Source organism: Cavia porcellus, unplaced genomic scaffold (genome assembly GCF_034190915.1).
Source record: "Cavia porcellus strain 051 isolate PalLab524CR breed Dunkin Hartley unplaced genomic scaffold, mCavPor4.1 scaffold_14, whole genome shotgun sequence".
Taxonomy (NCBI): Eukaryota; Metazoa; Chordata; class Mammalia; order Rodentia; family Caviidae; genus Cavia; species Cavia porcellus.
Window position 1 is genome coordinate 26,388,295 of NW_026947497.1, and position 144,179 is coordinate 26,532,473.

Here is a 144,179-nt window from a genome sequence, read left to right on the forward strand (position 1 = left end):
CTCAGATCCATAGAAGCCCTAGCATGCATGTGCATCTGAGGCAAATATTCAAATGTGGGGAAGAGTCTTTCTAGATACAGCCTATAGGCGTTTGGCTTCTTTTTGATATTTTGCATTTTTATTGTGTTTCTCAACCAGGTCTGCAGTTTTGATACAGGAAAACAAAACTTCCAACCTATGAGTTGACCAGTACAAGTTCATGTTCTCTAAAATTGAAGAATGTATTACAAACAATGGAAATTAAGAGCAGAATGTATTTATTGAGAGAAAAAAGGTTCCATGTGTGAGAGAGAGAGAAAGAAGATGTCCCAAGTGGGTTACCAAAGACTGTCTTTTCTAGGACCTTTAATAGAGTAAAACTACAAAGTGAGGCAGGTCTAAGATAGGGAGAACATGGGAACCCTCAAGGTGGGCATGAAGTGGGACAGAATTATGGTCAACCAATAAAATGAACTGCACAGGTAAAATTGATTAAATCAGAGACAAATGAGGAAGCGAGTCACACGTAGCAAGCGGGCATGCATGCAGAGCCCTGACTCTTCCTGAGGGGGTTGAGATGGTGACTCTTGGCTTCCTCAGGGTGATAGAGATTGTTTGATCTTTTATCCTGAGGTCTGGCCCACAGTGGGAAGTGTCTGTGTCCTCCAAGGTTGCAAGATTTCTGGTCTTCTGCACTGGCTCCTTCAAGGGCCTACCCCTGTCCAACAGCCTATCGTATGTCTATCAAACTCAACTGCCTGTTACAACATTTTCTAGTCCCAAAGGTACAAGTAAATAATGACTGATGATGTTGAGAAATGCTAAGACTGTGTTTGATAAAGAATAACTTTTGCTTTGCTCTTATTCAAACATGGGATTAATGGTGCAATGATTGTTCTTTTGACTTCCTTTCTCTTTTATTCCTTTTTTTTTCATTAAATAACCTATTCTGGCATTCTTGTCTGAGTATCAGTTTTCCAAGGGTATGAAAATGCATTTAAATGCAACCTACCATTTACATTCTAAAATGATTTGGAATACTAGATTTGAATATGGCATACTGACTGTGCTAACCCATCACTGGAGTTGGAGAAAAAAATGGACTTTACTAAGAATTCTAACATTGCAAGGAACCTCTTAACTCAGAGCACGGATTAGTGCATATTTCAAAGGGAATCTATTTCTAGTCAGAATTGGACTTTTTTCTGACAATGTGCAATTATCTTCCACTTACCCAACTGCCATTTTCAACTGCTATCATGCTGCCCAATCCTCAAAGCATTTAAATCAATTTTCAACCTCTCACAATTTTCCATGATTTAATTAAACAAAACAGCCTAGTTGTATCAGAAAGTTACTTTTTCTCTACACTTTTAACGTGTCGGTAATATTCTTGAATATTTATACTTCTTTGGACCAACTTTTAGGGAAGTTCCCTGGTGGCAAATCAACTACTGTATCAGGATTTTCTGTAATTTAGTTTTTAAAAGCTGCACTATGAAATTATCCAAGGACATGTAAATACCCAAATATTGTCTTTTAAGAGACACATTAGTTTCATTATTAAATCATAATAATCTCATGACTCTTTCTTTTTAGATGTTTATTTAGATATTCATTGCTCACATACCAACTCAAAGAACAATAAAAATCTTTTGCATATGTTAAAAGTTAATATTTTAAATTAAAATGTTCACATTTTCCATTTAAATGCCTACAATGGTATCTTTTGTAGTGATATGATACCACATTACCAAAGAAGACTACGTAAACAAACTCACTTTGTTTTTAAAGTTGCTCCTGTAGGACTTGAATTTATGATCTTCCTGTTAGATTTATACTCAGGCAAGTCCCTGAGTATAAGTTGCAGAATATTATGGCCGTGGTCTGACGTAGTGGAAGGCCAGAGTACAACAGTTTATCTCTCCAGTGACCACTTCCTCTTTTTTCTTCCCTCAGCCCTGAATACAACCTCCTGTTTCCCTTTCTGTGAGCATGAAGAAAACTCCAATCAGCTTCTGCTGTGTGCCTCATTGATGCCTGGTCCTCAAATTCCTCCTCTTATCAAAATCCATATAAACCCTTGCTCCCTTTGTTTCAGGTTAGAGGAGGCCTGGGAATTGTGAAGTCATCTTTGCTTCCTCAAAAAAAAGCCTTTTCTTTTTGTCTCTCTCTTGCACAGGAAAAGCTAACACTTCCTGCTTCAGCCTCGCAGAGTTTTGGTCTTACAAATGTTGACCACCACACTCAGTTTGAGCAAACTCTACTGAGGTGTTCAGTACCTTATGCTTTTGTAACATCTTACAATAATTTCTTAAACTAAAATATTTTAATATTAATGCATTATCACTCTAATTCTCTGTAACAAAAATTAAAAGTAAATTTAAAAAATTACATCTACATACTATCTTCACATGCAAATATATGCAAATGAATTTTTGGTTTTGGTAAACAAAGGATTTAAATATGAAAAGTCCTTCTAGATGGATTAATTGCTATAATTTTTAAAAAACAATTGCCCTCAAAGATCATGCTTTTATTAAATATTACTTCCTATCATTTAAAGCATTTGTATGTTTTATACATACATGTACCTTCATTAAATTCATTTATTAATCAACATTGATGAATTTTTTAAATAAATATTTTTTATTACTGAAGTCATGTCATAGCATACATTTTTATGCCATTTTTACATGTAAGTTCTGAAAAAATTTGCTATATATAAATCAATGGGTAAGGGAATAGAAAGAGTTTTGTGTTTTGCTTTGTTTTTGACATACAGCCTTAACTCACTAAATTTCCCAAGCTGTGCTCCAATTTGTGATCCTCTTGTCTCAGGAAACCAGAGTAGGATTATAAGCATGCCTCACCTTGCCTGGCTGGAAAATGTTCAGGAATAATCTCACTTAATTCTTTGAGTTCTTTTTGTTATACCCCAATCACCGAGTCCTGTCATCAAACAAAAAATGTTTTATTTAAACAACTTGAGTATGTCTTTCTGCTTTTACCTTCCTTTTTGTTTTTCTTCTTTTTGTTAAGAAAAATTGGATTTACAGAATTTGGTAGAATCATTAGGATCACATAAGACATGAATTGGGCGTGATGGTGCACACCTGTAATTCCAGCAGTTGGGAGGCTGAGGCAAGAGGATCACCACTAGTTTGAGGCCAGACTGGTTACGTAGTGAGTTCAAAGTAATCAGAACTGCATAGCAAGACTCGGTGTCAAAAAAAAAAAAAATAAGACACATGAAACGATTTCCTTATACCTGTTCTATCTTACTTAGAAGCAACTTTTTAAACTGATATATTGGGAAAGAAAAATATTACTAATTTAAATGAAAATTGTTAAATGTAATATTTCAAGTAGAACATTTTATATTAGTACATACATTAAACAGGGTTTTATAAAACCTTAGGACTTCAGATTTAAATTACTCAATTTTGGAAAATATATGTCATGAAACCTATTTGGCAAAACCTGTTTCTTTTGATTTGGCCCGTCAGCCAAATCAAACTTACTTTCTGTCAGAAAAGGTTTGGCTTTATTTTTCAAGTCAATAAATATGTTAATGCATTTTACTGTGACAACCATCTGACTTTTGAGTTTGAAGCCAGTTAAAAATGGATCCTTGATGAGTTTGATTTCTAAGTGGAATAAGGCATGTCACCTTTGATGTTTGTTACTGATAGTAATTTCTTCCCTAGCATGAATCTCAACATCAAGAAGATTACATTTTTGACAACAGGAAAGCGATAAATAAAAGTATCTAATTAACTCTACTATTCTTTAATGTGGTTGCATACAGAATATTCTGTAAAATAGTTTGTAGAAGATAAGGTAAGGCAAAAGCATTACCAAGATTTTGTTTGGTGTCTTCATTAAAATCTTAAAGGTTAGAGGGTTGCGGTTTCATGTACCTGTAGTCCTAATGTTCTGGGAGTTGAGGCAGGAAGATTATGAGTTCATGTTCATTTAATGTGGTTTAGTGAATGTCTTAAAATAAGAACAGGCCTGGGATGCCTTAGTATGAAGATATTGGTTTTCATTCAAAGACACACACACACACACACACACACACACACACCCCTTAAATATTGACCTTAATTCTTCATTTTTCTCCTAGTACTTTAAAGGACTAGAGCAAAGTATTATACAAGAGCAAAGAGCAAAGTATTATAGGTAAACATGAAATGAAAGAAAAGGATTTGAGGACATACAATATCAGTGGTACGGTGGTAAATATTTGACAACTGCTTTCTGTAAGACTACTATATGTGCACAAGTTTATTATGAATTGTACTAATATAAAGAAGTGTTGCATATATTTGTAAATATCAATAAAATATGTAGTTTTTATTTTAAATTCAATGCTGGGAATTGATTCTCATAGAATACTTGCGTTGGTATTTACCAAACTCATATCCATTTGCCAAACCTTGATAAATGAATACAGTTCTAACATGAGTATTGATTGATAATTTGTTTATAATAACAAGACAGATGAATGTGGAACAACAAAGACATATGTAGGAAATGACTCTTGTTGATGAGATGAGTGATTTCTTTGCTGAAACAGATAATTGTTTTTGCATTCCTGGAATAATGTTTCTTCAGCTTTTTGTACTACACGTATGTAACAGACACTTAAATTTAATCTGCTAATTAACATTTTCTCTTTCATATTTTTAAGTGTAGCTAATTAAACAATAAGACAAGCTTTCCTTTGTAGTGTTTGCTGATTTTCTCTTTTTAAGTTACCCATGTAATGTCACTCTATGTATACAGAGCTGGAGAGAAATATGCTATAGAATATCAATGTAGCACATTTCCAGCAAACATATAAGAGACACAGGTAATCTCAAATGCATAGATAATAGGACATGTGAATAGGAGGGGACGGGATGGGAGCGTGCAGGAGGGAATTGGAAGAGGAGGAGAAGGAAGAGGGGATGGGGAGAACTAGCTGCCTGGCTGTGATCAAAGTGCAGAGGCAGGACTGGTGCCTTTTCCTCGGGCTCTTCTCTCCTCCTATGACCCCTTTGTGTCTTTGATTTCTTTTTCCTATAGGAGGAGAGATGGTTAAATAGAAATAAAGACAGGTCATCCAAATGACAACACATAGAGAACTAGTAAGTCTCGAGTGTTTATTATCTTTGGGTTTAATAGAATTTATTTCATTGTGAATTTATCTGGTTTTTACTTGTGACTGCACTTAATTCCTGGACTGCAAAATGTTTGAAAGTTTCGAACTGGCTTCTGGGTATGAACTATGTCCAGCTCATCACCAGGAGCCAAGGTCAGAGAAACAGCAGAAATCTTTCATACCACTGTGCTCTCAAGTATGGCATTGCAGGAAAATGGGAGGTAGAGACCTACAGGTGGATTTTCTTAGTTTTCTAAGCATTTCCCAGATCCTTTAACCAATAATTTTTAGTCACACTCTGTGTGTGTGTTTTTAAGTGAGGTTTTCTTTTTGGCTGCTGTGCTTTTTAATTGACATTGAAAATTAAGTCTCCGTTTACTCAAGGTAAGAAAAAGACTGAGTCATTATCTACACAAGTGTGATAAATTGAATTACTTCAGTTCCCCATTCCCCTACAGAGGTGTTATGTAACCCTACTCTTGCCAAGAGTTCATGGTGGGTAGCATGTACTCTCCTACATTTAGACACATCTTGTGTAGCATGTGGAGTCGTGTGCCTCTGGTTTTACTGTGATACAGTCAGAAACAGGAAAGCTGAGTAAGCCACTGCCTTTCCTTCATTTCAGTGTGGGCACAGCTCTCCCTTGGTGGTACCGATGATGACATCTAGGAGGTCATGATGCCCAAGGTCACAGATCGTTTGTTCCTACACCAGTGAAAGACGAAAGGAGAGGCACGTGGAGTTAGGGGTCTCTGACCTTGTAAATTCTGGAAGTCTAAGTTACGTGGAAGCGCTTCAGGAATTCTCCCTGAGCTCCTCTTCCTTCTGTCTGTTCCTGTTCCCTTCCCATGATCTTTGGTAAATGGAGCTACTGACTACGTACTACAGGATGTGCTTGGCTGTCCTTTCCTCATCATACATAAGAAACTGGACAATTATGGCCACTCAATAGTAGCACCTTCGTATAAGAACTTTTGCTTTGCTTCTCCCTGACTTTCCCACAGAGTGAGTGGTGTCAGTTGATAGATGGATATATGAGCCATGCAGACACTGCTTTGATTATACAAAAGCTTCTTACTCAAGCTTGTGTCCTCCTCAAAGATGACCCATGTCCATCTTCTAATAGAAATTGAGATAAAAGGACCCAGGCATTTTGCTAAAACGTAAACCAACTTTGTTGAATGGTTTCAGTTTCACGTGTCTCCATGACATTGGATACATTTGTTGACTGCCTCTTAATTTGCTTTCTCCCACTGGCAGATCCCTTTTTTCCTCCATAGAGTGGCCCCCAAGAGCACTTCATGATGAATACCCTGAATGATAAACTCTATCTCAAAGAATACTTCCTGGAGAACCCAGGAATGATGCTAGCAATGGTCTGGAAAACAGGTGATAACATAGGGTCTAGATTACTTCCTACCCAGTGGGCCAATGGTATTTCTATCACTAGTGGAAGGTGGAACACAGAATGTGGCTTAGATCATGGTCCAATTGTTTTCAAATGTGATGGATTTAGGATCATGCATTTGTGAAAGAGAACACATTCATTGATGCATTTGAAAAGTATGGAAATATGTCTATAAAAATAGTAAGATTGAATGGTAGTTGTTAAGCTCATAATTAGGCTAACAATAATGAAGAGTAATGGGCTGAGTATGTTTAACCAGCAACTGAAAGATAAGCATGAAACACAGTATTTCCCTGGTACTATATAATCACATCCTGACTCTCTGTCTTTGGAGGGTTAGAAAAGTGGAGACTAATACCAGGACTTGATTGCCAGAGTATCTGAGCACCAAAGAAGGTCAAATGCCTATTAAGTATTTTTAAGGGCAGCTATGGCCAAGTCAGGCCCTGCTATGGAAATGAGACCTCGCAGTGAGATGAGAATACTTGAAATAATGCTCCCATTTATTTTAAATTGTCAAGTTCTTTAAATTCAAGATACCTTCAGAATTTTCTTCTGCTTCTCCTCTTGGGCACTCGGCCTGTAACTAGGGTAAGGCTGCAGCACAGGCTAGGTGCAGGAAAGACCACCTCAGGGAGGCTGAGCTGTGGCTGGTGTGAACCGACAGTGAAGAGGGGAGAACATAGTGAACTGGCTTCTGAGGATGCTGGTCACAGGCGGAAGAAGTGTTGGCTGAGGCACAGCTGTTGGTTTGGGAAACCATTCCTGGGATACAGGAGTTGGCATCATATAAAAACTGATAAATTCTAACTGATAAATGAAAACCTTGGTTCTGTGCAGGCCCTATTGGTAGGATGGGAAAAAAAAAGTTGTAAAACTGGGAAAAATGTTATTAAGAGGACAAATATCTACATTCAATCATATTTGAAAAGGACTACACAAACTGACATGCATTTTCATGTGACATATTAATGTTATTTTTTGGTGTTTATCTGAGAGAGTGGAAAGCTTATGTTTGCCAACATTCCTGTATATTAACATGGCTAGAAGCTTTATTTGCAATAGCAAATCATTTGGCTCTGTCTAGATGTTCTTCAATAGTAAATCATGTAATAAACTGCCCTTCCATACTTAGCAAAAAAGAATAGTAACAAGGAATTATTAATACACGGATGCATGTAGACTTTTGAATGGATCATCAGATAAGTATTTTGAGTGAAAATAGCTGATTCTAAGAGTCATGTACTGTATGGTTAATTTATTTATTATGTGACAATTATAAAATTTTCTATGAGAGGGAGAGATTGATACTTGCCAATGTTATAGACTAAGGGTCTATAAATAAATAATAATATTTATTGATAAATTTAAAATTGAAAATTGATAAATTGATAAATAAGAATAAGTGGGTATCATGATAAAAGGACAATTTTTAATTTTTTGTGAATATTTTGTATTGAAAATTAAACATAAGCGTGCTCTACTACTGAGCTAAATTCTCAGCCCTTTTCATTTTATTTTTAAATTTTGAGACAGTGTCTTTCTAAGTCTCCCAGGCAGGACTTAATTTGTTACCCTCCTGCCTCAGCCTCCCTTAGTGCTATGAGTATAGGAAACAGCTACCACACTTGGTAGAAAGGTTTGATTCCTTTTTATTTTTGTACCAGAAATCAAGTTCAGGATATTTTACTTGCCAAGCAGGTGCTTATGCCACTGAGCTATATTCCCAGTCTACGTTTGATTCTCTTGATGATGCAACTATTCAGTATCACAACTGTGGGGGTGGGCACCTAAACCTCCACACAGTGTAACATTTATAGAATTAGTTATATGCACAAGTGAAAATGTGGATAAAAAGTATGTGCTATCTTTTTATTATTTCTCACAACTGCATGTGATTCTACAATATACTTAATACAATTTTTGAGCAAAGAAACATTGTGACTCATTAGCTTTTGGTCCAAGATTGCAAGCAGGCTTAAAGATTACAAAAACTATTAATGTATTTCACCACATTAAAAGATTAAAGAATAAAAGATTCTTTAAATATCTTATTTTTTAATATATAAAATTTTAAAATTCATACATTTTCCAGTACTAAATTATTAAAGTTATATGCAAATAAGGAAAGCTAGAAAAAAGTTTCTTAACCTGATAAAAAAGTGCAAAAATCTTACCTAATAATGATGGACCAAAGACATTCAGTGCAGCAGACAGAGTGACTCAATCTAGTGCTCATGATCAGTGTTCTAGAGATTTAATCCAATGTATAAAAGTAAACTTTAATAAGATTTAAATGCTATTCTTAGCTGAATCTAATGTAACTGCATAAAGACAAGTAATATCAAATGTATCTTAAAATCTACTAGGACCATAGAAGAAAGGTGGTCAGAGGGTAGGTAAAGAAAAAATTCTGTAAATTTTCTGTTCATGAGAAAAAGAAGTAAAGAAACAGATAATGAAATCTACTATAGCTAGAATAGTAACAAACTATGAAGTTTGAAAACATACTTAGGAAGTGTGTAAAACCTATGTGAATTGAATTTGAAGAAGAACATAAAAAGACACAAATTAATGGAAATAAATTCCATATTCATAGATGGAATGACATTCTCAATTGATGGAGAGACTAACACATTATAAAATAGGAAGATCATGTCTGTTCAAAAATAGTAAATTTTTCTGAAAATTAGATGATACAGCCAATGGATATTGTATAGAAAAATTTAATGAGACCATTAAACTGATTTTAAAATCATTCATAAGAAAAGAAATTAGCAAAAGAGATTCAGAAAAGAACAATAAAAGGAAACTTATCCTACAAAATTTTAAATGCTTTATCACTATGGTTCAGTGTATTATATTAAAGGGGACATAATTTATGTTTTGATAACCACTTCAGAATACAGAGGTGTATGGAAGCCTTAAGCAACTCACTTTCTAAGAGCTACATAGCTTTCATGCTAGCACTACACAGAGAATTGTTATTACCACTAGATGTAGGGTTATAAATGAAGTCTATAGTAAATGATAGCAATACTAACCCAAAAAGAGATGCACTGATTAATGAAGCCGAGTTACAGAATAGATCCCTGTATATAAGGGAAGTTTTTCATAATTGTGGAAAATCAAAGTAGAAGAAAATGCATTTGATGAATGTTGTATCATTTATAGCATACATAGTGCAGACTGGATATTTATGTGTACAACTTTAAAAATAAAGGAGCACAATATAATATTTTTAAAGTTAGATATAGGAGAGGAACTACATTCTAGTTAAATTCTCCAGGAATACACTGATACATTTGTATTTACAGAAGTTGTAAATTTCTCTAGGTAAACAATATCAAAATTACCACTTGCTGAATATATCAGACAAAGTTTTTGTTTTATTGTTATTATTGGTTTTGATGTTTGTTTGGCTTTGTTTTTGTGTGTCTGTCACAAATTCTCAGTATGTTATTTGGTAAGTGAAAACAGCATGTTGTTAAAATAGCATAGTGACAATGTCGACTGCGTGGGAATTAAATATTTTACAAATAAAATAGTAAAATATGAAACAGTACATATACCTATTTGAAGTGATGATAAAGGGGAACTTCAGTTTTAATGTACGTAGTTCTGTATATATTTAATTGTAAGTAGTATTCATGCATTAAAGGAGGATGTATTTTAGACTGACCTTTGTAGTCTGCATTCTCATTGGGATGATCAGAGGAAGGAAAGTTCTGAGTATTCTGCTGCTTGTCCCCCCCCCCCCACCCAGTGCAAATTCCTTTTAAGAAACTCTCTCCTACAGCTCCACAGCTCTCTGGCTGCTGGTGGCTGCTCCTTCCCTTCATTCAATCCTGTAAGCCCTCAGAGTAGCTAGCTGTTGCTTTTACAGGAGGTTTCATTATCCTCTGAGTTTCCTTTAATGTTGCCTGCACTTTTATTAATAGATTCATTATTAAAGCTTTCGCAGCCACTGTCTTGCGTGGGTCGTGTCTGTCATGCATGACTATACTGGATAAGGCCCTGAGATAAGCACTTTTGAGTTATGGCAGTAAAGATGAGAACAACACTGGTCCCTTCAATTTGTACTTTAAAATCCCCTTCCTGTTAAAATTACATGCAACAAAAAATAGTTCAATGTGAATAATACACGAATCTTCTCTAATCGCTACAATGTTGAAACACTATACATTTGATCCTTAACTTGTGATTAAAGAAAAATAGTACTGTGACACTAATATTAACCCTGATAAAATGTACATGAAATCTAATTACTTTGCACTTTAGAGTGAGAGTTAACAATTTTGAATTTAGAATTCTCTCAAGTCCATGCTCAGTCTATTTAGCATTGTAGATTCATTCTATTTCATTTAAATTATTTTATTTACTATGAAGCTCTAGGCCATTTTTTATGCCTTTTCTCAGCAGATTAGATTTTCTCATGAGAAATGCTTATCCTAGCACTTTGTCAATTTTCTATGTTCAGTTGACTGTTTAACAAACAGGCAAAGTAAGGTACCCTAAGCTGTGGTTCAGTGTAGCTGATTTGATCCTTTATTTTGGTAGCATACATATGGCATGTACACTGAGCATTTATTATATGCCAGACACTATTTAGTTCAAGGCTTATGTAGAAAAAAATCATGGTGGAGTAAAGCTAAGGTGGTTTTTCGGGGCAGAAATCCAAATCAGAAATGCAAAATGTTTCTTATGCAAAAGTTAACATCTCTTGCCTTTTGAGCATATATCAAAGCCCATGTGTATTATATTGTTTCTATGAAAAATGCATTCTAAGTATTAACCAACTTTTAAGTGTATGCTTGGCTTTCAATCTGTTTAAATTGAAAACTGTTTCTCAATGACCCCTTTTAACATCTTGAAGAAGATGTTTTGAAAGCTTATAAATCTAGGTTAATAATCAGAACTATAAAAAAGCTAATTTAATTCTTGCTTTAAATCATTTTTGACATTTCTCTTTTCTTGAAAATGATAAAGAAAAAATACATGGAGGTCTAAAAATGAATTAGATATAGACTGTTTAAACCAAATAAGTTATTTTCTTTCATTTCAATAAGAAATAAATAATAATGTTGAACGGTCTATCCAGTTACAAGGCAAAGCCTGTAACGGGGGTGCTTGCTGAGTATGACTCTCAGGAGTCCATGAGCCTTGGTAGGTGACAGTGCAGCAGTGCTGATATCGTGTCACTCGTTACTACTTAGAAGGAGAGCACTGCCTCTCAGAAATTCTAACCATCTGTCTTGAAATATGTTCAGTTTACCACTCATAACATAAAATCTCCTTTCTCAGATCCCTAAATTTGTGGCGGTATCCATTTTTATGTTTAGCTTGGTAAAGATTTTCTGTTCTAAAAGGAGTCATTTATCAACTCTTATTACAATTTTTGGCAGAATATTTGAAATGTCATTCTTAACATATCACAATGCATTTGAAATTATTTTTAAATGATTTTTTGCTTTTTGTATCTTTATCATTCTATTTTCTGCAAAGATTCATAGGATCCATAATAATTTGAGAGATGTACTTTGCATCCAGTTTACCTACTTTCCTCCTCAGACTTTTGAAGGCAGATGATATCATTCCAATCACTTCATTTCTAGCGGAAGAAGAATAGAGTCATCTAATAAGTCATTTCCCAGCTTGGGAAACATCATATTCCCAAAGGGAATGTTGTATATGGCCGTTTGCTTCATCATATTTCCAACATTTGTCACTGTCATTTACAAGTCTGACTTTCTATCTTGTTGCAGGCATGTGTGCCAGTTCTTGAAAATATCACTTATTTTTAGATCTAAAGCATGTTTATTTCTATTTGTTTCTCAGCTTCCCTGCATGTAGACGGGGTGAAGTGTTTCAACCTGGCTTTATTCATGGGGTTTGCTGTTCCTATATGTATGTTAGAATATATCTCCTATTCATATGAACAGTTGCACTATAGGTAAGATCATATCTGAACTGGGCTTTCAAACTTAGCTTTGAAATATCAAGCCTCTTGGATGTATTTTTCACAATGAATCAGTACTTCAGAACTCCTGTGCTCACAATGGCTTGAGTGATAAATTATTGTGTTAGTTTATTCTTACATTGTTTATGAACATTTGTTTGTTTCTAATAGGCACCTATAAATCTCAGAAAATGCACTCTAGTACACATCTAGTAATTTGATTTGAAGATATTTGGATCACAAATACAATTGCAATTTTAAAAACTAACAACTAATTTTGTTTACTAGCTAATAAACCCATTTAGAATTTCCTATGTATTAGAATGCCTATTTCTCTACAAATGTGTTTCTTTCCTTTTCCACTATGAATTCATTGTGAAACAGTTTACCTATTATCTATTACTAGTGTATAAATTTATTAGGATATGTGAGCAAATTTATCTGTACCCTAATTTGGAACTCCTTGACTTGACATAGCAGCTATTTAGTGTTGGGTATGAGGCCCAGTTCTAATTCAAAGACTGCAAAGCGTTCTCCTGGGTAGAGACTTTCATTTAAAAATGGCCCTGTTGGTGTGCACTTTATCCCTTGTGTTCTTTAATAATGTAAAACAAATATAATTTCTTTTCTCATGATGAGAATGGGGAAATACCAAGTCTAAGTGAAGCATCATGAAATCTTAAATTTGTTTATGTTAATGGTGACCCCCTCCCAAGACAGGAAGTGTTAAACGAACACAATCATACCCAGAGATCTGCATGAAGCCATCTATTTCCCACTTTTATCTTGTGACCATTAACACAGCTAGTCTATGGACAAAGCTGATATGGGACTAGAGCTTAGATAAGTACAAATTTAAGGAGTTGTATGTGTAAGCAAACATTTTCTAATAATGGCAATGTGTTTATGCTATGAAAATTGATATATTAGATTGTATTTTTTCTTTAATTTATTCTTTGGAAAGAAAAAAAACTGAAGAATTAGAAGGAGGCTGAATTTTGAAAAAAAATTACTCCAAAGAATATTAGTTATTAAAAAATAAACTGTAGCTAGAAAAATACGAAAATCAAAATTGAGTTGTGATATTTTCTTCTAGTAAAATGCTCCAATTTTAGAGAGCAAAACTATAATTTGTATGCAATTAAGATTGTTCACTTTTTTTTCATCTCTATATCTTTTATCTTGTAAAACTTCATAACACTTTTATTCTTTCCTGCATTGTTTAAATGAATTCACTGCTTACCCCCTTTATCGCCCCATAGCTGATTTGGTCAATTGGATATTTTTGTTGAGTACTATTTTTATCAAGCTATGCTTGAGAGTTATAGTCGCTAAATGAGTCACCATAGAGAACATACCCTCCCCCATTCTATGATTAAACAATTGGATACTATCAAAGGACAAAATTTCAGTAAATTAAGTTTAGTGATTTAATTGGCTCCTATTAAGGAATCATAAATCAAACAGTATCCCATCCACGAAACAAAAAGGCTCTCTGCTGGGTGTGAGAGAACTATTCATTTTCATAAAGTAACTTGAACAGAAACAAGGAAACAGTCAGGCAAACACTGATTGGTGAGCATTAAGTTAGCTCAGGTAAAAACAGAAGGGCCCTTATCATGCTGGCCAAGTCAACTGATGCCCTTTGGCTTGGTCTCTCTGTTTCTTTTTCTCTCATAGGAAAAAAAAAAAAACATTAAGCAAGACAGACAAACAGAATGGAAGAGTAAAGGTGCAACAGAAGAAAGATAACAGGTCAACAATAAACCAATATAAAACAGTTATAATCATTAACGTAAATGGTCTCAATACACCAGGTAAAAGAAACAGAGTCTCAGAATGGATCAAGAAACAACATCCAACCGTATGCTGTCTACAAGACAATCTAACCCAAAAGGAAACTCCTAGACTGAAAGTCAAAGGATGGAAAACAATACTTCAGACAACAGGAACCGGAAAAAAAAAAAAAAAAAAAAAGCAGGAGTAGCTGTTCTGTTTGCAGACAATGTGAGCTTCAAACCAAGAATGATCCAAAGAGATAAAGAAGGTCACAACATTCTAGTGAGGGGAAAACTTCAAGAGGAAGAGATAACAATCTTTAATATATATGCACCAAATTTGGGAGCACCCAACTATACAAAGCAAGTATTAAAAGAAATGAAAAAACAAATAAGCAATAACACAATTATAACAGGAGACCCTAACGCACCATTGACACAAAGGGACAGATCAACCAGACAGAAAATCAGCAAAGAGATAATAGAACAGAATCACACCTGTGAACAAATGAACTTGATAGACATATACATAGCATTCCATCCAACAACATCAGAATATACATTCTTCTCAGCAGTACATGGTACATTCTCTAAAATAGACCATATACTAGCCCACAGGACATATTTAAGTAAATGCAAAAGAATCGAAATTATCCCATGCATGTTACTGGATCATAGCACCATGAAACTAGAAATTAATGACAAAAGAAACTGCAAAAATCCCACAGACACATGGAAATTGAATAATGCATTCTTGAGCAATCAGTGGGTCACAGACAATATTAAAGAATAAATTAAACACTACCTACAAGCAAATGAAAATACCGGAATCTGTGGGATGCAATGAAAGCCGTCCTCATAGAAAAATTTATTGCACTGAGTTCCCACATCAGGAAAACAGAATGAACACAAATAACCAACTTGATGGGGCACCTCAAACATCTAGAAAAAGAAGAGCAAGTCAAGCCCTAAGCCAAAAGAAGGGAAGAAATTTTAAAAATCACAGCAGAAATTAACGTAATAGAGACTAAGTAAACAATCCAAAGAATCAATGAATCAAAGAGTTGGTTCTTTGAAAGAATAAATAAAATTGATAAGCCCCTAGCCAACCTTATTTAAGAAAGGAGAGAAAAAGCTAAAACTCATGCAATAAGGAATGAAAAAGGTGAAATCACTACAGATTTTGTGGAAATACAGAAGATCTCCAACACCTATTTCAAAAACCTCTACTTTCATAGGTTCAATAACACAGAAGAAATGGACAGATTCCTAGAAACATATGAACTACTAAAGCTGTGTCAAGAGGATGTAAATCTGCTGAATAACCCAAATTCTATTAATAAAATTGACAATGTAATTAAGTCTTTACCTACAAAGAGGAGTCCAGGCCCAGACAGATTCACTGTGGAATTCTACAAGAAATACAAAGAAGACTTAATGCCGACACTTCTCAAACTCTTCAATGAAATTGAAAGTGAGGCAATTATTCCTAAGTCATTCTTGGAAGCAAATATTACTCAAGTACCAAAACCTGAGAAAGACCCAACTAAAAAAGAGAACTATAGACCAATCTCCATAATGAACACAGATGCAAAAATCCTCAATAAAGTATTGGTAAACAGGATGCAGCAAGTCATCAAGATTATATACCATGACCAAGTGGGATTCATCCTAGGCATGCAGGGATGGTTCAACATACATAAATCAATAAATGTAATCCACCATATCAATAGAACCAAAAACAAGAATCGCATGACCATTTCTATAGATGCAGAAAAAGATTTTGATAGGTCCAACACTCATTCATGATAAGAAATTTAGAGAAAATTGGAATACATGGTCTTTACCTCAATATGATAAAGGCCATCTATTACAAACCAACAGCCAGCATCATATTAAATGGCCAAAAACTGAAAGCCTTTACCTTAAAATCAGGCACAAGACAAGGATGTCCCTTATCACCACTGCTGTTCAACATAATACTGAAAATACTAGCCAGAGCAATTAGACAAGAGAGAGAAAAAAAGGAGCAAAGATAGGAAAAGAGGAAGTTAATTTATCATTATTTGCAGATTACATGATACTCTATGTAGAAGACCACCAAAACTCCATTGAAAGACTCTTAGATATAATAAATAAATTCAGCATTATAGCTGGATACAAAGTCAGTTCTCAAAAATCAATAGCATTTCTTTACACTAATACACTGAGTGAGAAATAAGAGAAGCCACATCCATCACACTAGCATCCAAAAAAAATTAAATGCTTAGGAGTTAATCTCATGAAATAAGTAAAAGATCTTTACAGGGATAATTATAATACCCTGAAAAAGAAATTGAAGAGTATCTCAGAAAAATGGAAAGACATCCCTTGTTCATGGATAGGAAGAATAAATATTGTGAAAATGGCCATTATCCCAAAACTTATAAAAATTTATTGCAATCCCAGTGAAAATACCATTAACATGCCTCATAGATCTAGAGAAATCACTCCTAAAATTTGTCTGGAACTAGAACACACCTAGAATACTAAGGTAATTCTAAGCAAAGGCAAGGCAAGAAGCAACACAATCCCTGACTTGAAGTTATGCTACAAAGGTACTATAATAAAATCAACATGGTACTGGAATAAAAACAGATCTGAAGGTCAAAGGAATAGATTAGAAGATACAACTACAACTACAAACACACTCAACCAGCTTATCTTTGATAAAGGGGCCAAAATATGTTCACTGGAAGAACGACAATGTCTTTAATAAATGGTGCTGAAAAGTGGCTCTCCATATATTGAAAACTAAAACCAGACCCATGTCTATCACCATGTACTAAACTAAAATCTAAATGGATCAAAGATCTGAATATTAATACAGAAACACTAACTCTGTTGGAAGACAAATTAGATAAAAATCTTTAAGACAGAGGGGTAGGTAGAGAATTCATGAACAGGATTCAAACCACACGGGAAATACTTCCCAGAATCAATAACTGGGATCACATCTTATTAAAAAAGTTTCTGCACGTCAAAAGAAATCTCCAGCATAATGAAAATGAAACTCACAAACTGAGAAAAAAATCTTAGTGAACTGTCCCTCAGACAAAGGACTTCTGTCTAAAACATATAAAGAATTAAAAAAAATCAGACCCCTGAAATTCAAAGGCCCAATCCAAAAATGGGCATCTGAGATGAATACACAGTTCTCAAATGAAGAAATACAAATGGCAAATAAACATATGAAAAAATGTTTATCATCATTAGTCATCAGAGAAATGCAAATTAAAACAACACTGAGATTCCATCTCACTCCTGAAAGAATGGCCAGGGTCAAGAAAACTACCAACAACAAATGCTGCAGAGGCTGTAGAGGAAGAGGAACTCTTCTGTACTGTTGGTGGGAGTGTAGACTGGTGCAACCACTGTGGAGGTCAGTCTGGAGATTCCTCAAAAAGCTGGGATTGGAAGCCCCATTTGATCCAGTATTCCACTTCTAGGCATATTCCCAGAGGAACTGAAAACATCATACCACAGCGACATGTGTGCCCCCATGTTTATAGCCACACAATTTGTAATAGCCAGATCTTAAAACAACCCAAGTGTATATCAACTGAGGAATGCATAAAAAAAGTTGTGGTATTTTTATACAATGGAGTGCTAAGTTGTAAAGAATGATCACATTGAGATATTTATAAATAATTGGATGCAACTTGAGACCATACTCATAAGTGAAATATATCAAACTCACATGTATAAATACCGTATAGTCTCTCTAGTGTAAGAAATTGTAAGAGTATATAAGATATTATGGTAATCATGACTCCCCATTACATTTCTTTGAAGCCTAATAATATTTTCATTCATTTGTTGGAATGGTTTTATTCTGTTTTGTTTGATTTTATTATGTGTGATGGTGTGAACAGCTACTTTGAAGCAAACAAGACATTACAGGAGCCATTGCTGATTTAATATCATCTTGCTTTGAAGTCCTACCATATTTTGTTCTTTTGTTTCCATTGGTTCTATCATATTGTAACTTATTGGATTTTAATATGTGTGATAGTAAAAAAAATTTTATGGAAAATGAGATAATATAGTAGCCATTGTTCATCTTCTGTTATTTAGTTCTGAATGCCCTGTAATACTTTCATTTTCTTGAATGGTTTCTTACTATTTTGTTAGGTTTGATACTATTGTATGTGAAGGTATGTTTAACTACTTCAAAGAAAGAGATGTTATGGTAGTACTGTTAACATACGGTTGTCTTGTGGTGAAGTACTGTGCTGCTTACATTGTTCAGTTCTGATTTGCTTTGTTCTGTCCTCTTTTGTCATAATCTTTTTAAAATAATAAAAAAAGGTGTTTCTTCCTTACATATCCTTCATATTCATCATCATAGCTCAACTTCTAATTTTGGTCTCTCTCCATCTAGTTTTACTTTAATTGCCTTGAACTTTTTATAAAACATTAATTTTATTTCATTTTAATCATGTTTGTTCTCATTCCTGCTAATTATTTTGCTTGTTGTATCAAAAACTGTGTGTTTGGTTTCAGTTTATTTTCTTAGCTTTGACATATCCTCTAGCTTTGTATTCTGTGTCATCTCCTCTTTCAGCCATCATATTTTCTTTTACCTTAAAATCCTAATTGAATTTCTTTATTAAAATGTTTTATGTACATGTACCAACTCCACCCAAAAATGTAAACATAACTAATGCAAACGTATACCGTATTAATAAAAGCACTACCATTCCTTCCGATAATAGGGCTAACACTGGCGTACATTCAGTGAGTACTTACTGGATTATGTGGTCTCCTAAAATTTTTATTCTGCAGTCTCACAGTGTAATAGCAGCTTCTTTAATCTCATTCAGGATTAATTTAAGTAGCTCTACTTAGATTTTGTTGTGAGACAGTGTCAGCTAATGCTCTTTGATACCTGATGTTTTTCTGGCAATCTCTATGAATGTTCACTGACTGTTCCTTAAGAGAAGTAAAATTTCCCACAATTTTGCCTTATTGATTTTGAGTTTCATTGTATAACATCAATTTTTTACCTTCACATTCTATGGCTCATGGAATGTGACTGAAGATCTCAAGAACAGATGTCATGTGCTACTACCATGTTCTCTTCTTTTAGACATCAGCTTTCTATGTGATGTCAGGATGCTCTGGGTGGCTGATGGTCCCAGAATAGGGAGGTGTAGAGAACAGAATAGGAAGTGACTGAGCTTTGGAGCTAGAACAAGGCCAGATCTGAGAACACGGAGGTCCAGAGGTTAGCCACATAAACAAGTTGCTGGGACTACAGCAAGGCCAGTTCAGCAGGTGTCCAGCTGTGGTGTTTTTCCCTGTTAATCACAGCACAGATAGCATTGAGAATGCTTCACTTTCAGTGTTCTCAGCAGAACGCAGACACCTTGCACTTAGGATTCTGTTTCTCGCTCCTCCCTTTTTACTGTGTATAAATGAAGAAGCAGAGCATGCTGGATTGTCACTGCCTCTCCATCAGAGAGGTCAGGCCCTGCCAGGTCTCAGCTTTCCTTTTAGCATGTATCTATATTGTATAATATTCTTTCACAGTGCTAGAAAAGAAACTATGGAGGAAATTATTTCTATAAATTTAAAAGGATAAAATATTATGACTCACTGAAAAGAAAAAAAAATGAATCATCCTGTAGATTTCTTTTTATATTTGTAATTTTTGTTTTTTTCACTTTTATATTGCTGTGATTACAAATTGATGGTTAATAATGATAGGTAAAACCAGCTAAAATAAGGTCATTATCTTGAAAGTATATTACCCTAATGTTAAAATACTTACATTTTCTCATAACACTTTATTTACATTAGTCCACTAATTAAGACTTTTCTAATGCCAGTTACCTTTACATATTGTAACAAAGTATTTTTTTCTTGATTTAAATTTGACCTGACCTCAAAGCCTCAAAGTTTTCAAATGCTTCATTAGGAATAAATTTGAGACTTGTTTCTCTCTGTGTGTTTCTCCCTCTTCCTCTCCCTCTCTCTTTTCTTCTCCCTCTCTACCTTCATCTTTTTAACATTTAGTTCATCAACAAGTAGAGAAAATGACTTAGTGGGGGTATGTTTCATCTAAAACTGTTAAAAGAATCTCTATCAATATTTGTTGGAATTAGTGCATAGTAGAATTTTATGCATCAAACAAAGATCATACTTATTTTAGAAATTGGTCTTCTTTGTGAAGTAATACTTTAATGCATGCAAGAAAAGAAGGTGAGACAATTACAATGCATACCAATTTTTCCAGTTTTCTTCCATCATCCAAAATAATTTATAGCCTTAACCAAACAGACTACAATTTTTTCAGCAAAATGCAACCAAGTTACAGTGACTGGAGTAACTGTGTTTATAATGTGCTATAAAAACAAATAAGCAATATTTTAAAGGAAAACTACCTCTTGTTGGTTGGCATAGGAGCATTTAGTAATTAAATCAACCTTAATTGCTGCCAAGCTAAATTGTTCATTAATGATCTGCCTAAGCAATAAAAATACACATTTACCCATGTGAAAAAACTGTACCACAACATCATCTTGATTCATGTTTGATGTCAGGTTAGGGTGATTTATCCAAAATAATTTATTAAATCTATGGCAACACTGGCTTCAAATTCTTAGCTTCTAAGATTTTGCTTTTTTATTATTTTATTTTATTCTTTTCTTATTCCTGATTAGCAACAAGAAAGGTAGAATGCTTATGTTGTATAAATCACTTGCCTGAAGACTGGCAGACAGTGAATACTGCGAGCAAATGCTCCCTGTTAGCGGGCCTTCTGGTGTGTGTTCTGACTCATGCTTTGATTTCAGCTAATGTACATTCCTTTTAGGTTAGACAAGAGTGCTATACGAGTTACTCTAAAACATCTGAAGAATCTCTAAATTATTTAGATATCTGATATGAAGAATTTGATGTATGTGTTACGTTGCTAACCCATTTTATTCTGAGACATTCTAGAAAAAATATTTGATTGAAATTCCAGGGATAACTGAGGAGTGAAACCAAACCTTTACTTAAAAGCTGACCTGTCCCCGCTTAACAGACAGTCTTGAGGTGTGCTCCACGAGTGAGCTGTCACTTCACTGGGTTAACTGTGACATTTTGAAATGATTGTGACTGTAGAACTTCCTGAAGGCAGTGGCTGCTTGCTTTGTTAAATTGCACACATTTTTCAGCTGAACATTTTCCTAGCTGCATCAAAGCTACTGAGTAACTGTTAACCTCAGTGTGTTGTGGCAATAGGAGATCAAGTAAAAGTCAATAAATGTTTCCCACAGCCCTGATAAACTCCAAAGGCGCAAACTGAGTTTGTGGGGGACAGTTTGGTCAAGTATAAGTTTCTCTGCAAATTGCTTATTGCCATTTTAGTGTGAGCAGAACATATTTTAAGTCACTTCTTTGGCAGAACATATTGGTTAGCATTGCGTAGGCTTCTGTGTTTTTATGAGACAGATGGCAATTACCCATTTTTGTACACTGTTGTCTTTTAGCTTTAAGTATTACATTTACTAGTGAACTGGACTTTAATTTTTTTTTCCACTTTGAACAATTCCATCTTATAAAAGCTCCTTACAAAGAAATATCAAAATGGATTTCTCTAAAATATTAACAGTAAAGATTACAAGAAACAAAGACCTTTAAAAATGAAATCTTTTTAAATGGATCCTTCTCATTTCTCTGTTGTTTTGGGATTGTTTGTTTGGGATGAGAAAGGTTAAGAAAATATAGGTTTAGCTTATCTATATAAAACTACCTGATTTTCTATTAGCTTTTTAGAGTAAAAAGTAATTTAAAAATATCACTTGTATTTATAATCACACTACACTTCTAAAAAGTGCTTTCCTACAGAAATTATAAAATTACTAAAATCTTTCATATTCTAAGCAAATATTGGTCAGTAATTTATATTTAGAAATAAAATGTTAAATCTGTAATCTGTTAAATGAATGTTAAGCTAGCATTGAAAAAACCAAAAATTAAAAGAATTTAAAAACATTCATCTTTCTTTTAAATTGTCCTAGCACAAGGGAAACAACAATTTGAATTTGTTTAAATGTCATATACATATTTACTTTGACAAGTAGTAAGTATATAAAATGTAAAAAGAGCAAAAGAGAAGTTATTTAAAGTTTTGAAATATATTTAAAGTTCTCTTTTCATCTATGCAGAGATTCTAGAATATATTTAAATTTATCACAGAATTTCTGTTAGTTGTAGGTCCTGATAAAATCTGATACTCTTCTTTTGCTTCTTCTATAATATAGCCTGCCTGCCTATGTGATAAAATCACCATTGCTTTAGGTTTTGGTTTGTTTAAAAAAAAATAAAATTTCATTATGTAACCCAGACTGGCCTTGAACTTGCAATGATCCTCCTTCTTCAGCCTCCCAAATCCTGGAATTATAGGCATGTACTATCACAGCCGACTGTCACAATGATTTAGAAGGCATGAAAAAGAAGCTGCAGGCTTCCTTCTAGGTTAGATTATACCTAGCTTGCCTAGATGGCAGACAATCTTCCCTTCAGACCTCCCAACTTCTTCTAATGGCTCACTTAAATTCCTGATCAACTTAACAAATTCTCACTTGTATCTTGCTCAGGACTGATCATTGCAGGTCGTTTAAACTCATATCTCATCAGTGTCTTCACTTCTTGTCCTAATCCCATCTTCCTCTGCTCATTATCTTCTGATTATTGTAGTATCTTTGGAACTGTTTCTCCAGGCCACAAATAACCTCTAATTTTCCAAATCAGTTCTTTCTTCCTGATTCATATCCTTTTATGTCTCTGCACGCTTTGAGATGCTTAACTGCCCTCTGCCATGTATTCTGCCCTCTTTGGCCCTGATGACATGGTTTTACCTGCTTTCACTGGTGGTGTTCAGTCTTTCCCAGGAGATTTCATCCAGTGCATGGTTCTAACTCTTACTACAATTTGCTGATTCCAGAATTTGTATTCGATTGCTATAACTCCTTTGGGTTTGGGCCTTTCATTCCAGTGCTTAGTTTATGGACATTCCCTTGGGTGTCCTGTTCTGATGCTGCTCTGCCATTTCTCCTCATTTCTGCTTTAGCCATTTTTGCCTTCTTCACCTGCCCCAGTCTACCTCATGGTGAGGAAACTCTGATCTTTGTTTCCCATAAGAATACTACTTACAGTCAGTTATCACAGCTTGAATATTTCCTTTCACACTGATTTAAAAAATCTGTTTCTCCTTTTCTTTCATTACACTCTTGCTTAGTACAGAATAGTCGATACTTGTAATGACAATATTTCTTATGCTTCCACTTAAACTGCATAATAACTCCACAATTTAAATCTTTTAAAGGAACCAGTGCTGTCACTTTCTTGATCAAATATCCTGGTTATTTTCTGTCTTCAAGAAAATGAGCAATTCCTTTTCCTTCTAGTAGTTAAGGCAATGTACATTTTGTTTTTACATGTCTAGTTAGAAGTTTTCTTTGAATACCATTTTGAAATTCCATTTTTTATCTCCAGATGTTTATATTGTAAACATTTCAGCCACAGTAGCTTGTTGAAGACAAGTATATGTGTTGCTAATTTCTTGAGAAATAATGATTCATTGCAATAAAAATGTAAAAAATCTTTACCTTTATGTTTTTATTTTTCCTTACCAAACTATCCTTCATCTAGGACTGTCATATTGTTCTGTGGCATTGGGTAACTTCTTTAGTTTTTCATACAGTCCTATTTCATTTTAAGATTTCATCCTGATGTCCAGTTCTTTCATCCTTTGGCACAAGGCAGAGTCTCAGCTCTACTGCCAATTTTTGTCTCCCATAGCAAGTGGTTTGTGATTTGCCTTTCATGCTTTTTGTCTCTCCCACCTCCTTAATCTCTTGCTCTTCCAATGCAGAGAAAGAGAAAGCAGCTATCTTTTACTTGCATTAAATAAGTTTTTGGGTCTTCTGTGTTAATCTCATGTCTTTATTACTTTTCTCTTTTTGAGACAAAATACCTAATGCCCAAAGTGAAGCAAGGGAAGCTTTGTTTTCTTATAGTTTTGGAGGTTTCAGGCCATACTCAGCTGGCTCCAAAGCAGGATGGCATGGGGCCAGCCATTCATGGCCACTGCAAACAGCAAAAGGGACAGAGCAAAGAGGGAAGACACACCTTCTTCCCACCCTTACATGTATGTCGACTCCACCCCTGGGTGGGTGCAGCATCACATGGCCTATCCCAGTGCTAGACAACAAACTAATCACAAAAGCTAGATTCAGCTGCATCCATGATTGCGTGAGGCTTAGGGGGTGCCATCCAAACACAAATCATAACAGCTTTATTTCTGGAAGATATGTGGTGACAAGTGGGAGCTTCATTCTACCCCATCAAAAATGGTCACCATAGTTCGCTGGAAATTTTGGTCAGATTTTCTAGTAGGCTTCCAGCTGTTTGAATTATCATGACATTTTTTTTCTGATGATCTTCCTTCCACTACTTTAACGACTCCCATATGACCTGCTCTCCTGAGCCAGTTCTTTTCCTTACAGACACTTGTGGAACCAGGATTTCAAAGGAAAATGGCATGGCTCATTCACTGCCTAGTGGTCTTCTGGGCACCACTTATCACTATTTATTTCTTCTCTGGTTGGGCAATAGACGGAAATGGGTATGTGGCCCAGATATTCCCCAGATACCTCATTAGAGAACTAAAAGCCTGTGTCCATTTGTTTTGTGGCCAGAGGAATATTAGCAAACTGATTGCACCCTTTCCAAGTTTATCAGATTTTGAGCTATTTTCTGTAGCCCTCTAATATCCTTTCTGTAGGTACACTATTTCCCTAAGAGAGGCTTTTCCTTCCCAATACTTAACTGTTTTGGTAACTGCTAGCACTATGTAGGTATTGAGTACTTGAACATGCACTGGTCATAATAATGTGTATGGTAAGTGTAAAACACACATCCAATTTCAAAAAAAATACAATAAAAAGAGAAAATAGATGACTGTCTTCCTAGTTTTTTATACTAAAAATTGAGCAAATTGGTTTAGGTATAGGTGATCATACTCCAACCAGTATTTTATTATTGTGACTATAAACATTTTAAATTGTATTTATGGATTTGATGAATCTCAGAACATGTCTAAATGTAGCATTTTGGCATCTGAGTAAACAACAGGAGCAGGGAGGTCACTGTTTCCTTTCCATCATTCTTCCTTGAAGCAAGTCCCCAAAACCTAGGCGACATTTTGTACATTCCCTTGAAAAAGATCTTAAGACTCTCATGTGAAGGATATCCTCCTTGTAACCTGTGGAAAGGAAAATTTTTATGTCTGAAGTCCAGCTGTCACAGAAAGGAACAAATAAGCCTTATTCAATATGCCCTTACTCATTAATATTAGATCACAGCCTTTGTTCAAATGTATTTCTCCATGACTGTACACTCTTCATCAATCCGGGCATAAAAAAAATATGTATCTATATAAGCATGTCTTTGGATCTTCATTTTTTGATGAAGGCTCTTGTATCACATAAAATTTATATTAAATAAATATATATGTTTTTCTCTTGCTATCATTTTTTTTGTAGGAGGCTCAGTTACAGACACATATAGAGAAAAAGTATACTTCTACAAGATGATACTGACTTAGAAACTTGGAGATGTTAAATTCTACAGGGAGCTACTTGTTTAATAAATCCTGATAATTTATAATGTGGGTACTTATTTTATTTTCATTTTTTGGATTCACAAGCAAATGAGAGATAATCAACAGTAGCATAGAAATTTATCCTTCTTTTAAAAGATATAATTAACATCCTTAAAATTTCCCTTGAGTTGTATTATTGAGTCATGAAAACATGGGTCAATAGCTGATCTGGCTCGTGTACCATGTATTTTAGAGAATGAGATTTGTGAAAATATCAGAATTGAAACGGAGTAATCTTTTTCAATCCCTAGCCAACATGAATACATAAATAAACAATTGAGAGGTAATGAAGCAGAGGATCTCATATATGTGTGCCTGAAAATACACTGCTTATAAAAGACATTGCTAAAACTATAAATGTACACAAAGTTCATTGCAAACATACACACCCACACAATTTCTGCAAGGACCTTTGTCCAACTATCTATTTAATCTTGGACTTATGTCATTATTGCTGTTAATAATCCTTGTAGACTAAAGGTTTTTGCTTCTAAAAAATCTTGTGTTATCTTGTTTATTTCTCTTATAAAATTTCCTTTTGCTTCAACCTCTTTGAATATGCTCTATGGGATGAATGTCCCTGTAGCAATCTCTACTCTTTCCAAATAAATCCCATTATTTTTGGAAGATACCTGATTGATGTTAATGGGACAGTTTTGAATATCTATCTTAATAAAAATTAAATCAATGCAAGGTGTTTACTATAGTTAAAGTCAATAAATGATGATGTTAGAAATGCATGTGTTACTAGTAATTCTAGTGATAGTTTGGTAAAATATCATGAGTTGTTCTCATTGTGACTATTATCATTAGCAACATATTGCAATTATTTATTTAAGCTAATCTCAAAGTGTATCCTATCCTGCAATTAAATTTGACTTTATGTTGAGCACAACTTACTATAGTGGAAAACATTGTTTAAATCTGTATATGTGAATGAGGTGATAGGTTATAATATTAAGTAGGATAAACACTTTTAAATTAAAATGAAAACATCCTAACCATTTATAAACAGAAGTCATCATTAACTGAAGAATTATGATGAGTTTATGCCTTTAGGAAGTCATATAGAATTGCTGTAGAAACAGAAAACTCTATCAAGGTAACCTCTATTCCCTCATGATAGTCATTATGAGATATTTAAACACACATTTAAAATGAAGTTGTCCTTTTCCTTCTGCCTAGATGTCATATCTTCTCGGTGAAAGAAATAGCTAAAAATATTCTCCTTTCCTATCTAATTGAGTATATATGAGTGTGCTGTAATTGGTATTCTGATTGCACTTAGATTCCTCATCATACCCATTTTTATTTCAATACTGTCATTATCATAGTTTTACATTATCATACTTAAAGCTCTTATGATATATGCAGAGAAAGTTATAAAAGATGAGAGTTACGATCTTGGATCTTGGGAAAATACATGTGAGGTTTTTTGAGAAGGGCATTTAATCATAAAATAAGGAAAATATAAATAATTAATGGTAATAAATCACAAACTCTTACAGGAATAGAAGGGTGACATTCCAAACCCAAAATTTAAAATTCTGACATTTTTTTGTTATTGATCTAATGTATGTAACTAAACAAAAGCTGTTCTGTTATCTAAGTTTTAATTAGAGTTCAGATAGGAAGCATGAGGAATATTAAAAGGTTCTATTTCTAAATTGAAAAAAAAATTTGTTTTGGTCCTGAAGGAATTTACACTATAATGAAAGATTCTTTGAAGGAATAAAATACATGGTCCAGGGAGTTTCTTCTTTTCTGCAGTTGCTATTTTGAGCTGCTAATTTTTGACCATGATATATTGCTTAGTATTATCAGTGTAATTTAAAATTAATGTTTCTAAGAGTTACCATTACTTTAAAATATATAAAATTTAAGGAATATATACATACATTTTATTTACATCATATGGAACATATAAAATATATACCATATATTCATTTATCTACACATATATGAACATCTTCTGAACAAAAATTAAATTCCTTATCATAAACCAATGGGCACAGATTAAAAAATAACATTCATTTAAATTATCATTCCATTCTTCTATTTTCCTCTAATTGTTGGAATATTCAATAAATTCTTATGTAACCTTTTCCAGTATTTCATTATTTATTATATTTGATCAATACAATAGGCTATTCCTAAGGAATTAGGGAACTGAAAGACTGACCCTTTCTACTGAGTAAGCTATTCAGCCTTTACATGAATAAATGACTTGAATTTGATTTGTCTTGTTAGTCCGATCTCTTCACATTCAATCATTCCAAGTCAAACTGTTCAGTTACATCTCTATGATTTTTTTTTTTGAAGGGGGATTGGGAACCAGGTGTGTTCTATCACTGAGCTACAGCACTAATCTCATAGATCTCCATCCTATTATTGCTACTATTCCTACTGGCTAACATGCTTTTTTATTTTAGTTTCTTGATGTTAAGATAAACTCATTTGTCAAAAACTAATCAAATGAGAAAATGTCTTATGATGCTACTAGAAAAAGCTTCCTCTCACTCTCATATTGTACTTAAACTTTTAGATAATTGTGTTAGGTTGTAGTTATCAGTTTACAAGCATCATTGAACACCATATAGTAATCAAGACATCTTAAGTTTTAGGAAAATACTTGTATAAATAATATACAAAATTGTGTACATTTCATATTGTCTGCCGTGCCTATGGTTATACAGTATCCATTCTGAGGCTAGCTTAAAAGAGTTTATTTCACAATTATTTTATTGTTTGTATGCCATAATACTATTCCTATTCTCCCACAGTTTCATACATTCTCAACACAAGTGACCAAATTATGTACAAGGGAAATTTGAGGAAATATGTTATGGTTTTGTTTTGTTCATTTGTCTTGTCTTTTTGAGACAGAGTTTCACTATGTAGTTCAGGCTAGCCTTGAACTCACTGTGTAGCCCAGGCTGGCCTCAGACTCCACAGCAATCCTCATGTCTCAGTCTCTTGAATTCTGGGATTACAGGCATGTGTTACCATATTGCTTTGGCTTTTGTTCCTATAGTTTGATATTTCCTTGACATACTTGTAACTTTCATATAGATTGAGATATGATGCTCAGAAGATGTTGAAATATCTACTTCACATAACAGGGGCAGGTACCTCTGGTTCTCCATCAGAGAAAACTAAGCCATGTGGAAAATTACAGTGAAATCTAGAGTCAAGATTGTATTTTTAAACAAAGCTGTTTTTATTCCATAATAAATAGATGGCTAAAGATTGCCCAGGGCTGATGTTGTGTCAGGAAGCCCAGCAAAATAATGTTGGGCATGTCTGCGGCTCTCTGGGCCCTTCCTTGCTTTGTGGTTGAAAGGGTTTCTCCAGCTCTGGCTTTCACTTCTGTTTGTGGCAGGAAGAGGGAGAAATGTAACTTAGATACGTGTATCATTTTCATTAGTGAGCAAATGTCTTCCCAGAAGTCCATCAAGTGTGTTGTCAGGGACCCAGAGGCTCAGCAGAGGCTGAAAGGGCCAGCAGCTAGATTTCTGTAGAAAAGAAAGGTGAAGAAGAAGGGCATTGGGAGTGGCCAGCAGTACAGAGCACCAACACTCCCTTCATATACAAATTTCTCTTTCAAAATGGATAGTTTATGTGTCAAGGAATTTCTGTTGATAAAGATATACCTTGAGACTCAGTTCTGCTTTCAATCGTATTTTTTTTACAGTTTCATTCAATTACCTGACATTTTCATGTTTATATTTTCCTCCTACCATTGTAGAATGGAACAAAACTAAAATTAATGTTTTAAGAAAGCGTGGGAAGAAAAATCCAAAGGCTGACAGTGACAAAATACCGTCATCTATTCTTCTCAGTCACTCTTTTCCACATCAAAGAACATTTGGAAAACACCTTCACATCCTTTGCCATTTAGGACTGGTAGAGTTGATCAGAGTCCATGTGGATTCCTCTGGCTCCATCAGCAATGAACATTTTTTTCTTCAGAAGTGGAAAATTTCTTTTGTCTTTCAATTTCATCATCTGCACCAGCAAATAAATGTGCCCTGTGTGATGAAGCAGAATCCCTTTTCAGTTTAATTTTCTGAATCTTGACCAGTATTCTTCATAGGCACTTTTTGGGCTTTCTTCGTGAACACAATGAGATTTTTCAAGGCATGTTAAGCCTGCACAAGGAAAGCTCTTTCAGCCACTCTAGAATAGTTTTTCTTTTCCATTTCCCCCAGATGGGAAGGCTGTAGATTCAGTCTTGTAAGTGTGAGATTGACTAGTTGGACTGTGCTTTCTGCAATAGGGGAAGATGGAGTAGCCCTGGTGACATAGGAAGAGGCATGGTTCTCCAGCCCACTTCGTGACATTCTGTATACAGACGTCTCCAAGTCCATTCTTCTGTAAGTGGGTGGTGAGATGTATTTTCACTTGAGACTGCTGTTATCTACTTAACAATCCTGATCTGTAATTTTAGACAACACTTCAGGCTACTTACAGGGAAAAATGTAGGTCAGAGAACACATCACCATTACCTCTTCAGATATGTCCAGGTTCCTGTGGATTGTAAACTTTTGAAGGTCACTCCTCCATTGTCCTCCATAGTCCTTCAGTTCTGCTAAAGCCAGTTGGTCATTCACTATGATCTAACTCAGAGAGCTGGGCGTCTGCCTACTCCACTGCAGTCATTTTCAGACATCTGTAAGTTTCTACAGCTCTGGCTGCTGTAACCCTGGGTTACTTTGAAACACACTAAGACAAAGGGCTCAAGCTTACAAACCATTTCTGTGGGATGTTCTTGCAGAAGTGAAATAACTTAGAGTCAAAATTCCTAAAGCATTATTACCAAAGGAAAATGCCTTTAAAAAAAGGTTCACAGAAACACAAAATCCTTCTTGAGAGAATGTAGATTCAGAAGGTTCGACTTCTGTTTCAGCTCCCTGAAAATCTATTTAAATCCTAGCTCTGCATGTGATTTACATCATAGATCTTTAATTTCAGTTCTCTCTTGGATCACTTAGAAATAAGGGGTCATGGATTCATCATCTTCAAATGTTCCCAAAGGTATAATTGTTAAAATATAGCAGTCAGATTTTTTACAAATAAATGCTTTTAAATAAATAAATTCATGTACACTTACAATGTATATTTATAACCTTATATATTACCATACACTTGATTTATTATATCATGTTATTCTATGCTCACATCCCTTAAATTACATCCGAAGTTATTAATCACTAAAAGAAATTGGAGGGCTGCAGCCTTTCCATTATGTTTTAGGATTTTTACTTCCATTAGTACTGAAGCAGGTTATTTATAACAACCTCTCTATTAAAAATCGAAGTCCTAAAGATAGTAAAATATAGTCACTGAAATTGTCAGAAGATAGTGAAAAACTCAGTAAAACCTTTCCAGGAATTCCTAACCATAAAAATGGAGGGAAAGAGGGTTATATAAGAACACAAAAGGAGAAATAATAAACAGAGGTAGAAAAAAAATAGAGCACACTTTTCAACTTTGATGTGTGCATTTGAAAACTGAGGGAAAAGGAAAAACTTTGTAAGATGATATAAATTAAGATAATTAAAATGAATATGTCAGTCGTTATGGAAACATGAAGGCGGTCTCTAACTCCCTCTTCTACCTGCAAACCCAACCGCAGCAGCTTTTTAGGGCCCTGGTAACTTTTTGTTCTGTTTTGTTTCCCTGAAAATTTCTTCCACATTACTTTTACGTGACAACATTCCTCTCACAATTCAGATCTAATCTCCAATATCAAATAACAAAGTTATTTATGAATGAGTTGCTATCAAATAGTAAATACAATGCGGACTTTTGACACAATTGCCACAAGTCAGCATTATAGCATGGATTCTAGACCAGGAAATAATTCAAGGAATAGAGAGAGTGGTATAAATATTGGGGAACAAGTGACAAAAATAATTTTTGCATATATTATGAGACAGAGAAGGGCAAAAGAATTAATTCATAGAAGAGCATTGCAAGATGGAAAGAAAGAAAATCTAAATACAAACAAACAGAGTATTTTTATAAGAATGATAGATTAGGAAATACTATAGAAAACATTACATATTCAATAGCAAAAAATATCCTTAAGAATCTAAGAGTATTAGAAAAACACAAAATAATATTATGAAAAATCTGCAAAACTTTACTGATAACAATCAGAAGTTGTAAATAAATGAAGAAACTATCCAGCAGGGTCAGTATTAAAATACTCCTTACATTAATGTGAAAGCTAATTCAACTGCAAGTAAAACAAGGATTGAATTCCTCTTAGAATGTAAAAGCTGGTTCTAAACTCCATATAAATGAAAGATTTGAAATAACAGTCAAATGAATGGAAAACATGTCAGTGGTAGTAAAGCATATCCTGTTGAAATCCAGCTATTTCATACCATTTATAATACTACTGCTGATGCAAAGCATGCAAGAATGAGTCTAGAAATAACTTGTCAAATACATAAAAATTGCGTTAAAAATAAAGATAGCCTTTCTAGTAAAATGAAGAGTGAGAATTTTAGACTAACATAAATAGCATTGAGATTGAGAGCCAGTACGTATGAAATAATCATGTAAAAAATTATCAACAGGGAAATTATGAAAAACCCAGCGAATACTGGGCAAAATAAAATACATGCCAGAATAATTGCAACTGCCAGTATATGAAATTAACTGCATTAACTTGGTTACCCAATAATCAAGGAAATAGAAATGAGAACAACAACGAGATGTCATTTTTACTTGATAATTTACTGTTTTCAGCACTTTTATCATGTCTTGTGGTTTGGGGTTTTATATAGTTCCTTGTTTCATTGAGGTTAAACCAACATTTCTGATTTCTACTTGTCCTTTTAAGTTTGAGAAGATTTCCAAAAGAACTAGAGAAAGTGCCAAACTTATTCTAATATTTTAAATTGAAAAGTCAGAACATTAGTCTGTCTTTTTAAGTTATTTAAGTATTATTTAAAAATTTAGTTATTTAAGGAAAACAAAAACTAAAATATTTTTAATTGTAGTTAATAATTTTGTTTATGTGGAGAATTAGTTAAACATCTGAAAGTGCTATTTTAGAAATAAGCTAGATCAGAAATGAAAAAAGCTAATTGCCCTATTTTTTTGTGCAACTCTTATGTATGTTATTTCTATAGAAATTTGAAGAGTTTTAGATGATACAAAGTTATAGTCTACTAAATAATACATTTAAATTAGAACTATGTTAGTGCTACAAAGTACAAAACTATTTTAGTGTAAAGGTAAAATTTATATCTACTATTTGTTAACTACTCTTAGTTACATTTAACAGGGAGTTTTTGCATGTCTTTAATCATACAGATCACCTGCAGTGCCAAGAAATACACAGAAACCCCATTCTAGGTATTTTAGAATATCCATAGAAAGTTTACCTTTCCTTTAGTGGTGGTAAGTGGCAAAAGCAGTTCACGGTGATTAAGGTGTCTGCTGTAATCACATTTTCCTCCAAATAAGCCATGATGTCCCAATAATTATCTAAGCAGTTGTTCTCAGGATAGTGTGGTTGGGTGGCTCTAATTAAAATATTGTAGGGACCCTAGATGAGTGTGGTGATTGATGGCTGTAATCCTAACACTTAGGAACAAGGATTGCCACAAGTTGCAGGGTGAGGTTTAGGTTCGTCTGAACTATATAGCAAGTCTCAGTCTCTGTCTGTCTGTCTGTCTTCCTCTGTTTTCTCTTTTCCCTGTCTCCTACTCTCTCTATATATTTCTATTTCTATGTTTCTTTCTATATAATTCTCTGTTTCTCTATGTATTTCTTTCTATAGCTCTCTCTCTCCATTTCTATAATATATATATATATTTTTTTTTTTCCTAGTAGCCATTACTGTGTTTTCAAATCTTTAAAAAAGTTACTAAAAAGATTCCTAAAACATAATGGAAATATATATATATATATATATATATATATATATATATATATATATATTTCTAGTAGCCATTACTGTGTTTTCAAATCTTTAAAAAAGGTTGATCAACTCATAATTGTACATATCAGGGGTACAGTCTCATATTTCAATATCCATATCAAAACATGCTGATCAGATCAGGGTAGGCTTTATATTTACCACCTCCAACAGTTAACATTTTTTTGTGTGTGTTGGGAATATTCATAGTTTGCTCTAGTAGCTATTCTGAAGCATGGAACTAACTGGTGTGAATATTACTTTCCCTACTGAGGTATGGAACTTAGAAATTGGTTCTTTTAGACATGTGTTCCCTGTATCACTACCCATCCTTTTCCATCTCCTCACCCTCAACAATATATTCTATTCTTTTTCTATGAGACCACTTGTTTAGCTTCCATTTGCAAATGGGAACAGGCAGTGTTTGTCTTTCGGGGCCTGATTTAATTTACTTAACATTATGTCTCTTTTGTTTATTTGTGAGTTTTTTATACATGTTTAAAACCACATATATTGAAAGCTATATATTAGTTGTACAGTCCAATATTGTTAACCATATTCACATTGCTGTACAGAAGATCTCTAGGACATCTTTCAAGACCAAAAACTCTATGCTCATTGAAGAATAACTCACCTTTCTGCCAGACCTGGTAGTTTCCAATCTCCTTTCGGCTTCTGAAAGTTAGATACAATATGCAAATGGAATCCTGTAGTACTATCTTTTGTAACTCAATTATTTTGTTTAACACAATGTCCTCAAGGTTTAAAACAGAACAACATATACTTCTTTGTCTAACAGCCTTCTTTTAACAGTCTGTGTATTTATATACTCTATTTGATTTCTCCTTTCATTCATTAATGGGCATTTACTCAGTTTTCAGTTCTTGTGGAAAATACCACAAAGGGGGGTGTTTTTATCTGATTTGATGTAGGGTTACCCATTTATTTTTGTTTTTTCCTTGAGTTTTTGGTATTATAGTCAATAAATCATTGTCAAGCTATGTTACAAAGCTCTCCCTTTACGACTTCTAAGAAATTTATATTATCAGATTTCACACTTTGTTCTTCCATTTTGTGTTAATTTTTGTAGATAGTGTAAGATAAGTGTCTGGGCTTATTCTTTTGTAAGAGAACATCAATTTTCCTAGCATAATTTGTTTAAAGGACTACTGTTTCTCTCATTGTGGAGTCTTGGAAGCCTTGTCAAAATGATTTGATAGTATATGTATGGGATTATGAATGGGTCCTTTCATATTTATTTAATCTGCATGTTTGTCATTATGCTAGTATCATACAGTTTTGATTAGTGTAGCTGTGGAACACTTCAAAATCAAGAAATGTGAGATTCCTAGTTTTATTCTTTTTGGTATGATCATTTTAGCTGCTCAAGTTCTTTTTTGGTTCTGTATGATTTTTAGTGTTTTTTTTTTCTATTTTGTTGCTGAAATTCTGATAGGAGTCACATTAACTGTAGATTGCTCTGAGTTATATGGATATTTTAGCAATATTAAGTTTTCTAGTCTGTGTATACTAGATGTGTTATGCACTTCATTAGTATTTTGTAGATTTAGTTCAATTGTCTTTTACCTCTTTGGCTAGTTTATTCCTTGGTATTTTTTTTCTTTTTAATATTGATCAATGTGATTGTTTTCTTAATTTCTTTTATAAACTCTTTCTTGTTAATGTAAAGAAATGTAAATAATTTTTGTATATCCATTTTTATCATGCACCTTTGATTTGCTTATTAATTCTAGCAGAGTTCTTGTAGCATCTTTAAAGTTTTCTGAATATATGATCTTGCAATTTTCAAACAGATCACTTTACTTTTGTCTCTAATTTGGATGCGTTACATTTCTTTTAAATATTCATTACAGAAAATAATTGTATTCATTTATGCAGATTTGACGCTCTCCCATAAGAACACTAAAATAGCTGCCTACTATTTAAACATAAATATATCTCTTATTTTTCATTTCTCTTTTTATGTATTTATTAGTACACAGATTGTATTAGATTTTAATAGATTATTCAATATTAATAAAGTATGAATATATCTGTAAAATGATTTGTAAGAGAAAAACGTCTGAAAGTTTAATCTCTTAAAATTTCTTGCTCTTGCAAAAAATAACCATGTTGCCATTAAAATATTTTTGAGGGTCAAATATTTAGTAATATGATAATCATTAACCTGTCAAAAATAAATCTGCCATTTGCTTTACTCATAGAAAAAAATTTTCAACTCAATTTCCTGATAAGATGGAGCAGCAGTTGTAAAAGAGGTAGTTTGAGGAGATGATTTATCCAAACACTAGATGGTGTAATGACTGGAGTTGAGATTAGTTTTGTATTTGCTCAAAAATTTTGACCCAAGGGAATACACTTCTAGGAGTGTATGAAGAGAAACAGTTTTTGGGGTGCAGATGATTCTCTGGTGTAACTATAGAGTACTGTCATGTTCAGGCACATTATCATACCTCCAAAACTGTCAAACCATGGAAGATTCATATCCTTCATGAATAGAGGTCTTGTTTATCTCACAAGATAAAGAATCCCAATGAGTTGAGGTGTTGACTTAGGGCAAGGGACCATAAAATACGTAGAAGTTAAGTTATAAATATTAAGCGTATGACCCTTATGGAGTCATTACATAAGGCAGTTTTCCAAATTTCATTTCTTAGTATGTGTGCTTATTTTTTCTTCTGAATTTCTCCCTACTTTTTCGTTTTAAGAATTTTTCTTTACAGTTATCTCAGAGATAGCATTTAGTTGTAGCATATTCAAATGTGAATGTGTCTGAATTTGAAGAGTAATTGGTGTTTCCAAAAGGTGAGTAACATGGCTCTCCCTCAGAAAGAGATACAATGATTGGTAGGAATCTTTGTCTCCCATTTTTAGGGAGAAGGTAAGATTGACCTTGATAGCATGAAGGATAACTGCATATTATTACTGGATTGTGGTCCTGTTGAAGTTCGAATATCTCAGAACGGTGTGTTCATGGATGCTGAGTACCTAACGTAGCTGACTGACTCAGTCATCAAGCATTTTTCTCACTCCAAACTCTTCCTTGTGTACTACGTTCTATGATGTGTCTGAGACTCTGCAAGCAACATTTTGCCATTGTCACTGTTGTTTCCCCCACTGTAATAGAATAAAGGGCAGCTGGAAGATAAGAAGAGGAAGATGGGAATCACTGCTGGTTAGAGTTTGAATGTGTTTCCAGCCCTATTTCTGTGTTGGAAGCTTGACCCCCAGTACAGCAGTGTTGGGGAATGGTGACTAATAAGAAGTGATGAGGTCATCCAGACCTCGTCTTTTTGAATTTATTGATGCTGCTTCAGTGAGAGTGTTTTTTGTTTTGAACACGAGTTCAACTCCCTATTGCGTGTATCCTCTATTGTTCGTTCACCACCTGCCATGACATGACACAGCAACAAGGCCCTGGGCAAATGGGGTACTTTTACTTTAGACTCCTCAGCCTTTAGAACTACGGAGATAAATCTCTGCACTTTATAAACTAGCGGTTTCATGGTATGCCTCACAACAGCCAGAAACATACAGAGATGTCTCTTCTCTTTTCAGTGGTCCTCCCCATGTACTTCATCAATCAGTTTTCCTCCAAGGCTGCAGATTCATTCTAGCCCTCATAGCCTGCAGTTTTAGCCTTTTCCTGCACTCTCAGAGGCATCAACATCCTTCTGCCTCCAAGGTTCTGCTGCCTTGAGTCTATATTCTCCTAAGTCCAGCGTCCCCAAATACTTCCTCGAAGCATCTGAGACAACTGCCGCCTCTGAACAACTGTCCTAAGAGATGTGGGTCTCAATTCTGTGAATTCCTTCTTTCAAGCTTCTGCTAGAAACCTGGCAGAGCCTTCCCAAAATTCTGAGCCAGCTCCTCCAGGTCCCTCTTACAACCCTCATTTCTTCATTCTGCACTTTTAGCCCTGAACTTGCTTACGGCACGTACCACCTAAATCTTCGCTCTGTGCTCCTTTTTGCTCTCAGTAACAGTGTAAATCAATGACCTATAAGGAATTATTTCTGTAAAAATAAGCTGTTCTTTCTTTCAATGAATGTTGATTGTTACAACTAGTTGCTCAGAGTAGTATATACAATATTCTGCTCTTTGCATTTCAACTGTAATCTTGTGTATATGTTTAGAAGTATTGGTTGTATTTTTCTATCTGCCGAATGTTTTCACTCTTGATAGGTAGGTAGATGTGTCAGAGCTTTTTTTTAGTAATCAATGTATAGTTGTATATATCCATTTTTAACATGGCTTGATATGATTTTGTGTGTGTGTGTGTGTGTGTGTGTGTGTGTACCAGGGATTGAACTCACAACCTTGTGCATACCATGCAAGCACTTGTGCCACTGAGCTAAATCCCCACCCGTTTTGTTTGCTTTATGTATGGTTTGACAAATTCTGTTTTATGTGCTCTGACAATTTTTATTTCACAATTTTTTTTTATCGGTACCAGGGATCGAACTCACGACCGCCCGCTTGCAAGGCAGGTGCTTATGCCACAGAGCTAAATCCCCAGCCCCTTATTTCACAAGTTTAAATCTATACATTTTTCTCCCATAAAATTTTTGTTTCCTTTCCTTCCTTTAGGATTAAGTATATTTTAGAATTATTATTATTGCTCCATTTTTCCTATGAGTTCATTAGTTTACTTGACTTTATACACCTCTTTAGTTATGTCCTGAAGAGTGAAGCCTATAAGTTATTAACTCCTATATAAGACGAGTTTTTATCCCTTGCCAGACAGTGAGGATGTTTAGAATATTTTAACACCATCTAATTAAACCCCTTCTGACTTAGGATCTTGTAACGGTGTCATTAAATATTTGCACTCTCTGGGTATTTTAAACCTCTCTGGACATTGCTGCTGTTATTATTTGGCCAATATTCATTTAGATTTCCCACATAATTAGCATTTCTGTTTCTATTCATCCACTTCTATTTCTAAACTCCCACAGAAATCAGTGACTTCCGTCAATAAAATACTCTTAATACTTTCTACAGTATAAATTTGAGGGGACAAATTCTGATACATTTTTCAGTTATTTTCTTTCAATATTTTGAAAATATCATCCTGTATCATTAGGTTCTTTCTTTGCTTTATCACTTTTTTTATTTTCTGTTGAATGTCGCTGTCATTCTTGCTATTACTTCCTTGTAGATAATATGACATTCTTTGGTGATTTTAATATTTTTTCTTGTTTGTTTTCAGTTTTCCACAGGACTACCATGAAGTGAGTAGATATACTTTCATACTTTATATTTATTCTGCTTGAGATTTATACCATGTCTTGAATCTGACTTTTAAAATTTATTTATTTATTTTTCTTACCAGGGATCAAGCTTATGACCTTGTGCTTGCCAGGCTGGTGCTTATGTCACTGAGCTACATCCCTGGCCCATTGTATCTGGTTTTATTGTCTTTTGTTAGTTACAGAAAATTCTGTGAGTATCCCTCAAATGTTGCCAGGACTTATTTTCTGTACTTTCTTTGTGGGACTACAACTATAAATGGTTAAATATGCTCAGTGTATCTCAAATGTTCATAATTTTTCTATATTTCTATTAACTTTATCTTAACTTTGTGAATTTTGACCTGACCTCTCTAAATTTATTAATCCCTTTTCTGTATATTTAAAACTACATATATATATATATATTTTTAATATATATATATATTAATTTTTATTTGGTTAATTTTTATAGCTGTTGACTTTTCAAAATCTTCTATTTTGGTGCTTGCTTCAGCTATACATATACTAAACAGAGAAGATTAGCATGCACCCTGCATGAGTGTGACATGCACATTTGTGAAGCATCTATATTTTAAAATGGCAGTAGCGCTTTACAGCTGGGTAGGAAAAGGCAGAGAAAGGGGACAATGGAGATGTGTCATGTACATGTCCAAATTCCCCATTATAAATAGAAATATTATGTCTGCAAATGTGTACTAAAAATTCTCTACTTTGGTCATTGATTCTATGAATATGTTAATAAGATGTTTTGCTTAAAATTCCTTGACTAATAACTGTATTTTCTAGACTTGTTAGAGTCTATTTTTAACAGGTTTTTTCTCTGTTTAATTAACTGTTTTTGCTTATATAATGTCTGATATTTTTATTAAATACTAGATATTGTATATTAAAAATCATAACGTTCATTGGAATAGTTTGGTTGATGATACTCATCTTCTGAGTAGACTTAGTTTAATTTCAGATACGTAGGTTAGGAGCCAGCTATTCCAAATCACCGGATTGCTATCATGAATTCAAATGAGATAATCTAGTCTTCAGGTCCATAGATGTCTGGTGGTTTTCAAATTTACTTGTAGTCCTAGGGAGTAGTGATTTTGAGTTATAACTAAATGTTTACAATCCTTTTCAGCACATACCTGTATTACTAAACTCTAAAATTCCAAATTTTCCCCAGTCTTATGTTTCCTTAATATTCTGCTAATCTAAATGTTTGGGGTGTTTCTAGGGGCCTTGACAAAATATAGTATCAAATTATAAATTCTCTCCTCTGGATGCATTTCTTCTCTTGTCTTAGGCCCCCCTCAACTTTTGGCCATAATGATTCTTTAATATTTTTAGGAAGGGTTTTAAAAAATACTTTCCTTAAATTTAATGTTCTCAGCAGATTTGATAGAAAGCAAAATATTCTAACATTGCCATTACCAGGCATGGTCATAGCTTTAAATTAAACATGCAACAGATAATTGTGTCTACTTTTTACTTGCTTCCTTATGTCAATAAAAGGAGTTATGTATGGTTTACTATGGAGAATTCAATAAAAGCCACAGTTCTTTAGGACTATCATAGAGAATAATATATTCCAAATAAATTTGTTCTCAGAATGAAACTGAAATTTAGGACTTACGTATGAGAACCAGCTAACCATATCTATTCCTGACAGTCTAACCAATTTATTTCAGGCAAATGTTTCCATTTCAACCAAAAAGTTGGACTACTGTTTCATCAGAAGTTATGGTTGTTTACAAGGCTGACTGACAGGATCAGAGGGTAAATTTTCCAAGTCTTCTAAAATCTTAACTCTTTGTGGCTGAAGCTGAAACTTAATTATTATTTCCTGCTGGTACTTTAAGTCATCACAATGCCATTGCTCACCAATTAATTTTAGTGTTACTTTCTACTCCTGTCTTCCCCTTCTCCTTTTTCATGCGTCAACACTACCATCTGATCTAGCGTCAGTATTCTCTGAGCTGATCTCATGTATCTGCTTTCTTCTATAATTTCTGTAGACCTTTTCTCTATTCTAGGTGCACTCAACTTGTTTTTAACCTTTTTCTGGATTTTATTTAATTTGAATTGTCTTCAGTCATTTCAGTGAGTGTTGGAGACTATAGGAGGCAATCATAGCTACCATCTTGAATCGAAATACCAACTAAATTTAACACAGCTCTTTTCAGAAGATTAAATTAATAGCTATGATTCTATAGTTTTTAGAGGAGAATTGAATTGAATTGCAAATAAGCATTACTTTGCAATTCATTGTTAGACAAAATACAATAGTTCTAGGTAAAATAACTTTTCAATGATTGGTTCTTATAAACCAAAATTTCCGAAGTAATAGTATTTGTTTAATCTTGTTTTTGTTTGTTTCAGGAGTAAAGGTAGAATAATTTCAATCCAAGAAATTAAATTTGTCTAGTAAGTAGCTTTTTATGAGACTCACTGATCAAAAATTTCATTTGTTCATTTATGAAGAGAGTGAACGAAAGCGAAAGTTTAAAAAACATTTTAGCAATAAAAATGTAAATGTAGGCATGAGCATTACTCTTTCCTTCATTTCATATTTGAGTGATTATACATTTCCTATTAAACTTTACACACTAAATAATGACAATGACATTTAGTTTTTAAAACTGAAGCTTTTCTTTTTAAAGATGCAATATAAGTATTTCTATCAGTTAAATAATTTGATTTTAGTTTCCACCTCCAGGCATGGGTAAGGGTTTGTACTATTTTTCCTTTCTTTTTTTTTGTAGAGAAAATGTTGCTCCATGAAAAGTGATAGCAAAAATAACAGTGCAGTGCTGGTTGGGCGGAAGCATTTTCTTTTGCAGAAATCAATAGGGAAAGAGAGTGATCGTATTTTTCACCTGAGGCAAATCACCATTCAGAGCAGAAGAGTGCTCATCTAGTACAGTCATCCGTGACACAGACCTTCCATCAGGAGCCACTCAAGGTTAGGGGCAACCCTCGATGTTGGAAGAGAGTAATTAAATTAATTCTACTGGAAAGTGACAAGATGACTCGGTGCATTCTGAGCACTCCAAACACTTTCCCTTTACCCTCCACTGTCAGCACTCAGTCTCTTCTCTTTAGCATCTCACTCTGACACTTAATACCTGCAAGTGATGCCTGCTTCCTTTTGGTCTTCTTGCTTAAGCAGCAATGTGAATTTGACTTGTTCTATGATGAATGAATGGATGCCACATGAAGGAAATGTAATTGCTTTGACTATGTGGCATTAAATGGATATTCCCTTTGGAAAACCCACTTGCTTCATTTAGCCCCAAATGTGCCAAGCAGATGCAGATGATCAGCTCACAGCATATGATACAAGTGAATATCTTTCTCTTTTATGTTCTGTTTTTAATGTAATAGCAAACTAACATCTGTTGTTCTGAGCATCACAAATCTGTGCTTTTCAATGTAAAGGTTTGTTGCACATTGATATTTTGCTAAGAATAGAATGTGCATGGCAATTAGGCTACACAATATCTTTACGTCACATTTGAATGTTCTTTGGAAAGGTCATTGTGTGTGTGTATGACCTACTGAGCTGTGTACTATGATAGATGTAGTTACAAGGTAAAATGATTGAAATCATAATGTTATGGAAAGTGGATAAAAGAATAGAGAAGAAAAGGAAGGTAATTGATATTTAAGGGGCAATTTAGTATTGTCAACACCATCCCATACCAGCCCTCTTTGAGGTTGGTCTTTGCAGGGAGCTTTTGTTTCATGTAACAAATGCTACTCCATACTCTAAGAATTGGAACAGTTGGTATACTATTTGGTATACCATAAATCTTTTTTTTTCTCTCAATTTAGGCCTTTGAATAAAATAAATAATAGTATTAGAGACATACTATTATCTTGGAGTCATAAAGTCACAGTATTTCTAGATTTTGGAAACATAAAGTCACACTATTTCTAGATTTTTTTTCTTAATGCAATAAAGAAATATTAGACCAGACAGAAGAACAATAAACAGTTTTAAAAAATCTTTTTTATATAACTAGTATCATTTTTCAAAGTAAGTTAGCTCATATGTCTACACAGTGGTTAAAAGTAAATGTGACTGACTCACAAGAAACATTTGTTAGTTTGAATTTCTGATGGAAAATCTTGATTACATTGTATGTCCTTGCATTTGCTGATACTAACATTGTTGGCTAAACAAAGGGCAAGGTGAAATAGTATGATTATTTTATAACATTAGATTTGGAAAATCCAACTTGTGATACATCGACTCCATATGCTGCCTTTTTAAAAAAGTTAATAAGGAACAGAAAACAAATACAACTGGACATATAATGAGACAATAATAGCAATCATTATTATTGATTCCAATTTTTTATCTCAATTAAAAATTTTCAACTTTTAAAGCAGAATATTATTTTAAGGGTATGATAAATGGTACTATTCTTTTTTATTCATAAGAAAATGCTATTACTCAAAAAGACTTAAAAATAAGATCTTTCATTAGTTATAATATGCAACACTGTGCATTTGGGCATCTGCCAAAATTATTTTAAAATTTCTAATAGCTATAAATGTGTACACACATACAAATATTCAGGAGAATGGCAAATAACAAACTAAATAAAGTAACTGGAGAATTGACCTAAGCAAGAAAGCATAGAAAAATTGAAAAGATTATTCTCTGATTTAATCAATAAAATCAACTAATTGTTTTGCCCTAATAGAAATTAATACTACAAGAAGACAGGAATGTAGAATTCCTTACAGAGATTCCAAAGTTATTGAGAATGATTGTAAATATTAAGATATAAAACTGCAGATGGGGATATTTGAAGTGATGATATATATTTCCTGCTACCCTGGTCAGAGATATGGGTCATGGCATGAAATAGCAAAAGATACTGAAATTGGGCCAAGATGCTATAAAAAAGACGAGTGTGAACAAAGCAGGCATCTTAATGAAATTGTTTGGAGGAGATATTTACCATTTCAGGTAATAGTAATCAATATATATCACAATAATTAGGTTACTTGTATTGACCTTAATTAAAAAAATCTGTATCAAGTGAATATTATGTTGATTTATATTCTAAAGATGTCCTAATGTAGAAAACAGAAACTACCATTATAAAAATGGATACATATTTCTGATAAGTGTTGTATTTGGTCAGAAAATTGATTTCATTTAATATAAATAAATTATGATGGGGAAGGGAGTAAGAGAGGTAATTTTAAGTTCATCAGTACAGGGAATTCACCTCCAGTGGTACAAATTACTGTCCACATAGTAAGTACTTTTGCAGAACATGTAAAGTTTCTAGAAGATATTTATTGCCATTCTCTTAAAAATACAAAATCAAATTTTGCAAAATATTGCAAAATATATTTTCTATTATGGAACCTAATTTTATTTTATTAGTTGTATTCTAAATTGTTTGCTATATTGGGAATCAAAATTGTTCTCTAGAACTTATATGACCATGTAAGAATTATTCCCAGAGACTACCTTCCCTGAAGAATTAAAAACATCATACCACGTGAGATATGTGCATCCATGTTTATAGAAGCACAATTTGTAATAGCTAAATCTTGGAAACAACCCAAATGCCCATTTCAAAAAGGAATGGATAAAAAAGATGTGGTATTTTTATATAGCTGAGTAGCACTCATCCATAAAGAAGGATAAACTTGAGACTTTTATAAGTGAATGAATGCAACTTGAGGCCATATTCGTCAGTCAAATAATCAGATTCATGTCTGTAAACATTGCATTGTTTCCTTGTTGTGGGTGATTAAAAGAGTAAGTAAGTTTTAAAATGTACAATAGATATTGTGAAATGAGAAGAAAATTTTTTAAAAAGAGAAAGGAGCCAGGATGTGGTCAGGGGGAAAGGATGAAGGCAAGAGAGAGAGGGAGAGAGAGAGAGAGAGAGAGAGAGAGAGAGAGAGAGAGAGAGAGAGAGAGTTATACTATTAGTTCATTGAAAAGGAAGGTTTGTGTTAGTGTACATTGGAGAGCTTTTTATGTTCATGTCTTGTACTCTCAGTAACTGCTTTGAAAATGACAATATGCAATGTATTAACTATTGTTATTCTTCTATTATTTTGTTCTGGATTCTGTTTTACCTTTTTTTCACAAAATGAAAAAGGCAAATATTATTCTGAGATGCTTTGAAATGTTGTACAGTACTTTATTCAGATTATGAACTGAATATTGTATATAATCATATTACTCCAATGCTGCTTTTATAAGTAACAAACTGAAAAAATAGAAAATTGAAAACTTTCCCCAAATAGTGAAATATTATACACATTATATCATATTTTTCCAAAACTTGAGCTATAATCCACTTTAACAAGAGGATTCAAAGGACATGATATTGAAGGCAAATTCACTGTCAATTAGTTTGAATGGATCATTTTTGTAATCATTTTTTCCATTATCTAGCTTATTATAGCTATTGTAAATAATGTAATGATGCATAATTATTCAATGAACTGTAAGGTAGAAGATGAATAGAATTTACTTTTGAATTTTCCCTCATTCTATTTGCTTCTACTAATTATTGTCTGCACTGAAATCTAAAAGTATCATAGGCTATATGAATCACTACAGAATCCAGAAATTTTTACCTGGTCTCAAATATGACACAGATATGTCTGACTGATAATTTGCAAACTGGGGCTGAGAACATCTCTCCCACAGCAGTACTTGGATTGCTAGCATATCTTTTTTTCTCCTCTTTAAAGAAAGCAAATTGAATACAACACAGGGAGGGTTATATATCAGAATAATTCAACATACTAAATCAGTGTTTTTTAAATAACTTATCTCATGAATTTCAAAACAATTATATTATTAGGGACAAATTATTTGCTATATTATTGCTTTAGGTCTGAATGAAAACTACTGATAAAAATTTCAGTTGTTGGGGGATTTAGCTGAGTGGCACAAACTCCTGCCTGGCAAACACAAGGTTGTGAGTTCGATCCCCAGTATCTGCCCCTCCCCAAAAGTCAATTTTTTTTTTCCTTTGACATTTTTTAGGTCACTTTTGATCCTTGGTTGCTATGGGTTGCACTATTATTAATATAATAATTAGACACACATTTAAAATGACCTGGTTGTATAAAATATTCTGTTGTCAGAATAGTTCAGCTGAAAGATTTCTTTTTTTGCAACCCACAAAAGCACCATTCAATTCACTGTACCTTTTTCCCCCTGGAAATTGTTAAAGATTCCTCTAAACTGGAATATGCATCTCAAGGACCTCTGATCCACAGAAAGAATTTCACATTCATAACTAATAGAAATTGAGTTGAATATTTAGGTTGTTTTTATTTTTATTTTTTTGAATACTTAGTTTTTGAGTTATATATAATGCTCAAGTTTAGGAGGATACTAGTTGGGCTGGGGATATACTGCCTGGCAAGCATGAGGTCATAGGTTCCATTCCTGGTACAAAACAAAACAAAACAAAACAAAACAAAACAAAACAAAACAAAGCAATAACAAAAAAGAGGGTAATAATCTATAGTAATAAACACAGAATAAGCCATGAAAATAATTGTGCTGCAAGAGTAGAGATGATTGTTATATTTAATGATTCATTTTCTTCTTAGCACACCTTTTAACAAAAATCAGAATAAATTATAAAATTTGAGAATAGACTTTATTATAAGAATAACACTCAACACTCCCAAGTTTAACTTCAGGAAGAACAGCTGTTTCCTCCTTTGAAGTATGTAGGAACCTTGAAATTGGACTTCACATTGGCTTTCTTTTTACCAGCTCTCCATTATTGAGCTAACATCTGCATTGGTAAGGGAAGAAAGTGAAGGTGAGAATGAAGGAGTGAAGGGTCCAGTCATCCTTCCTTTACTTATATTAGCATCAAAGAAGACAGAGATGATGATGATGTTGAAAGAATTAGGTATTACCTATGGGCTGCTTACTATACCAACTGTCCCACTGCACATGTTACTCACTTTCCTCCTGTAACAATCCAATGGGTCAACTTTGCCATTATGTTCCATGTTACAGATGAGGGAACAGAGGCTTAGAAATACCAAGTCATTTTGTCAGGTTTACGGAGGTATATCTAAATAGCCAACATAAAATTTAAACTTCAAGATGTCAGTGTAAGAACAAATTTTTATGCTATATCTGTTATGTACACTAAGAACCAAAATAAAGATTGTGTGTTTTTTAAAAAAGAAAAATATATGTTTCAATAATATATAATATGTAAATTATATAAATGTGCACAGATGTAGACCAATTTTTCCCAAAACGTATTCTGCAAGAAATTAGCAAACATTTTGAAAAATATCTTAATTGAGTTTCATGTTTCAATAATAATGGGAAACATGAACCTCAATAAAATTTGACAAGTGTATGGCTTGATTTTTCAGAACATTTACTAGAAGAATCCCTAAGAGAAGGATATATTATGTAATATGTTTTAGGCTATTTACATATTTAACATTTTCCCTTCAGCAACTCGCCTTGGGAAATATTTTATGTAAAATTTAATTTACAAGGTAAATTTGTCAGAAGATCATATGTTTAGAATGATTTAACCACTGTAGAATGTTAGACCTAGAAAGTAATCTATTTGCTTGAGATCTAAGTTTTTCCCCCACCTTGTAATAGATTCCTAATTTAATGACCCCAATCGATCTTGTCTGTTGATATTCAGACCTGTGTTGGAGCTTCCAAGACCATTTTAGGTTTTGATGATTCATTACAAGCATTCACATAAACTATTATTTTGTGGTGACTGTTAATTATGGTGAAAGCATAGAAATTAAAACCAGCAAAGAATTCAAGGTGCATGAGAAAGTCTAGTGAGAGGAGAAAATGTACAATCTCTATGTATCTTTTTCTGGTCAAGTGGCATAGACATGCTTGGTTATCTTACAACCTATGTGTATGGAAGAAAACACATAGTTAATTCATATACCTGTAAAATGGGAGAACCTCTACATACACACATGGGGGAATAGGTTTGAAGGATTGATGAGCGGAAGACTCACCTGAGTTTTGACATACAGAGGTTTTACTATGGCTCACCGCATGTTTATGTGATTGATCTCAGGTACACAGATTACAACCTCTCAGAGAAAAAGGAGTTCACTTCTGAAGCAAAATAATTGACTAACAAATGATGTTGACAGAATTAATCAGAAGAAGAAAAGGAAAGTAAAAATATCCAGTTAACACTGAGTTAAAAGAAAATGAATATTTTAGCTAAGACTAAAAACCCAGCTGCTATAGGGGACAGAATGCATATTTACCAACACACTACTTAACAAATACTTTGGCTTCCAAAAAAAATGACATTAAAATGTTCAAATGATAGATGAGGGCAAATTTACACATAATGAAAAAGAATTAGTGTTATATAATAAATTAGGAAGTACCATAAATTGACATAAAATGCAATTAATTCCTTTAATTAAGAAGAAAAAAGTATGATGATATAATTACAAAATTAAAAACAGTGAAAGTATTTTAAAAGGGGCTGAAATTCAGTCTCAGAAAGTAATATAAACCAAAACACAAGTAAGATACAATTTATAACCCATTATATTGCCAAAACTAAGTAAGAGTACTATACTTCTTGTTAGTAGGAGTACTGTGTAAAGATAATTTCCTTATTTTGTTAGTGAATATTTATAATGTCACAGCATTTTTAGAAGTAGTAGTTAATGTTTTGAGTGGGAAAAACTTTTAAAGGCATCCAAATAATCCTTATGAGAGTTTTAAACATAAAAAGAAATTCTATAATGCTTTCTATGATGTATAGATGAAGATTTATCTGATGGATTGGATGGCTCAACTGACTGAGAAAAAAATCATAAGATAAAGATACTTTTGCATTATTCTCCATTTTTACAAATGTGGCCTTTTGATATAGAAAATTTAGCATTTCTTTGTTTCATGAGCTCCCCCACTTCATGCCTGTACATTCTGTTCTGGCTTGAAAAAAAAAAAACTCATTTTAGTTTTTCAGCTTCCAAATTTAGTTTAAATTTAATTTGGTCCTATATACCTTTTCTGAGGCTTCAATATTTGCTTCTCTTCTCTTACCATAAATATGGATTCTATGGCTATCTGAGCACTTACCATTATTTTGTAATAAATTGTTTCAAATAGCCTCAACTATACTCTAATCTGGTTAAAGACAGCAACTATTTGTTCCTTACATCTAAATCCAATCACCAAAGCATTTTTGTATACATAATATGTGCTTAATGCATTCTTATTCCACAAAGCCAGCCACTGAGTTTTAAAGAGTCTTGTGATGAGAACATGAGAGTTGGTCAGAATATTCCCATTTCAAACCTCATCACTGAGGTGTACAGAACCTTAATATTAATTGAATGAATTTTTAAATGTGTAAACTAGAAACAGCTAATTTTCAGTGTAAGGAATATCTACAGCAAAAACGATTTGAAGAGGTTGAGAGTAGCATGCACACCAAAACAGAACCTACTCTCTATAGCATTTGTATAGCACATTAATCCTTAGCAAGAAGACAGATGTGGACATTATGCTCCTGAGAATAAGAGTAGGTGCTTGTCTTGTAGTCATCTAGTTCATTACTAAGTCCTGAATTCAAGTCAACCACATTATAAGCTTCTGACTTGGATGCATCTAAATTTTTTTAAAATTGTAGATGTACGTTTTCAAAACCATAAACTTAAAGGATACAAACATAGTTGAAAACAACAAAAACTAAGTCTGATTTTATTTAAAGGATATTGAAATTCATAGAATCTGTGGGTACACTACAAATAAACTGGAATATAGAAAGGAATTCTGGTAGGTCTGATGGGGCAGGCAACAGAAATGACAGTAAATGCATCAGTACAATCATGGGGAGAGTTATATCCTATAGCTATTGATAGCTGTAAACCTGATCTGTATTTCCAAGCTCTGCGCCACATCTTTTGTGCTCAAAGTCCCCTTGACCTTCACAAGGAGAGTGAGCTGCAGCATCTGGGTCTTGCAATGGTGAGAGGTGACCACTTCCTCCTTTTCATAACCCATGGGAGTGTGGGGCTGTTTACAGGAAGGAGCTGTCAGCTCCTCTGCAGGTAAAGGAGAGAAACATGCCCATCACAAGGATGACTATCACAAATGGTTATCTGTCAGTGGGACTACTTCTTCCTTCCTAAATCAAACTTGAATTAAGTCAGGACATGATAAAGGCATTTCAAAAAAGAGGTTCAACTTTGCTCATAAACAACAGTGTGGTACATGTTCCCTCTTTGGAATTCATAGGGCATCCAAGAGATGCACATGAGAATGCAACAATACATTTTAATAAAATGTTTGGTCTTGGATCAATATAATTTTTAATCTTTGTCTTCAACAGACAACAGAACATCTGTGATTGTGTTTCTTTAAGATACAGAAACTTAGTCTATTACCTATACCAAAGAGATTACTAAAGAGAAAATAAGACATGTTAACCAGTTGCTGCAAATGGTTTCCTGCGTGTGTGGCAAGAGTGTCAGTGTGGACTCATCTTTAGTCACTGCAAAAATACAGAGAGCAGGCAGGAGACCAGCATTTAACTCAACTTTCTATATGAAGTTTGTATCTAACAAGGTGCAAGAAGGTAGAACAAAAGAAAAATGTTTAAAAAATTATTTTCTCCTCTTAATTGGCATTTCTTATGATACTTCATAAAGGGTGTTAATATGAGAAATTCTTTTTTATTATTGGAATATATGAAAACCTTGATCTAGAGCTCCCAATATTTTGGAGAAATAAAATACGATAAATGGAAAAGCAGTCATCACAGAAAATGTGTCACAAGTTGTTCCAGAATGCTAGAGGAGAATTGTATATGAGGCATTATCATTTTGAGGAATCCAATAATGAGTTATGAAATCATCATTAAATTCAGAAATATATTAACCTAATTTGTGATAGTAGAAAAAAATTGGCATGTATGTTCTTGATGCACATAGATATGAGACTAAGACTATTATGAGAAACACAAAACAGTCACACTGTCAGCGGCAGAGGTGTTACCATATATCATGCAAAGGAGGGTAGGGGACAAATGAGTTTCGTGTTGTGTAGGAGTTATAGCATCTAAATAGTGTGCGTCGCTGATTTCTGGAATTCTTACTAACTTGCATGCTAAATGAAGAATTTGATTTGTGAACTAGCAAGTTTGGTTACTGAAATTATTATGGGAACATCAGAATCAGCTTCTAAAGATCTTAGAGTGACTAATATTAGTGTGAATTATACCCTAGTGTGATTATTATGCATTGACAGACATATAGTACAATACTTTCATTTTCAGTATTATTAAAGGTGGATTAATTGTTTTGTTAATAGTTAAATTTATTCTATTACAGGAGACATTTCTTTAAATGTATACCAAAAAAATGTCTTATGATCTAGCAAGAAAAGCTTAAATGAGTGTTTTTATTAATTCATTATAAACTTGATTTAGGGACAGCAATTATGGTTGAGTGTGATGTTTCTTTAGTAATGTAACTTTTCCTAGGCCTAATAATTAATCTTTCTAGCTATATCCTTGATAATTCAAAAAAGATGAAAACAATTGAGAATTTTAATATTTTAAAAAAATAAATATCGTATAGAGTGAATCTAAAGGCTTTAAAATATGTTTCAGTGTATTTCAGTTCATGAAGAGAATATTTTCAATAGAAAAATAATTCTATAAATAAAAAATAAAATCACGAAATAATAATTTTCTGCCCGGTGACCCAAAAAGGCAAGATACACTTGAAAGTGATAGGTTTTTAAGATCTATTTGAAATAAAAATCCAACAGAACCCAAATTCAGCTGCTGAGGAGCCCTTTTCAGGGAAGAAAAGAACCACAGCTACTCTTTTCTTTGGTGAAAATGTCAAAGAGGAGGGATATACCACAGACCAGGAAAGGAGAAATCAGTCAAAATTACAATCAACTTTTAATGTCAAAATGTGGACTCCTATGATAGATCAGACTCTTTAGTCACAGAGAAAGTGCCCACTTTTTGAGAATTCTTTTTCACAGGTCTTTACTGAGAACCAAGAAGAGACAAAGGACAGTGAAGTAGGTACAAGGCTGCTACCATCCTCATCAGAAAGGAGGAAAGCAGAAGCGTTGCGAGCCACCCCCTGAGACACAGAGATTGACAGCCAAACCCCAGGAGGGGAGGGTGGCTGAGGAGCAACTTCAAGGCGCTTCAGGCCTTCTGAAGTCTGAGGGCTGCTGTCTCAGAAGACTGGGAGTGGAGGTGGGGATGAGGGCAGGGTGATTGTCCAAGGACTGACTCAGAGCACAAGGAGTCTGACTGGAGAGGAAAATCGATTTCTTTGCTATCCAAGAAATAGGATGCAGCTTGGGACCCAAGGAGAGAGGAGCACAGAGGGTAGGTTTGAAACATGGGGAAATCTCTGAAATCTCACAAAGGCAAGGCTCTTTTGAGACAAATATCTCGATCTTTCCCTAAAAATATTTGAAGTCTATGGTGAATATAGTACAGCTAAAATTTTAGGAAGCTTGGGTATGGTCTCCTTCGAGATCAGAGTGACTCATCTTTATCATTGTGGCGCCCCGCTGTGGGTTGAATACTTTACCTCATACTGAACTGCTGTCTACTAAAACTGGTTAGCATATAAAAACTTATCAGGAGGTGGGGAGGAGGAAGAGCAAAGACAGAAAAGGAGGGAAATAGGAAGAAGGGAAAGAGGAAAGATAGGAAGGAGGGAATATACAGAAACATACGACTAAAGGTTAAAAATGCACCAATCAATAGACATAATTAAAGAGATGGCCTACACTTAGAATTATCTGATAATGATATTTAAATTAACTGGCTCTTAACATGGAATGATTAATACATATGCTTCAGCTGACCACAGCAAATGCAATATTCAGTGGAATAGAAAAGAGGTTGATAAAAGTACACAAATTGAAACAAGAACTGAAAAACAGAAGTGCAAAAGAATAAAATGTTCAAGATACACGAATTGGTAAGAAACACATTACCACATGTATCCATGGAATTCATGGAGTAAAAGGTAAAAACAAGTCTCTGAAAGGGAATGACTGAGACTTTGAAAAACTGAACAAAAGATAGCAATCAAACCATGGCAAAAATGTCAACAAATCTCAGGCTGAAAAAGTGCAAACAATCACAACAGCACTATCTAAGCATATCATAGTCAACATGTTGAAACATACAGGTAAAATAGAAATTTACATGTAGTTAGAAAAATAGAGACATATTTCAAATTTGGCTAAATGGAAAAGATACAAGTAGTTATATATATACATATATATATATATTATACATACAATATATATATATAATTAAGAGTAGAAGCTAGTGAAAATCACCTTTGGAGTACTGAAAGAAAAAGCCATTACATTTAAATTTATATTTACTAAAAATATTTTTCATAAAGGGAGAAAAATTTAAGTTATTCTCAGAGAAGTGATAGCTGAAATTGTTCACCAGCTCTATATATTCATTAGGCTAGTTGGGACCCTAAATATCTAAGAAATAAAGGCATAAGACAAAGTAAATATTAGGCTAGGTCAATGTGAAGGCTATTCTTGGTACTTTTATGAATTCCTACTACCCTATGCAGGTAAGGATACTGCTTTAAATTTCTTTTGAGTTAGATCAAGGAAGCCAGGTCATTTTACCACTCTGATGAGTTCATACCCCTAGAAAAAGACATGAACTTTGAAGAAGCAATTTTCTTCAGCTGAGTTAATCTCAAAGATAACTGATGGCTGAGAACCAGCTCACAGCTGTGTTTGTAACAGCTGGGGCCACAAGGTCTTCATTTCTGAAGGAGGATCTTCATGGTGGAACATTACAGCTACTGAATATGTAAGTTTGTGTTGGTGAAGGTGGAGAAGAATTAATACAGATCAGAGTCTTTAGGTCACGTTAGGAAACTGGACTTGGAGGTAGGGCATGTGAAACTATCTATCAATTTTATCCTTATTTTTCTATTATCTCACCTTTTACACATAATTTTTGAAAATATTTCTTAAATTTTGTAGACTCAAAATGATATTTTAATTTCAGAATTGTTTTTTCACTTGGTATAGATTTTATCTTGTAGGAAACAATGGTCATCATACTATGAATTGAAATTTAAAGGAAAGTAAGAACACTAATTTTTTAGCAAGTTTATCAAATTTGAGTGATGTTCTCATTATATTCAGCACATCACATTTTCCTCTCAGTTTTAAAGCTGTGAGTGGGAGAAAATGCTATCCTTGCTGTCTTGGTTGCCAACCAAGGAGAAGTCTCTTTGAGTAGAAAACTATTTTGTGGTCATTCTTATACTGTGGCTGGATGTAATAGCACTTTCATACTGAACGAGATAAAGAAGAAAGAAACAAAGCTCAGTGCACCATTAGCCAAAACTAGATTTTCTTTTGATTTAAGGTAGTTCTTGATTACAGCCTCAGTCTTTACTTGAAATAAATTCATAGCTTTGTGAATTTCATTTTAAAGCCAGTAATTCTGAATTAAAGAATTGTGTAGGATCATGGAGAAAACTGGTCATGTTCCAAAATGGATAACTGCTAGAGACCCCAAGAATGTCTTCTATGGTATGATTTTCTCCATCAGAGGTATGTTCATAGATTTCTGTTTTCTTCAGTATAAAAGGAGGAGGGATGAGCAAATGTGGAGACAACTCTGATGTGAGAATAATTGTTTAATACTTTAAAGGGAGATTTGATAAATATATGTGATGGCTGTGAATAGTTTTGTGAACAGGAATCATGTATGGATATATAACAATTGTTTGTTCATAAGATCATTTATTCCTTCTCGCTAAGTATTACTAAGTCCCAGCCTTTATTAGTCATAATTTCCTCTTACCTAACAGTAACAGATGTCATCAAAGTGTATAACTGTAAGCTATTTTTAAAATCGCATATATGCTGCAAAGAAGTTATTTAAAGTACAACCAATAACACATGAGGAGATTTTCACTTCAAAAATGTAATAAAATGTCTGTGTTTTATGTGGCAAATTAGTACCACTGTATAGCATCTTGAATGCAATATTGATTATATCACTTTGTAAAATCTTCTGCCTAAGTTTTAAGTTACTGATTCTAGCAGCTTACTGTTTTGATAATTGCATTTCAATTTGCTTTGGGAAACCATGCCTGGATTAATTGAGTCATTATACTTAAATATGGTAATAAGCAGTAATAAGAAATATGTGTCCATCCAAGAAATGCTGTTGCCTTTAACCATTTTGAATTATTAAACCATCCAAATCAATACTCCTCACTAATTTTTAATAATGGATTCAAAGACATAAAAGTAAACAGACTCAGGAATGACTTTCTTTTTGAAAGTCACATGTGGCTATATATGCAGAATATTAGTGAACTTGCAGCAGCTTTTGGCAGTTTTAAAATTATTGTTAATTAACTTTTCTACTCAAATTCTTGCAAGCTCACTATAGTTGATGAGTTATCATGCTACTTCCAATAAATCTTGAAGTAATTTCATAAACAGTTATTTAACCTAAATTGGATTCTCCATCAATTGAGACAAATTGATTTTTAAATGCCATGATATTGTGAGTTCTAATAATATTCCTTTCTATTTGTATTGGCTTATGCATAAATAACTTAAAATTTATGCATTGTAACATTTCTTCAGAGAATTACTAAAAATAGAACTTTTTAATAGTAATATATATGAAATGTATAGCTATATTACATTTGTTTACAAAAAATTGATGTGTAAACATACATTGAATTAAGACGGTAAGGGAAACAGACTGTGAATCCGAAGCTTGAGCTGTAGTTTCAACTCCATCCCCTATAATTTGCAGAAATGCAAGTAAGACATTTAACTTACTTGGACTCAGTTTATGACTTGGAAATAATACACTGAAGTCTTTTTTTTAAATTTTTTTTTGTTTAAAGAGGAAAAACAAAACAAAACTGTAAAAGGGTACAAGTAATACAGAATTTCAAAAAAATAAACAATAAAAAGTCACTAGTTAATAGATTACATATTGTCATCTTAGAAATAGTTGTTCAAGTTACAAAATTAAAGCACACAAAGTGGACATTCAAACAGTGAGACTGCAAACAGTTGTGTTCAATGATCCAACAAAAACTTAGTAATATGGTTTTCTATCTTACACACTTAAACATACATGCAGCTATATCCTTTAGAGCACTTTCTTTTCCTCTCTTTTTTGCGATAACAATTACACATTTTGGGTTTTATTACTCCCACAGTTCTTATTACTTTTTTTTTGAGGAGAATAAAACCAAATGTGACAAAACAAAATGGAGTCAGTCAAAACAAAACGATGGATATAGTATATGATGTAAAAACAGAATACAAGGTGATCAACAATGGTTGCCATAATACTTCTTGCTATCTTAAAAAGAGTTGCCTATATCATCAGATATAATAAAATTGAACAAAACAGAACAGAACAAAACCATTAAAACCTAAACATTGGAGACCTTACAGGACTTTAAAAGAAGGTAATAGTCAAACTAAAATGGGCATCATAGTGAATCTTATTGCTATCAAAGTAGTTGCCTAAACCCTCAAACTTGATACTATCAAACAAAACAGGAAAGAGTAAAATCAGTCAATACAAGATGGTGAGAGCAATACAGGGGTTCAAATCAGGTTAATAGGAAAACAAAAAAAGTTACTATAATATATCCTGCTGTTCTTCTGTCTCCATTGTTTTATCATATTGTATCTTATTGGATTTTATTATATGTGATAGTATAAACAAAACTTTTTATAGGCAAAGAAATAATATAGTAACCATTGTTTGTTTTCTTTTAGCTGGTTCTAAATACCCTATAATACTTTCATTCTCTTGAATGGTTTCACATTGTCTTGATATGTTTGATGCTACAGTATAGGAAGTTATACTCAAATATTTCAAGGAAAGAGACACTCTGGTAACTGATACTATGTCAGGTTATCTGGTGGTGAAACACTATGTTGCTTAAATTGTTCTGTTCTGACCTTTGTTGTTATGCTAAATTGTTCTGTTCTGACCTGTGTTATGTCCTCTTTTATCTCAATCTCCCCCTTTTTAAAATTATTTTTTTAATTAAAGGAAAAATAAATGCCCTGAATTCTTGTAAAGATCAAGAATCTATATATCAAAGTTCCTTGAAAATATAAAGTTTTTAGTTTTTATTGCTTATTGTTTTGTCTTTTTCATGAATTCAAGTTTATTAAATTTATATTCTATTTGGGTATATTTTTATCATGACAATGGCTCAAAATCTACTTTCTCGTTAATCATGGACTGTATATAAATATTCTTAAAAGTTTACTGAAGATTTAATTTCTCTTGCTTCAGTGGCTTCTATTTTCTAAATAAGATGTAGAAAATGACATCTTACTTGGAAAAATATGAGAAGACTGTCCAAGATAATACAAAATATATTCTCTGATAAAACTGTAATATTTGACACTGCAAGAGTTTCCGCAGTGGTGACTTTTTAGTTTAGTCACCCTGTAAGTATATATTTGATTAGAGAAACATATCCATAAAATATCAGGATGAAGACAGTTAATGAAATTCTATTGAACACTATTTTCTGAATAATAAGGAAAAGTTATGGGAGAGAGTGTGATGTATTTTTCTCCCATGTAGCCATTCTTTGAATTAGATATAACAATAACTCACTGATTCATTTGTTCATGCATCCATGTGTCCACTATAGGTTATATATTTTCATAACAGCTGTCCACTCTGTAAGGGATGTGAAACTATGGTTTTGTTTTTGGGTCTTCCTTGTGTAGTCTGGAGCCACTGACTTGTAAAGGATCGTTGTTAAAATGTTCTGTGTGCCATCTCTAAAATGTTAAAGACACACAGAAGAGAAATGTAATTGAGAATGCCTTCTCCGGGAAATGATACTTGGAGCCAGCATTAATTAATCCATTTTGCATAAAGCTTTCCATTTGTGTCTCTATTTCTCAATTTCTTTTCCTGTGAAATATTTTAGTGCATTATTTTATCTAGATCCACATTCTGATTCTTAATAGTCTGGTTATATCACATAGAATCTTAGGTGATGTGAAGATCCTAGCCTCTAGTTTTACATTACTAGCTTATAGAAAGTTTTTGTGTTGATATGGCCCCTACTTTGTTTCTGGGTAGATAGGACCAAAAAATAAGGATGTTGGCTTTGATCCAGAGTCCTAAATTCAGAAGTCACATAAAGTGTATTTCATATATTAAATTTATGTTTTAAAAAATGTAGCCAACTGTCCCTCAGACAATGGACTTTTATCTATAACATATAAAGAATTGAAAAAAAACTCAGACCCCCAAAATTCAAATATACAATATAAAAATTAACATCTAAGATGAATGTACTCTTTTCAGATAAAGAAATAAAAATGAAACATAAATATATGAAAAAAATGCTCAACATCACTGTCTATTTGAGAAAAGCATATTCAAATAACAGCATCTCACTCCAAAAAGAATAGCTTTCCAAAGAAATCAACCAATAACAAATATTGGAGGGGCTGTGGGAAAAGGAGTGCTTCCCCACTCTTTGTGGGAATATAGATTGATATAACCATTGTGGAAATCAGTGTGGAGATTCCTTAGAAAACTAGGTATGGAAGTCTCATTTGATTCAGCTGTTTCCCTTCTTGGTATTTTCTGAGAAGAAATGACAACATCATATCACAGATATATAGATATAGATACATATATGTATATATGCACCCATGTTTATAGCAGCACAATTTGTAATAGCTAACTCTTGGAAACAACCTGAATGTCCATCAACTGAGGAGTAGATACAGAAGACAAAAGATGGGATATTTTTATTCAATGGAGCAGTAAACTCAGCTATAAAGAAGGACAAACCCAAGGCTTTTGTAGGTAAATGGAGGCAACTTGAGACCATACTCATAAGTGAAATAAATCAGGTTCACATGTGTAAACATTGCATTGTCTCCCTAGTGTAAAAAAATGTAAAGTAAGACCCAAGATGAACAATAGGTATTACAAAAGTGAAAGGGGAAGAAACTGCTCAAAGGAAAAGAACAACTGGGATGGAAGAAAGGAGAAAAGAAATTAAAAAATTATGTATGTGACAGTTACACTACTAATCTGTTAGTTCATCAAAAAGAACAGTTTTCACTTTCATTGTTTGATTTGTTTTCATTCCTATATCTTGTAATTTGAGCAACTATTTTCAGGATAACAATATGCAATATATTAACCATCAATAATTTCCTATTATGTTGATTTGAATTTCCACATTATTTTTATTCTTTTTTGGTTTTAAAATAAAAAATATAATTGTATCTGTTCATTTATTTGTAACACACTTTAGGGCCACTAGTTTTAAAAGTAGGTGAAAGATTAGACAGGGACAGAGGGAAGGAGAGAGCAGGAAAGACACAGAACACAGTTTACACTATTTGCAATATTTATACAGTTACTACGGGTATCAGTGCAATGCAACGTATGTAGAATATTGAAAGAAAAAAGAAAAATCTTGTGATTACATAAATAAATGTGTTTTCCTGTTGGATATGTAAAAGTTGTCTAAGAATTGAATGGTTTTAATCCATCATGAAGCCTCAACTGCTTTTTGAGGACGTTGAGTATGTATTCATTTCTAAGCTGTTAAAAATTCTAAAGTCTATGAAATGAAACCATTAAATCAATCAAAGATGAAATTTTAGTATTTGTGAAAACTGAAAATAGTATAAGATGCACATAAGTTCTGTAGGGACCTAACTCGCTTTGTTCTGAAAGCCACCTACATTGTGAACCGGGATTGGAACTGGGGAAGTGTGACCGTGAGCTGCCTCTACACTGCTGCACACGCAGAGAAAGTCGTGCAGCACTGAGGTGTGTGCTTATGTTACAATTTTAGTGTATGTATAAAACAAAATAGTAACATGCATCTTGTTTTCATGAACTATCTTTTTTCTTTGGTCGGAAATATTTTAAACATTTTTTCTATTCCAGAGTATTCTAGAATAGAGTATTCTTAACTACCCTAATGTGATATAATGCTATCATAGAGTATCATAGTAGCAATAAACCACAATTTACCAACATTTTCTGCTTTTGAACATTTGTATTGCTTCTGATTTTCGACACTACAAGAAAATCAGGTTAATTTGTACATAGTTATTTCTTTCAGATATTTTTTTTAGAAAAATAATTTTAGAACTCAAATACTTGAATATCTTCCATAACAAGTCATTTAAGACTTGAGTGAAGAAAAATACTTTGCAGACCTTCAATAAACCATGGCCTCTTCTTAAACAGAATCAAAATCTGTGACTTGTTCTAGTTAATATAATAGGGCAAAGGTGTTGGTTAATCACTCTTGATGAGGCTATATTACATGGCAGAGATTTTTCTTCAGATGTAATTTGAGCTTCAAATTAGTTGGCTTTGGATTAATGAAAAGAAAGGTTTTGCTGGGCCTGGGGGTCTGACTCAACCCAATGAAAATGATAACGAGAGACCACAAGACTACTGTTGGATCCTGACAAAATGCTAATGGGTAGACACAGTTATGACACTATTTTTTTCTATTGAAGTTCAAAGAAGTTGATTGATTTACCCAAGTTACAACTTGTACTTGGAAAAAATAGGATTTAACCTAGGTCAGTTTGACTTTAAGTTAAGATGAATGTAAATGATCTCAAGGGACAGGCAGGCAAGGTAAGAAAATGACAATATCTTAGAGTCAGAAATGTTCCTTTGAATGAAACAACTGAACTGTCTGGTACACATCTCCGTAAAATATGTATCAAGTTGCATTAAGAAGCAAGGATTTATATGCTCAATCTAAACCATTTATCTTCAATTTAAGCCAATGCATTAAAGCTCCCTTGTAAAAATATAAAGGTGAGTATAATTTACTTTTAAATAACCCAAAGGCCTTTAGAGAAAGGTATTGTATTAGAAAGGGCTTCTGCTAAAAAATTTTAGACTTAAACTCTTATCTTCTATTGATAAATCACCCCAATGTGCATAGATCAGAACCTATGTTCAATTCTATATGATTGTTTCAGTGCAGAAATTAGTCCACAGTGGACTGATTTAGTGATAAAGATTAGATAAAACAATTTAAATTTTGAAATAAAACTTTAAAACTAAGAATTTTCTTGTTACTTTTGTTAAAGCTAAAAAATACAAAACAACTTATAAGAGCTTTAGATCATTTATGATCATGAAAGGACTACACTATGATATTTCTATAATCCTTAATACTTTGAAACTATTAGTATAGACTTTTGGCTGAGGACTTTAAATCTAGTGAAATATGGAAATATATTGTTTACACATAAATAGTTCCACAAATATTTTGGGGGAAAATGTTATTGTGTGTGTTATAAACTTGTTGAATCATCTGCATTGGACTTTTCTAGATGTGAATTAGTTAAGTTCCTGGGTAAAGAATGAAACAAATTCTCCACATCTTAACTCAATTATCTACTGTCATTGTCATACTAACATTTTTAAATTTATCCCTGATATTAGTCTCAAGTGTACACTATTCATAGGTTAATTAAAGTATCTTTATTCTTGTAAGCATACACGAAATATAGTATTTAATCATCTGGGATCATAATTTCTACTCAAATAATAGTTAATAATTGCCACTCAAAGGATTATGAAAACCTGTATTTTGCAAGTAACCTTTTTAATTGTAATTTCCAAGAGGTAAATACATTATCTTAAAGTCAGAAACATTACTAAAGTTGTAAATAAATTTTTAAAAAAATAATCCTTGGTAGAGACATAGAAATTTTTTATACAATTCTTTTTGAAAGTACTAATATGAAAAAGACTGAAAGCAGTCCATTGGAACTGGTTTATCATACATTCATGTCTACATTGTTAAAATTAAAAATCCCTTCTCTTCAATTTGTTGGAAATGGTTAATACAAATCCTGTTACAGTATTCTGACTCTGTTCTTCAAGAGTTCATATGAACCTGAATAGATTTTAAAGACGTAAAATTATTTTGCATATAATTTTACATTACTTGCTTTACATGTTTTTAAAATCAAAATGAAGGATTCTTTGTTTTTGATTTTTAAAATTTATGCCTGAATTTTTTAATCTAAATTTTGCAATTAGTCTGGGTTTCAGCTCTAACATGTAAAGAACTTGAAAATTTTACTTCTGCCTTTACAATTAAAAAAAAAAAAACTGAACAGATAAAAATAAATAGATTTTTAAAAATTCGCCAAGTGACTAAATTTTCAAGGCAAGCTATTACTCCCAAATCTGGAGATACAGGAGGGAACAGGGAGATCCTGCTGAGATTTGCTTAGTTAAAACAGAAAACCCCAGAGCCATAAGATGATGGATTACTTCACTGGCAATTTTGATATATTACTATGGCTAGTGATGGGTCCTATGCTATGGCCAGTGAGAGACCCCCTATTTTTGGAACTTTACCTCTAGGAACCCACCAGTTTTCCGTTGCAATTATCTGAAAAATAAAATCTCTTTTGTCAATGGGAAAGGGAGATAGGGAACAAATATAAAAACTATTCCCAGAACTTTCTCAGTAACAATTCTACTTTCTAAGACTTTACTCAAGTTCTGTTGGAGGAAAAAAGTCTTTGTAATCTAGAATTCTATAGCCAATGAAATTAAGCTTCCAAAGTGAGAGAGAAGTGAAGATTCAAATAAACAGAACTGAGGTAATTAAAGACACGCCAATACGCAATATAAGAAATGTTAGACAATATCTTGCAGTCAGAAGGGATATGCTGTAAATCAGTACAAGGACCTGCATAAATAAAAGAACTATACATTAAGGTAAAGTGAATATTTTTTTTCATATTCTTAATTGACAAGAGGTAATGATTTAAAGCACTAACAGCACAATGTTAATGTATGACTATAGGATGTAAGTGAAACCAGTAGCAGAAGATCATGAGAGACAGAAGAGGAAGTGAATAGAGTCTAATAATTTGTATTATGTATGAAACGGAAGCCTTTGGAGACAGTTATATTAATTAAAAATGTATACGGTAAGCTCCGTAATGAGTACTACGAGTTTGCTTTTAATGAATATATCTGATCTAAGAATGGAAGTAAGAAATGAAGCGTATATGTAATGTGCTCAATTAAAACTTGAAGAGGCAGAAAATGAAGGTTGGCAGTGACTAGGTCATGTTACAAACTTGGTTCATGTTAATCCAAGTGTAGCAGTAATCACTGTAAGTGTGATTGATAAACAGACCAATTAAAGACAGAGAATACTTGAGTAGATTAAAAAATAAAATCCAATTATATGGTGGCTGCAAGAAACTTACTTTAACAGCAGACTGATCAGTTAAAAATAGAAATATGGAGAAAGATATGCTAAATAACACTAATCAAAACAGAACTGGACTGTTTCAAATAAAACTGGTATTTGAATAGGAAAATATACTAAGGGTAAAGAAAAGGGTTACACTAATAAAGAACCAATTCTTCTAAAAGGCTTAACAATCCTGAACATATTCATACCTAACAATGAACTATCAAAATATGTGAAGTAAAAACTACTAAAATTAAAAGGGGGAATATATGAATGTACTTTTTAGTCAAATATTTCAACATTTACTGCTGAAAATTAATAAAATACAATTAACCTGAATAGCATCAATCAACTTGATATAATTGATATTTATAAATTATGGCACATTACAAGAATAGATAACTCATTCTTCTCAAGTTGGAATAGCCACCAAAAAGGACTACATTTTTTTTAATCAGAAAACATCTTAATAAATTTCAAAGAATAAAGTCATGCAAGTATGTTTTCAGACTACAAAGGAATTCACCTGCACATAAAAAGAGAAAGGTGGCCCGCATGTTGGTTTCTAAGACAGTGCTGTGACAGATGGAGGCAAGGCGCCATAGGGAAATGGCGGACTCCAGGACTAAGACAAGAATATCCAAAACAAGCTTAGGGCATGTCACAGTGACAGAAAGTAAGGACGTGCTAAAGTAATGACAAGGACACAATCGTGGGCTATGTCTACAGCACTCAGGGTCACCTAAAAGAGCGCCCAGTGGCCAATGTTGAAACAATTTTACCATTACAATAGAAGAAAAATTAGTATTTTGTTATAACCCAAAGTAGAAAGTGAATACTACTGACCATAGTGATGTAAATTACCAAAACAGCAGTGAGGACTAAAATATCTGTGCAAATAACTCAAGTGATCTATGTAGATGCTTCACTTCAGTTATAATTGGCCATTTCACTATCCTAGGTCCAGAGTTATACTCAATCTAGTTTTCAGAAGAGATTTCACTTTCTTACTTCCTTCTATTTGGAATTCTTTTGTCTAGGTTCTGTTTAGATTCGGAATGTAAGTCTCTGGTTTCTTCAGGAGCTGACAGGCAAGGTAATTGCCTGACAAAATAAGTGCTTTAAAAAAGAGTGAGAATGTGGAGATGTTTAACTGTTCTTTATAAAATTCTTGCAAAGAACAAAACAAAATCCTCTTGCTTTCGAACTCCAACATCAACTCTGTTTCTTTTTATTTGGTTTCCAGTCATGAGTCTTTCTAGATTTTTCATGGAAGTAAAACGTCTTTCTCCTTATTGGTACCTTTCCTCTGACATTCAGGTATGAGTTTTCTCTTTTTTAGTACTGTTTCCTTTTTCATTTTTAGTCATCATATATTGTGATTGTGTTGAATAAATATATACATCATGCATTTTTTTGTCTACTATTTATTTGGCAATTTTTATGTGATCACAATACAAAAAGGGCAAGCTGAGAATATTTGCCCTCGTAATACCTTAATTGTGGGGAATTATAATTGGTAATTCTTATCTCTTCTTTATAGTGAATTAGAAATGTTTAGTTTTATGGTCATTAACTAACTCATTCCTCCCAAACCTTACTGAAACTAAGAATATATATTACAGATAAGGAAACCATGACACAGTAACCTGCCTAAATAACTTCATAATAGAACTTGAATCTAGGCCATCTGAAAATCAGCAACATCAGCCTTCACTACTAGACATTCTGTCTGTCTGTGGTAAGGACACTGGGGTGATTTGAAGGTTAGGTTTAGTTTTTAGTTGGAGTCTTAACTTTTTCCTTCCTTATTTCATTAATGATATGTAATCTGCAAAAAACTAGCAATTTAGAAAAGTCATAGAAGAGATAAAAAAATCAAATCAAATCAAATCATCTGAAATCTCATCATTTAGATAAGTCACAACATATATTCAGAAGTTTATATGTATGTAAATATGTGTGCATATACATGTATTTATTCAATGTATAATGTTTTGTAATCTTATTTTTACTTATTTCCTGCATCCTTACGAGTAGAATTGTTGGCAAAGGGTGAACAGAAATTTCCTAAAGAGACTTTGATTCATATTGGCAAATTATTTTCTAGTAAGGTTTTATATAAGCTAAGATATATATGTTTTTTAAAATAGCACCCATTAATCATAGACAGTATTGTTCTTTTAAAGATTTGCTAATCTGAGAGCAATATATGATATTTCTTTTAGATTACTATTTTCATTGGACTTTTTATTAACCAAATATCCAGTGTTATTTTGGTTTTTCTTTGATAGGTATATTGATAATTTTATTCTAATTCAGATTTATATTTTGATTTATTTATTTTTGCTAGCTTTCTATTTTTCCCAGAATTTCTTTCCATGTTAGTAAGTTTATTATGTTTTCTTTTAAAGTGTGCATTTGAAAGCTTGTGAAGAATTTGTTATTAAAATTGAAAGCTAATTAATTATGAACTCATCATTTATTTCATCCCAGATCTTGTGAAATCTTTATATGACTAACATGACAATACAATAGCAGTGATCATTACCTTGTTAGGCTATTTTCTTGTCAAATTATGTAATTAACCTACCACTGACTGTCAAATGAAATTTAAAAGTACCATACCCATATTCCATAAAGGATATAGTCACTTGTGTAAACTTGTTCTTTTTCATTTAATTTCAGAATATTAGAAATGAAATGGATCTTAGCTAAATTTTTTTTTTCTCATACTCATTTCTGGTTTTGTCCGGCTTTGCCAAAAACGGATTCCAAACACTTGCAATGTCCTTAATGAAAATGAATTGCTATACACAATTTTATTGTACTTCAACACGTTAGTAAATGTCCTGTGAATTATGCACAATTATGCATATGTTGAATAGCAGGTTCTCAAAATAATTGATAACAATGATAATAAATAAATTTAAAATGTGTCCCATTTATAGGAAGTAAAAACAATGGCAAATGATGAACAGGGTTCCTCTTGCTAGTTGAGTCATTTTACTCTACTGGTAATTTTCTTTTTATTTCACAAGCCTAAACGCTCTTCCCGAGCGTTAGCATTTAAAAAAGAAAGGAAGATGGGTAAAGCAAAACCATGTTCTCTGAATGCTTGCACCCACCGGCCTCGAGTTGCAGTTCTTGTTCGTGAGCGCAGAATGTCCTTTAGGAGGCGCTGTTTGCACGCAAAAGCTCAGCCTCCTGCATCAGACTCTCAGGCTGCTTCACAATTTTCAAGATGAATAGTGGCTTTGCAGGGGCCTATTACCTCCTGCCTGTCTCTAGTGTGTGGTCATCTATGCAGAGTTACATCCACCGGTCAGCCTGGAGACCCGGCCTTGCCTGCCTTGGCTCTGCTGCCTTTCAGCCAGTATCCATCAGCCTTCGAGACAGTGCTAATCAAATTCAGGTCAAATCACTGAACAGAGTTCATCTTTTTCTTAAACAGTTGTGTATCTTTCACGAACACTTTAAGAAACAGGCAGCTTCATTCTTCTCTTAAACTTTTTTTCTTAAAGCAACATTTTGATACAGAAGAAAATGAATAGCCCTGGAAAAGTGCAGTGATTTTGTGTACAATTAGTCTCCTAGAAGAACTGTAACAACTATACATCTTGGTGAGGACTGATTTTCTTCCTTATGGTTTGACCAACCCCATAATTAGACATAATGTTGTAGTGCTTGTGAAAGGTCCCATGTGACATTTCCTTTTTTCCTAACTGTATGTTGTTGTTTCCTGGAAGATTAGTTTACATCCCTGGCCAAATGAAAACTAAGGACAGAGAGAGTGTTCTAAAGTAAGGGTTCATTTGGTTCCCAGAGAGAATTAGTTTTGAGTACACAAAGAATGCTTTAATCTAGAAACAAAGTAGTGTCACTAATAAGATAACTGAATATTTGAATGATATTTCTAATTTTGTTATGGGCTTTAGAGAGATAATCTCTGGTCTGTTGCTTTGAGTTGAACAGAATTATTATTCCTCATAGAGCTATCAAGTTAATCTGAATCCTAGATGTTTGATAGGAAAGTAAAAATGAAAATTATTGTTCCAAAAATTAGGGATTATAGATCTTCTATGGAACTATACATGTACCATTTAATACTGATAATCCCTCAATTTAGATGAGGAGTGTTATCTGCCTTGATAATATTTTTTAATATCAAGGTCAGGATTTTATCTTCCATATCACAAATACTTTGAAAAATTATTACTTGGGGGACACCATGCACACTGTAAATAGTAAAAGTAATGATCTAACAGGTCTTTTTTTTTCCCTCAGAGATATGAAAGTGGAATCACAAACTATGTATTTATAGGCTAAAAATAATCTCCTGAATCTTATTTTCAATCACATTTTCAAACCACTCATTCTCTCTAAAGGGAATTCATCACTATGGTTATTTCTCCACTCAACCTGTCCTTCTAAATCTCTAAGAAATGGAAGAACAATTTACAGCATTAAGAATGTTTACTGAGTGTGTTTTAGGGAGCCTTGACCTTTAACAGAGACTGCAATATGAAAGGCTTGCGACTGTTTCATTTCATAACACAAGAAAAAAAAATAAAGAAAAGTAATGAGCAAATATAATCAAGTATGCTACACCATTACTTTAATCAGATGTTGCTAATTGCTTTCATTTTTGTGTTTTGATGGAAAAAATTAAATAGCCTTATATAAAATCTAATTTGAATAGTCTGCTATGAGTTCTCATTTCAGTGGGAATTGCAGATTGCTGAGCATCTATTCAGTGAATATTTTAAATAATCTTTTTAATACCAAACCCTTAAAGAATGAATAAGACCAGCTTCTAAAAGCATTGTTTTAATTAATGATTTTATGATTTGCAAGTGTAAATTTCACTGGTAATTAATTGTTTTTCATGCCAATCCAGCCCAGGATAACACTTAAAATTTGTAGAAATATGTAAATAGTAGAGGGTCCTTTAAAAGTTTTGCCCACTATAGAAATGAGCAGGATAGAGTCTCTTTGACTATTGGTTTATTCCTGCATCAGTAAAATATGTAACAAAAAATGTAAAAATATATGTGCAAATTGCATATTTTTTAGAGAGTACAAAAACTTAGAAAGTACTAAACATACTTTTTCTAACTATTTCTTCAAAGGATATATAACATTCATTCTTATGCATTTCTACAAATTTGAAAGCTACTGTTAAGGATTTTGTCTCATCTGACATGAACAAGTATTGTTATACTTATTGTGTACACTAAAAAAACTGACCCAGTAAGTTAAAAGAAACACATTAACAGTGTCTCCACAATGAGAAATTTATACAATGAGGACTCAAAATAGATTAGTTGACTCAGAAAAAGATCTCTAATGTTTTCACATATACCTAAAACTGGTAAACTGAATCATATATGTAAAGACAACATTTGTAATTCTTTAGGTGTTGATCTATATAAACCATTCTTAAAGAAATTTAATTCAACATGCCTAAATGTGGTTGATATTTGGCTATTTCTGGATAGTCATGCGTTGTTTTAACCTTAGCTTTGATCTCAATAGCAACCGATCAAATTTACAGGTAGATAGATTCATGATGTATATGATATAGTAAGTAGCAGATAATTAAAGAATATACAAGAAATTCACAGGAGGGAGAAGTGCTGATTTTCCCTGAATTAAGAAGTTTTCTTGGAGGATTCTTTGTCTGGATTAGAACTTAGAATTTGAAGGTCCATTTTTTCTCATTACTTTTAATGTGAAGTCTATAAATTGCTTGATTAATGAAATAAGGGGAAAGTGAAAATTAGGTACAATATATGTTTTTTTTCCTAGATTTCACCTCAACTAACTCCTTTTTGTATTTTCAATATATCGTTTAGCATAAAACTAAGAAACTAACCCTGCTTTTTTCTCTGGGACATTCTCACACACTTGCCATCTCTCTTGCAGCCAAAGGATTGCAAATATCTATTGTGTGTTCTATGCACTAACACGCAAAAAATCTTTTTATAGTGCAAATCTGTTCTAACTGTGTGGCAGGAAGCTTTTAGGTCGACTTCAGCCAAGATTGATATCCAAATTAAGTCAATTTTTTCCCATCATCTTTAGGTTTAGATTAATGCTTAGCTATTTGAGAACAGAGAATGAAGTGTAGATGTGAAAAGGTGCATTTGAATTTGAGTTGTTAGATGTAGGATTTGTCAGATTTCTTCAACCTTCCACAGTTTAAGACACTGCAAATGATAAGTTATGCACAGGAGTAATGAAAAACCTACTTGTTGAGCAAAAGTCAGCATTCTGTTTTCATTATTCCTAAACAATTACATTAGTTTTAAAGTGCATATTCATATCATCTTTGGTTTCTAGAATGCTGTCAGCAGTTTGCTATGGTCTTTATTTTATGGGTTCAGTCGCTGAAACAGAAGTTAAAAAATTATCTAATATCATGTCATGTAGCTAATAAATGTCAGAGCTAATGCTCAAAACTAGATCTACTTGGCTCTACAACCTGTGCTCTCTACTACAATCTGTAGCCTCTACTACAATCTGTTCTATTTCCTGTCTCCTGATGGTCCCATCTGACTATGCTTATTTATTAAAGTACCAAGAGGTCTTATTTATAAAATACGTCACTCTCATGTCAGAGGAAGACTTCTATGTCTATATTATCCTGCCCTTCTCTCTTTCCATGTCAAACACATTGGGATTATTGTAAAGGACTGAAAGGCTTCAAACTTATTTTGGAGGAGAAAGGTAGATTTAGAAACAATTGCTTTATGTATGTACCACCATTTTATCTTCCTAGATTTTCCATTAAAAATAAAGCTCTACCAGAATTTTTCTCCTCCGAGAACTGACTGATTTTACAGTAACTGTATCTTCATAACGCTTTAGCAGATTGGGTGACAATCTCTGTTGGGCTAGATGGATTAAGTTTAGTAATTTATGCTTCCACATTGGATCTTATTAGAAATGGGCCTATGGTTGTAATGAATCCTACAGGGACTACGTTAAATGCTAAAAAAAGATACAAACAAAAAACTAAAGACTTAATAATTTCTCAAGGGATGAATTAGAATGAAAACTGATTATTATCACAAGTAATCAAGGAGTCAGATTTTAGTGTTTGTGATTTGTTTATTATTTTTTTCCCTATATTACTTATGATTTTATCATTTTTCCCTATTTTATTACTTTGAGTATTATCCTTTTAAAGATGGTTATTTTCCTTGAATTTTTCATTTTTCAACATTTGAATATGTATCTATTTGTTTAAAAAATTCCATGTCTCCATAAATGGATTTATTAACTATGAGTTTTTCCAAAAGCTAGTTTATTGCATTCCATAGATATACAGGCAAGGTTTGATTTTAAGTGATATAATTAAAAATTCTAGCTTATTTTTAGTCCAGTGATTATTAATAAATACATTTTATTGTAATTTTATAAGTATATTTGACAAAGTAATGTAGTGTGGATGATTGGAACATTTTGGAAAATATGGAAATTTTTTCTCCTCTTCAGTTCATGCATCCTTACTGTACAAATATTTAATGATGATTTTAAAATTACAATATTCATATTTTGTAAATTCAGTTGTCTATGTTATTTTATTAAACAAAGCTTTTGATTTTATCTGTTTTCTTCCAAGTATTTTCAGTTACTGAGAGAATTCTGTAACTGTGCTAGTCTGATAAAATTTTTCTAAAGAATTGTTTATATTGTATTATGTTAATGTTATAATTTATATTGAATGAATAAAAATTCTTTATATGCTAATTATCCTGAAGACATGGGAAAGTAACAAAATAAAATATACATCTTTATCAGATTTGAGCTAACATTAAATTTTACCTTGAAAACATCGCCCACTTCACTTTATTTTTATTTAATTGCTGAACCTCATTATTCTTCTATGAAGGAGGATCTACTGTCTATCTAACATGGTTGGAGACATTAAATAACTTGCCTATAATCATTCAGATGGTAATTTACGAGCTAAACTTAAAAGTCTTTGTTTATCTCATTCTACAATTTAGTCATTCATGCCAAAAATATAGAAACTAATTAAAGGGAGGAAATAAGATCACATGATTTTCTTTGGCAAAATTCCATTTAAATCTTTTGAAACATCTCATAATGAATTAATCTGTGATCGTTTGTTGGTCCTGTTTTATATTCTTAATTACATTTATTTTTGAATTGATATATATAAGCATAAACATTTGTCCATACTAATGTGCTGTTCCAATTCGTGTGTACATGGTACAAATCAGATTAAACCTACACAGCTCTATAAAAATGTATTTTTTATCACTTGTTTATGGTGAAAACTTTCAAAATATTTTCTTCTACTTTTTGAAGGTTAGCTATACTCCTCCTGTTCAATAACACATTGCAACTTCTTTCTTCTGTGTAGCTCTAATTCAAATAAATAATAAATATTAAAAAATAATGAAGCCTCTTCTGCTTCATTTTATACCTTGATTATTTTTATATTTATATTTTCATATCATTGATTAAGATGACCTTACCACTTTCCTTAGTTAGACTAAACTTTGCATAAGCTTTGTCTGGATTCTACTACCTCTCTTTCCTTAGAACATTTAATTTTGAAACTTTGTAAATGTAGATACTTGATCTGCCATTTCGAGATGCATACATGTATGTAAGTCTCACTATGTAGTTCAATGTGGCCTTGAACTGAGTATGTAGTCCAGGTTGGTCTTGAATTCAAATTCCTATGGGCAGTCCTTCTGCATCTATCCTGGTAGCATTGAGATTACAGACATGTGCCACTAAGCCCAGGGAGATATTCTTGAGAGTGTTAAATCACAAGGCTATATTTCTCAAAGGATCTAAGAGATACCTCTGAGATGTCATAAAAAAAGATAGCAACCCAGACATCCTAATCTTTGTTTGAGGATGACAAAGTAATGGTAAACTTCTTGTTGAAGACTAGAAAACTGATTTGAATAAGTTTGTCTTTGTCTTTCAAATCTTTTCTAGTGCACTGTTTGCTTGACATAACTGTAGAAAACATACCAAATCAAGGCAAGCATGCTAATATTACAGTCTTCTCTTTCTTGGTCTTAATTATTTACAAAGTTCATTCAAAATTAGTGACAACAACTTTGATCAAGAAAGTCATGGTTCTATCTTTATATTTTTAGAAAGAAGAAATCAAATCTCATAACATTTTTTGGTAAAGTCTTGTTTTAAAAAATCAAATTTTGTGGACTATTTTAAAGAAGAAAGAAAATTTACCCACCTTTAGCTGTGGTTTCAGGTAAGAAATTTATTTAAAAGGGTCAAGGAATATGTTTAAAGCTTTGTATGTATTTAGACATATTTGGAGATAGGACTGGCACAATTTTAATCATTGGAGAGTAAAAATCTACAAAGGTTAAGAAATAAACATTCAAAAGAGAAAACCTGGACTCAAAATATTAAAAATGCTTATTTATTCATACACTTCCTTAGGCAATACCACTTGATCTACATGCTTGTTGAGAGGGAAGAACTGACATAAGAATGAGAAGATATCTAGGGGGATATTACTGTTTACCAATGCCTATGGTCATTTAAGTATTTTTAATGTAATCAAAGCAGAAACATCTTAAATATCTTGACTACATTTTTGTTTTATCAGAAAACTCTCCAGTGATTTCCACTGAAGATTGACTAGAAGCAACTTTTCACTTTTTATTTTGCTTTGAAATTTTTAGTTATACTGTTACTTAATGGTTTCATAGGAACCTGAATTGTAGTTTTTCTTTGAAAACTGAAAAAGGGCAGTATGTGAAAATAGGACATGGTATTTTTTCCCCACTGTTAAATAAAAAAATCAATACAATATTTGCATATTTTTCAAATAGCTTTGTATGTTCTCTGAAGCAGGGTTGAGCCAATCAGCACATTTACCTAAGGAAAAATAAGCTCTTAAAATATTTAGAAAAACTAATCTGTTGAATGACTTCTAGTGTTTAGGTGATTTACATAAAAAACTAAAACAAAACCCCCACAAAATGCAAGAAAACCATAAATCAATTAATCAAGCTAATAAGGACACTTTGGATTTTGAAAGTATATTTAAGTATAAAAAGTATAAATTGAACACTCTGGGAAGAAAATACATATCATTTCTTTGCAAAGAGAACTAAAATGGGGTGGGAGACAAAGAAAGGAAGTTCAACCCAGCAAATTTTATAGAATATTGTTCATGCATCTGATTTCTGGGGATAAATATTAAATTAAATGCTGGTTGTTTTCTCATAATGCCACCAACTTGAAATCAGACAGTATTTGGCACTTTTTAAACACAAGAATGGTCTTTTTCCAAGTTATATTTGTCCAAACTATGTGAAATCTAGTCTGTAGTGCAGTATATAAACACCATAAGGTGGCTACTTTTAATCAGTTGTTTTGGTTCCTGTTGCTGGAATTGCTCATTGGAGTGGTGAACATAATAAAAGTATGTTACCTCTTCTGTTAATTTCAGTACCACAACAAAGGATTTTAAACCGTAATTCAGAGTAGGCATTGCATTTGGAAAAATAAGCTTGTTTTTGTAGTAAGTTCTTCCACTGCTTCAGGTGCTTTGGAAGTGGGTGTTTAGTAGCGCTTCACCTGAAAGAGGTACCCTGGGGAGAGTTCCCGCAGGAGCATCCTGCCTGGGGTTGGATCAGAAACATCAACATCAACAGATTTCTCTTCATGTTCACTCTGTCTGACAGTTCAGATTAGAAATATCTACCAGCTGTTCCATTTCCTACCTTTCCTAGTTTTGGTAAAGCGACAAATATAACAGATTTATTTCTTTTCTTTTTTTTTTTTTTTTTTCTATTGCTAAAATGTCAGAGTTAGCTTACCAAATACAAAAAATAATTATCTTGTAAAAGATAACAGGACTTTAAGCAAAGTGAATTTATTTTTTTTTAATGAGAGCACTCATAAAATTAAGTAGAAATATAAACTATGTTTTTGGGAAGAGTTTTTATCAAAATGCAAAATAATATAAATATTTTCAGAATAAAAGAAAAGAAACATAAAAGAAAATCTAGCTCAAGAGTACCCTGTAATTGTAATCTAAAATGGCAGAGGAAGGGGCTGAGGGGAAATAAGATAGGAAAAAGACATTTGTTTTGAGATTTATTTCCTTCATAAATCTTAATTTTTATGGTGTTTGGTTTCTTAGTTTTAAAATAAATATAATACTTGCCCTAGAAAGGATTCAAAGTTGTAATGTAAAATCCTTGTTTGTTGTAAAGCATTTTACAAACATATAATATCATTACTTTTGAGATCACTGGTCTCATATAATTGATTCAGTAGTTTCTAAAATAATGATTAAGCGACTCAAAACATTTTTCACTATTTCACACATTTGAAATGGATTTTGGTACTTAGTTGGATCTGACACTTTTTCCTTGGAACCCTTGGGAAGGTTTGGGGTGTTCCAGCTCGTTAAAACATATCTGTGGTTATACTGCATTATTCAAGCCTTCCTTAGTCTTTCTCTTCATACTTAAAATTTCACCCAGTGACTATAGGCTGGTCACTAAAGGATTTTCTGTCTTTTCAACCACAAATACAGTGGAGATACGTGAATTATGATGTTAGTTAGACACCAATACCAAAAAAATGGAGAAGGGTAAAGAGAGGGACTTGGCTCAAATTTTTCTAAACATTCACTGGGCTTTGCCTCTTGACAATGGAAAGCTAGTTTTTGCGTGTTTACCTAGTAGTAGGCTGCTGTTAAGAGCAATCTTAGTGCTTTTCTCTTCTTAGAATGTGATTGAATGAGCTCTGAAATGCCAACAAATTTTTATTCAGAAGGCATACCCAGGTTGAACTCTTCATTCTTCCAAATCCTTGTTTAAAGTTCTCTTTTGGAGTTTTGTTTGTGGACACAGACAGTATCTTTTAGTTTCTCTGATGAGTTGGGAAAACTTCTAGAACACACAAGTAGGTCTGCTCACCTGTGTCAGAGCTGCGGACAACTCTAAGGGGCTGAGGAAGTCGCTATTATTGCTACCAGTGACACGATTGCTCCACTGGTTCTGGCTCTTACTTCTGCCCCCGAGTAGTCCAGAGTTCATCCCTCACAATAGAATAAATGAGGTCAGTATGTGCTTAGAAGTGGACAGTAGGCATCGGTGGCACTGAGTGAGGTGTGGCTGGATCACTCAACTGAAAGATCATTCAGGCTCCCGTTGATTATTCCTGGCTCACATCGTGTTGACAAGGTGTGATAGGAAAGAGTGATCAGATGGTGGTGGAGCTGTTTTCCTAGGGGGAACTTAATTATCCAGTTCCCAGAAGTACAACTGGGAAAAAAAGCCATTACAGATCTGGAAGACAATATCCCTTTAGTCTGCAGGGAACTTCTCTGTAGACAGCACCTGCATTTAATGACTTTCCAAAACCTAGGGACAATAATACAGGAAGACAATGTCTGTCAACTGAATGATCTCTGAATTATTTCAATTATCTAACCAATCCTTCAAATAAGACAGTGCTTCAAGAAAGTACAGATATATTAATAAGACGTATCTGGAAATAGAGCATTAGAAGGGACTTCTCCGAGAAAATCTCTTTAAATAGTGGCTTGACATATTAGCAGAATGTATATACAAAGTCTTTTTGTTGTTGTTGTTGAACAAAATACACATATTTGGATACAAGACAAAAACCTTTGGGACCAGCTTTATCTTTCACTGTGTGCATATAGGCTAGTTGTTTTATCTGCAACTTCCTGATAGATTCCTAATAGAAGAGAAAATGATATTTTTTTCATGGTGCTCATCTGAGCATGAAGAAAGGCAATGTGCATAAAGCATCGAAGAACATGCTGCATAATTGGTAGTTTTCTTTCCAGCCTTGCATGGTTGGAATCTGCCTTTTGTCTTTAAGAACTGCCACAAAGTGTGTGACCTTAAGAAAAGTACTTAACCTCACTGGGTGTCAACTCCTTTGAATGCAAAATGAGAACCTTGGAGTGACTGATTCTAAGGTCCCTCCAAGGGTATTTTTCACTAAAGCCTGAAACATCATGGTGGATTTCTGAAGACTTTACTTTCCCTTTTGTTCTCTTATAGCCAGCTGTTATCACAGGTTTGGCTGGCTGAGACATAATTACTTTTTCCCTATGGAGTTGAGAAACAAACTAAATGGCAGTGTCCTTGAATAATTTATTTGACTCCCAGAATTAGTACATTATCACTGTTGCTATGGAAGAAGTAATTTACATTTTGAAAGGGTATTTTGCTTTTTTTTAATCTCAATGTATTTTAATCCTTTTACGGCTTAGGAGACATGACTCCATTATTTTATGTCCATGCTTCCTGTATCTTGTTATTTGGGTGGGGTCAGTTATTATCTGCAGTTTCTGATGAGGTTAGTGCTCTGGGACTCTTAAGTGCCTACATTCAGTTAATGAATGTGAGGCAGAATGACAGGGATATGCATACCAACCAGTACCTTATCAGCCCTTGTTTTGTTTGCTTTCTGTTAGTGTGATTGCTAGAAAAATAGTTTATGTACAAACTTTAATTATTAAAAGCAAACCTCAGATTTGAGATTTGGTAAAGCTATTTAAAGAACATAATCTTTGATCAGATACAGTTTCAAATCCAGACTTTGTCAATTATTAGCCCATGGTCTGGGCTAATCACTATAGTAATCTGAATTTTGATTTCTGTTCCAATAAAATGAGGACTCCAATGACCTCCAACTTGATTTTGATGTCACATAGGAATTTATTTCCCAAAATGTCTTCGTGATATTTCTCTGTTGTAGTATAACACATTATTAGAGAGATTATTTGATTGCTATGAATTCTTGAACAGTTTAGGTTGAAGATTATTATAAGACCTGTGAATGTGGGATAATATCTGTATTTTGTCTTTTGTCTTTAAGAACAATATTTAATAATATTTGTATTTTGGAGACAATCCATGGTAAATGAACAATAGTTGCAAGTTTATTAGAATGTAATTCTTGGAGTTAGTATTAAAACCTTTTTTTTTTAATCAGAATATAACATAATAAAGCAAAAGTCCTGAGAGCAGGTGTGAGAGTTTCATCCTCTGGCTCTGTATGGACAGTATGCTACCCATATGATCATTTGCCAATACATGAGTATTCTCATTCCAGCACTATGGTGGGATTGTACTTATCAGATTTTCTGGTATCAAATATGGAAATGGCACTTGCATAGCCAGTGAAGAGTGTGTGGTTTGGGAATGTGTTTATGGCCACATGGTGATCATGGCCTCAGCCAGCCATATGAAAGTAATGTGGAGTAGAAGCCCCGCTGATTGGTGAAAGCTATAAGAAATCAGGAAGGAATGCATCTGTATTGTTTTAAAACCTCATCCTTACTTTCTTTTAGCCTAATTAGACTGTCCTCCTTGTGTAGAGAACAAGTTAAGACAGCAAACTCATGCAGAGGTTTATGAGAATCTATGCCCGTCCCTTCATATAACAAGCCAGAAGTTAGGATCAGAGTACAGGTTAATCTGTACACTACTAAGACAATGCAAGTCTGAGAGATTATTGCCCTTTTCTGGGAAACGACAGGACAAGACCTTTGCTGTTTTGTATCTTGCTATTAAAGGTCAGTGGCCCAAATTCTGTCTGCTGCCTAGACACCTGTCAGTATTGTCCCATTTTTAAAGAATTGAGAAATATCACATACATGGGCCAACTCCTCATGTCGAGTGTAATCAATGTACTACAAGCATGTACCAACAAAAATAATGATAAAAATAAATAGTAGTCAGTACATTCATTGAAGTGGAATCTTATAATCATTTTAGGATCTCATTGTTTGCATAGCTAAGAATGTATACAGGAACACAGAGAAGTCATGTTTAGGTGTTTCCATGTTGGTTAGACAAAGAAAATCACAGGAGAAGTGTATACAGAAAAGAAGGTGAGGGCTTTTATTGATGGTCCTTGTATGCATATTGTTCAGAGCTTTTCCATCTATGTTATCTGAGCCTCCCTGCCTCTCCTCACACAATGCTTTCCTTCTGGTCTTTTTCACTTTATTTTTCCTAACTTCTCTTTCTAATATCAACTCAATAGTGCCTTCTCGGGTGCCTTATCAGGCCCTCTGAGCGTGCAATATTTATAGAATCTACTTGTCTAAATTACTGTTTCTCATTACTGAGACAAAACACCTGATACCAAAGTTAAAGCAGGAAAGGTTTATGTCTGCTCACAGTTTGTGGAGGTTTCAGTTCACAGTTGGCTGGCTCCAAGGTAGGGTGGCATGGCAGAGGGCCATCACTGAGGAGAAACAGTTTATAACTGGCAGAGGAAGCAAAGCAGCAAGTGACAGCAGCCACCCTCTTTTTGTCCCTTATATTCTAACCAGGCTACATGCCTTCTTAGGGTCAGTGCTCACACCCAGGGTAGCAGTCCCCTTATTTACACCCACAACTTTGCCAAAGCAATCAGTGGACTAATTTAGTAGTAACACCCTTAATCCCAGAACCACACAGCATTCATCCAGTCGCCTCTGAAAAGCCCCAGCTATGACCACATGAAGCTTTGGGGGGACATCTAGACACACACCATTGTACTCATAATTTTATGTAGCTTCTCTTTGCAGTACTTGCCATGATATTATTTTTACATTTAGTTTTGCAGTTGTCCTTTTAGTAACTATGTATTACATAAACTAACAAGCTACATCAAGAAGGGAGGGTCTGCTCTGCTTGGAATCACTTTTGTGTATTCAGACAGCAGCAAGTCATAGTAGCCCTAAGTAATATTTATTACCTAGATATGAATGCAGGTTACCTTGGTAGTCATTTAACATATTGATCTTTTCTCAACATTTAACCCTGGGAGATAAGTAGCTGTATCTTCATTTTCAAAATGAGGATTGCTTTAAAAAATTTGCTCAAAATTACACTTGTAGATGTGAATTTTGAATCCATGTTTTTCTGACTTCAAACCCTCTGTCTGATCTTTCCATTGAATGCTTCTGCCTTGCCAGAGTCTAAAGAAATGCTTTAATTTTGAGGGAGTTAATAATGCATGGGACCTGAATTGAATATAATTTTATGCCATTCTGCTCTAGAAGAATTTTTTATTATCCAGCTGTAGCTTTGTGCCTTCTTCTCTTATCAAGAAGAGGTAATTATCTTCATTAGTAGGCAACCCCTTTACTCCCATATAAACTTTGATGCAGTTGGCAAAACTCTATTTTCTTCACTCCTCGCTCCCTATGAACCACTATCTTCAAAAGCTGTCAGTTTGCAACCAGATGGCCAACTATTATTCACTCCTTAAGTTCCTTTGCAGGGACGCATCACCAGGTCCATCAGCAAATAGTAACATATGAAAACATATTGTCTCATCTTTAGTATCTCCAAATGTCACTTTAACATTTGTTATTCCACTCTGGTTCCTAATTAAAGAAAGCTCATTTCCAATTCCCCAGACTGATATCTACCATTTTAATAATGCCCTTTATGTTTGTCCTAGAATATTCATCATTGTCTTGTTAAGGCTGTTATTTCCAAATAAAATGGTAAATCACAAAGCACTTTCTTAACTTTTCTATAGCCCCAGATAATTTATTTATTTCTATATCGCATCCTCTTGTGTCTTATGCTATGATTCTACTCAGTACTCACACGCTGTGGCATCTGCCATCTCAAACTTGATGGACAGTTCACCTTTTTAAGCTCTTTATCACAGTTTATCCCTAGACTTCTCCTGCTAGACTGAGTGCTATCTTTTTACAGCTCTCAGACACCATCCCCATTTCCATCTGACTTCTCAGGGCTGTTTATCTCACACATTCAGCCTGCCCCACTCTTTGCTCAGGTTCTGAGAGGTCTAATACCTCTCTTGCCATTCATTTTACTCTTATATTCATTGAGCTTCTTAAGAAGATCATCTCGACTTTGTGATTTAATATCTGTTTCTTAATTTTATACCTATAAGTTAAAACTCAAAGAAAATCATTCTTACCTTCTCTGCTCTGTGTTTGAAAGGCATTTGATCCTATCACTGTGACAATGATTTGCATTTTGAATTCTTTGCCATTTAAAATAAATTAAAATTTTGTCTTAGCTTATAATCAGATTATAGTAACAGCATGAATCCACCTAACTTTAAAAATCTAGAGAGAGTCAGTTGCTTGAGTAATAGGTCAACTCAAATAATATCACTCTGAATGTATACTGTAAGGCTGGTACTGATATTTCTGTGATAATCACACTGCTTTTAAAATTTAAATGATATGACCAGGAGAAAAATTCCTTTTATAAGAACATTAAGTTCCTTGAGTCTATGAAATTAGAAAAAAAGCACTTGATGGTAAGAAGTAGGATGTATTTGATATGACTACTGAGACTGGGGTCTCAAAAAGTTTTTTGCTTATCATTTAAATGCACATTATATACATATATATATATAATTAAATTATCATTTAAAGGAAAAAAATGTGTTTACTATTGACATTGCAAAATAAAAATTGAAGTAAGACACTGAAATGACCAGAAGCAAGACAATGATTTGAATATGACTAGGTTCACACATATTTAACAGAATAATAGTTTTAGATTTCTTAAATATAAAAGTAATAAGACACTGAAATATATTATAGTTTATATCTATATAAGAACATTGTTCCTTTGTTTTCTACATGCTCAGCACAAAGTGAAAGTCCATCTAAAATAACTTGAAGCTGCATATTATCAAATTTGACAATATCAAAATAGAAAACATACAGGAAAACTGCCATTAAGATATATCTACTTTGGAAACCAAGTTGTGACTCCTGATTAATTTATGAGATAAAAGCAAAATACAAGAGTAAGTATGACAAATATGGCCACTATTTCATAGATGAAGTGAAAAGATGAACAATGCAAAGCCCAGTGAAAAGATTACTACTATAGGAGGAAAACAGAAAAATAAGAGAAGATACAGAAGGGAGCTTAAAAATAAGATGGGAAAGGACCACAGGATGAAATTAATTTATTAGAAGGAAGCATAAATTATCCTCTGAGTAATCATGGCACCATAAGGAACTAAAAGTAAGTCAGAGTATTTAATGAGAAAATGTAAGAGAGAAGAGGAGGAAAGATAAAGCAGAAACAGTGTCCGGGAAGATACTAAGGTTTCAGTAAGACAGGCACTGGAGTTTGAATTTATTCTTAAGAACAGTGAGACATGGTCTTGGCATTGCTCAGTGCACACAGATGAAACCAAATATAGTTTCTCTAAACAATCCAGAATTGTATACTGCAAAGCCTATGGAACTATCTGCATTGATCCGAAATAGGAGATCCCTTCGCAGTTGCAACAAGAAGAAGAGTGCTGTAGGTTGGTTTGAATTCATAATTCATGTGTAAGAACAATCTGTTTCCTCCGTGGAATATCAGATATCAAATATATTTGTACACATATTCATTTTTTAATTCACAAATGAATACTGTATACATATCATGTGCCAGGAAGTGTTCTAGTAATAGGTCTCAGTGGTTGGTAAGACAGACAAAGTCTCATATTTATGGAGCATCCATTCTAGTAGAAAGATGATAGAAAAAAAGTAATTCATCACTAAAGATTGTTTCAATACAGATAAATATTATGAAGAAAAAGAAACAACATGTGGATTTAAAAGATCCAAAAGTATTAGACATATGACTGTCTAGATATGTAGGATGATACTTTGGCAAAATATTTTTTTTTACATTTTTTGGTTCGGATACTCAGGGCCTTTACACTGAGCTGTATTCCCAATCCTGTGTAATTTTATGTTTTCAGAAAGGGTCTCAGTAACTTGCTTAACTGCTAAATTCCTCAGGCTGGGCTCAAACTTGCATCTGCTTGCCTAGTCCTGGTATGTTTGGAGTTTAAAGCAATTTAAAAAGTGTAAAAAATGCATGTGAAAGAAAAAGTGGCCCAGCAGGATTTAAATTTGGTAGGCAGGCTTTTGTAGGTGTGGTCCAAAAGACTGGGTGTGTGAGTATGTATAGGGACAAACAATTGCAAACAGAATACAGTGGAACAAGTTTGTAGTAATTCAGTTTAAGAAAAAATTAAAACTAATTCTGTGTTGCTACTGTCACCCAAATTAGGTATAATGTTTGGTTGTTAAAAGAGGGAAGATTCTGGTTCCACAAACTGCCCTACCATGAACAGAGCTGCCTGACACTTGAATTATTTATGGGGAGTCAGGGAAGAAACTTTCGCCTCCAATGAAAGACAGGGCTAGAGAGCTTAAAAGGTATCTTTTGACTAAAGATGTTCTCAGTTCCCACTTCATTTAGGACACAAATGCTTGCTAAATCCAACATGAAGAGCTTTTGTCAATTATGGCTATGACTTACGCAGTCACAATGGACAGATGAGGAAATAATGAGCAGGCCACTCTTTCTGTCATTCTGAATCCCTCTCTTCTTGGTGAGCAAAATAGACCACAGGCTCTGCTGTATGATTGCTTCCAGCTACCATAAATCTATCTTGCTTTCATTGTTCAGAGACAGAAAAAGATAGGATTTTTCTACAAAAGTTGTTTTTAAAAATAAGATCCCTAGGCTTTAGAAGAAAAAAAGTCAAAGATTCCACATTTTTAAAATAAAACACTATGCAAATTTTTTCCTTTCCTATCCTGTCCTGTTTTTTCTGTTTACTTCCTTTAGTTTTGCTTTTTGGAAGCTTTTTGTTTTCTAGTCTGCTTTTTGAGTTTATATAGCTGCCGCTTACGTCTGTTATTATGTCCTAGGACAGGCATCATAATCTAGGACGAGATTAATTATGAATAGGGTAATATATTGGTTAATTCCACAGAAATTATGATCAGAGTTCATTAGATAGGTTGGGCATATATATTTATTTTAGAAATCATTACAGAGGGAGGTTTGACTTACTATCTCCTTACAAATAAACTTCAAATAAACTTCATGATCTTATAATGACACTAGTTTAATAATTTTCTTCTAACCTTACATAGCCCTACCTTCCCTTTACCTATGACCCCTAATCCCTCTTCTTACAAAAAATAAAGTATCAGTACTAGATTTCTTATTTTCTTTGGTATGAGTGTTCTAAAATATAACAATCTACAAATTTAAGTATTTCTATGTCTCTCGGTTCAGTAGATAATGGAAGTGAACACAGGTATGTTCCCGTTGCCTTGTTTTCAAAGGAACATTTACCAGTGTCTTTATATGGTACCATAAAATGTTACAGTTTTTCTACTTAAAAATATTATATAAAGTGACATTTTTGCAGGACACATTGCATTTTGACATGATTGGAGATAGTTCCTTTAAAAACAATAGTTTCCTTAGAATTTTGTGGACAACAACACTTTTTTTAGGCTTGATAAATTACTTTTAATCATTTTAGTTTTCTGCTTTCATGACTCCTGCTGCTCCATTTTTCAGAATTCATTTAGTTTTACATTAGCTGGTGTCCATTTAGTACAAGATGAGAATAACATTCTTTGCTAGATCATCAACTTTTACAGCATTCATCTTCACTAATAAAACAAAGTAGAGGATTGTGTCAATTAGCCAAATAATTGGAGCCAAGACTGAACTTTTTTCTGTGCTTTCTTTTCTCGGCCTTATTGATGTATAATGGTCAAATAAATACAGTGTGTACTTAAGGTATAGAGCTTGCTGGTTCGATATACATACACATTATTGAGATGATCACCACAGTCACGCTAATTAACATGTCTGTACTCTCAGCTGGCCTGCAAAATTATGTGACAACAGTAAACGAGGACTCTTAGCTTTGCTAAGGCACATTTTGTATTTCCTTTTACTGACTGACAATCAGGAGGACCTCTTTGGGTGAACCTAAGGGGAATATTACTCTGAAGTTTACAAAATTGATCTTGTACATTTAGGTACTTTAAGACAAGATCTCCTTGTATCAAAAACTGACAGAGGAAAACCAAACAAATGAAACCTGAAAATTTAAGGTACAACAAAATGTCTAAACCTAACCCTTTTATAGGCATTGCAATAAGTTACTTAACATGATTTAAATACCCATGTTAATTTCTCAGCCTTGAAGTTTGGATTTCTCTTTTATCCTTTCTTCAGATACACTGACTGTCTTGCTGTTACATTGCTATATACTACTACCACTATATTTTATTTTCTTTCTTACTGTTTTGAATTTCCTTAATTGGAGGATAAAAGAAGGCAGGAACAACATCTATTGTATAGTATATAGTACAATGACATGAGTTGATTGGAAGTAACTGTTATAATTTTTTTTTTTATTTCTTTGAACAGTTGGGTTCAATCTGGAATATACTTTTCAGTGAGGAAGACATTTTCAAATGGATTATCTTTCCTGTAAAGTGAAGGAGCTACATTTGTCCATAAAACTGTTAGTGGAAAATTTCAGCCTTACAAATTAAATCTGAAGAAGGTTGCATAGTTTCCTGCTCTCTGCGCTAACATCATATTAGAAATGAAAAGTGCCTGAAAACAGAGATAATACAATGCAAATTAGACTTTGTATGTTATTAACCTGACAAATATTATGTGCCTTGCTCAATTTCAATATTTAATAACTGTCCAATTTCTTAAGAATGAATAAAAATTTGAAACAATAACAAGTAAGTTACTTTTCAATAAATAGACATATCCTTCCTGATTTAAGAATAGTAATTGGGTGAGGCACATTAGCCGAGTGGCCTGGAGCAATTTTATAATAATCCTCCAAGAGCTTAGAAAAAAATATCAGCACTTTATTACTTTTCACATACTGCAGTTACTGATTCTGTTAATTCATTTTAGTGAGCTGTCAATATATTGCACTCCATTAGATGCTAAATTTAATTAGCTCCAGGGTCACAGTTTATGTGACTTCTAAATTGTATGCTATTTCCAATGTCTAGTAAGTGTTACCTGTAACATCATACATATGTGTAATGTAATCTACAGTCAGTAGTACAAAATTATTTTTCATTCCTGGGATATCATGCTTTTAAAAACACCATTTTTGATTGCTTTCGGAAAGCTTTTGCTATGGCATGTGGGAACAGGACTGGCTGCATAATGTGTAGTTCCTCATGCAAAATAAAAACTTGCAGACCTATTAGAATGCTACCAAATCTTCTTAAAACAGCACTGTTAAAACCAGGGTGGGACACTTTTGAGGGAGGTATCAGATGACTGCAGAAGTCACATGTACATGAACTCTGCCTTGTGTTGGGAATGCAGTTTATTTTAAACTGATTTTTTTTTTTTTTTTTTTTTTTGTCTTTTTCCTTTTTATCGGTACCAGGGATCGAACTCACGACTGCCTGCTTGCAAGGCAGGCGTTTATGCCGCTGAACTAAATCCCCAGCCCCAGTTTATTTTAAACTGAAACAATCTTTAATATGGACAAATTATATTCTTAGCAAATACTATTGCTGGACAAATAAAGGTAATCAGAGATCAGATTATTATCCAAGAATGCTGAAATTTTGGTGGTGGTGTTCTTTTCAATCATTAGCAAAAGTGAGCTATATTACTCTAGCTAACGATGTTGTAACAAGAGCAGTCCTTATGTAAAGATATTCTTTGACCAATATTTGATCTGCAAAAGTATATGCCAAATGAATGGATATATAATGTATATATATTATATGTATATAATACATATACTAAGTATTATTTTTAATTTCTACATTCTGTTCTGAGTCAAGAGCCTGTTCAAGATAGTCGTTTTTGAATTGTGGTGTAGTGTGAAATGCTAGTTGTATTCTTAATTCCTCTGTCTCTTTTTGGTATCAGAATATTGCAAAGGTGGGATGCTCAAAAGGTACGTTTATGTTGTCCTTGAAGAGAAAGAGAAGTTTAGGTTCCTTTTGTACTTCTTTCCTCCCTGTCTATAGCAAGTGTGAAGTCTGAAGCTTCTCTTTGGACCATGTGGGAATCTTGAACATTGTAGACTTTACATTTGTTTATGTGAGAAAAAGTAGACAAAATAACCTTACTTCCTCAAAGACTTAAAAGAGAAATTAAACCAACCTTGTCTAGCCTGTATGAAGAAATTATACTCCCTCCTTTATTTAGATCTCTGCAGTCCAGTTTATTAGATATGTCACAGAAAGTAACATTTCTTTCCTCTTTCTTCTTTTTGAAATTTGTGTTTTCCTGGGCCCTACAGTTATGGTAATGGCAGGTTAATTTAAAGCATCTAACATGTTAACATATAGCAGAGAGTTCATATCCAAGACAAAATCAACAAAATCTTTTTTTATGTTTTAGAATAGTTTCTGAAAACTAGCTGAATGTGGTTTTCTGTTTTGTTTTGTTTTTCCTTGTTTTATGTAAGAATTTTGGAATTTTTATTTCGTTTTATTTTTGTGTGTCTCTACTGCGCTATTCATTTTCCTGATTCCTTGTAACCAGCTACAAGTTCCCTTAGCATTTATTCATCATCTTAGCATTGAGCCAAACTGATAATTCTAAACTTAATCAGATACAGTATTTTCCCTTAAATAATTTCAAATGCAATCCTTAAAATATAAGAATTAAAATAGAAGGGAAGCATTTATAAATCTCGAGTTCTATTAACACAAATGAGTGCTTCATTGCCTAAGAAAACTGGCAGCCTACCACTCAAAGACATACCTTGATAATTTCTGAAATTTGATAGTCCTTATTGCTACTACTAAATGGATAAGACTGTTGTTTGGCTTTCCTTAGTTTTAAAAGAAGAATGAGCAGATTAAATGTATAAACTATTTTCTTTTCCTTAAAACCTAAATGATATAGATTTAAAAATGAAACTTTACTTTTTTAAACAAAAGTACAATTACTTTATTTCTAGAAATGAACAGATGTCTATAAATATTAGTAATCTGAATTTGCGTACATATTATAATCATAACATATATTATACTTGTTAGAAGGTGACATTAGATTTTAATTACCTTGGGAGTATTTGGTTACACTCTAAGTTTCATACTTAGTGTTGCTACCATCCATTCATTTCCAGGACAGTGGGAGAGCTGTGTTCAGCTGAGACAGTATATTTTTCAGCAGCATTCTGTAATAGACTGCTGAAATGTATAATTTCATACATGCATGACAAAGAAAAACACAGCTGTATTTGATAAGAAATAAAACTAGTAGTTTAGGCTTCAAAATAGAAGGTCTAGTTTTTATCAATAGATGAAAATGTAGCAATTGCTACTCTTTTAAATAAGTAAAAAATACAAAATTTTAGAATATTTCTATATGTATGAAACATTAAAGGCAAATCACATAAGGTGAGCTACTTGGAGCTACATATAAAAAACTGTAAGAGTAAGGTTAAAATAAATCCTCATCTATATTCTGAACAGCTAATATTTTATTATTAAATATCTGATATCTATGTACATGCATACATATATATGTAAACTGTATTGGTTTTTATTGCTGCTATGTAATATCCAGAACCCCCAATTTTAAGAAGGAGAGATTTAATTTGGTTCATTTGTTTTGTTCATGGTTTGCTGGACTGAATGTGGAAATTCATGAGAGAGGTATGTAGTGGATGAAAACTTTACTCTGTGGTACCTTAGAAATGAAGCAGAGGAACAGCAGCAGAAAAAAAAAGGAACGTGGGCTCAGGGACCAGACAGAGACTCCGAAGTCATGCCCTCATGGCCAGCATGTACATTCTCAGAAGTGTACTTTACTAATCCACTAGATGTGTCTTAACCCATTCAAGTTGGCAATGCTGATTGATGATCACATATATGCTACAAAACTTGGAAAATTTAAGAAAATAAAGCAAAACAAAAGATCTTTGTATGACTTAAAAATAAAATTCTCTGAAAAATCTTGATTTTTAAAAAATTTAAAAATCATATTGGCACATTTTGAATATACATAATGATAACATTCATCATATGGAACTTCTACATTTATGTGATATATCTTTTGTATTCATTTTTTCTTAATCCTTTCATTTCCCTTCAATCCTTCTTCTTGTCCTTATTTATGAAAGCTTTGAAAGAAAATTTAAAGGGAAAAAATGGAAACAAATATTTCCTATTTAAAGGGTCAACATACCTAAATTATTTCCAATAAATTTATATATGTATGTACAAATAGCATTGTGGCCCAATTAAGCATAGAACACTAACACTAACAGAAATCACACAACTCAGGCCTTTTCTTTTCAACACTTTGGGAGAGCTCTGGGAATAAATAGGACACATGAATTTTGAACATACACTTTTATTCCCCTCCGCTACTTAGCTTCACCACATTCTCTTTAGCCTCATGGTAGCCTGTGCCTTTTGAGGATCAGTTTAGTCAAGTGAGGTCTAATTTTCTTGCATTTGATGGGTAATAAAATGTCTAGAGAGACTATGGCGGACAGAGCATGCTGGGAAGTTAATTGTTCTCAGGGAACCCATAGCGACCTCTCCTTGTCCAAACACATTTGATTTCTCCAGGCATGAGGCCAACAAATAACAAGGCCAAGCTTCACCAGAATGAAGATGGAGCGAATTTAGGAAGACCAGACATTTCCTTGTGAGTGTCAGCAAACCTTAACAACCTGATTTTTACAAACTAATAATCTATAAGGCAAGAGACCTTTCCTATAAGAGTGTTGCTTGAGAACAAAAACTAGCTTCAAATTTATGAGCTCAGCAAGATGAGTCACAACACTTCTAAACTGGGAAGCAGCTAAGGAGAGTGACCAGTCTGTAAGCGTGACAGTAACATGTCAAAACATAGCTAGCTGTTATACAAAGAACAACCCTAACCCGTCAAAACAGAGCTAACTGGCAGCCTCTTCTGACAGACTTACATGACGAAAAGGAGGTTCCACAATCAAAATAAAACAGAACAAAATAAAATTTGTAAAATGTGACTTGTCAAGTGAAATATTTAGTTGATAATTCAAAAATAAAATATTCACTTGAGATCTAAAAGTTGGCCAGGAAAATTAACTGCAAGAAATTGTTAAAATAACAATATAAAGTTTAAAACCATGGGAAAAAGAGAAAGAAATGACATATAAAGTTGATTTTGGTGAGCTAACGATAGAGTAATATAATTTCTAAAAGCAATGTAAGTGCTAGAAGTAATAACTGAAGACATGATAGAAAAAATTTTCCAAGTTAGAAATCAGACTCATTAATTATCTCTACTTACCACCTTCTATGCTTCACTGAAAAAATACCGTGCAAATTTAAGTATGACTTACTAAACTTCTTGCATTTATTGAGACAAAAAGTTGAGCTTCAAAGCAAATAGAAAAAAAATAGGCTTGTTTCAGAATTCTCATTTCTTTCTTTCTTTCTTTCTTTTTTTGTTTTTTTTTTTTTTTTTTTTTTTTTTTTTTTTTTTTTTTTTTTTTTGTACCAGGAATCAAACTCAGGATCTTGCACTTGACAGGCAGGCACTGTGCCACTGGGCTATATCCCCGACCCAAGACCTCTCATTTTCTTTTTTTTTTTCTTTTTTTTTATTTAAGAGGAAAAGGAGAAAAACACAAAACAAACCAAAGCGGCGTAAGGGTACACGCAATACAGAACTACAAAACAAAACAAAACAAAACAAAAAAACATAACAGTAAGAAATTACCTGCTAGTAGATTACACACTATCTTCTTGAAAATAGTTCCTCAAATCACAGTATCAAAGAACACAAGGTGGATATTCAAACAGGGAGACTGCAAACAGCTGTGTTCAATGTTCCAAAAACATTGATAAAGTCAGCTATTTAACACCCCCAAACACACTTGCTGTTATATCCGTTAGAGCTCTTTTTCTTTTTTTTTCCCTCTCTTTTTTACAACAAAATTTACACATCTGGGATTTTATTACTCCTTAGTGCTTATTACTTTCTTTGGAGGGGGGGGAGAATACAGTCAAATATGGCAAAACAAAGCTGTCAGTCAATACCAAGGATAGACGTAGCACATGGTGTAGAACAGAGTACAAGTTTATCAACAATGGTTATCAACGTTGTCCCTTGTTTCCTTAAAAAGAATTGTCTATCTTGTTAGATATTATAAAGTTGGACAAAACAGTAGAGAACAAGACCAATAAAACTTAGGCATTGTAAACATTACATGACTTCCAAAGAAGACAATAGTCAAACCAGAATGGGTATCTTAGTGAATCTTATTAAGACCTCTCATTTTCAACTCTATAAGAACAGACTACTAAGAGGAACACATATTAAATGTTTAAGGAAAATATCTAACTTGCCATGAAAAAAGCAATTAAAATATGTAAGAACAAGAAAATAACATGAATCGTCTCAAATACTTAAAGAAAATATATTTCACCAATTAAAAATATGTGAATTAGAACAAAGTTCTCAAGGGCTGGATGCAGCTCAGTGCTAGAGTGCCTGTCTAGCTTATACAAAGCCTTAAATTAAATTCTTAGCACAACAGAGAGGGAAAGGATTGTGAGGGGGAGACAGAGAGAGAGACAGAGACAGACAAAGAGAGAGACAGAGAGACAGACAGAAAGAACAAAATACTTAAGTCCTCATAATAGGAAATGGAAAGATAGAATAAGCAATCTTTCTCTCATTTTTTAAATAATTAAGGACAATCAAATAGGACATTAAAAACATGCAATATTTGCTTTACTATCTGGTGTTACAAAAAGGTACACAATAAGAGACTTTTCAACATTGGCATGTGCCTGAAGTTCTAAATAATTTCACTAAAGCAGTGCCTTGGAAATGGCTTGTAGGTTGGAAAGCAGAGTAAAGCTCCATTTGCCTCAAATTTAAGAGTGTGACTGAGAGAAAGGCAGAAGAGTGAGCAGGTAATAACATTTGAAAACTTCATCATGTTGAAGAGAGAAGAAGGTAGAGGGGAAGCACTATATGGGAAAATGTTGGGTTTTTGTACTCAGTGAATGATTATAAAGTAAATGTTTTATTCCTTCATTAAGGAGAAATAATTTTAAAAGTTATGGTGGAAATTCTTACTTTAGAAAAATAGTAGTAATGTAAAGAAAAAATAAAAAGAGAAATATAAAATAAATAGGAAACCATGGATATGGAATGATTACATTTGAAAGAATATAAATAAATCTCAGTGTATGAAATGTATTTATCACTTTTTAAATATTTCAAAATCCTGAAGTTCTCTTTAAATATGAAAGCTAATATAAATACTTTTAAGATTATTATTGACTCAGAAAATAATGTTTCTCAATGTCTACTATGGAGTATTCTCTAATAGTCATTAATATATTAATGTGTACATATATTAATGATTTTATTACACAACCTTGGATTCTGAATTTGCAATTATTCAAAATGATTGGTCTCATATTAGCACTAAAAAGACATAAATGATTCAATGCTAGTGTTTAAAGAAGTTCTCTATTAATATTAATGGTATTGTGCTGTTTAATTGAAAAGTAAACAGTGGTTCAATCTTACTAAAGCATGTGATAAAAACAAAATAAATCTTTATTTGAAGTTTATTAGTTTAGTTGATAAAAATCATGATAGAAAATTATTCTTCATAATAAATAGAGTAAATTTATGTTTGCTATAGAAAAAAATTATTTAAAAATCCAGAAATAAGTCACACTTGTGTTTACTTAGGATAGAACCATGTAGATTTATACATATTTACAAATACCTGGGTGTAAAAAATAAGAGTATAAATCATTCTACGTTGGGCTCAATTTGTAGAACTTTGAAAATCTATTGGAAAACACTTTTTAAACTTATATCCTAAAATATTTTGTAAGAAAATAAGAATTAACAAATTAAATTGTGTTATAAAAGGGATAGAAACTACAAAGCAAATCTCTCGATATGATATTTTAATTCCTAAAGTTTTACTCTGAATTGGAGCTCTCTATTCTGCAGAAATCTTTAGGGTTCCCATGTATCATATTTTTTGGAGTTTCTGTCCTTCTAAGTTGACAACAAAAGGTGATGAAAAATTTCAGAGAATTACAATGTAGGTTTTGTCTATTTGTTAACATTTTCACAGCTTACAGGGGATTTTTACTTATAAGATCTCGTTTGACATTTATAATGATCTTCTGAGGTTTAGAACCTCTTCTTCAAAGAAAGAAACAGGAGTGGAATCTTTGTCCTTTGTCATCCTTACACATACAATGGCAGAAGCAGGACCTGGGACCTAGGTATTTGAAATTCCTACAGATGATGTTAGCCAAACAGTTTAGATTGTCTCAAATACGACAGAGCACATCAAAGTATTTTTGTATCTGCTCATATGAGTTTTATTCATATCATATGTTAACCAACTGTTAATCTTTCCTGTTAACCTTTAACCTTCCCATTTAAAAGTGCATATTTATTTACACCCTTTCTAAGTATTATTTTGGTATGCTGGCATAGTTGTTATGCAGTTCAAAAGAAATGGCATGATACAGACATTTTGTTGATTGAATGGAGGCTTTTATATTTGTTTTCTTGATTCTTTTTTCATCCCCTGCACTCCCTCTGTCCTACCTCCATCTTTTGGTTACTTTCTCATTTGCAGGAGATCTAGTTTCCTGTTTTCTTTTATCTATCCTTTATGCTGATTAAATGAAGTAACAGGTTATAGCAAGTTACTCAAAGGCTAAAATGATGAGTCATAACTGTAAGCAGCAGAGTCTGAACAACGAATGCAAGCTCAGTGTCAGTACTAAGGACAGTACACAGAATATCATCTTTTTAGAAGGATATGTGGTAATTTTTGGTAATGCATTTCCTGAAAGAGAATACTTTTATGGCAATATATTGTCAAACAATTATCATGTGCCAAGATTACTGTCTTATCAAATATTTTGCCTCAAATATATTGGTATGGTTTCAGATATTTTGGTACACAGAAAATACTGGTTCATTTACAGGAGTTACTGTTGGTTATCATCATAAAACAGCATCTGTATTCAAAGTAGGTTTGTCCAAAAGCTATCATTAAATGACTGTGACATAACTTTTATAAGCCTATTGGTTTTAAATATTAGATTTGCATTTCATCACCCAAGGAATCATTTGTGGAAATGTAAATAGATTCACAGTACTTAAGCAGTGTAAAATATTTGTCAAGGAAATGAAATATACGCTATTGCCTCCTGAAAACAAATAATTCTCTATCCTCAACAAATAGGACAGTCATTTTGAACAAATCTGTCCTGCATGAACAAAAATGGAAACAGATTCACAGGTTTCTTCTCCCTAAGAATATGTTCTGAGAATCATAAGGTCTTAGAAATATTTAACTAGCAATTAAATCAAGATACGAAAATTATTAAAGATGGTATGGTTACAAATTCTACTTCACTGAAAATCTATAGAAGTCTCAGGAGTTAAAAGTAAAGAAAAATATCCTTTTATCCTCAGTGACATCATAATCATACTTTTTTAGTTAATTCTTGCCTAACAGGAAATTAAAATTTTGAACTTCAAATATACTAGAAATACAAAGGACCAATATAAAAACAGACAGCTTCTATGAAACAGACAAGCACCGAGGCATTTTAAAGTCAAACTTTACATATGTGGTTTAGAAATAAAAGAATGTAAATACTCTGTGTCCTAATTTACATCTACTTTGAAACCAGAAATGAAACCTCATAAATTTCCTATTAAATGATACATAAATAGCACAGGTTAGAGGACATACTTTCAGTGCACTGTTATGCTCCAAAAGTGAAATTCTCTGAAGCTGATAAAATGAATGAGGTTAATGCCCCAGGTATTAAACTGGAAATATAATCTGTAGATATTTAAAGTGAACTTTCAAAAGCTGCTGATGTTTTCTGTAGGATATGTAAACAACTTTCTAAATTTGACAGTGGTGTTGTGTTCATCTAATTTTCTTCTGAGTTTCAAATAGATCTCTAAAATTGAGAGTGCCATGTAGTTTTCTGGAAGCAAGGTCCAGTCACTCCCTGAGAGTCCCTCTGTCCTGGAGACAGTCAGCATATCCTCCCTTTCTCCTGCTTTGGTGTCAGCAATGCTTTGACTAATAACCAGATAAGTTACAACTAGGTGCTTCTCGGACAGCAGGAGATACAGTTGCATATCTTGCATCTGTCACACTATTGATTTACTATTTTCTCATTCACTGTCCTGATGAAGCATCCTCACAGTTATATATTGTGCTCATAGGGCATAAATGGGAAGCATTTGTATTTTGTGAAGTCTAGTACAGATCACCCCTGTTCAGCTGATGAAGAGCTCTCATTTCTAAAATGCACTTACAATCTGAATGTATTAAACACCACTGGAACACATTATAGACTCCAAATCACCCTGTTCAGTATAATACTATACTACCACTTTAGCATGATCTTATTTTTTTCTCTTGTTTCATTTCTTTTCTGTCATTCCCACCTTTCCCCTCTCTGTTCATTATCTATTGTCTCTGTTCATAATGTCCTTTTCCACACTGAAAGATGAAGAGGGAGGCCACTTCTTTCTTGGGGACAAAGTGCCACTCTTCTCCCCTGTCACACTGATCCTTCTTCGTGCCCTGCATCTTGGCTGTGTTCCCATAATTTAGGAATGTGCCTCTGAGATTCATCATAATGCTATTCTCAGGGCTCTCATCCTCTGTTTTAAGGTGATGCAATTTCATAAAGAAATACTTTCTAGCCTTCAGTTACAAAACCGTCTTTTAAATGGGGTTCAGACCTTTTTTGATTTGAATTGAATTCCATAATAAAGAAAGTTACTTTCATTTTTACCAAGTGTGGAGAGTAAGTCTCACTGGAAAAAAAATCTTCTCATTTGGTTTAAGACAGATGAATAATAGAGAAAAAGATAACTGGATTGTTAAAATTTGACTGCAAGGAGGAGATAATTTCAACTCGAGAGCTGTCAGCACAGAACAGAGGCGGGATGATAAAATAGGGATCAGAGATACTCCAGGCAAGTGAGAATTTTGAATGAACATCTAATAATACTGAACAATCTGTGGACATTTTGAGAACATTAAGAGGTCAGCAGCTAAAAGCGTCTTTTCTTATCCTTTATATTCTATGAGATCTGAGTATGTTACTAATTCACAGTAATTTATATGACTGTGCAAATATTCTTCTTTTATCATTGAAACAATAGGAAAAGGTGAAATAGACCTAATGATAGGAAAGAAATTCACATATGCAAAGAACTACTTTTATATTTATACAAAAAATTATAATAATCATATATAATCACACATGTGAAATAATGTATCATACATACTTTTAAAGATTTTTTTAAAATCTGGTTCTTTCTAGAGCTTAGATCTTAGATATTCTTCAAAGAAACGTGTGATAGAGTTGGTCTCCAGCACACCGGCACTGGGAATGAGGCCTGGAAGATGTGGAAAGTCTTCTGCTCAGTGGAGGCATTCCCTTGAAGGAGATGTGGGGCTCAGCCTCTTCCTCTGCTGTTCTTTTACTGTCCAGCCATGAGGTAATCAGCTTTGGTTTGTCATGTGGTCTTTGCTATGATGTGCGGTCTTACCACAGGAAAAAAAGCAGAGGCTGATCAAAGCCTCCAAAACAGTAACATAAAATAAATCTTCTCCCTATAAGTTGATTATCTCAGGTATAATTTTTAGTGACAGAAAGGTGACAGCTGTAGAAAGTTACTAGGGGGAAGTGTGTGACTTTTGCTATACCCAACTTGATGTGGAGATTTGGAATTGATTGACGGGGGAGTTTAGAAAAGTTTTGAGTGGTGCGTCAGAGAAGGCCAAGTGGAATTTAACAGGCAATTCATGGGTTGCAGAAGAAACCCATCAGAGTGCTGATAGAAATGCAAACAGTAAAAGCTATGCTGATGAGGATACCGGTGAAAATGAAATTGGACTGGAGGTCATTCTTGTTACAATATAGCAAAAAACTGGAAAACTTTGCCCATGCTCTGATATTTAATGGAAGACTGAGTTTAAAGGTGATGGGCTAGATTTTCTCTGTAAGGAAATTTCAAGGCAGCAAAGCACTCATGCTATAGCATGGGTATTACTAGCTGATTTTGCCAGATTTAAAGTGAGAATTGGGAGCAAAAGGGAGAGAAAAAAGGTATTTAAAAAGTATTTACCACCCAGCTAGAAAAGGAACAAGCACTTGTAAGAGTAAAACTTAGGTAAATGACATTGCTAAAGAGATTAAATTAGCACCATTTATATGAAGCCAAGAGCTTTGTACCAAGATAACAGGAAAGAGGTCTAGAAGAAATCTCAAAAATCTACGCACAGATTCAAACATGTTCTAAGACTTTTCATGGTAGAGTATTATGAGGAGAGAACCACAGAGTGGCTTGCTCATCCGAACCAACTAGGCCAGCAGTATACCAAGAGATTACTGCAACCATGGTTCAAATGGAGTCTGGTACAGCTCTCACTGGCACCTGATGGTGGTGCTAGATTTGTAGACACCCAAAATGCAAGAGAGGGGTTTGTGGAGGCCGACATAGAGATTTCCAAAGGCAAACTTAGAGGCCAACAATTGCATTGTCAAAAACTTGGTTAATAATTCCGTCCAGAGTGATGCATAATGAAGCTGTGAGAGTGACTCTGAAGCTGCAGTGGAGATACCAAACGGGTAAGACATGTTGGGAACAGAAGAACGCCTGTTGAGAGAAGCTGCTTACAGCATGCAATCCAACCAAGAGTGGCCATGAGGACTGCAACAAGCAAAACTATAGGGGTGAGGCTGCCAAGCCCCTGGGACCCTCAGTTACAGTATGTTCCGGTTGCCAGATAAGCAACTACAAGGACAAATGTTTGTCCTGGTAGGTTGTGATCTTGCCCTGAGATAATTGCTTTCTACTTCATTATTACTCTCTTTTGCACCAAGAATGAGTACCCTGGGCCTGTGCTATTATTGTATCTTCAAAACTTATGACTTATGCTTTACTTTTTACAGGGTCCCACAGTTTAAGGTTTGCTGTCCGCCCAGAGGAAATCTTGGACTTGCATATTTGCACAACTATGGATTATTTAAGAATTTGGGAATTCTTGCAGATAAACAAAATACTTTTTGTCCTATGAGATGTGCATGAATTTTGGGAGCTAGGGACAGGCTGCTATAGCTGGGTTCTTATGAGTCCCTCATGCTACATGTTGTAAAGACTCGGTCCCTAGGTGGCATTTTGGGGAGGTGATGGGAGCCAGTAAGAGTTCTTCAGGTTACTGGGGCCCTGGCCTGGGAAAGAAAGGTGGGTGTTGCCCCTTTTTTCTCTCTCTTTCATGTTTTTTTTTTTTTTTTTCACTACACTTTCCTTCATGGTGTGCTTCCTTTTCACAAGCATAAAAGCAATGAGGACAACTGATTACATACTGAACCCTTGGAGATTGTAAACCGACATAAAGCTTTCCTTTTCCTTTTGCTTAATAAGCTATGATTTTGTTTCTAACATGAAAACACTTGTGTGCTCCTAAAATAAACTCTAATTTAACATAATGTGAAACTCTTTTCAATGCATTGTTGAGTTATATTTTCTAATTGTTTGAAATGTATGACTAATATTCGGTATTAAAATAAGTCTATTGTTTTTTTCTTTATAACTACTAAACATTTTAAAGTTACTGCTTTGTTGGTTTCATAAAATTTTGTTTACTTCTCTATTTTTGATGTGTTTTGAGATGTTTTAAGTTTGGAAGTATCTGCTGCTCTTCAGAAACTAGATGGAACTCCAGTATAAGTCCATTAGGTTTTGTAACTTTATCCCAAAGTGTATTTCTAATCACTTTTCTGAACTCATCCTGATGTCAATTTTGTGAAGTGTCAGTTTTTCAACTTGCATTTTGCTGCATGATATCATTTTCAGGTAGATTTCAAGTTTGTTTCCATAGAATTATAAGTGGAAAGACCATGAATTGTATCAGTCTTTCACTAACTTGTCTTTAGGACTTCTTTCTCATCCTTAAAATTTCTTTAAAGATATGCTTCTGTCTAGTCACACCAAAAAATAGCTGTTTATTGATATTTCAAACTTGTGACCAAATCCACACTTAGGAAAAGTTGATGAGGATATAAATGTTTTACTTACTTCTGGAATTGTACTCACACATTTTTCAAAAATTTCAGACAACATAAAATAGATCGCTTATGTATATTTGGCTCTGGTTATTAGCATTATTAGGAGCAGGGAATCATCTTTTTACCAGAATTGATTCTAATTCCAAATTTTGAGCCAATGAAAAACAAACAAACAAACAAAAAAACGATGAATGTACATAATTGTGTTGATATGTTCTGGATATTTATATCACTCGTAATCTCCAGTGCCTAAACCTGATCACCAATTAGACTGTGTCAGGAAGTGTGGCTTCATAATGATTAGATCAGGAGTCACCATAATTACCCCAGAGATCTGCCTCATCCTATTACCATGTAGGCACATGGTAAAAAGGGGTCATTTATAAATCAAGGAGAGAGTCCTCTTCAGAAAGTAATTTGCCCATGCATTGATGTTGGGTCTTCCACACTCTAGAACTATGAGAATTTTATGTTGTTTATAATTTACTCATTTATAGTATTTTGATAGAAGTCCAAATGGATTAAAGTGTAATTTTTGTTCTTCATTCTCAAAGTTCTTACTTTTAAAGTAATTTTGAAAGGTGAAACTATGCCCATAAAACACTTTATATCTTTACATATTTTTTTTCAAAATGAGGTCAATAATACTCAATTTCCCCTGAAAGTTATCTTTTTGAATGGATGTGAAGAATATGATGATATTTGATTATCACTGGAATTTTTACCAAAGGATGACATGTACATTTATTACTTGATTGAGTTAGACTGAAGTGATATTTCTAAAGATTACAGAAGGCAAACTTGATCTTGTAAATAGAATTTTGTTATTTGTACACACAGACACACACAAATATTTATGTTGATTAATTTCTTAAAGCAGTCCACATTGATATGGATCCAGTTTGCTTAAAAAGTGTTTTTGTTATCTTCTTTGTTGTTGTAACTGTGCAGATCTTCCTGGGCTAATCTATCTCTTACATAAATGAAAGACTGTGTGGCAACAGCCAGTTTTGTGTAGTTCATACAGGTTTGTTAGCCTCAGCTGTAAACCCTTAGTGGAACCTATAAATTAAGGCCCATCACCAATTTTGAGGGTGAATCAGTGATTAGTGGGCAAAAGGAATTGCAAGATGAATATTTGTCCTCTTTCTCCTCTGTGGAAAACACTCAAATAGTTGTCTTCCAGGCCACTTACAGCTTTTTAAGTAATCTTGTCTGCATTTTTCATTGACAAATCTTGTTGGATAGAATTTTCTTATCTTAATAGAGCATTATTACCTAAATAAGATTTAGTATATATTTCTTGCACTATTTTAATCAAAATCACATGAGAGATGTTTTTGATTCAGGCACTGTGGGACTATAATTCTAAAATATGATTCCCTTAGAAATTATTTTTTGATAAAATAAGAGTTTTTTAAAGGTCTTCACACACTCTTATTTATTACTTTATTTCTCATTTTATAAGCCAGGTCCAGAAACCAAAGAAACAAGGTGTGCTAATTTAGAGATTTGGTATTTCTAAACATTTCTTAGTCAAAATCCAAGGCATTTATTGGTTGTAAGTTAAAGTATTTATTGTAAAAATGATAAGTAAAATGTTACCCAACATCTATAACTGTTTTTTTTTATTCTGTTTAAAATTTTTGATATCATTTAAAGACTCAGATTCTCTTGTTATATTTACCTCCAGGTACACTCAGTTTTCTCAGGTTTCTGAAGGATTCCTAAGCACTAAGTGTCTTAGGCGTGTCTTCCCTTACAACATAATCAAATCACTGAATGCATTGTGCATTACTGCTTAACAGTTTATTCTGAGCTAAGACCATGACTATGCATGAGTGACTAGAGCACCATGACCATGACTAGAGCACCTACCTGGGAATGACAAGCTCTCTATTCTTGAAACACAGGCAAATGCATATTTAATATGGATTACAGATTTTAAAACTGACAAGAAACCCAAAATTATTTTATTAATTTTATCCTTTGTAAATAGCATGGAGCCAAGAATTTGTATTGAATTTGTATAACTCTTTATCTCACCCTCTGCAGACTGTTGTTGTGTATTCACAAAGAGACATGTTATAGGCACTATTAGAGTTTCAGAGATTTGTTCAATCATGCCCTCAAGGAGCTCATAGTCTCAAGGAATTTACAGCCTATAAAATTGTCTTTATCAATTGCCTGGAAAGCCTAGGTACTTTGATTTCTAAACCCCCCATTTAATTTGGGCATCACAGGCATTAACAAGAAGAAAATAAGCAAGATACCTGTGTTTTAGAATACTTGGAAATTTTGAGATTTAACTAGTAAAAAGTTTAGTTTTAGTTTAAAGTTTTCAGATGTATGTTACTCAAAAATTTTAGAATATTCTCATTTCTTGCAGATTTCTGTATTACTTGTTTTTGAGAATGAGATTTATTATACATGGGTTTACAAATATTAATTACATTCTTGCAATGATATGATTTATATTCATGTATAATGTGTCTGTTTATCATGCATTTAATAAATTTGTGTTATGGACCAACAAACAAATACTCTAAATACCATGAATGTAATGATAAATGAGAAGCATCCTAGTTTTCATGAAGCTTTTATTGGTAGAAAAATACCATTAAATAAGCAAACAGTGAAAAGTAGTTATAAACAGTTCAAAGCAAAAGGAAGTAATGTGATAATCCTTGTGAGAATATTTCTGAGCAATCAGGAAAAGTTCTCTGGAGTGGTGATGTTTAAGCTGGAAAAGACAAGGAAGCCAGGGAGAGATGGGCAAAAATCCTGAAGGAAACATTCCAGACAATTAGAAACTAACAGACTTCTGTACTTCAAGTGTGTTTTCAGGAAATGACATTGATGTAAGGACATTACAGAAATGCAAGAAATATAGATAATCAAACGTGAAAAAATGCTTGATATCAGCAAGCATCAGGGCAATGTAAACTAAAATCACACTGAGATGTCAGAATAAGCATTGGGATGATGTGGAGGAAACGGAAACGTTGCACTATGGGGAATACATGTAAGTATAGCTGTTAAAGAAAACATTATAAGATTCCTGGAAAAATTAGAAGTAAAACTCCCCTTATGATCCTTTAGTGCCATTCCAGAGCATAGAATAAAAGGAAATTAAACAATTATGTTAAAGAGACATTTGCATTTCCTTTTTTTTGCAACATATTTACTCAGAAATGGAGACAACCTAAGTGTCCATCAACTGATACATGGAAAAATGAAATACAGGGCACGTTCACAAAGGCATAGTGTTTAGTCATAAAAGAGTGAAATCTTGTTATAAATCTGTGATGACAGAGTTCGAACTGTATATCATTATGCTAAATCCAATGAGCCAGACACAGAAAGACACTATTCATCTCATATGGAAGGCAAAATAGAGTTGGTCTCATAGAAGTTGAGAGTACAATAGGAGAAAGTGGGGGTCTGGACAGTAAGGAGGAATTGGGGTGGGGAAAGATCAATCAGTGTGTGATAAGTTACAGTTAGAAGCAAAAACCGGAGGAGTGCTATTACTCAATAAGGTTATTATAGATGGCAAAAATGTATTTATATTTCAAAAAACTGGAAAAGAGAAGTTTGAGTGTTTTTGCTACAAAGAAATAATTGATAAGCATGTATAACTTAAATGTTACACAGTGTATACATGTATTAAATTATCATTATCCATAAAACCTACACTTTTAAGTTGATATTTATGTATCAGTTAAAAACTTTTCAAAAGGAAAAAATAAATGAGATAGGAGCAGAGTAGTTATGATGTGGAATTTCCATAGGAAATGGATTCTGAAAAGAATTTGAATGAATATGAAAATATGACCAGGTATTAGAACACATGGACACATAACTGAAGACAGATATTTATTTCAAGCTGTGGAGCAAATTCAAGCTTTGAGAAACTGGATGTGATAGTTAATACTTGACCAACACAAGGATCATAGGGCAAGGACACCTGCTGGGATATGAGTTTAGGTCAGAGAACATGAAAGAGCCTGGAGATCAAAAACTCTTTAGAAAGTGCTAGAGAGGGTATAGTGTTACTCAAATTATGTCACTAGAGAAAGGAATAGCTGATAAAATTTAATTCAGTTTGGAAAAGATACATATTAAAAATGATGTGTTTGACATGAAGCAAACGAATAGTTAGGGAAATAAATAGAACTAGTGATAAAGATTCATGTTAAAGAATAGTTATAAGAGGAGAGAGCCACTAGTTGGCCTGTGAGCGAAATAGTGTAACTAATAAAAGACACCATGCATATATTCACAGGAGAAGAGCGATGATTATATTGTATATCTCACTTATTTGCAGTTTATTAATTCATACATTGCCTCATAATGATTCTTCCAATTAAACTGTGAATAATAGTTGGAAATACAGTGAGGGGAACGTGGAAAACTAATGGGAACATCCATATTCTGCTCAAATTTGGAGTCTGGAATCTGCAGGGATTGAGACTGAGCAGATCAGAGACTAGAAATTAGTAGTGTTTTGTGTTTGAAGCTATTTCTGGAGTGCTTCCAATAGATATACCTGAAAGCCCATCAAAATGTTCAATAGTTTCTTCTAAATGACCAAACAAGTAGAGGCAAAAAGGCTAACCTCCAAAATGAAGTCTCAGAGGCAGTGTGTGCTGGCCTGGTGTGGCAATGACAGGGGAAAAAACATAGAGAAAAAAAAAATCAAGAAAGAGATTGTTCTGAGTTAGTAAAGTTGAAGTTTAATAAAGAAAAACTCAGGCACATCTCAAAAGGAGGAAGATCTATGCAAGTGATTATGCAAATGGATTGAAAGGGGTTAAAGGTTGAGGTTTCTTACAAGAAAAAATGCCCAAAGGCATTATCTCATGTCAGAATGGGGTTCATTACTAGCAAATGATTAGAATCAATGCTATAAAGTCAAGAGGTACCCAAATGGAGGACTTGGCTTGTGAAAAACAATAACAGAATTAATGAAGGAACTTTAACCTTTAAGTTCAACACATATTTAATTCTGTTTGTCTGAGCAAAACTTAAATATAAGAGAAGTAATTTATTGTTAAACCCATGTAAAGTGCAATGATTATTATGCTAATAAGCCTGGAAAAGTAAAATCTCTTGCTTTATAAATGTCATAGATTAAAAATGGATTGTGCTAATAATTAGAGCCATGACGATTTTATGATTTTAACACAGATCATTTTACTCTAACTTTAATTGTCTTTTTTAATTTAGCAATTTTATTTAATTAGGGGAGTCATATATAATTATTTGAAACTTCACAAAATTATTCACATGTACAACAGTTTAAAGCCTTACGCTGGATATTTAAAAGGCATGAATCTTTTCATAATGCCAGTTGAAGGTTTTTTTTTTTTTAAAGAAATGGATGGTTTACAATTATATATGAGAACTTTTATGAGAGGACAATTAGCTTGAACAGTTGCTGCGTTTGGTTTTCTGTCCTGAAATGAAGGCTGTTCATGCTTAAGTGACTCTCCTATTTTGAATCAATTATGTCTGGTATTCGCAATTAGCATGGTGGTCACTTTTTAGTTGCTCTCAAGTTTGAAATGTTCAGATTTGGTGGAGGAAATTAACTCATTTATGACCTTTAACATGAACAAAGTGTGTTTCCAAGATTTCAGATCATCTTTGAAAGTAATTCAATTGTGCAAGTGGACCAGTTGCAGAAAGTTAGGTCATATAGTGTTTGGGGGGAAGATGAGAATTTCATACTTTTAAAATCCTCCCAATTTCACCACCTATTTCATAAATGACTTTCCTGGCTGACATTCCGTCATTTAGACTACAATTATCCCTTCTCAGATCCTGGTCATCCTTCACGTCTCTAACTCTTTAACTTCCTCTTGTCTATTCTTGTCTGACTAGTAATTGCTTGGTCTTTATTATCCAACCAGGTATACTAGTTGAATTTTTTCCCTAAACTATCTTATCTTTTTAGTGTATTTCCACTGATAAAATTCTATTTTGATCACATCATCTAATCAGGAAAGGTGATCCCTTGTCTGGGTAAGGAATTAGTGGAGTCTTGTCAATGAACATTTTAAGAGAGACATGTGACACATAGGTCTGGCTAATGATACATAAAGCATCAAAGCCAGATGGGCAAATTTCTTTCAAGAGAATAGGTGATGGAAGATGAGGGAAGAGACAGAGAGGGAGGAAGGAAGGCAGGAGAGACAAAGAGGAGAGAGAGAGACAGGGACAGAGACAGTGTTGTGGTCAGAGGTTGTACACAGAGAACAATTAGGATTAGGACATGGAGTTTATAATATTTTTATAATGGTCATCAGAAGTTAACACAGGAAAATGCAGGAAATCTATCTGCAGCACCAAAGACATAGATTATTTAGTCAAGAGCCTAAATCCCACAGCAATGTCCCACATGATTCCAGATAAAAACCCAGAGCTCAGGACAATGCCTTCCCATGAGTCCAACTGGAGGTCCAGAGCCCACAAGAAGGACTCACGCTAGTCACGCCAGTCACGCCAGTCTCAGCGATACGGAGGCCCGGAAATCCTCCAACAATAAGCAGAGTTGGGTATGTGCCAGGAAGCAGCGTGACATGTTCATCCTGGAGACCAAGCAGCACAGGTGTTCCCCTCTGGAGCCAGGAAGCAATGCTCGATGTGAGGACCAAAGCTTCTCCAGGAGAACCAACAGCTCAGACAGCAACTCGTAGGAGAATCCACAATGCCTCCTTAACGCCTCAACCCGTCAACATCTCCCTTTTTCTCCACCTATTTATCCTGGCAACTTTCCTCAGGAGGACCATCTTTTCTCAATGTCATGCTGATGTAATCCAGCTGGTGTTAAGTTGACCACCAGTTCTTAATCCATAACAGACAGAAACAGAGAAACAGAGAGAGAGTGTCTCCCTCTGAATGCTAGACATGTCATGTCCAGATGCAGTTCCTAGATCTGCTGTAGGATGAAACCAACTTAGAGAAATTGTTAAAAGAATTACAGAGAAGCTGAGCTGACCCTGCACAGCCTAGAGGCTTTCCTGTTGATAACCTTCTTGTCATTTGATATAATTATTCTCCTTCCTATTTAAAAAATTGAGTTATTTAAATCACCCTCAACCTCTATGCACAGAACTGAGAGAGCTGAGACAGGTGAAATGATGTTCTGTGTCTCATAAGCCTAAAATAAATTGTCGGCCAGAGTCATGTTATTATCTGGAGTCTTTATTGAGGAAGAATCCATTTCCAAGCTCATTTGGGTTCTTGGCAAAATCAGCAGTTCTCAGGCTTGGAATTTAGCTCAATGGCATAAGTACCTGCCTGGCAAGTGCAAGATCATGAGTTCGATTCCTGGTATCATCAGTGCTCAATAGGAGTTCTGAGCCTCAGGGAACTGGCTGTGCTTGGAGGTTACCCTTCCCATTTACAGGCAGCGTGCTATCTTGTCCCAGGCTGCTCCAAGGGAAGATTGTATTTGTAACTTGTTTTAGATGGGATACAGGGTTGCGAGTTGAATAGATGCTCTAGGTTTGGATATAATGCAGCTCAAAGCATAGTCTCTGTGTAATCTTTCATCTTTGACTGATGTCAACAGTGTCCATGCAGGCATCAGTGGTTTAGACTGTAGTGGTTCATAGAGAGTTATGTGACTTTGCAGTGGAGATAGACTTACAGTGTGTCCTGCCCTCAAGCTACATAGAGCAGGCTCTGCCTAGCATAGGGGGACTCATCATCTGCTGCCCCAGATGAGTGTTGTAACACAGAGAAGAGTGTTCCCTGGTCCCCTGAATCAAGCACAAATCTGTGGCAAGCACTGTGGCACCAGCAGGCCCAACCTGAAGCCACAGGATGGAATGGGACCTTCGCTAGGTCCTGCAGCATAATAATCGGGTCTGTGGCACTGGAGCATGGGGGGCACCAAAGGAACTTCCTCTAGGCCCCCCAGAGTTATTGCAGTTGATGCTGAGCCTTTGTGACAGTATTAGCCACTTTTATGAAGTTGTGGAATCCAGATACTGCCTTCTTTTGGTCTCAAAGAACAAGTACAAGCAGGAACAGGATTTTGGCACTAACAACCAGTGCTTGGAGCAGGTTTAGGCAGTGTTTGAGCGTGAGGCACTGGTATTAATGATCCTGGACATGGAAAAGACTTTTTTAGAGTCTGTGGGTCATGTCCTTGTGGTGATGGGGTTTGTGACTTTGGAATATGTAGTACTGAAGTTCCAGAACTTGGATGGGAATGTCCTGATGTCATGTGGACAAAGCTATGTTGGGTGTAAAGCTTGTGACACTGGTAGTTGAGTGGTAATCTTGGGTGCTGGTGCTTTTTGCATTGGAAGCTGCAATCCCAAGGTCATGGTCTGGGAAAAAGACCTTTTGTTAGTTCTGAACAAGCCAGTACAAGGTGGTGCCAAAAATTAGAGTGCTGATAGTCATGTTTCTGGTATATGGCTGAGACTTTTCCAAATTCCAATGGATTATCACAGGTGATCCCTAGGCTTTGCACCAATAAACTGTAGTCTCAAGGCTTAGGGTTAGGGATGCCTTTGCTACTTCAAGTGGGACAAATAAAGGTGGGATGGCGTTTGTGTGAACAACAGTCACTGGTTCTGAAATTGTAGGATGCGGAAGGGGCTGTTTTCCACCCCAAGAAGCTGCACCAGCTACCAGGCTTCCTGAGAGGACTGATTACCAGCCCCTAAGGAAGATGGTGTCTGAAAGTAGCTGTTATAGTGCCTTGTGTTCTGGGGGCTGGGGAAGCCCCAGAGTGATTTCTTTATTTGAAACAGACATTGAGAGACAAGGATAGGACAGAAGGCTGAGAAAACAAAATAAACTCCTGGGCACAGTAAATTCTTACCCTGTGGGCTATGGCATACTTCACCAGACCCTCATGATAAGACCCTAAGGCACCACAAAAGCAATATGTTTTTGTGAGATCAAAAACGAGCACAAGAAAAACCTTTAAATGAGTCTTCTAGCATCTTTTTTTCTTAGTCAATTTAAAATCACTAATTTTGGAAGCTTCAGAGCTGGGCAATACATTATTGGTTTCCCATTAGCTTTTCTGTAGATTACACCTCTGACCAGTGTGTTGTGATAAGAGTCGCCTGGGTTACTTCCCAGAGGCCTGAAAGCTACTTTTCTGTAAACACTGACTCTTCACTTGGGTCCATGGAGGTCTGATGGGTGACAAAATGTAAGAAAAAGCTGGGCATCTTTTCTTTTGTATTGTGTCTCACCCTGCTATCATAACTCACGAGGCAAATCCTACTCAGTTCTGCACACAGATATATTGGTCTTTTAAAAAAATGTTTTATCGCCCAGGGATATAGCTCAGCGGCACAGCATTTGCCTGGCAAGTATGAAGTCATGAATTCAATTCTCTGTTTAAAAAAAAAAAAAAAAAAAAAAAAAAAAAACAAAACCCAAATAAACAACAACAACAAAAAAAACACAAATGTTTCATCCAAGATTATGGTCCCAGGTTAAGGTGGCCTGTTCTGTTTTGCTGGAGATGTTCTGTGTTTCTGCTCCCCCACCCTCCTTCTTTCAGAGCAGCCTAGGCACTGAAGGTCTTTCAGCCTTATCTTAAGGTCAAGTTGTTCACACAAGACAGTGATGCCTGCTGCAGGAGTAACTAACTTAGCAGCGTCAGAGCATGCTGCCCACCAGGTAGGATACCGAATGCAAGGACACGATGTTAGTGGACAACAGGACGTCTCTTAAAAGCATGCTTGTGATGAATGGAAAATTGCCAGACTTTCCTACCCAACAAATTGATAAGAAGCAAGTCTCTTCCTTTGGGGTAAGCAAGCTGATCTCCCAGGATTTTGTCCTGGAGACTGATACTCCAAGAAGAAGCCATACCTGTCTTGTGCACAATATATGACATGATGTCATAAAACTGCTTAATGCCACGAAGACTGCAGCTCTTTAGGACCCTGGGAGGCTGAGACAGGAGAATATGACTTAGTGAGATTGTATTAAAAAAAAAAAGAAAGAAAGAAAAAAACAAGAAGAAAGAAAGAAAAAAGAAAGACAGGCAGAAAGAGGTAGATTTATTGTTAGGCAAAAGAGCGAACAGTCATTTTTAGATGAGCCAGGTCCTGAACTGCCAGGCCTACGGAATGTGCGTTCTGAAGCTGGGACTGCTGTCCACTGCTCTGGCTGCAGCTGCTGGCACTTTTCTTTTTTGCCTCCTCCCCAGCCCAGCCCAGTGACAGCTCCGAGCTGCCCTCCCTCCAGGCCAGGTTTCCAGCCTCCCACCGGCTGGAGTTGATGTTGCAGTTTGTTTTGTTCTCCTCTCCAGGTGGCTTTTCTGACTCTCCCTGCTGCTTACAGTTCCTCTTATTTCTTCTCAGAATTCCAAATAAGTTCTCAATCTCTCATCTCGAAAGACAACTTTTCTTTTGCTATTTTAGTTCTTTCTTGGTGGTAGAATCATGTGCAGGGCACATCTATTCTACCATCTTGGCTGTTATCTTGATAACCTTAAAGTATTTCAAAGGTCTCAGGAAAACAGGAAGTTTCCTGTTTCTGCATTAATGCACATGTTGGGACACATATGCTCATGTTGATAGAAAGAGATATAAACTCAAACAGATGGGAGAATGATGAAGATAATATTTTATGATAAGTGCACTAATTTAGGCTTCCTTTCTTTCTTTTTTTTTTTTGAGGATTCCAGTTGGAAGTTAAATTAGACTTGGACATTGACTAATGAATAACAGAAAGTTACCTGGAACGAATAAAAGACTCTGAGCCAAGTTTTCTCTGCTTTCTTGTACTCTTACAATTAAGCACTTGCTGATTAAATGGGACTAATATTGTCAGAAGCAAATTAAATATTTCACAAGCTAAAAAGGACAGGAAAATCCTCCAACCAAACTATTTACTATCGTTTAGAGAAAATATCATTTTGGTTGAATTTTTTTTCGCTTGAGAATTCGTTTAGTGACCTCTGAAGGGTATTGGGAGAATGCACTACTGTTTTGTAAATAGCATTCAGTATGAAATGTGATAGGTATTTTGGAATTGTCCAAAAAGCAATCTTGGAACTTCAAGTAAGGTTAAAAAATATGTCTATAGTATTCATGGACATCCCACAAACTACAGGGAGCTGACAGTTTCTGGATAGTTTTGCTATCTAGAAAAAAACCCATGCAAACAAGGAAATTTTCAACTTGTAGAAGTAAACATACTTAAGGGCAAAAGGGTTAGGAAGTATCAGGTCACTCAATGGTATTTACTGAGTCTTAATACTGACTTTCAGTATTTTCCGATTTGTCTTAAGTGACTTTAGTTGTTTTATCAATATATCTAAATTGTGAGATTTAGGATCTTTGATTACTGAAACACAGCTAAATACAAGAGGAATTTATTTTAATAAGCTAACAATATAAGTAGCTTTTAATGCATGGTACATTGGAATTCGAAGGTTTGGCAGAGTGACTTAATAACCAGTGCAATGTTTTCATCCACAGCCATTGATTATTGGCAGATAATGATGTTTCCTACTTGTCTTTAAGGAAAGTAAAAAGAAAATTGTCAAATATTTTTTTCTAATCCTTCTAAATCCAAAGTGCTGCTTTCTTATGAGGCTGTTACATATTGGCAAAAAGGGTTTTTTGCTGTTTCTCTCATAAATGAAGTAAAGTTGTTTCAGTTTATTTGTAAATACAATCCATCCCATTTTAACATATGAAAAATCTTTTAAGGATAGTCTTGATAATTTTTCCTTTGGTGCAAAAAATGAAGTAACTATTGGAATAAGCAAAAGAAAGAACAATATCACTTGATTAAATGAATTTCCTTTTTTGTGTTATGAAATCTGTTTCTACTGAAGCATATCTGATAGAAATATATAGTTTTTAAATAAAAGCAAAACATATTTTCTCTTATTATATAATTAGGTTAGTAGAGAATTATTTTTTATTACAGGAATAATATAGATTTGGGGTCTTTTGACTACTGTGGAAAATTTATCTTCAACTAATGAATATACCAATCTAATTTTGTATTCATAACAAATTTAAACATTTTTAATATTTTGATTGATAATTACACAAAATTATGTGGAATAATATTGACAGCTATTTAATATCAAAAAGTTAATTTGTTACATATCTAATATTACATTTCTAAATTTTTCTTCTCAATGATTGGTGTTAGAATCAGAGGAATTTCCACAGTGTGTGTGCGTGTGTGTGTGTGTGTGTGTGTGTGTGTGTGTATGATATTTATATATTTTCAAAACAATATGAACTAAACCATTACCTACAGATTATTTCTTTTGTTATGAAGATTATTGCTTAAAAACATCATTTATCTTTTTTACATTCTCTTAAATGTTAATACATCTACATTATTGATATTATAATTTTATTGTAAGTATTTGATATAAAATAGTTATGTTTTTATCTTAAAGAGAATAAAATCCAACAAAACAAAGCAAGAGTAAAGCCAATCGAAAGAAAACAGTGAAAACAAGAACTTTGAAGCAAGATAATAGGAAATCAACAATGGCTACCATAATATATCTTATCTTCACAATAATTGTCCATACCCTCAGACATAGTAAAATAAAACAGAATAAAACCATTAAAAACAGAACATGGAATAAAACAAAACAATAAACTAAAACAAAACAGTGAGAACAATATTGGATTCCAAAAACAAGACAGAACGAAATCCCCATATTTGCTGTATTGCATACTGTTATCCTCCTAAGAGACTCTCAGACTACCAGCCTTAGGCTTGCAAGTCAATCAGACAATACAAGCATTTAGTTGTTTTTGTACCTCAGTTGCTATCAACTCAGCCTGACCTCTGAATCAGTGGAGGAGGGCACGTGGTGGTTCTTTTCAGCCAATGTGATGGTCAGCTCACAGAAAGGACAAACTGGCTTCTCTCTTCCTGGGACCCACTTGTGTGACTTATCAGAAGGGTGAACTGGCTTCTTGTGATCCTTTCAGATCCAGCATGACTTTTGCTGACTTATAGAGAGGGTGACCTGGCTTTTTTCTTCCTGGGTTTTGCATAGTTTTGGGGCCTTATTGGAAGGGTAAACTGGCTTTTTAAGTACTCCTCCTAGCATCGCTTCTTGATACAAAATATTAAATAGCTATCAATAATCTCTCCACACAACTTTGGTTTTTCCTCACTCCAATTTTCTTTGAGTATTTCTGAATACATTCTACTTTGTATATTTTCATACATCAATACTTTATCAAGTTACAGTTCTATCATTTCACATTAATGAGTAAATAAAAGAACTGGTTAGGATATTTATATCCTTTTCAACTATGATTTTGTAATGAACACAATTTGTTTTGTAACAATTATATAATCAAGTATGATAGTTAATTTTTATGTTCATACATTTTATATTTTTTAAATAAAAGAAAAGCTAGCAATGTAACTCAGAGGTAGAATACTTGCTTAGCATGCTCAAGGCCTGGGATTCAATCCTCAATATTGAAAAGACAGAGAGAGGAGAAAGAGAGAGAGAGAGAGAGAGAGAGAGAGAGAGAGAGAGAGAGAGAGAGAAATAGGGAGAGGGGTGATTTTATTGTTCCATTTTTTATTTGAAATTCTTTGAACAAGTACTCAAAAGCAGATGTGAGAGATTTGACCTGGGATCATAAAGATAAATTCTAAAGATTTCTTTTTGCAAAAATGAATGGTTTTGCTACTAGGTAACTCCCTATTTCTGCTCTGAAATATCATTATTATCAAACTTAGAAGCCACACAGGAACAATAAACTTATTTTTACTAAAGAAAATATATCAAAGGACCAGAAAATATAGAATAGTACTATTGCCTAGATACTACAGCTCCTAGAGGTAATGAATGAAAGATGAATGCCTGAGCACAAAAGCAAAAGGTAAATTGGTATTAAAGGGGAGAAAAGTTAATCACAGTTTTTGATAATACTATGTAAATACTTTCCTATTTAACTCACCGGCTCATAAATTCTTGAGTTTTTAAATTTCCAACACATTCATTAGCTTCCCTAATGTGAGCCAGGCACTCCCAAAATGGCTACTTCCCTGAGTTTCAGTGTCTATCATGGTTTCAGGAACACAGCTGCAAACTTTGAAATCCCTTCTTCTGACCACAGCCTTTCATCTGCCCACTCAATCAGCCCCTTCCATCTATTGAACTAATATTTTATCCTTGGGTTCAATTCTTGTCTTTTTCTTCTCATCCTGTTTAAAGTCTCCTACTGGTTTCATTTATCTCTTAAATCACATCATAGTCATTTTACGTCTGCACTCATGAATACCTTAAAATCTTACAAGTTGTCTGCTTTGGATATTCAGTTCCACTATTTGCTGCTATTACCTTAGTCAAGTTAATTAATTTCTGTCTCCTCATTTATCTACTAAATGAGAACTATAAAATTCTCTCATCTAGTCTTACTGTCAGAACTGAACGAGATAACACATGTGTGGAGCAGTGTCTGGAGACCACTACTCAGAACCTGTACACAGCATCTTATTCTATGGTATAAAACTCACAAACCCACTGTGTGGACAGATTCTGTTGTCTGTGTGTTTTTAGGTTATGAATTGCTATTTGTCAATTCATTGTTAAAATGGCATATATCTTATTGTTACATAGGATGATTATGAATTGTAATGTTTATCATTCAAAATGAGGACGTATTTGCAATGAAAAAGGGCTAATATCACTGCTGTCTTGGTTGTGTGGCATCGTATTGCTATTTTAACAAAACTACGTCAAGAGTGAACTATAAAGTCTTCAGTTTTTTGTAGTTTTCTGCCAACTAATTTTTCCTTTCGAATTGGACAGGTATGGGCAACAGGGAGAGAATGAGTGAACAGATAATTGCAACACAGTTAAAAAGTTAGCTGCCAATGAGCAATAACTGGTGACTTTGCCAGGCAGAGTTCGTTAGTGATACATAGTTTATGCTGCATGTTAAGCATTCTGCTCTAGTTTGGTCTTCGCAGTGCTTCCATGTGTAAAGCATGTTGCGTACTTATCTGCCTCCACCGTTTACAAGATAGTTAGCTGACAAATTGCTCACTGTTTTGAGAATGTAACCTCAGTCACTTCATTGGCATGTTATTGGTACCTATTTTATCGACACCCTGGCTTTCACCATTAATTCTTCCATTTCTTTGATTTCATTCGTTTAAATTGCTCTTATGGTAAAGATCTAGCCAAATTGTTCTTCCACACGCTTTCCTACCAAGTAGTGTCATGCTGTGAGAGACTATTCTGTGCTCACTGTCCACTATTTCATCTTGCTTTCACCTTTCAACATTTGCAAGCTGGCTTGGGATATCCCTGTCTCAGTCCAGTAGTTACTATGTTTCATCCGCTGCAGTAGTTACTGTGCACCCATCGCTCTTGATGCTGAAGCCTTTGTTCCTTTTGAAGAATCTCATCACCTTATACGTGGTGAGGATGTGAACACTTTTCTGCTCTGGCTCACATTCCCCTCGCTTTTTCCCAACTCTACATTTCTCAATCCTTGACATTCAGTGCTTGTCATTCTCTTCTGTATTAAGTCATCTTAGTGAGCTCATCCCCTTCAGTTATGATTGTATGCCAATAAATTCAGCTCTGTATTTCTTGCCCCTATCTTTCCATTATGCTTCTACTCTTGAAAATCAGTACTTAGATAATCTTGATACTTCTTATTCAGCCAACTCAGGGTGCCTTTTATAAATTTCATCTGCTGTCTGAGTTGCTATCCTCATTAATATCATCACTATTTAATTAGTCATTTGGTCTCCCTATTTGAGCTGTGGTTAATTCTCTGTGTTATTCACTACATTTCAAATTATGAATTACTTAACATTTATGCACCAAATATTTATTATTTCTTGATGATTTTCTGGGCACTGGTGATATAATGACAAATAAAACTTTCTGCATTTATAAAACCTTTCTCTTAGTAGAGAAAATATAGTTGGATATACCAAACTTAATTTTGGATAAAGAAAGCTGTGGTAAAGAATTTAAGACAGGTAAACCTGTTAGAGAATGCCAGAGTGATAATTTAAGTAACCGGGGAGTGTTTCAATAAGTAGATAACTTTGTAGCTAGATTCAAAGAATCCAAAAGATAACAGCATGTGACAATCAGTAGGTCATTTATTCTAAAACAAAAAGTACAAAATCAACCAGATGGAACCAATTTGACAGTACTGTAGGAACAAATGGAGAGGAAATACATCTAAAGCCTAGTGAGCAGGGCGTCCAGTGGTATAAGAGCTTGTGCTACGGACTTGTCTGCAGTCATATAACTTCCTTTAGGTTTTTATAGAGCTAAACATGTGAATTTGGTTTCTAATGTAAAGAATGGATTTACAACTTAATAAAGAAGCTGAGAGGCTTTTTAAGTAGCCTGATTGATAGTTGATGGTGATTTGGCCTTGAGTGGTGACAATAGAGATAAATTTTTGGATATATTTCAAAATTGGTGATGGCTGAAAGGTTTTAATTATGGATGAAGAAAAAAGACTTGTGTAATAGAATCATTAATAGTAGCTTTTACTGAGATAAGGAAGAAGAGGGGAGTAAAGTATAGGCATATTAATCACAAATTTTAGCATCTAGATAATTACTATGAATGAAAATTGTAAGTACTGCTAAGTAGCTATTGACTTTCTGAGTCTGGGGCTCAGTTGCATGTTTGGGCATAGGAAGGATGGAAATATGGTGTCATGGAAACTGAACGAAGAGTGTATCATGTGAGTCCATTATCACCAATAATCTAGTAAACTAAGTGCGACAGATTACTGGATATTGTGTAGAGCTGCATGGAAGGGTTATACCACTTTTTGTTTCAGAAGGCTAATAGTAATAGATGCTGAAATGGAAAGCTCATAGAAATACTATTGGTTGGAAGTAGAAACCACAGATTTTCATACCAAAGTGGTTTTGCTCCCAGTGTCTCTTTACCATGTCTTCTGCATATACCTCTCTATGTTAACATATTCTTTGCTTTTAGAGGTGCAAATTTGTTCATCATCTGATTGCTTTAGATAGACTATGGACTACTTTTCACTTGTGAAAGTTATGCCTCTCCTCAAAAGAATGACTCCACACTGTCTGGAGTCAACTTCCTAAGGTATACTTCTGGGAAAGCAATCACTTAACTAACGAGAATTTGACAATTTTCTATGGATTTGAAAATATGAAAACTTTTGTTCAGATATATTTTGCACATTTGAAATTTGAGATTAACTGATTTGCACAAATTTCTATTCTATTCTTTAAGAAGTTTTGGATAATGGACTAGAAGTATGGTGTTAGACTTTTGGTTGTAGGCTAACAGTCATATGGACTAATATGTCTTCACAAAGATATTTACACTTTATTAAAGATATTTTCATTTTACTAAAGATATTTTTAAATTTACATTCTTTTCTTTTTTTGAGTGTGTGGATACTTTATTTCTCACCTTTCACACAAAGCACAGCTTCAGTCATTTTCTTTCACAATTTGACAATGTTTATGTATACAAAAACCCAGCAAGAAGCATGTCATGTGGATTTCAGTAAAGGAGCATATAAGGCAGAAGCTCACTCAGACTTTTGTTTTCTGCAGCAATAATAAAGGACCTTACACACTAAGCAAAAATCTCTTACTTTGTGTTCCATTGTGGAAGGGGAGGTTAGACTTACCTACCAGGTGCTCAGTTTGAAAATCATTCCCAGCATGGCTTCCAGTCTAGTCATTCTGGATTTGGGCAGGGGAGACATTGTATTGGTTGAGGCTACAGAATCTTACATTTTGCTAGAACTCAAGTAATAGAAACTTAAGTTTTAGAATGCTGGATCCAGCTTCAGTTTGAATTTATGTATGACCACAGGTGGCTCACAGACTTCTGCTTGGCATAAGCATTTGAAGATCTGCCATCAGTTTCTTTAATGGAGTTACAGGATTCAGTTTATTTGAAAAATACATACAGCACCTCTACTTTCTAAGAAAAAAGATAATTAAAATTGCTTTTAGTTGACCAGTAGAGTAGTTCCACTGCCAGAACATGCATAGTTTTTGGACAATTTATTTGAATAAATTTACATTTTTTTTTGTACCTGGAATCAAACTCATGACCACATGCTTGCGAGGGAGGCACTTACACCACTGAGCTAATACATTCTTAATATAACTAGAATTTTGCATTTGAATTTCCAGAATTACGCACTGAAACATGAAGACAGCAGTGAAATACGAACAAAAATACCATGAAAAGGTAAATTTGTTTCGTCTAAGAACAGCATTTTGAGAATGAAATGATTTAGTAAAAGCAGTAAGAGAAAATATGAAGCCGGAATCAACAATGACTTTAGATTAGATTTATTAGAATGGTAAACATTTATGGTGAGTGGCAATGTCTAGGTTGTTATAAATGTTTGGCAAATTATTATATGAAAGCTTCACAATTCATATGACAATTTAAAACATATATTTCAACCATTATTTAAATAATGATCTCTCTGGTAAATAAAAAAAAAACTGAATTTTACCTGCATAATATGAAAACTCATTAGTTTCTGTATAAAATTCACTTATTTTAAGTGAGAGATAAGAAAACAAAATTTGGCTATCCAAGTTTTAACACTGAAGTTTAAAATTTTTTTCTGTTAATTTTAATAGTAATAAAAATATTCATACTTTTTAAAAACAGCTCACAAACAGAATCAAACAGAATAGACAGAACCAACACATGTACAAGACACTTTTCATCTGCCGTGGTGCCTCACTAAAGAGATAATACTGCTGCCCTATGAACACGCCTTTCTTTGCATGTGCTGCTCACCTGGGAAGAAACATTCATGTAGAAAGGCTGTTTGTGGTGTTCATATGAAGAAGAATTGCTCAACACATTTTGTTTTGTCTATAACTGAAAAAAAGATACATATGCATGCACAAGATAGACAATTATACTATATTAATCTCTTTTATTTTCAAAACAAAACAAATGAAAATTGTAATTAAAATCAAATTATGGTCATGTTGTCAGCATCTTTTTAGTGTATTTTCGGAAAAACATGAGTATTTATTCAATCATAAATTTTCCTACAGTTCTGAAACTGTAAAATGTTTAACGGTTTTGAAATATGATTAAGAAACAAATAAAAGCCGAGGGTTTAGCTTAGCAGCCTAAGTGCCTGCTTGGCAAACGTGAGTTCGTGAGATCAATTTCCAGTATCAAAAAAAAAAAAAAAAATAGAAAATACTTCTTTATCATTCTGAAAGTACCTAAAAGGACTATTCTTGAAATTAAGGATCTTGCTCAGTGGTTTTTTCAGTGATAAATGTAAATTTATTATATTTAGGATAGAATCTATCAATTGATAGACCAATAGATGCATAAAAATACAATGACTATTTAAATTTTTAAAAAACTATGGCAGTAAAAAACTCATTATCATTAATGTATCTCAAAATATTTACCTGCATTTTGAATGTACTTATCCCATTGTGCTCGGCACTTTCTGAAGCAGTTTTAGCGGTCTCCTTTCATGAGTGTCTTTAGTTGCACAGTTGTGGCAGTTTGGATGTTCTGAATTGATGCAAAAACTCTGACTTTTCAGGGTAATTTTTTTTTTTTTTTTTTTTTTTTTTTGTCTTTTTCCTTTTTATCGATACTGGGGATCGAACTCACGACCGCCTGCTTCCAAGGCAGGTACTTATGCCGCTGAGCTAAATCCCCAGCCCCTTTTTCAGGGTAATTTTGCTTTTGGGGAAGAGATAAAAGCCCCGTGAAAGTGACACACAGTGAAGAAGGTGAGACGAGACACATCAAGTGTTTTATGAGCCTTCATTTGAGTTGTGATTACTCAGCACATTCACTGAATTCTGACCACACCTGGGGAAGACACTTAGGAAGGAAGCTTCACTACTGCTTCAGAAGGTACAAGAACTGTGTGGTTGAAGAAAAAGAATGTGTTTTGAGGGGGATTAATGGCCATGTATCTTTCAATGTAATAACTCTCATAATGTAAACATTCACCGTATACTTACATCACATATCAAGTATGTCCATTTTAAAAATTAAAGGTAAATGTGTTTTATTTTACCTTTATGCATAGAAATTATATATTTATAGGTTATGTATATTATAGCCTTATATATATATGTGTTATGTAATGACCAATATGGATTTATCAAATTGACTAATTCAGTCACTGACATTGTTGGGACAAAAATCAGAATTCCCTCTACTAGTATTTTGCAACTTGCAGTACAATATTGCTGACTGTAGTCACCTTATCATGCAATAAAATATTTAGAATTTATTTCTCTTATCTAAATGTAACTTTGTTGTCAATGAAATCTCCATCTCCTTTTTACTCTACTCTTCCCTTCCTTAAACCATTATTCTATTATCTACTTCTGTGATACCACTGTTTTGGTTCCATATATACATGAAATCTATGCAGCAGATATCTTTCTGTGCTTGATTTATTTCACTTACCATAATTTCCTCCAGCTTCATTCATTTAACTGGAAATGGCAGTTCTTCATTCTTTTTTATGGCTGGATACTGTTCTATTATGTGAAATATATATGTTTATAGTGTCACATATATAATGTATCTGGCACTGCAGTTCCTTTGTCCATTAAGCCAATGATTGACGCTTCTTGGTCATTGTGAATAACACTTTAATTATATGGGAGTGCAGGTACCTTTTTGACACTGATTTCACTTCCTTTGCTAAAAAATCAGGTGGTTGTAAATGTGTGGATTTACTTTGGGGCTGTTCTTTTCCATTGATTGATATATCTGTTTTTTGCTAGCATCATTTAGTTTTTATATTACATAGCTGTAAAAATATAGCTTTACAGTGTATTTTTGAAGTCAGAAAATATGATGCCTCAAGCTTTTTTCATGGTATTCAGGTGTAGGATGGATTTCTTAGGGAGAACACTATGCAAATTTTCAGCAAATTGATGAAAAAATGTAAGCTTATGAGGGGCTTAATTAAAAATATTTCCTTCAATTGTTGATTAAATAAATCAATGTGTTTTCTTCATAAGTAACTTAAATCATATATACATTTTTAAGTATAAATACTGTAAATGTAACTAAATTTATGTAAAGAAAAACTTGAGTTTTTATTTGCTATGTTCTGAACTGAATCATTCAATTCAGAAGATTTGATACTTACAGGCTGGACACTGAGAATAGTTCCTGTTTAGGAATAATCCACAGGTTCTATCCAAGAATCTGGTGACTGGTTATGGATTCACAATCAACTAGCTGCAGATACCAGTAAATGGCTTTTATGAAATAGAAAAATTAGTTGTGGAAAGATGTTATAGAAGAGTTAAATCAGATTATATACACACTTTAAAAAACCACAGACTGGAAATAAGAGCTCAATAAAATGGTATGAATAAATCAGAGGAATTAAAGAGATATAATAAATTGAAATTCTTTTTTTTTTTTTTTTTTTTGTACCAGGGATCAAACTCATGACCTTGCTCTTGCCAAGCAGGAGCTTATGTCACTGAGCTAAATCCCTGACCCTGACAATGCTCTTATCTATATGAAAGAATGAATTGGGTAGAACAATATATTGCTAATTGATGTGAAAGAAAATAAGCAGAGTAGAAAAGAGAGACCATGAAAAACATAATCCTTGAACATTTTCTGCAGTTAAGTCTTGATTTCTTATATTCATAAGTCTTAGTGGATCCCAAGCAGAATGAATAAAAAAGAAATTTACACTTTAATGAAATACAGAGGATTCCAGAAAGTTATTAAAAATAATTACATGTAAAAATCTTTACTGAAAATAAAACATAATAAACTACATATTAATATCTATATTGAAATACATGAAAATGAAAAAAAAAGAAAAAATGCTGAACTTCTCTAACTAGAAACTTAAATTTGTATATCAAGTCATTAGTTAAATTTTATCAGGTCAACTAAATTTATCAGGTAACTAAATTGAGTACATTCCAGAAAAAAAAATCCACATAAAATAACTGCAAATAAATCTTTATCAAAATATAGGTTAAATATTACTATACTAGAAGACAAAAGAAATGGAGTCTCCAGAAAGGACTAAAATGTAAATAAAAAGAGTGAACAAAGGAACAGGAAATCCTGGATGATATAAAAAATAATTTCAATCAATAATAATATTGAGTATATTAATTAAGTTTCTGAAGAATCTTAGATCTCACCTCTCTGTGTCAGAAATGTGAAATATGTTTGTGATCATCTTTAATATCTGATAAATGGGATGGGATCTAAGATAACAGTAGTAACCATTCTTTGGCTTCTGTAAGAAGCAGTCTCTGAGACAAGGATTTGGTGTGGGCTGGTCAGTTGGCTATGATCTAATTCCAGAAACACCAACATGACAGTGGCAAATTTAAATATGGAAGATGAAGAGACAATAAAATTTACATTGTAGATCAAGACACACTGTTGAAAATTGGAAGCTTATCATTCTGAGGAGCTATGTGAAACAATGTACCCAATACATACCTCATATTTTTTTCCACCTGAAGTCTGAAGAAGCTACTGCTTGGATGTGCTGGGCCTGGGAACACTGGTCATGCCGGATTTTTGTTCCTTCCTGAACACAGGAAAGGAAGGCTCCACCGGTACAGGAAGGCTCCACCGGTACAGGAAGGCCCTCAGCTCGATGGTGCAGAAGCTGGAAGTTGGAAGCATTTTCAGCAGGTGCTAAAATGTCAAGCACTGGTAGATCTGAGCAGAGTCTCAAGAACACTATTATTCTAAGGAATAGATTTTCTTTTTGGAAATCAGAGCATCTTTCAAGCTTCTGCTGTGTAACTAATGGATTAAATCTTTTTCTTGGGCTACAAGCTATGCTTTGCCTTTTACTCAGTGATGAAAAAATTTATTTTCTTTGATTTTTCTGAATTAATTACTACAGTAGTATTTTTCATTAAATAAGAGAATATATGTATTTTGCAAAGAATATTTTACCACTAGCACATGTGTAAAAGTGAGGCTGAGAGAGAGTACCTTAATCCCTTCTAACATTTTCCACAGACCTCCAGGAAACAACACCCAACCTCCAGCATAAAGTCAAATGATGGCAGTTATGTGTGGTTGCTCTGATAATCAGGTGACACTCAAACAAATCTACAACAGCGGGAATTCCAAAGCACTAAAGTAATTTATGGAGTCAATTTATACTACTTTCAAAATTGGAAGAAAGTCACATATATTACTTCATTGCCTCTCATTTATTTTTGAAGCTAACTATGTGATAAGAAGCCAAGAATTATAGTGAAACTGGCTAGAGGTGGCCTATAGAGTCAACAGCTAAAATCTAGAATTGAAATCTGGTAGGAACCCATTTTAGTATGAAAATTGAAGGTGGATTTTAATAGAAAAGCAGACTTCTATGTTCTTTTCTAAGATATGCTACACTTAATTTGCTAAACAGTACATCTTGCTGTTTACTGTTATGGTTCGTGTATAGATGTGCCCAGAAAGCATCACGCAGTCATAATGCTTTTACAGAGATGGCTGAATCTAGAGTGTGTGATGCTGGGATTAAAAGTGTGTGATTAGTAAATCAGCCCATTGATTGGTTTGGCACAGTTCTGGCTAGATTCCAGAGAGTGAGTATAATACCCATTGTAGGAGGGGTAACCTACATATAATGTAAGGAACAGGAAAAATCTTGTCACACCCTTCATCCTTTTGTGGCTTTAGTTGTCTTCCACTGCCACAAACTGTTCATTGCTAAACCACCTTGCCTTGGAGTCAGTCAGATGTGGACTGAAACCTCTGCAAACTGTGAGCTAAATATACCTTTCCCCCTTTAAATTTGGGTGCTAGGTATTTTGTTTCAGCAATGAGAAAAGTAACTAAGACACTTACTTTCTTATAAAATACTCCTTCACTGTCTAAGGATGAAATTCAAGACTAGTTTCTTCTTTTTTAAAAGTTCACTGTCAACACTTCCAAAATAAATTTACCATCCTGTGTGTCCAACATGTCAAACATTGAATGTGGGTATGTGTGTTAGTCACAAATTTTTCAGTAGCAAGGGATAACCCCCTCCCCTCAACAACAAAAACCAAAAGGCAATATTGTATTTCATATAAATGCTAGAGGGGGGAAGGTTTCCCAAGGAGTAAATGCTATTTGGATACCACAGAGTTTGAGTTTGCTTTCTTCACAGCTAGGTTCCTCCTCAAACTTTGTCTTTCCAAGGTACTGCAAAGAAGTCTGCATGGTGGTCAGTGGCTGCTTCAGGCTTCTATTATTCTTACACCAGTTCTCCTAATGAAAACAGAATCCTTCTTCCCAATTGTTTAAACACAACTCAAGGGAGGTCTCTGTTGTGTTGATATGTCTGCATTTCTTAACTATCAACATGGTCAGAAAGATGGGGTCCCTGAGAGCTGAAGTCTGGCTTGCTTCTTACTCATGTTCCCTGTGTTGGTGAGCAAAGAATTCCCCACAAAAAGAAATAGGTGGTTAACAGGGGGAAAAGGAATATTTAATGAGAATGAAAAAAATTTATTTTAGTATAGAAGCATATGTCTTCAACAGTTTTGCATGAGAAAAGAAGTTTTGCATACTCAAAAGTTTCAACAGAATATAGCTTTGTACTCTTAGGAGATTCTCATTTCATTAAATTCTGTACATAATCAAATTGTATGATTTCTCTTGCAGTTAATTTAAACAAAAATGTGCATCATCATTACGACATCTATAGGTAGATTCTGTAATATGCATTGTTGACTAAATTTTAAAAAGCTACTTTCACACTTTAAAGCTGAATTTACAAAAATGCCTCTGACAACAATGGAAATAAAATCCTTTTATAGCAATCTCATGCAGTTAAACATATTGTTTTGCTATAATGGGATTCTGTTAATATCAATGTATTCCTGTAGATCTCCTTCTCAGTTCACATGATCAAAAGGAAATAGAAGTGTACTCCCCTAGTAGTTAATTAGCACATATAAAATTGTATTTGAGAACAGAAGGAGAGAAAGAGATGTGCCATTTGCTTATCATTTCTATCCCTTTGAGTTCTGTGAAGTTGATGGATATTATACAAACATCTAGACTAACTTTAATTTATACATCTATGCTTTTCATATTTTTTATATCCACAAAATACTGTTTTACACATCCACATGTCTATTATAGTGCACTGCTAATAAACATATGTGTCTGTATATGCATTTCCAGTGTGTGTGTGTTGAAGGTTTTCATACACTCTCAGTCCAGAAGAGCTGGTACAGGAGGCCAACTGTGTCCTTCTCACTGTTGAACATTATCATACTATGATGAAAATACCTTCAGCCAAATAGCACTCTTCAGGATTCCAAGAAGAGAAAATTCTTGGACACATTATTTTTTCACTGCAGCTTTGTGTCATTTTTTTTTTTTTTAGCTTCAAAGACATCCACACTCTAAAATAGGAATACATAAAGAAACAAAATTAAAAAATTCATAGTGAAAATCTGTCCAAAGTTGCAAAGCAAAGTTTTGACTCAAGCTTAAAGTAATGTAATGAGATAGGATGATCTATCTGAAGATATCATGCAGCACTTAATTTGTGACTGATGGATATCAATTCGCCTTTTGAAGGGAATCAAGTGTCATTTTTACATTGGTGAGTTGAATAACAGTTATTTGGATAGTAGGTGCAAGAAGCTCCAGAAGTATTCTGTGATTTCAGAGTACTGGAAGGAAATAAAAGAGATTTCTAGTAGCTAAGAGAAACCATCAGGTAGTTTGAGGAAAGCATTCTCCTATTTTTTAGCCCAAATTGTAACTGAAAACAATAGGTTTAACCCTTGCTGGCTGTGAGCAGAAAAGATTGAAGAAAGCGTCATTACTTGGTCAAATAATTAGCGCACTGGGGATAACTCTTGAAGCTGTTCATCACCCTGAACAGAGTTATTTGGAGGGAAACTTCCATATTCATATAGAAAAGAGTCCTCGTCATATGCAGAAGTATATATACTTTTAAAGATGCTCTGTTGGACATCAAACTTTCCTATAGATCGCATCCTCAAAATACAGTGTATGAAAATTCTTCCTGAGTGGAGAATTTAGTGCTATAATGAGCAAAGTTTAATATAAGCTACTTGGATGAATGAGTGAGCATGACCCAATGATTTTGGTGGATGCCCTATGGGTTTCTCTGGTGGAGTTTATATGAAACAAAGGTATTAAGGAAGCAGCATCTCTTCCCTGACAAGCAATGGTGATCTTCCCTAAGATTATCTGCTTAGAAGTTAACAAAATCAGCATGTTCCTATTTATTTAAATACATTTTCTTTGAGTGTTTACAGTTTCACAAATGAAAAAAAAAAGTTGAGAACAATTACTGCTGAATGCCAGAATATATCTCAATTCACAGTAACTTCTCTTAAGAGCAAACAAGCATGAAAAATTATTTTTTAATAAGAATGGCTTAAAGTTTAAATATATAGCATATATTTTCCGTATCATGTGACATATATAATACCTTGTGCCATTCCAAGTGTATAAATAATTTTTGTGCACCACTCAGTCTTTTCAAGATATTAAAGCAGATTTTTTTTTCTTTTTTTTTTTATGGAAGTGCTATTTGTGTAAGTATTGTTATAAAAATGACCCATTTGCCTCATGTTTCTTTTCTTTTCAAAATATATACTTTACAAAAGCTCTACTGAAAGCAAAAAAAGCACATAAATAACTTTTTCATAGTAGTATTAATTGGGGCCAGGGATATAGCTCTGTGGTAGCGTGCCTACCTGGAAAGCATGAAGTTGTGAGTTTAATCCCCAGTACAAAATATATATATATATATAGTATTATGTAAAAATACATGTGTTATATAAATAATATAGCTAGTAATATATAAATATATATGGTATATATAGTAGTAGTACATATTTATATATATATAGTAGTATTAACTATAATCACTCCTCTTGATTTATTGCAATATTCAGAATTTCTTTTTTGGTGGCCGAAAAAGAGGAAAAGGAAACTGGTAACTTTTAGTTGGCATTCTTTTTTCTCTTCCCAATTTTTTATAAAAAGAAAGCATCACTTCAATCATAAATTTTTATTTATACTTAAGCATAACTAAAACCTCTCAGTAATATTCATTCTGATAATTAATTAAATTATATAGCAAGAGTTTCTGTATGTAAAGATAGTTCTCAAACTGCCCAACATAATTACTGAAGAAGAAAGGCCCACAACGAATTGTACTTCACAAGATTTCTAAGTTAACATTCACACCAGGGGGAGGCTGTGGGTTCATTGCATTAACTAATGATGACCTCAGATCAAAGACAGAGCCTTATGGAGCTCCAGCTTTCAAGGTAGCATAATAAGTCTGAAATGTCAAGTGAAATCTTCCCAAAATGAAATTTGAACTGCTATAATGGCCCATCAAACCTGTCAACCTGGCTCTCCAAGTGAAACATACGTAAGATTGATGATTTCAAAAGCTATAGGAAAGTGAAGTATTCCAGCAAAACAGCCAACAGCAAATTCTTCAGCCCAATTAGTAAAAAAGTAAACTGGATCAAAGCTGCTGTGAACAGTACCTGACCTCATGCCAAGGCAAGGATACACAGAATAGCTGAAGAACAAGTGGCAAAGATTGACAAGCCCAGCGTCATGCCAGCTCTGAACAGCAAGCTACTACAATTTTCCTGTTATCCGACCCATGTTCACTTGGAAGCTCGACATTCTTGGCATCTAGATGGGGCTCACAACTGCTGATTTTTCTATCTATAAAGATACAGGTTTGTTATCTCATAGAAAATGACACATGGTCCAAGTACACAAAGCCACAGTGATAGCCAAATCTGATTATGTAAAATTAATTAGCATACTTCTGATCAGAACAATTCCTTTTCTGCAACAGTCTGTTGGAATTAACAATAATAAGACTTTAAAAATCTAACATGTGTGTCTTCAACTCTACTGCGAGCATTAAAAATAGAACTGTGAAATCTTCGTGAAGCCTGTGAGTTGAGCACTCATTGCCTCACTTCGGAGAAAGAGAAGGCAAAAGACAAGCTCAGGGTGGATATTTAATTAAAGTCAGAAAAAACATTAAAATAGAAAAATTTAGCTCACTGAAAAAAATCACTTTTCATTTCCACTAAATCAGAAACAATTTAAAGACTGAAATGAGAACTAGAAGAGCAAAAGAAATAACTTTAATTTTCTTTGACTTTTCCATTGTGTTTCTGGATTTTTAATTCTGGTACACTATTAAATTTATTTGTTTCAATTACTTGTTTATTTGTTTTTGTATTCATGTAGTTCTTCATTTATTGCTTGATCTATTGTTTCCTCTATTTATTTAACAGTATTTGCTACTTGTTGAAAATGCAGAGGTGGGTATGGCATGATATCTGTCCTTGAAGTACTTAAACTGACCAATTAGTGTGTAGGTCATATGTGCAATAAAATAAGGTGAAATTTACCACATTTAAGATGAGTCCAGAAGTGTTTAAATTTACCTGTGGTAGTGAGGTAGATATAGTAAAAAGGCTTTTAGAGGGAATATTATTTGAGATATTGCTCATGGTTTGAAATTTACCAGAGAAATTACAAAATCTATACTTAAAAGGAAGAATATTTCAAGGACCTTTGACATGTGAAGATAAATAGAAATGACAAATTTGAGGGTAATTTTCTATTATGTTTCACATAATTACATATTTCACACATTATGTAGTCAGATTTATATTTAGTGAATAAGTAGAACAGTAATTGAAATAACATTTCTTAGGGAAACAGTGATTATATTTAATATTATGTCAGTGTTGACCAGAAGGCCAAAAATATGAGCAAGGTAAGTTGCTAAGAGGGCACCGAACTTCCTTCCACAGTTATTTAATAATTACTAAGCCAGGATGTACTAAATAAGAGGGTCATAGTCTGTCACTTATTAATAACAACCAGGACAGGTTTATTTCTTCTAAGTATGCTCAGCACATACCCTTGTGGAATGAACCCTGAAAGGAAGTCCTAATATTTTCTCCCAGTGGAAAGAAGCTGACCATGATCAGTGTATGTCACTACAAAGTACTAATGGGGATGGAAGGAAATTGAGGTCATCGGAGAAATGTTTCTGCTAGGTATAGGAAAGGCTCCCAAATTTCAAGACACTCTGAAAATGTTAAATTAAATTCTTGATCATTTTTCTTCAGATTTCCTATGAAGAACACCGTCCCTAACTTCTGGTTACCATCATTCTGTTTTAAACTTTTGGGAGATTCAGGTCCCATATATGAGTGAGAGTATCATGTACTTGTCTTCTTTTGCCTGGATCACTTGATCTTACAAGTTGAAAATATTTTATTTTTCTGGTTGAGTACATTGTTATATATTAGTGCTGTCATAGAGATACCTGATATTAGAGGCTTATTTCAATGAGTTAATTTATTTTACATCTTTGCCCCTCTATTGTTAAAATAGTATTTGTTCATTTAAAACATTGAAGCAAAATGTACACATCTTCTTTGCCAGAGATGTGTTTCATATTTGTGTCTCTAGCTACAAATATATCCCTCTATGGCACTGACTTAGTTTTCACTAAAAACAAACATTGATTTACAGTTTAAACAGGAGATGTTATCAATTTCTAAGGAAGAAGTTGGGTGAATATGCTTTTAGCACATGTTTCCTACTAAGCAAAGACAAGCAATCGATCTTTTGCAGAATTTTGTTTGTAAACATGACCCTAGGAAGCAGAAGTGAAGGGTTGAGAAGGGTATAACCAGGAAGGAGGCAAAATCAAACACGGATGGTTTGGGAAGCAGCCCACACTGATCCCTTGGCAGGTGGGAGAAGCTTTGTAAAATGAGCCTCAAGACTTCCCATTTAGCATTGAAAAAGTGACAGTTTTTGATCTTCATCTTTCATTGACCAATGGTAGCGCTGTACATTTTTGCATGGGGCATATATTGGAGAGCAGAGTCAGTTCCCAGTGCCCCCCACTCCATGGTACAGAGGAGCCCAGGATAAAGAGTGATGCAGGTAATGTAGGCCCAATCCAGGGTGAGGGTTCCTGGGTGGAGCACCCTCTACAGGGAAGCCTGTAGAGGATCCAGAGCCACAGTGGTACTGGTAACTGTGATAAAGAGGAGAGCAAAGTGTTGCTATAGTAAGAGACAAGAAATACCTGATTTAAAGGTCAATTGCTATCTGGGATTTAGTTCAGTGGTGTAAGTGAGGGCCTGGCAAGGGTGAGGTCGTGAGTTCAATCCCTGCTAACAATAACAACAACAACAAAGCCAAGTGATTTGTAGCGTAGAAGGAAAATCAGTTATCAATTATGGAAGCAGGATAATGAAATTTATGAATGCCAAAGATAGCTTCTTTTAGTGAAAAATGGCAGACACATATGGTCAGTCACAAACTTTGACCATGGTCCCTCATTTTCCATCAATTCCTGTGTGACCACTTTCCCTTCCTGCTATCATGTTTGTAGGTAGAAAGCTCAAATTAACTAGTCTATACCACCATGTCTCTGCCACGACCAGTGCAGCTCTTAATGCTCCTGGGGGCAGGACTGCAAGAGATAAGCAAACAAAGAAAAGAGACAAAAGGTGGGGTCAGGTGGAGCCCTCTCTCTCCTGATGGAGGAAAGGAATGGCCCTCCCACTGTAGCAGTGTTTATTTATACATTTAGCAACTTAATGTCATATGACACCCCATTAGTAATCTGCACACCTGGCAACCTAAGGGGTTTTGGAGTCACTTGTTTCCGTGGCTTGACCCAGTCAGTCTTCATTCTCCAAACAGCTGGCAGACCCTGTCAATTTTCACCTTCAATGACTGCCAACATACTTCAGACATTTGGTACTGGGACATTTTTATTCATTTTGAAATAATTTAAAATTCCAAAGTGCTTTTGTCACCATAAATTACTCATATATTTATCATATTAAGTATTAAAACAAAAATTTTAAGTAGTTCTGTTACATTTAAACATTTACATGTAAACAAAATGATTTTATAAAAATATTTGTCAAGCAAAAGTGACGAGAACCACATTGTTCTACAATCACTTTACAAAACTCTTTAATGTCTAGATTTGTAGACAGCAGTTGTTGGTCTATATTTGTTCTGCATTCAATTAGCTGAAATATCACACATCCTATATCTTTTAGAAACCTCTACAATATTCACATGAAAGAATGAGATTGAAAAATGCAAATGACATACTATGACGAAAATTGTTTTCCTTGTAGAGATTCAGAAAATCTCAGAGTCCTCAGTGTTTTCTGGGTGACAGTGAAAATTACTGACATACTCTCCAGTTTAACTATGCTCCTACTGGAGTGAATATCTCATCACCAATCCCAAACATAGACTGTATCCAAGATACTGCACCCTACCTCCCTTCTGCCCCGTCTTTCTTCATAATATTGGTAGTTGTCTAAATCCTTTCAATTCCTTTAAGGAAACTTTCCACAATCCTCCTACTTCTACTTAGCGAATATAGTTTCCTTCTGTATTAATAGACACTGATTTGTACTTTACTTCTCTTGTGATTTCAAAGCCTTCATGCTTTGTAGATAATGCTCTGTAGACTGGTCAATAAATATGCATTAAAAATATGCTATTATTTTTTTACACTGCCATTTGTTGTTTTTACAGTTTATGACACAGGAACTAACAAATCTTATCATTTCCTCGCTATGGTTTTTCAATATTAATCAACTTATTACAATAAGTAGAAGATTCAGAAATAATGTAAGAGAGGACTCAAGGACTCAAGTGTGTGAGTCCATCGATCGTGAAAAATTATGTATCACTATTGTATATCTGCTTTATTTAAAGTGATTCCAGATTTTGAGATTTGGTACTTGTACTAAACATTTTGTTGGACACAGAGTAAGTGTGAAGAACAGAAGAAAGTCTACTGAATTCAAAGGAAAACTATGTAATGCACAGTGCCAAGAAAAGTTGGATAAGTAACTTTAAAGTGACTCAATTAGCTATCTTAGTCACAATTCAGTAATAAAGGAAATTTTAAATCTCATTTAAATGTCAGATTAACAAAATGAAATTTATCTATATAGGAAAGCCTTTGACTACACGCAAATAGTCTCAGATAAAGAAAACTACTTAGTGTTTTGGTTGGTTGTTTAAATATTTTCAAATATATAAATGGTACATCTCAAGCATTTTAATCTTCTCAGGTTATTTTATAAGGTTGATGCTCTCAAAATACTATATTCAGAAATCTAACAAAAGGGATTATTTACTGATGTAAAAAACATCCTCCAATACAAGTATTATGTAAAGCAAGACTGTTTTGTGGATATATTGATCCAGTGAGAGAAATATAAACTTTTATTATCTACAATTTTCAATAAACTCATATATATTTTCTGATTACTACACCACAGCTCTTCTGCTTTTTCAATTCAATCTCTAATCAGCCATTTCATACAATCCTAAACCCTTAAGAAAGCCTTTGATACACATTTATATTATATTCCACTGTTTCTTATTGTTGTACCCTTTCCTGCTAACTCAGTTTTAGCACCATGATCACTTGCAATAATTACTCCATCGTCCATTCCCTTTCCCTCTTTTACTTGGTCTTAATCTCATGCCTAAATCACGGCCTTAGTTAAGTACAACTTCTCTTGCTCTGTGCTCACCCTAGTGCACACGTCTCATAAGGATTCAGCTCCAGAGACCCCTAAAGCTGCTTAGCCATCTCTATGTTTGTCTCGTCACTTTCCACTGTTACTCTCCTAAATGTATATACCCTCGTTCTCCTCAATTCTTTTAATTCTTCCAGTTCATCTGTCACGTTCTCTATTGTTCTCACAGATCTTAATTTGTAACTCCCTGAAAAAATAGAATCTGAAAAGAGAGCTACTCACATGGGAAATCTATGCCCCTATTTCCCGCCTCTTCTCCCTCACCTCCTTTGATGCAGAGGAGCTATGTGTGCTCCTGCTAAGGCCAGTGCTGCACTTCTGTCCCAGGCCTTGATCTCTAGTCTACTGAAGTCCAATTCTGCCCGGCACATCTTAGCTTATCTTCAGATCTCCTTCTCTACCCCATCGCTGCTACTCAGATGCTGTTGTTTCATTTTTGAATATAACCTGTGTTCGATTACATGCCTATCTCCAATTTGAATTGAATTTGAATTACTACAATTAACAGCAAATATTTCAAAAATACTTTCTAGTCTTGCCTCTTCTATTTTTGCTTGAACCTTTCAATCTGTACTTTGTGTTTTTTTTTTTTTTTACAGGCTCATGAGGAAAATATTGAGTCACAATTATCAATATTCTCTGCATGGTTAAATCTCATGATCAATTCTAATCACTATATCCTTCCTGAAACACTTGACTTCTTTCTCTTCTTTTCCTATTTTACTGGTACTCATGTTCAATCTTTCTTGCTAGATTTCCAAAGTCCTAACTGCAGAGTTTCCCATCAGGTATACTTGACTTTTGGTGAGTTCATCAGACCCCATGTTTTTAATCCCCCTGCACCCAAAATACACATGTCTCTCCTACTGCTGCTTCTGAAAGATAACTTTCAATATTGGTCATTGATGGCTAATAATTCATAATACTTAAACAGATATGAACTGTTTTCCTCCTATATATGAATATATACAGAGTCATCATTGTTCATGTATTATTGTTTTCTCCTCTCAAGACAAGGATAGTAACGATTTTTTTTTATTTTCCCCAGAAAATCTGGTTCAGAGAATAAAAAAAGTGAACAAAGGCAGAGGGAAAGAAATAATAATAAGAAGAAAATAAGGGGAACCCCTTGGTTAAAATCAAGAACTGAGTAAATGCACTTGTAAAAGAGGAGATGAGTGATGCTACTTTTCATCAACAATTTCAAATAGTCACTGTTATTAGGGATAAAAAGTCCACTAGTGAGTCTAAGGGATAACTAACTTGTGAAATTTTAAATTTACAAAACATATTATAGTAAACAGAGTTTCAAAACTTGAGTAGGGTGGAGACCATGTGATTATAAGAAAATTTCAATAGCTTTAACATTTTTATTAAAAACAAACAAAAAAGTCTTTGTATGTATGATATTTTATATTCTTAAGGGAAAGTATATCGGCTTATGTTCTCATGTTTTGCACAGTTGGTATCAAGACTTTGCACAGTTATGTCACCATTTTGATGGCTTCAACTTTTTTTCCATGGAAGGGACTTTACACTAAATATTCAGTGGGTGAATAAACTCATCTGCCAGGAAGTTCCGTCTGCATTTTTGTCTGCTTTTGATGCCAAGAGTTACTCTGGCCTCCCGATGTAGACACCTGCTGTCCATTCAGGCGGTCTCTGAGCCCCTCATGGGGTTTTCCTGCTGGTGGAAAGTCCAGCTACTTCCTCACAACAGCACTATATTGATTCTAACACTGTGAATCCGGCCGTCTCTTCTTCTGTCAACGTGAGCTCATGTGGTCATCAGCTTCTTTCAGATGTCTATCATTACTGTGGGCTGAGAAACAAGGCGTCCCTACAATATACCTTTTCTATTCCTTTTACCATTATATAACCAAAAATGAGTTGACATTTAACAATAATTGATTTACCCAAAATAGGGCCTGTCATTCTTACCATTTGCCACCCGAAAGAAGGGAAGTAAAGCAGATTATTCTAAGAAGAACTGAAACTGTTAGTCAATCTTTAAGCAGGAGAGGTTTTGCCTAATCTCCTCTCTACTCATCTTTCCTTTAACTCCATTTTTTCTACAACTTCCCAGTGTTTACAGGGCCCAGGCACTCTGCTGGTACACACATTCTTTATCTCCCTTAGTCTTTCAAGTACCTCAGAGTTCAGAGCACAGCTGAGTATTAGGTCTGTTTAACATAAGCAGTAAAATTTCTTGGCTGGCTGGGAAGATGGTGGACAGCATAGAGTGTGGAGTCCACCAGAATGTGCTTTGGATTCCATGAGTACAAATGCCGCATATGTTTGAGCAAGTTTTTTTTTTTTTTTGTCTGTAAAATATTACAAATCAATATTCCCAAAACTCTCCCAATGTACATGTTTTGAAAAGTAAATATTGAAGTAATACACAAATTACATAAAAACTCCTCAGCTGTCATTTGGCAAATTGTAATCATTGTGATTAATTTTATTTTTATGTCAAAGAAATTAACAAAACACTAAGAAAGCGGAAGTACTTTCACAAAATCATTCTTATACCATTTGAAATTAGATGCTTCCCTTCATTTGTACTTAGTTTTCCAGTGATTTTGATTTTTATCTATCTTTAGCCTGTCAGATGTTTGATTGGTTTTATTCTTTGTGTTTTAAGGCTCAGATTACCTCATCTGGTATTACTAATAAAAATCTGAATTTAAACATATTTGCAAGCTTTGCATTAAAACTGGTGGGCCTTTTATGATCTCATGAAATAAAATTTCTCATACTTATAAATATGTTAATTTTTGTAACATATTTTGTCTCTAAAAGTAATGTACATTATTGCAGAAAACTTTATAAAAATCATAAATATATAAAAACATTAAAAAATCAATAAAGCAACTAAATAAAAAATAAGTTCAGTGTTTGACATACAGCCATCTATAAAAATGTGCATATACTGAATCAAAATGTGAACCTAAAATATATATTATTGGTAACTCTCCATTCCCAGTTTTAAACTCATTAATAAAGGTTTTATTATTTTAGACAGCACATTCACAATATCATTTTAATGAGTACATGGTATTCATAAAATAGACGTATGGTAATTTATTTTACCATACTCTTATACTGCGAGATTGGCTCTTTTCCATTTTTTATTGTTATAAACAATGCTGCATTGAACATTATATGCATAAATCATTATGCACATCTTTAATCATTTCTTTAGGATAAATTACTAGAAATGAAATTGCTGTGTCAAAGCCTGTGCATATTTTATTTATTCAGTGTAACCTAGTTTTTAACCATAAGAAATAAATGCACTTTCGAAGTGGGTACTTAGGGGTAAAAAAGAAAAGACTGTGAAAATGTTACATCACACCCCAGTATAACACTTGAGAGGCAGACATTATTAACATCTAAAGGAAATTCCTGGAAATTTATTGAGAATCAAGTATATTAAAACGTACACATTTATTTTTGTAAGAGACATAAAATATTTAACTGGTCCTATCTTGATAAGTATTTAGACTATTGTTTCTGTTTTTATAATCAGTGTTATAAGAGGTATATTTGTTCAATATTTTGCATTTTGAAGTACAAATGATTTTATTCAGAACACCGAGTAGTTTTAGTATACTTTTGATATGATACACTCTTATGCTTTTTGTTGTCTTGTTGTTGTTTAGTTTTATGCTTTGGTACTAGCAATTGAACTCAGGACTTCTCTCAGTTTCTAGGCAGGTGCTATGCTGCTGACCTAAATCCCCAGCCCTACAATCCTATTCTTAGGCTAGACAGAAACAATTTTAACTTTTAGAAAATTTTTGATAAGCTGGTATTTCTATTTTTAATTAAAATGTGAAACACTACTCTTTTGCAGGATAATATTGGATTTGTATCTTCTGTTTTAATTAATAAATATTTAATTAATTGTAGGTCATCACATTTTTTGCCTTCTTTCTTTTTACATTCATAGTAACACAGACTGTTGTGGAGATCAGGAAACTATCCATGAATTCAGTTCATCCATTTCATGAATGTTTACTGAGTCTATTCTGTGCTAGACCACATTCTAGATGTTAAGAACGATACAAGCAAACAAAAACAATTATTCTCTCCCTCTCCCAATCCATTTTCTTTCAAGGAGAAGCAGAAAGAAGAAAGAAACTAAAATTTCAGCAATCAGGGGAAACAATGGTACATACACTGCACATTGTCATCCCCGAATCATTCTCCCAGAGCACAAGACATCTTCATTTAATTGTCCAAACAATGCCAGCACAAATTTTTCTTTTCAGTGAATACAAAACATCAGTAGTAAAACCTCTTAACTACTTTTTAAGATACATACACATATACATACATATATTGTCTCAGCTTCTCACACTGAGACAATACAATGTTTACATATACGTGTCTTATTTATTTCACTAGTGAGTGTGGTCTCAAGCTGCATCCATTTACTTATAAAAGTCTCTAGTTTAGCCTCCTTTATGGCTGAGTAGTACTCTATTGTTTACAAATACCACATTTTTTTTTGGACCATTCTTCAGCTGATGGGCATTTAAGTTGTTTCCAAGATCTGACTATTACAAATTGTGCTGCTACAAATATGGATGCACATATATTGCTGTGGTATGATATTTTTAATTGTGGGGGGAAGATAGCAGAAGGAAAATACTTGGTTTGAATGGGACCTTCAGTCTTAGTTTTTTGAAGAATCTTCACACTTAGTGCACCAGTCTACACTACTATCAACTGTGGAGAAGGTTCTTTTTTCCCCACAGCCCCTCCAATATTTGTTATTGGTTGATTTCTTAAATATTAGCCATTTTTTTCTGGGATGAAATGGAATCACAGTATTGTTTTAATTTGCATCTCTCAAATGGCAAGTGATATTGAACATTGTTATCATATATTATTTGATGTTTGTATTTATTCATCTGAGAAGTGTGTGTTCATTTAAGATACCCATTTTTGGATTGGAGTTTTAAATCCAGGAGGTCTGATTTTTTAAGTTCTTAAAATGGTCTCAGCAATAATCCTTTGTCTGAGGTACAGCTGGCAACCATTTTCTACCACATTGTGGGTTGTCTCTTCATTCTGTTGATGGTTTCTCTTGCTGTGCAAAACCTTTTCAATAGAAAGAAATCCAAGTTGTTGATTCTTCGGGATAGTTCCTGTGCAAGGTTTTGTTCAGAAAATCTTTACCTACACCAATGTCTTCAAAAGTTTCAACTACTCTATCTTCCTGAAGACCTAATGTTTCTGTTTTAATATTAAGATCTTTGAGCCATTCTGATTTTAGCTTAGTATATGATGAAAAATATGGGTCCAGTTTTAATCTTCACATGTGTAGCGCAAATTTTCCCAGCACTATTTATTAAAGAGGTTATATTTCTTCCAGTGCATATATATGTTTAGTACTTTTGTCAAAGGTAAATATGTTTAGTACATTTAGCAAATTAGAGTTGTTTCTGCATCTTCTAATCTTGTCCGTTGATATTTGGATTTGGTTTTTTTTTTTTTTGCCAGTACCACACTTCTTATTGTAGTAGTTTTATACTATAATTTCAAAAAAGGATTGTAATTCCCCCTATCTTGCATTTGTTGACCAGGATTACCTTTGTTATTCTAGATCTCTTCTCTAATTCTGAGATATGCTATTGGAATTTTGATTGGGATTGCACTAAATCTGTATAACAGTTTTGGAAATATGATTATTTTCACTATATTTTGGTTTGTTCTACCAAGGAGTAAGGAATATCTCTCCCCAAAATAGCTACTCTCATGATGCTACTTTCTAGAAGGGCATACAAACAAACAAACAATGCGGCGATTTTGAAACATAACAATTCATGTTAAGATAAGAAAAAAATAGGAAAGGAGAACGGGTATTGGGTGGAATAGATACAGTTCAAACTTTGCTGGAAAGTGTTCTTTGAAGTGACATTTCAAAGAGGTGAGAGAGTCAGTTCATTTGATCAATGAAGCTAAATGTGACAGTGAATTTTTTGTGTTTATGTGTTACGACTTCCATTTATTCAATCATAGTCTAATGCAGGTGTTACAGAGAAGGTATTTTGTTTAAGTGAATAAAGTTCATAATCTGTTAATTTTCAGAAGGGAAGATTATTCTAGATAATTTTGAATGACCTGATTCAACCAAGAAAAGGCCTCAAGAGTGGAGCTGAGATATTCCTAAAGTACAAGAAGGCCTATATGTGGATTCTGCCTAACCCTGGGCATGAGAGCTCCAGCTTTCTGGTCCTGATGGTGTTTTTTGAAACTTAGAATTTGTCTAGCCAGTCTTCACAGTATACAAATACTTCTTAATAAATCTCTTAATATAACTTTATTAGTTTTTCTCTTCATGATCAAAGCCTGAAAATACATAAAACATTGAATATTTCAAATATATCTTTATTACTATGCTGTGAATGGTTGAAATATACATGTGATTATGAAAGTTTCTGTTTAATCTAATAATAGTCTTTGAATGAATGCTAAACCTGATAAGTTTCTGTATCACACTGCTTTCTTTTTGGGCAGTCTTGACAATAAAGAGATCTACTAGATCAAAAAAGCCAACAGGTATGTAGAAAAGCTTACACTATCAATCAAAAGGATCTAATTAATGTTTATTAAACACATCAATCAACAACACTAGAAATCACAGAATGGCGAGTGATATTGAAAATTGTTTCCAGTAAACAATGTATAGTACAGTAAACCATGTACAATAAACAATGTACAGAACATTGTTTTCACTAAACAATGTATAGTAAACATAATAAAGGTAGATTGTAAAAGAAACTTCAATAAATGCAACAGACTTAAAATCATTCATTAAGTTATCTGGTCACAATCAAATCCAACTAGAAATTGACAATAAGTAGATAACAGAAATATTTTCATACACTTGGAAACTAAATAGCAGATTATAAAAAGATCATTTCAAAGAGAACATCTCAAGAAAAATCCAAAAACATGTTAAGCTGAATGCATATCCAACTTCTAGGTTCTGAATGTTCCAGGCCTCCCCAAATCCACAAATTGAAATCTTCATTCTTAGGAAAGATAGTATGAAAAACCGGGGTCTTTAGAAGACGATTAGATCATGACATTGGCATCCTAATGAATTAGATTCATGCCCTTATCATACAGACAGCAGAGAGCCAGATAGCTTCCTCCCGTCAAGAAGGACACAGTGAGGAGATGATACTTACGAGTCTGACAGTGGAGTCTCAGCAGACACAAAATCTGCTAATAACCTTGTTGTGGGCTTCTCAGGTTCCAGAATGAGGAGCAATAATTATGATTTGTACTAAGCCACCCACTCTATGGTATTTTGTTAACAATAGCCAGAATGGACTAATAAACATTGATATCAAGAATCCATAAAAAACCTCTATGTATGTGTATATTTTAAAATCTGCCAGAAAAGATTTTGAATGTTTTCTCCATGAATAAATGATAATCGTTTGTAGAGATACATGTTTTATCTTAACTTTAAACATTGTACAATGTATACATATACTGTAAAAGCACAAGATACCGCTGAAATATGTATAATTTTTATGTATCTGCCAAAGTTGCTAAAATACTCACCAAAAACCTCTCAAAACTTAATAGTTGAAAACCAAATATCCCAATAGGAAAATGGATGAAGGTATAGACATTTTATTGAAGAGAACATACAGATTTTAAATCAATCCAAGAAAACATCTTCAAAATGTTTTGTAATTAGTGGAGAACAATTTTAAACCATAGTGGGATATCACTACACATGTAGTAGAATAATTAAAATAAAAACCAATGATGACAACAAATACTAGTGAGGAGCTGGGGCAACTAGATTACTGAACATTGTTGAAAGGAGAATAAAATGAAATAGCTGCTATGAACAATGATACAAAATTTCTTTTAAAAATGACCAGGCAACTTCCATATAATCTAGTAATTACATCCTGGGCATTTATCTAGGGTAAATGAAAACTTATTGTCCCGCAGAAAGTTTTGCATGAGCATTTATAGTAGTTTCGTCCTTAATAACTAAAAACTGGTAACAGTTCAGATGGGTGAATAATTAGACAGTGCCACAAGTGTATCTGGACTATTCCTCAGTGAGAAACAAGAATGAAAAATTAATGTGTACAACCACTTCAATAAATCCTCAGAGAATTTTGATTCATGAAATTAGCCAATCCTAAAAGGTAGAAAATGGAATTACTTTGTTTATGAAATATGATGAGATGATAAAATTATGAAAAGAATAATTAACTGGTGGTTAGAAGTTAAAAAGGAAGGGAAATGGGGCTGGTGCTTGGTCAGAAGGAATTGTATTTAACTATAAAAAGTCTACATGAGAGAATTCATGCTGGTGGGAATGCTTAATCTCTTGACTGTCCATATCAATAATTTTGCTATGGAATTGAACGATATAGTTTTACAAATTGGGAAAATAGGTAAAGAGTGAGTAACATCTGTTACTTTTTACTTCATAGCAATTATAATTTTTTAAAATTTATAACACTAAGTTTGTATGTCATGTTACATTATGTGACTTCTAAATGCCTTCAGTTTTCTTAAGTACTAGAATGCTAGTTCAAATTGTATGCTACTTGTGCTTATTTTAATATTTTCAAGATGAACATTTTAATTCAGGACCACTATTTTCTAGCTATTTGAATGCATGCATTTGTTTATTAAATAGTATTTCACCACTCATATCCCCTCCAGAAAAACAAATTTTATCATTTGATACTTTTATTTCACATTATTTTTCAAAATTAAAATTTTAAGTACAGTACATACTTTTCTAGAATATTTGCTAAAATATTTTGTTTCCAATATAAACTATACAAAACAGTAATGGTAATTTGACTCATTAAAGTTATTTTGTCCATGAATAGTAAAATAAGGAAATATAATGTATAATATGGGCCTTGAGCATTTTTCAATATGAAAACAAAATTAAAATCCTTTAAATAAATGACCTTTTTGAATGTTTAATGGGATGCCCCGTGAACATTTGCAGTGACTTTTGGTAGTTTGTCAAGCAAGTTTAATTAAAGTAATTTCCTTCTGGGGCAATCATATCGCTCATAAAATCTGAAATATGTGTTTAAGATATCTCAGTTCTAATAATTCAAGTCTATTATGTAAGAACTACCAAATTAATTGCTGTATTAGTATCAGTTGCAGTATCTTTGTTAAGAGGACACATGCTTGTTTTTAAAAGGGAAATTTGCTTACAGTTTCACAGAAACAGTTACATGAACTTTTGTAAATACTTCCTTGTAAATGCCACTCTTAGAGGAAGAATCACTGGCAGTAACTTGACATTCGCAACTATTTTAAATAATGCAACAAAAGCATTTTTGAGGTCCTTGTAAACCTTTTCATATGCAAACTTTGCAGTTCGTTTCAATAATTTAGGATGTTAGGATACATTTTACTGGATCGTAGTTTTTGAACTGAAACACACATTTTTCTTGTGAGCCTTCAAGCATTAGAGAGTTCTCCTGGTTTTCTGCTTTATCTGACCTTTTTTTATTTTGCTTGGCTTCTCTGTTCATGATCATGTATTAGGACTTCAGCAGGTAATACATATGTGTGATTTAAACATATTATGAAATATTTAAAAATTATCACAATAAAAGACAAATTTTCTTTATTTTCCTTCAAAACACTCTCCCTCACTTTGTACACAAAATGTCCCGCCCTTCTTATTCTGAATCCTTGATAGTTTCTAAAGCAGTCTGGGAGTTATCTTTCACAAGTGTCATTAGTTGTCTAGTTGTTTCTGGCTGCCTTCAAATTCCGATTCGACTGAAAATATTTATTTTAATGTTCATTTTAAAAGTTTTTATCTATTTTTCCTTCTTGTGAGTATACATATACATACTGTATCGTAAATCATTTTTAATCTCACTGGCCCTCTTTCTATCTGTTGATTTCCTTTCCATTTGAGAGTCTATCTTCCTACTTCTTATTACTTCTTTTATTTTTGTTTAATTTGAGTTTCTCATATAAAAGAAAGCATGCAATAATTTCACTTTGGGGTAGAGCCAGAGGTTACACAGTGGCAGTTCATTGAAATGGTGAGTGCAGACACATGGTAATATGCTTAGCAGCCTACATTTTAATTGGATGGAATTTAGGCAGAAGCAGTCAGCACATCTCTGATCATTCCCAACTTCTACAGTTGTTTCAGAAAATGAGGAAATGAAGAAAAGGGAGTGGAGTGAGAGATAGAGGAGGAGGGAAATGAGAATATTCTCATAATCAGAATTTAGCCTAACAAAAAAATCCTGAGAACCATTTTTTTCATTCTCTGGAAGGACATGAGTATAATTCTATTGCGATCATTTTAATTATTCACCAAATGGAAGGTTTAACTCCTGAGGTTGCCAAAAGTTTTGGCATCATCATGGTGTATGTGGATCCATTTCCATTTTAGTGCACACAAGAAAGCTACAAATAACTTACAAAATATAAATCTGATTTCACAATTGACTCAACAATTTCTTATTTTCTGGACAGAGTTTAAGAGCTAAGCAGTAGGCACTCTTTACATGTCTGGAGTTAATATTTCATGTTTTCAGAATAAATATGCTTTCCTGGACAACTCAAACATGCAAAGAAAAGTTTAGAAGCCACGTTCTGTGCAGATTCATACAAATTTTAATGTATTTTATATCTAAATTTAAGAATTATTTTCAAAATTATTTCATAATTATTTTCTCAAATAAATATTATTAAAGTATTACTGTGATATGTAAACCACATTGAAGGCAACATTGAAATTTAGTGCAAAGTTCATACATGAGATGGCCAAGAACAGATGATATCTAGGCAGCTGGATCACTGAAATAACAGCAGATCAAAAAGATACGTAATAAGAAAGAGGAGATTCATCACCGTAATCTCTAAAATGACTTTACCATTCACTAACAGAGACTACACTTTATGAAGCATGTAGACATTTTGTACTGCAAACACATAGTAATAAAAAATGAAACAGAAAAATGCAGAATTTTTATAAATTCTCCCTATTGAATTACTTAACGCAAGTGTGTATAAGTGCTGAAAGCATAATGCTAATTACAATTTAATGAAGTTAAAATATGTCAACAGCAGAATGATTGGAATAGTTTATCACTTGTCTCTACCAGGATTAGCATCAGCTGGATTGTAATTTAAAAATTACCTTTCAATGAGTGCTTCAAATGACAAAGCTACTCTTATGTTTATACCTCATACTCTATGCCGATAGCTTTAATAGGTATCTTCTCTTATTATCTGTTGTTGGATAATGTTGGATAAAAAAGACTTTGTCACTCAACCCAGTATTCTTAAACAATACTTTTGTATTTTACTTCGTTCTGTGTATTGATAGGGCTCAGCTGGGCAATTCTCACCTGAGGTTGCTCATGGGAGTGCAGTCAAATGCTGGCAAGAGTTAAAGTCACATTAAGGCTCACCTGAGCTGAACTTCTGAGTTTCTAAGTTCTTCATGAAAGTAGGCCTCTGTGATTTATTGCGCAGATCAAAATGAGTTGGACTCATTTTGAAACTGGCAGTTGGCACTGGCTATTGGCTGAGAGCTCAGAAGAGGCTCTCAGTAGGAGTGTCTATGGTGGCCTCTCAGGGTGACATAGGCTTCATAACACAGCAGCAGCTTTCCAAGTCAGCATTGCAAGATTGAGTGTTCCAAGTGACTCAGATTCTGGTCATTCTGACCATTGTATCATCATGTCTACAACATGGTCAAAATGAATATATATATATATATATGCCAAAATAAAGCTTATTCTTTAAAGGGTTGCTCTGTCTATAGTAACTTGCTTAGGAGAGACATTTGCTTTTTCAGCACATTTTGTCAGTGAAACATCATGAACACAATAAGGGCATTTTGTGTTTTCCATTATTTTTTCTACTTCCATGTCATTTTATCTTTTTTTATTATGCTTTCTTCCCTTCCAAAACAGCTCTAAGTCAGGTGACAAAAATCAGGGATTATTTTAAAAAATAAATGATACACTTAAAAAAATAAATAAATGATACACTTGATTGGTTCAACCAACCAAAATATCTAAGCAGCACATTAATCAATTTTTTCTTTTTGGTACCAGGGATTGAACTCATGCCCTTGTGCTTGCAAGGCAGTTTCTTATGACATTGAGCTAAGTCCCCAGGCTTTATAAATCAATTTTTTGGTGAACTACTGTGTGCTAATAATGTACTAGGTGCTTTATATTTCCTATCTAACTAAATCTGCACAATAAATCACAGAGGCCTATTTTCATGAAGAACTTAGCCAGAGTATAGCAAAAAACTCTTTGCAAACTAATACAAAATGTAGTAGAGAATTGGGCCAGATGGTGTTCACATGGAAGCTTATCCACAACTATCTTAGAATGGATATTTAAGCTTTGGTTCAGCTGATATCGAACTGTTCTTTTGCCCAATAAATTAGTTTTTCCAATGGTTTTCTAAGGCACTTCTTAGATGCAGTAATGAAACATAAAGGTTTTTTTTTTTTTTTTTTTTTTTTTTTATCATGATAGTTCCTCTCATGCTGGCATCTTCCTTGCTTGTTCTGAATATTTACATAGCCCATTTCTGGGGATCTAACACCAACTGGTTTGTGTACTCTGATAAACCTCACAATCATTTCACCATTTAATTTTTCTCCCTTTCCATGCTGACCCAGTATTCTTTCTTATTACCAAGTGCAAATGTTTCCTGCCTGCACAAGCTGTGTCCCCTATCGCCCATCAATAAAGGCAGGGGTCCACAGACCTTGTTGTGCTCTCAACCTTCCTTCTGTCACCAAACTTCGTGCTGTTGAATGACTTTGTGTGGACAGCTAGTCATGCTATGCCTGCCTCCTTGTACCTCTGAGTATAATAAATCCTTTAATTTCATCCACTTCCCTGATTATAAATTTTGTGGTTGTGTTGAAGGATCCTTGAAGACCTTACAATAGAGACTTATTTATTCTTACACTTAAATATAATAAATTGTCAGCTTAGAGACTTGTTTTCCCATTGTTGCTGTGGCAGAGAATGAAAGCAGATCTTCTCAGAGTTATGTT

The 144,179-nt window shown here is 33.8% G+C and overlaps 1 long non-coding RNA gene, 1 other non-coding gene and 1 pseudogene across 2 annotated transcripts; 2 read left to right on the forward strand and 1 right to left on the reverse strand.

The window, feature by feature from the left end:
* Positions 1-29,809: 29,809 nt before the first annotated feature.
* Positions 29,810-42,104, reverse strand: LOC111753597 (RWD domain-containing protein 2B-like; annotated as a pseudogene).
* Positions 39,659-39,761, forward strand: LOC111753657 (U6 spliceosomal RNA). Its single transcript, XR_002788444.1, has one exon. It is a non-coding gene; the product is annotated as a U6 spliceosomal RNA (small nuclear RNA).
* A 12,427-nt stretch (positions 42,105-54,531) lies between the features above and the next one.
* LOC134470390 (uncharacterized) lies at positions 54,532-116,681 on the forward strand. The gene is made up of 3 exons (XR_010039242.1): positions 54,532-54,805; positions 95,702-95,879; positions 116,624-116,681. It is a non-coding gene; the product is annotated as an uncharacterized LOC134470390 (long non-coding RNA).
* Positions 116,682-144,179: the final 27,498 nt, after the last annotated feature.